This window comes from Tauraco erythrolophus, chromosome 1, assembly GCF_009769465.1.
Source record: "Tauraco erythrolophus isolate bTauEry1 chromosome 1, bTauEry1.pri, whole genome shotgun sequence".
NCBI lineage: Eukaryota > Metazoa > Chordata > Aves > Musophagiformes > Musophagidae > Tauraco > Tauraco erythrolophus.
In genome coordinates this window covers 30,891,648-31,035,826 of record NC_141465.1, presented here as the reverse complement: position 1 = coordinate 31,035,826, position 144,179 = coordinate 30,891,648, and the positions used below count along the sequence as shown (strand labels likewise).

The 144,179-nt window shown below is 44.5% G+C and overlaps 1 protein-coding gene and 1 non-coding gene across 3 annotated transcripts; one reads left to right on the top strand and one right to left on the bottom strand.

Moving 5' to 3' along the window:
* Positions 1 to 59,055: 59,055 nt before the first annotated feature.
* HUNK (hormonally up-regulated Neu-associated kinase) lies at positions 59,056 to 115,557 on the bottom strand. 2 transcript variants are annotated; one of them, XM_086631739.1, is made up of 11 exons: positions 115,285 to 115,557; positions 96,019 to 96,311; positions 86,453 to 86,508; positions 80,835 to 80,970; positions 78,860 to 78,987; positions 72,695 to 72,830; positions 68,121 to 68,289; positions 66,938 to 67,021; positions 65,659 to 65,674; positions 61,485 to 61,724; positions 59,056 to 59,702 (listed from the first exon to the last, which is right to left on the bottom strand). In XM_086631739.1, exons 1-11 carry the CDS (start codon positions 115,555 to 115,557, stop codon positions 59,056 to 59,058), a joined length of 2,178 nt encoding a protein of 725 aa, XP_086487865.1. The 2 variants fall into 2 exon arrangements, with proteins under 2 accessions (XP_086487865.1, XP_086487874.1); XM_086631748.1 differs by lacking the exon at positions 65,659 to 65,674 and having other exon boundaries at positions 61,485 to 61,665.
* On the top strand, positions 90,658 to 90,729 carry TRNAM-CAU (transfer RNA methionine (anticodon CAU)). The gene has a single exon. It is a non-coding gene; the product is annotated as a tRNA-Met (tRNA).
* Positions 115,558 to 144,179: the final 28,622 nt, after the last annotated feature.

Here is a 144,179-nt window from a genome sequence, read left to right as displayed (position 1 = left end):
GGTTCAGATTTCTCAGCTTTCAGTACCTGAGCAGCCAGTACTACGGAAAGTAAGTTAACATATTTTCCCTGATCCTTTTGTCAAGATGTCACTTTATGTAGTTTATTTCTGTTCCTGCAGAGACTGCCCACACCAGAAGCTACTCCTAGGGCTTTTTCTGGACTATAATACTGACCTAATGCGCAGGATCAGGCAAGTCACATTATCTCTCTGCGTTTCATGATCTCCTAGATATTCAAGGGCAGTGTGAATGGGAGAAAACTCCCAGAGATATAGGATAGAAACACAAAGGGGCTTTTAAGAGTCTCAGTGATCATGCAACTCCCTCCTGCCATGATACTGGAGTACCAAATGGCCCTGAGAAACATCTGCTTGCCATTGCTCTGCTTTGGCAGTGCTGAGGGTCTTAATCATACTTTACTGCAAGTCTTTCCACATGTGTGCTTATATGCTCAGTATAAGTGTGGTTATTCATATATTTTTGTAGCAGAAAAAGCAAAATCTAATGTTTTTCTTTTCTCCTTTAAACCCTTTTGCAGTCCAGTGTCCATTCGGAGCTCAGGGCCTGCTTTGACAGGAGGTAGCGCTTTTTAATCAAGTTTTTACTGCATTTATTTCACCATTGCTTCCATCACCTGGGAAAGCTGTGATGCTTCCCTGAAGCATGTGACCGCAGCAGTTGAAGGCAACGTGAGGGTGGAGAGGGAGTTTTATGAGCTGAGCGCGTGGGAGGCCGGCGCTGGTGGGACAAGGAGCTTTCCAAGCACAATACCCACGGGTGCCAATGGGAGAGGGGCGAGTGACCCCGCTCTTTCCCCTCCAAGACCCTGGCTACTCCAGGGTTGTGGGGCTGCACTGTGCGGCGGGATGGGTATGGCCAGCGGACAGGGCATGTTGCAGGACCACGCCAAGCAGAGCTGGCACTGTAACTGACACCCCCGGCATATCCCTCCTCTGGCAGACCCCCAGATGTGAAGCTTAGCCCAGCTGATGCTCATCTGCTTTTTAGCTCCTTTGTGGCCCCTTGCTGACACAGATGGGCTTCTCCAGTACCCAGAGGAGCCTGGCTGCAGGGACTTCTGGTGGACAAGATATAGCTGTACAGCAGGATAGGTGCAGCTCTTGTTTTGGAAGGGCTGTGACCTCCCAGCTGCTCTGTGGGGCAAGGACATGTGGTGAAACTTCTGTCTTGGAGGATGTGCTGTGGGAGTCAAGCACCGGGGTGTATCATGCAGCTTCTGCAAGGCTGGGGCTGCCATCCTGGCTAAAGAGCTGTGACTAGGTGAGCAGCCTGCTGTTCCAGCTCTGCCTGTCATTGCCCCATGGGATGTGGCTTTCACCCAGAGCTTCTGAGGTTATCCTGCCGGTGCCCTACTGGACAGAACAGAAAATTTAACCTGAGCTGCTGTGCCTCCCCTCTCCCTGGACAGGAAGATCCCTGGGAAGGATGTGACACTGCTTTGCAGGTAGTCGTGGTCTCTTCAAGCTTCAAAGCCCATCAGTGAGGCAGCAGCTCTCTGTGCAGGGGTACCACCAGTGCCTGAGTGCATATATTCAGTTGGGCTCTCCCACACATGTGTAGCTTTGCAGGATATCCAAATGGAGATAAACACATTTGTCAGAGCAGCAATTTCTTCCCCAGATGCTGGTGGGCCCAGAAGAGGCTGAGAAAACAGCCAGGGAGAAGAGGTGGGAGAAGGGGAGTGGGAGGTGGATGCCAGGACTGCAGAGCTGACTCTAGAGGTGACTGTCTTGGAGATCTTTTAGCAGTGCAGCAGTGTCTGGGCTTGGGAAATGAAGCCGAAAGGTCAGAAGAGAGGAGTGCTAGGTGTGACCACAGCAGTTGGAGTGAGAAAGCTGATTTCCTGAGCTTAGTGGGGAGCTTGCTCCCAAAGACAGGGGCAGAGCACCCATAGGAGAGCCCCCATTCCCTTAGAGAAACACTGAAGATGCTTTAGGAAAACGAAGCGACAATATGTTAAGTGCTCTGCGAAAATCCCTTGATAATGTTTTGCAAAAGTGAGAATGAGCATCTCAATTCAAGACTAAAAGAGAAAAGAATGAGTTGTGCTATCTCCTTGTTATACCATTGTCCATTCACTAGTTAATGCTCCTTACATTTTATTTGAATTGCATTCTTCTTTCACAACATCTTGGATTGTGATGTAGGTATTATGGCCATACTGTGAGACGCTTACTTTTATACTCACAAAAAGTGAGCTGTTGCTCATATAATATGCAAAATTTGCTGGTTTGGTGTAGATGTTTAACTTCAATGAACAGTTTCAGCTGAAAGGTTGAAAATATAATCTTGTCTCCAATCAGCTATAAAACTTACAAAATCTTGAAACTTACTAGTTCGGTTGACATTTGAAATTTTGGTTAAAAAGAAAGACAGCATTTTCATTACTATGTTCGGGAAAAAATGAATTTTCCAATTATTTCTTTTTTATAGGCCAGTGTGACTGGCAGATCTTTTCTTTCTTTCTCAGTAGCTAATAAAACTGAAAGAAGTAATTAACAACGTAAAAACTGTTATAAAAAGTTGCTTTCTGCTTCTATGTTTCTAATGACAATCAACAAATTCACTGAAAACTTTTCAGCTTGCATCCTTTGGATTCCTCGATCTTCATTATATTTTTATGATCCAGGCCTCAAAACAAAGTAATCAAGAGGAAGCTGGAGAATTCCTCTTGACTTACTTAAAAATTAGCCAGAAAGATCAGATCAGACCATATCTCAGAGATGGCAGCGTTGCACATACAGACACATCAATATGGTGTAAAGCACCATTCTTTTTGTTAATCCAGTCCTTCTGCTCAAAGAGAAAACTTGGATGTGAGCACTTTTGGGACCATTTTGCAGAAGCTGAGCTGATGGCATTAGAATTGTGTGACAAGCTGGAAAAGATAAGGGTAAGAATTTTGCTTCAGCTATTTAGCTAGCCTGCAGTCTAAAAAAATCCTGCCATAAACCAGGCACCTGCATTTTTTCAACAGACACATGGCTATAGATTATAATATACCTTACCAATGCATAGGACGTGCTATTCCCCACCCGTTGTAAAATCTATGCTTCAGCTTTCAGAAAGGGATTTGTGAAAAGCCCGTGTTAAAATAAAACCAACAACTCCTTAGGTAACGTTTTCTGTCCCCAAAAAGAAATAAGTACAGAACACATGTCTAAAATCAGAGTCAGAAAAAAACACCAAAGTATTTTTAGATTGTCTGGGTTCCCAGCCTAAATAAGGGAATGACTTTAATTAAATTTAGCCAAGCCCCAGCCATTCTTTCTGTGGTTGACTTCAGTTGTACATCTCACATCTTTGAACAGCTCTTCTCAATTGCACACAGGCAGCTTTGTTTACAGCATAGGGAAGGATCAAATGGTTTCCATTTGCAGGGGGAGGGAGAGCAAAGGCAGGCATTTTCTTCTGAGCGATCCTCGCCTACAGAGGAAGCTTTATAACTTCACAAGAGAGGGTACAATATGCTCAGCATATGTCAATCTTTCCTCCCAGTAAGACAGATGAATCACCTGTTTTCTCTAGTAGGGAGATGTTTAAATCCTCTCTGTTCATTAGGAATAGGGAGCAGCTTTCTTATTATAATGCATATTAGTAATAATCCCAGCAAGAATAGTAGCATATGCAGTTGATGCTTCAGATTGTTCACTGATGCCGGCAGAAGGGATCTTGAGGAAAGGCTTGTTTTTCATGAATAATGCAAAGTACAGTGTTGGCAGTTCCAGTAATTCAAGGCCCAGGGTAGGAAGCCTGGTTCATTCTGCATGGGGTCACACTTTCTCCCCAAGGGCATGAATGACAAGGCTGGGAGCCCACTGCAGACTCTGGAAGAGGAACCGTGTCACCTTGGAGAAACAATCTGGCTCAAAAGAACATGAAATTAAGGTCTGGAGAGGAGTAAGACAGGCCACACATCTTCTAGGGAAGCGGGCTTTAAAAAAATCCCTACAGCAATGTGTACGGACTTCAGTCCACCCTTGTTCAAAAAGGCATTTCAATGCAGTGTAATAGCAATGATTCATGGGCTTAAGTCCTTGCTAAAAGCCAAGTTTCTTTCAGAAACTCCCCAGAATAAGTGTTATTTGCAAATCAGGCTGCAAGGTTAAGGGAAACAGAGCTGCATAACCTCAAGAAGGGCTATGGAGGCTCCACTGTAAATCAGATGTTTGCAATTATTTCTGTGATGACAACACCCACCAGCCTTAGCTAGGACCTATTTGTGCTGGGGACCCTTCAAAGAGGGATAAGAAGATGCTCCTTGTTCCAGAGAATTTGTGAGATGGGTATAAGGCAAACTAGTGAAGGGCAAATGGAACCCAAGGAAACCATAATATTGTGTCAACCAGAAATTATTGGTCTGATGGATGGTTTGTTTCTGAAGGCAATTCGTTGATTCTAGCAAACTGCAAATATTTCAGAAGGCTATGAACATCATTCTGTGATAGTCAGGGATTCCTCTAAGCTCATTTTACTGTTTGCTTTGAAACAACTTCTTTTAAAATTGTCATATAAAGGGGAATATAATTCTTCTCCTGCCAGGCAAGAACAGAAAGCAGTACCACTTCGAAAAGGCCAGATGGTTTAAACTGTTTCTGCACTTAGTCTTTCTTGGTGGACGAATTGATCAGCCATGTGGGAGCAAATGTCCCGCTTGTGCAGACAGTCATGCTTGCACTGAGGCAAAGGAGAACATGTAATGCAGAGTGGGTCAGGCCCCTCAGAGCACAGGTTTGTAATTCAGTCTTGTGCAAATAAGAAATAAAAACTAGCCAGAAAGCACCCTGTGTACTCAATACCACAGTTTGCTCCTGATCATGGGGCAGGGCAAGATGCAAGGAGTTGAGTGCAGAAGAGAAATTGTTGCTCTAAACTCAGATTGAACTGAAATAGTTCAACAAACAAAAATTAGTGAAGTATCCTGGGAATTAAAGTATAGACGGATTTATCTGGGAAGCACGTAGTTTGAGCAAACTTTAAAGAAAGACCCTTGACTTCTTTAAATTTGTGATTTAAAGTGCCTCTTATTGTCTCTAACCCTCTGGTCCCTGGAAGGATAGATGGTTTGCTGGGGAAGGATCACATTTTACCAACCCTATTCTGTGTATGCCTTCCCTAAACACCTGTGAACAGCCACTCCTGGCAAGGTGAGCTAGCAGAGAGCCTGTACGTATGGATGTACAGCTGCCCGTCTGCCCCATCCCGGAAACAGGAGTGTGGTGAGTGTCAGGACAGTTCCGATCACACTACTCTCCTGTATTAATAGTCTATACACTTGCCTTGATAGCTTTTCTGTTTTCCTTTAATGATCAATTATTCAATGCCTAAGTGTTGATTAGACTGAAAACCTTCCTCAACTCTCAAAGTATTTCACTGTGCTAAGAAAGAAAGGAAGAGCTTATTGGTCAATGAGATCCTTCCGAATCAAGCTCCTACTGATGCTTTTATAACCATCTGTAGCACATACTGTTCATGTCAGCAGCTTCTCATAATGTCTACTAATCATTTTAATCCTTTGTAAAATATGCAAGGGAGTATCATGTACATAATGTACGACCTAGATTGTTGAAGGTTTAGGAACTGTATTTCAATAGCTCTAAGATCGGAGGAAATCCATTTCCTACAAGCAGAAGAAAATAAATCTTTCCCCTGACTAACTCCATCGTGTACCTCTGCTTGTCACTGAAACACTGCCTGCACAGCCTTGGCCTCAATATTGTAGGTGGTAAATTTCTTGCAGCACCTTGAATCCTGTTTAAAGTTCTTTGGCGGGTATAGAAATGTTCCTTATTGATTTATGCAAAGTAAACATCCTAGCTTGTGTCAGAATAATTTGGAGGATTATTATAGTTTTAAAAACTATTTCTTTTCGAAGTTGAAAAGTTTAATTGTAGCCCCAAACACAACACTTGTGGAAAAGCCTGAGGCTGAAACTGTACTGCCTTTGGATCTCAGATAGCGTTATTTTATATGCATGATGTTTTCCTTTTGCCAAGCCGGAGAGTTAAGGTTATGCAAGTCTACTTTGGAATTAAATAAAACATTTTTCTTTTACAGCCTGACAGTTTATGGGCATTCAGGTAAATGTATAGGCAGCACTTCAGATTAATACCTTTATTATCAGTCTGAGTATTTTTTACCTTTGAAAAATAATCCGGCAGAAAGAGCTGGAAGAGTCTCTTTTGGTGAGGTCTCTCTGATTGCCGACTAGACAGTATTTAAAGAAGCCATGGCACATTTTTGAATGAGAACAGGATAACCTCACCCCTCTGACCTGTATTTATTCCCTCTATAAAATAGACTCTAATGTTCAGGGCCCTGAACACCACTAAGCACATAATGTCTGCTCTGTTCGCCTACAAAGTCACCACCCTCGGCACTTCCAATTTGTGCCCTACGAAGCGCTGCAGCACAGCAGCTTGTAAAACCCAGTTTCAGTGAAATTTGGGGTGGGACGGGGTAAGCCTCAAGCGCCATCAGGCTGTTGCATTTGGGCCATGCCCTGGGACTCATTGCAGGGAAGGTGCTCCTCAGGCGCCGGGGCTGGTGGCACACATTGTCACATCCTGCATTGTGTCCCTGAAAGACCTAATAACAGCAACTAGCAGTACCTAGCTTCCTTGGGGCTGTTTGACATTAAAATTTTGGCTGGATTAATAATTTTTTGTTTGTTTGTTTGTTTAATGAAGCATTTGTGTCTCCCCTGCAAGGGCTCTCGAACCTGGTCCAGCACAACCCCCTGTGTCGGGCTCCCGCTCCCTGGAGAAGCCCCTTCCTGGCTGCCCTCAGGGACACAGCAGCAGGCAGGCTGCCACAGCATCGTGCCACGCACGGCTGGCCTCACTAGGAGGGCAGAAAAGGGCTGGGGGGTCAGGCAGAATGTGACAATTCTCGGAAATGCCTCCACTGAAGCTATCGCTGTTTTCCAGGCACTGAACTCATGGATGAAAGGCAGGGGAGCAGAACCCTGCCCTGTCCGTGTCACCGTCAAAGGCAGCCTGCGTCTGACCTGCTACGAGAGTAAATCCAGAGCAAATTTTACACTAACCTGCCAGTCACCTGGCTTTTCCATTTCACACAAAACCTTGAAATTTAAAAATGAGTTTTCATTGCAGATCAATAGCCAACTTCGAGTTTCATAACTGCCAGGGAATTTAGGTTGCTTAAATATATTTTTCAACATTAATTTTGAGTCTACCTATGAGCACAGAGTAGCACAGAGAATATGATTTCTACCTTTTATTGCCACGAGGTATTTCAGATGTGTTCAGTTAATGTTGGCCTGTTTGTTTGAAACATCACTTCTTCGATCACGTCTCCTCTTCATGCAAAATTTGTAGCATAACATTTTAGAACTCTGCATTGTATCCAGGTGTGTGATCTTCTGCAAATAAGAGCTCATGTGTTTCAGTGTATAGGTAGTATTTTTGTGTATGGAAAATCTCTTGAATTCCCCACAGAATGTTTCCAGATTTAACATCTATACTTACTGTCTGTGAAGATATTACGTGGGGAACAGAATATTCTGCAATGCATTACAGGGACGTGGTCTTAAGTCCTTGCTCAGACAGAACTGCTGCTGATCGCAGAGTCTGGCTGTAGGCAAGCAGAGAGTATAATATACAGAAACCACATTCTCAAAAATGTGCAAGCAGTTCTACGGGAATTATCAGGATTTACCACATGCTTTTGCTCAAGCTGATAAAGGGCTACATTTTCAAACCTGACTTTAAGTGCCAAAATCTTTTGTGTCTACTAATTCACTTTGTATGTACACACCAACATTTTATAGTGTTGTAGTTTTTCCTGCCTGCTATAAATCTCTTTAGAAGGGATCAAGTTAAACACACCAAGAATACACGAAGTGTATTGAAATCTTGGCCCTGCTAAAATGAGTGGGAGTCTTGCCTTTGGCTTCTGTAAGTCCATGATTTTAACCACAAAGTTTTAAGAACAGGAGGATTTCTCTAGGCTTGAAAGTGTTTTTCTTCTCCTTACTGGCATTTACAGTTATGCTGCACCTTTTGATTACGTTTTTTAAACATGGTATTGCATTGCTTCAATAGAAAGAAAATGCAATGCTCCAAAGTGAAAGCGAACAGAGTACCTAGTCTATTAATGAACTGTAATTATTTTTTTATTAAATCGAATTTGCACTTAGCCCTGAGCCTAATGGATTGCTGATTCTGAGAAGCAGGAGGTTCTGGGCAAATTTTGTACATTAGTACGTGAAGAGAGATACCTACATGTACGCATAGACACACCAAAAAAAGGCTTTCCAGTACCTATCAGCTCATTCATCTGACTTCTAGAGCACCAAAATAGAAGTTATGGTAATTTAGCTTTCCCACAAATTCATTTCATCCTGTGCATTATGCATTTTTGTCCATTTTTCCGTTTTCCATGCAGTTGACCAGACTTGGAAATTCTATATGCCTCACCTTGGGAAGACATTGAGATTAACTCCTCAGTCACTAGATTAGACGACTTTGTCATTTAAGTACGGCTATAAAACATCCGGAAAGATCACTCAACATAACTAATTTCTATGCTATGCTCATCCTGAATTCCTGTTACATGTCTAAATAATTGTATTTCCTCTAGGAATACATCTTCCACAGAAATTCAATTGAATTATTACGTAATTATGCTGTCTGTCTGTGTACCAAAGTCTCTGACTCAAGTTAGTCAGACTTGCAGATTGAATTAGCTGGCTTATCTTGGATGAGAGGCTAAAACAAGGTCAGATCTAAATTCTGTCGAGCTCAGGAATCCACTGGCTTCACTCTGGTAGTAAAGGCAAGCTCAGAAAGTGCTCTTTGGTTTCTGATTCCCTTTTATGGGCCCAGTTTCCCTGACGGGTCCGAGGGAAATGCAACTTCTTCAGTCACTGGAGAGCTAGTGTAGAGTCACCCAGCCCACCGCGGGACCTTGCAGCTGTGCTCCTGGGGTCTGGTAAGACCCAGCAGAGACTCGTGTGCTCGCACTGCATTGGGGATTCATAGCCGCACACCAGAAAAATGGCATGGCTTCATTTTGGGTAGTACTTAAAACAAATGGACTCTTGCTGCTTACAGCAGAGCTGAATCTGGCCTTTCCTGTTTCACATGTCCACATTCCACTAAATCCTTTGTTCTGCCACTGAAAATCATAGAAGCATAGAATCATAGAATCATAGAATGATTAGGGTTGGAAGGGACCTCAAAGATGTCTAGTTCTTGCTGCCAATCCAGATCAGTGCCCTGCAGTCACAGGCACACTCATTTTGTTGCTAGTCCATCTGTATCTGTTGCACTAAACTGAAAGGAGTATTTCTAAAATGATTAAGTGGCTTCAGGAGTAGTTTTTTCTGGAGACAGTGGTACTATTTGCTCCATTCAAAGAGAGCTCTATAGTCTTCATTCCTCATAAAAGTGCCTGAAAACATTACCAGGCAGGGATGATCTAGATGGATTTTGGAAAAGGTTTTTATCTACTTCAGACCTTTTGTAAAAGTGTTGGCAGAAAGGTCTTGCTGTGCCCGTGAAGATCAGTCCTTTTTCCTCTCTGTGGGAGAACACTTTCTGTAACAGATAACACACACATTACACATCAACAAAGCGGTGTGCTTCCTGTTTTACTCCGTTTGTCCTCGAATTAACTCTTACAGAGAGGCTGCAACTCCTTTAAAGGCTAGCCACTGCCGGACTGTGACTTCCCAAGGCTGCGTGCTCTGAAATTGAAGGAACTCTTCATTTGCTTGTGATCAGTCCAGCCTAAATGGGAACTTGATTGACTTCTTAAGATAACCCTCTTTATTTGCATTCCCATTGCCTGCAGAGATCATTTGGACCCATATGCAGCACTGATTAGGTTTTAAGTTTCCATTTTATTTTGAAGAATAAGAGGTCTCACATGGCTAAAACTGCCTCTTTCCTCTCGTTTCTTTCATTAAACAAAGTAACAATTGAAATGTATAACTTTGTAAATAGTTAAAAAAGTATCATAAAGTTCAGAGCAGGTTTAAGTGTGGAAAGACTCTCCTCAGAGAGCCAGCTGGACCAAAGCCATGTCAAAAACTTCCTGTAAGGAAGACATAACTGGAAAGGAGAGAGGAATTTTACAATGACCCTTTCTGCATTGAAAGCAGCTTTGGAGCGCTGCCGGCTCTGCCAGCTTGCTGAGCTGGACTCTGCAAGGTCACAGCCGTAACCGGCTTGAAATGACTCCATGGTGGCGTTTCTGTATAGGGCTGGATGCAGCTCTTGTGAGGATGGAGAGCAGAGGGCACTCGGGAGTTACATGGCTGCTACCAAATCACACAGCTGAGGGCATATGTGCGGTAGAAGACTTGGCTGATGAGATGGGACAGTGGGGCCCTCCTACTCAGTAAATCTTCCCCTGCTTGACTTCGTACACACCCTTTCTCCCTTGTGAGTGCCTGCAGCAACGATCTGCTGAACTGAGGACATGAGCCTGGATTTCATCCCTGCTCCAAACGTTGTCTGATATGCAGCTGCAGTCTATGATGAGGCGTTTATGCTGTGTGCAGGTTTGCTCCAGAGACCATCAGAGTCAATGGGAGACTTTCCAGCAATGTCTATGAGCTTTTAATCAGCCACAGGGTGAAAAGCAGGACTCGTGACCTGAGGGTGCTGCAGTGCCATCATCTCTGCCAGCGATGGCTGTATCAGCACAGAAAAACATACCTCCTTGCCTTGCCCTTACTTTGGTGGGCAGCTCACTGCAGAACAGTGAAAGAGAAGGCCACAGCTTTGTTCAGAACACCTAAACAGTGCATTTTGTGAGTTGGCTGGCTCTTAAAGCATAGCTATGTCCAAAGCTTAACTCTGTTTTCCAGCCAGCTAAACAAAGAACAAATCCTCCCTCTGAATGACCTCCTCAGACTGGTATTTGAATCACACTGGGAAAAAAATGCCAGTTAAAATTTGCAGGGGAAAATGAAAATAAAAGTGTGAATGTAATGTATGTGCTGACTGAACTTACTCCTTCTTGAATTTTCATCGCAGGAGTCAGCAGCTCAGTGTGACACACAGCCTAGCAGGGTCTGCAGAGTCTGTACGCGGCACGTGCTGCAGGAGCTAGCTTGGCAAAAGCAGTAGCACACAGAGACAATGATTTTCTTGGCTGCCCCTTCGCTGCATTCAGCTCAACACTTGATTATGGTTGTTCTACCTTTAGTGTGTTATCGTTTCATGATGCTCCCTGTCACAGCCTATTTTAGACCTTGATGTGTAGGCTGTCTATGTAGCATCTGTGCTCCTGCAGCAGAGAGTACATGCTTATTCTCCTCTGACTCACTTTCCACGTCTCCTTACTTGTGAGCAGCAAACGAGGTGGAATCCCAGATTTCTTGGCCGGTTTAAATGGGCGCTGTCCTGCTAGGCGGCAGAATCCTAGCAACTTTGGGCTGAAGCAACATGAAGCAGGATACACAGCGTGCTCTTAGCTGTGGCATGTGGGAACAGCTGATATCACCTTCCCCAGGATGGGATTTAGTCACCCACACTGGGTACAAAGCACTCGGAGAAATCCACTGTAAACAACCACCAAGGCTCAAAGATATTGAAAGCATGGATCTTTAGCACTAGAAGGGGAGTATGTCCTTGCTGTATGTGGTAAAAAAAGGGCAAAGCAGCAAGTCAGCTGGCCAGCTTCCCTCCATGGTACAGGACGGTGGCAACTAGGGAGACACAGAGGTGTTGAAGGCTCTTGTGGCAGCTACACAGCCCTTGTTGCCAGATGAAAAGGAGATAGAGTCCTGTGGTGACCAGGAACAGCATGGTTCTGAAAGCTCTGACTTCAGGAAGGCCAGGGTCACCACAGGACTTAAAGGTCCCAGATGCTTCAAATTGCGTCAGGCTGGAATTTAGCGAACAAATATGACAGAACAAAACATGTGCATTTGCAAAGTATTAAGTGGTATCCTCAGTGCAAGACTTGGCTTTGTTTTCACTTGCCATCACAGCTTTGTTTTATAGGGCTCTGAAGCATGGATGTGGGTTGCTTTAGAGGGTCCAGCTTCCTTGGTGTTTGAAATGTTAAAAATCTTCCAGTCTGCAAGCAGCAGTCCTGTTCCTCCAGTTCATCATGCATTCCTTTTTTCTTCTTCATCAGCATATAGCTATACATCTGGTTGAACAGAGGGTAAATTTCCACATCAGGACTACACAAAAGCCTGTCATTACGTGCCTGTGGAGATGACACCAGAACACCATTGCTGTCCCAACACAGTGTCAGTGCAAATGCACAGGAACAGTGCTGTGGACAGGGAGACTGCTTGAAGGACACTGGAAGATATTTCCAGGGGCATAGAAGGTTGAGATGTTTGAACTCTTGGAGATTCAAGCAATGTTGCATAAAAAAGAGTGTGGGAAGAGCAGAAGACTTAGGCAAAAAAATCCAGTTACTATTATTTCTGGTCATAGAGGAGTGAGAGGAGGTCGTCTCCCTTGCTTCTACAGAAACATGCTCAGATCAGGGCAAAGGAAGAGACTTCGAGGCCCCCAGGCGAGAGACAATGTGGCAGGTGCAGCAAAAGAGATTTTCCTTGAAGGACTTTGGCCAGGCCCTGCTGAAGCTAGTCCACGTTTGCCCTGGACTTTGGTGGGAGTTTCAGTTGCTGAACTGTAGAAACCACTAAAGTCTGGTTCAGCCTCAAGTATCAAAGAATCAATCACAGGATCATAGAATCATAGAATCATAGAATGATTTGGGTTGGAAGGGACCTTAAAGGTCATCTAGTTCCAACACCCCTGCCATGGGCAGGGACACCTTCCACTAGATCAGGTTGGTTAAAGCCTCATCCAACCTGGCCTTGAATTAGGTAGTTGGCTTTCAACAAAATAGCTGAAATTGGCTTTCAGTGAAGTAGCTGGCTTTCAACTCACTGATGTTTTGTGGTGATACGATTTCTTCTCCAGATCAGCTTCCAGAATTGCGTTGCTGTTGCTGCTGAAAATGTTATTTTCCGCTGAACTAACAGCAGGGGTCAGAATGGATTTCTTAACCCAAAACAAGATTCTTAGTTAACTCAAGAAAACCTATCCATTTAAAAATCGCAGCTAATTTTCAAACAAAACTAGATATGAGTTTGAACCTGTTTCTTCATATGAGCTGGAGACAACATTGAGATGAGCCATTGTCTTTGATAGGTAGTAATGAAGTCAAAACTACCCAAAAGCAGTTCTCTCTCCATCTGGGAGAATCCAAATGAGAAATCTATTTAGATATCTGGATGGTGAATCCCCAGTGATTTCTTTTTTCCAATGGGAGAACAGTTCCTATTCAGATTGGAAATTCCTGCTACGAAGAGGAAAGTACTTTTCAGGTTTTTTTTGAAACCTGCAGCTTCTCTGTAGTTCCCACTTCAGCTTGTAACCAATTTACAGCTGAAAGGGCTGAGAGCTAAACCCCAGGTAATTCAACAAGCAATTAAAAACAACTCAATTCCACGTGCTTAACGACTTGCAAAAGCGGGTTACTGTAGCTCCACTGAGTAGTGCATGTAGATTTTTATACCCAGGGGAACATCACTGAGGTAATTGCTTTTCCATTTAGAATAAATGTGTTTTATTCTTTGCTGCTTAACTTGGTGTTTTTAAAAGAACCGGCCCCATTAATGTGAGAAAAGAGACATTGCTCTTTAGGCAAAAAAGCCTGAAAGTACTTGTTAAACAGGAATAGAGCATCTGTCACTAACATTAACTGTTTTGCAGCTGACTTTTTGTTTTGTTTTGTTTTATTTTTTTCCCAGCCTAAGCAGAGTTGACTTACATAATTTCAAGATTCTCTGCACACTCCAGCATCTGCCAGTATTAGACTAAATACCTTATTTTTCATTCACCTAGCTCTGTTAAGCTCCTCTTTTTCCACCTAAATCATCATTCACAATCATGACTAACACAAAGTCATTTTTGTCGCCTGCATATGTTGCCATTTTACACTTTGTGGGGAGTTTTTAGTCATTCATAATATTGATTTGAATTAAATCTTTCTGAATGTGCATGTTTAAGTAACCTCCTACTCTTCCAATTGTTGAAAGAACAGATTGGAAGAAATACCTATATGTTACCAGGCATCCCCTCCCAAAATGAAAACATATACAAAGTGATGATGGGATGAAGGGAGGAAAAAAGGAAGGCGAAGACTTGGGTGTCTCTACAAGGGGAATAGCAGAAAGATGGAAAGAGTTCAAAGAGAAGGCAGTAAAAAACCCACCAGATGCAGCTTGTCTTAGCACTGGGGATACACTAGCTAGAAACTCCTCTGGAGATATTTTTGATCTGAGAGTTGGCTGAAAGGATCCTGAAAACTGTAAGCAAAGAAATTGGCTTCTGCTGGAGGGTTTCTACTGGGTTCAGTGCAATGGGGTTTTGGCCATCTTTTATAAACAAACTGGTTTCTGTCGCAGATCCCCAATTCCACCATCGGTTTCTCCTCCTAATAGAAACAGTCGAAGGGGCCCTGATGGAGGCTAATGGCTTGGATCAGAAGGGTTAACGATATACTGAGCAAATTCTCATCTGGCTGTGGGAACTTTCATGGGCTTACTGAGGACAGGGCTGGAAGAGACCTCAAGAGGTCAATCTCACAGGATCAGTTGTACTTAACTCCTCCTGACAGATGTTGCTTCAGCTTGTTCTCAAAAACTTTCCCTGCTGGAGCTTCCCCAGTTTCCCAAGGCTTTGTCCAGAGCTTTGTCCAAAGCTCATTAGAAAGCTTTCCTCACAACTAATCTAAATCTTCCCTTGTGGCTATTAATTCTTCCTCTGTGCCCTGAGCACATGAAAGAGGAGTTTATTCTTTCCTCTGTGCAGCTACCTTTTGTATATTTGAAGATGGCTGGCATCTTTCCCTTCATTTTTCTTTTCTTTAGCCTAAACATTTTCGTGTCTTTCATTTCATCACACGTCTTGTTTCTTAGACCTGGTTCTCATTGCTCTCCTCAGGAACATTCTCCAGCTCACACCCTTCTTGGACAACTGTCCCTAAAACTAGATAGAGCAGACCAACCAACATCTTCACAACCAGACCCGATAGAGTGAAAGGATTATTTTTGCTCATCTTATGTGTGGCATTCCTGTCTGTACCTCTCACCATTGGGTGCTTTCTTCTGAGAAGTTTGTCATTACTGATCCAAGTTCATCCTGTAATCACTAAACCACCCAACCTTTTTCTGCAAAACCGCTCCACAGCTGGCTGTTCTGTCCTGTATTTGTGTGGATGGTCCCTATAGACACACAGAACACTGTGTTTGTCCTGACTGGATCACAATTAATGTTTTTGCAGACTAGATCTCCAGCTGGACAAGATTAATCTGAATTCTGTGCAAGTCCATGAGATGGCTTACAGTCTCACACAGTTTTATAGTGTCTGTGTAATTGTTAGGCATCTTATCTATCTCATCAGCCATTAATGAAATCAGTGAGCAGCATTGGCTCCAGGAGAGATCCCTGGGGAACCCAGCTCAGTACAGTCTCCCAGGTTGATAATGAATGACTGAGAAATATTATCTCACTATCTTCCCTTTCCTTCCTCCTTTTTAGAGCCGTGGGCAGATGACAAGGCCACTGGCTGAGCCCTGGCCTGAAGTTAGGCTAACTGAATAGGACGTGGGAAACTGCTGGACAGGACGTGAGAAATTGCCGGACCTGAGAGATAACAACGTGAGAAGCTGACAGAAGTTACAGATAGCGCAGTAAGGGGTGGCTGGATTTTGCAGGTGGTTAAGAAGGTGTTAAGTGAGCAGCGGCCAGAATTCACAGATAATCTTTCGAGGAGTAGGACCTTGCAAAGCCAACAGCACATAGGTTACCATATCCAGTAACACCAAATAAGGACAGTAGGTACTGGTACCAGAAATACCAAATTTGGTACAGATGTAGCAAAACTGAGCAGAATGAAGAAAAAGTCATTAGGGGTGGGTTGTTTATTTGAAAGAAGTGTGAGGTGGAGAAAGGGAGGAACAAAGCACAGCAAAAGGGAGGATTAATAGATAGGAAAAGGGAGAGTAAGATACATAATCATGCCTTCAGGATTGCATGCCAAGCAGTCCTGAGCTTGATTACAGCTCATGCAGGTCAACGTACCAAACCCGTTGCCCTGATTATACCACACAAGCCAACGTGCCACCACGGTCAGGAGGATGAGGAGAAAGAGGGCTGTTTTCCCTGGCAAATCCAAGGAACATCCAAAGATGGATCGAGCATCCCGGTGTCACCGGGTCCACGTCCATGCCAAGTCTGACAGCATCACCATCTTCTCAACAACTTCCAAACATTCCTGCAGAGCTTTTATTTTTAAACTTGATCAGATATTTCAGCCTGTTTATAGTATGGCTCTGCAAATAGTTGTGTTAATGCAATAAGGGTGTAGTGTGCTGCTGCTCAGGAGTGGAAATAAGAGGCCAGGAAAGGCACCTATTTTAAGGCAGTATTGTCTCTAAAGCCTCCACTCTATCAAACCTTGGCCTGAGAATAAAAGAAAGTTATTTTACACTATAGCTTTCCCCTAGCCAAGATTCAGACCCTTCTGAGTGAAAAGTTATGTGTTCCTGCCTCTCATTTCCTCTCTCTCCTTTTATTCAGACATTTATTTATCATCCAAACCCAGAAACCTGAGGATTAACTTATTCCTTACAGTGTGTTTTTTAATTCCAGACCTTCCGTAAGACTAGGAGAGAATATTTGTTAGCTATTAATTTGTCCCAGTTCTATTTATATTTGCCTTTTTTCTTTCCGTGATAGCTACTTCACTTCACCCTCTGACATTTTATTAGTCCAAAATGGGAAACTCTGGCCCCACTGACGTCAACAGGAATTTAGCTATTGATTTCACTGAAAATGCAATTTCAAACAGAGACCCGGCAGACTGCAAAAAGCTATGCCCAGGCTCTCTGCATGCAGGGAGCTGTCACCCGCATCACACATCACTTTCATTTTCCTCTTATCCACTTCTAGGTCCAGCTCAGAAATACTCGTAAGAATCAGTAACAGACTGGAAAGATGTGAGTCTTGATATTAACTATCTGCTTATATAGTTTCTCTGATGTTGGCTTCAGTTACCCATAACTGGGGGTCATGCATTGCTGCCAAGTCACTGAGCGACTTCCTCTGTTTAAATAGAATATATAAGCCTTACCCTTTTCCAGAGTTCATGACTCTTTTGTAAAGTGTTTTATGATACAGTTGTTATAGAATCCACCATCACAGTAACAGCTACAGACAAGGCTTCACTGTGGGCCTGGCTTCAAGCCCATATAATTCAATGGAGGTTTTTCCATTGCCATCAGTGGATACATACATCAAACCACACCACACCCCCCACTGCAATATCAACACCGCAGTGTTCTGAGGGACATATCTGGTCACTGTTTTTCTAGGGAAAAGCAGAGATCATGAAACTAACCCCGTGCAGAGGATCCACAAAAGGCTTGTGCACCTCTGAGGCCTTTAAAATACATTTTGAATGTGTTTTCAGAGAGTCTTTGCACTGCTACTCAGCACAGGATCCACATTTAATCATTACGCGTGAAGTCACACAAAAAGCACAAACTTCTTTTCTTTCCCTTTCATCCATCATTTTCAGAGACTGTTTATGTGAGGTTTAATGTTGACTGTTCAGTAGTGAAAGGTGGAGCAACGCGTGGGGTGTGATGCATCCCCTTTTACCTTGGTGTTAGGTCAGGTCAGCTCATTAAGTCACGGCCCTGCAGTAGTGAGGTGAAGCTGGGTGATGGACTCCAAAGGGCTCAGGACTGCAGGCACTTCTGCGCTTAGGGGTAAGCAGGGGAACACATCTCCAGCATGTCTGTATCTTGAGTGTGACCATGCCACAGCTTTAGCAGTTGCCTTTCTGCACAGAAAACATTTCACTGTACTTCACAACAAAAGAAATATCATATTTTGCACGGCGTTGGTTTGCATATGTGCACCGTTTCCTTTGAGTTTATGTCGGGTGGCATTTAACTCAGCAAGTGAAGCACCTACTGTGTAAAAGAGCGTTTGGGAGATGGTGTCATCGGGGGCAATTAAGAAAAAGGCTAAATCAGCACACTGTCATATTTGGTGTTGTCACATTACAATCACAGTACCTTCTGCGGGGTGTTGGAATTCAGAGCAGCTTTCTGATGTCATATTTTTAAGTCTCACAGAATACATTTATTATTAGAGGAAAGCATAATCATGGTCTTAGGTACTTGAGATGACTTACCTGTGTGTGATCGAATGAATCAAAGTACATTTGTAGTGCTTTTGTGCATGCAGTTTAAGCTGAACATCTACAGGCACTGAGATGAAACTTTTACTGCACTGTAGAGATTGTGTTTTATAGAAAAAAATGTTAGTACGTCCTCATACTATCAGAGCTTCTTTTCCCATTCCTTTAGGTTCAGATTCATCCTTTGTAGCCTGACTCCAAGAAGTGACCAATGCCAGATGCTGCAGAACAAGGACTGGGCAATTTTAGAGCATGCTGAGTAAGAGAAAAGCTTTTTCCCAGTATTAGTTTGAAGCACCAATTGGCCTAACTTCTGAGGAGCATGGGGGAAGAAAAGGGGAGAGGCTGCACTTTCATAAATTGCCTTAATGTAGATCTGTAATGGTGATTTTTTTTTTACTGTATGAATGCAGAGTTATTTTCTCTCCTATTAAAAATGACCATGAAAAAATGATTGTGAACTGAAGGTTTTAGGTCATTAAAAGGACAGAAAAATCTCTCTTGTGACTGGGGAAACTGGACTGCAGGTAATACTGAGCCATCAGTGCCCAGTTACCCTGGTCATCTGCTCTGCTAAAGGATCTCTGAGTGCTCCTCAGATGGGAGTCTCTGGTTTTTCAACGGTGACTTCTTGCCTGGCCCTGAGGGAGTTTAACAAATTAATTCGATTGCTCTATTTTATTTGCTATGTTTCTGTTTTTAAAGCAAAACAGTCTGTATTTCAAAATCCCTTTGTAATGGACAAAAAAGTGAAGAGTGTCCCTCTAAGTCCGTATTAACATATCGGTTCAATTACAGTGTAATTAGTCAGAACTGTTAATTGTTGAAATCCTGTCAACAAAAATAACTCGCCCTTCCCCTTCAGATTCCTTCAACACTTCCATCTTCTTGACAAGAATTTTGGAACAGAGACCACCTTCCCCCCGCCCCTTTCAGACTGAAGGCAGGCAATGAAACACGGATGTATTAACCGTTATAAACCAAGGAATGGTGGAAAATGGTGGGAAAAAAAGAGGACGAAGCTGGCCTGACCAACCCACGGCTGCTCTTCCAGGGTGAGATGGGACCCTTGGGCAGGCTGGACCCTGCTTTCCCTGGTGTAACACTGCAGGCTGCAGCTGCCTTCCCTGATTTACACCAGCCGGGACAGAAGGAGGCCCACTCCTGGCAAGATTTATCTGCAATTCATTTAGAAAAGAGGCAGGTCCCACTCTTCTGACCTAATTGAAAACAGGCGGCCCCCTCCTAATTGTGTGTTTTAACCGGTTCGTGTGCATTAAGGGAGGAAATTGGAGAGGAACAGGGTTCTGAGTTGTCATTAATTTCCCGCACTCGAAAGTCCATGCATTGGGAATGCCAGCTGTTTATCTCTCTGTATATCACTCACATTGTTCTGCTCCTCCATGTAGAAACTTGAGGTAAAGCACAATCATCAGGAATTTTTTTCTGCTTGAATTCTAGGCAAGTATGTAGAAGAATACTGTTTTTCCAAAAGGCACCTCATAAGCTGTTGGATTTTTTTTTTTTTCTTAAAAACTCGCACTGCCAAAAGATGACTCCAGGATTAATTTTGCTACTAATTCCTCTCCTTTTCCTCAAAAGACCATTTCCATGTTTGGTTCTCTACACGTGCAAGGAACCCTGCAAGAAAAGTGGTCAGTTTTGGTTAAAATATCGCAAAGCTGAAGCAGAAAGCGGCTCCTTGGGGACACTGCTTCCCTCTGGGTAGGAGGGTGCCAAGGGCACCTGGAGCCCCAGCACTGCCAGTGTGGGAAGGCCCTGCGGACACGGCTGGTCTCTGCCACAGCGGGGTCTTGTGCTCTTGGCGGGCGGATCCGAGCGTCTCGCAGAGCCTGGAGAGCATCTGGCAAATTATGAAATCAGATGCCGGGAGCAGGAGGGGGCCTCACCCCACCAGCCCCCACTCCTTGTCTGGGGAAGGCGTCAGGCACTGGCGGCAGCCCCCAAACCTGGGGTGGGCGGGCGGCTCTCGGCATCTCGCCATGTCCCAGCAAGCAAATGTTTCAGTGGGGCTTCTGCCTTTGTATCTCCTGGTGGGCCCACTCGCCCATGTCTTCCGCCCTCCGCCAAGGGCCTCCACAGGCAGTGGCTGTGCTGGCTCCATGGTGGCTGGCTCAGAAGAAGATATCCTGATGTTTCTGTTGGTGGTCCACTTGGAAACACCTTTGAGGAGATGAAGGCTTTATTGTCCTTGAAATGCAAAAACACCGTCACAACTTCTCTGCTTCTTTTTTATTCTCTTTTTTAAAAATATTTTATTATACTGTTACTCCTTTCCTTCTTCATTCAAACTTGGAACATTCATTCCCATTTGAATAGATATGTAAAATACTCTTCTTCTTAAATTGTCCTATAGCTCCTTTAAAACCAGACCTCTCTCAATTTAAGCATGCAAGGAGCCTTAAACGTTGCTTTGTTTGAACTTGAACTTTACAGCATTGGATCACTGGCTCCATTCGACCCAAAGCCTTCAGAAATTTCAGGACTGAGGTGGTCCTGGTACAGCCAGTCTGAATACGCGTGGGAGAAGCTGAGCCCCAGTGGCTCCTGTGTGCAGCCCCGCGTCACAGTGTCTGGCATATGGGGTCCATACGGGGTCTGCATGTGTCCCTCTCCGCAGCCTGCAACCCCCTCTGCCACATTTCCCGGTTTTCCACCGTGGGAGGCACCAGAGCTGGGTGCAGCATATGGAGCTAAGCTGTGTTTGTTTATATACCTACGCAATAAAACTGTGATTTGGAACCCAGCTGTGTCTTTATGATTTCCTCACACTACTAATGAGAAAGGCTTCCTTAACAGTGTGCTATTAATTATTATCAAGGCTAAACGCAAAATAAAGTCACAGCTCGTAGATGGGCGTTACATGCACCTGATTTATAGAGATGACAACACGTCCTGTCCTTCAGACTTCAACTCACAGATGAAGATATGCGGCTTTACTAAATTCCTGCTGGTCACTGGAAAAGAAAGAAAGCTGAAGAAGGAGAGGTTGGACTGACAGGGTAAGTTTTCTGCAGTAACTGTACCCTGAGATTATATATGCTTATTTCAGGGACTATCCAGTAGAAAAGCTGATTTTTTTCCAAAGTTATTTTTAAATAACTTTGGTCCAGATCGCTTCTGTGTGTGACTTGAAACCTTCAACAAATAGCCAGCAGCATGAGGATGAGAAATCCCCTCTTCAGTCAGCAGCTTCAAGAGTTTTATGTCTTACGATGTCATATGTGCTCTGAATACTGGATTACATTAAAGTAATACAAAACCAGCAACAAAACACCTAGACAGTATTTCAAGGCTGTGTTTGTATTTTCAGTGTTTCTGTATCTACACAGTTCTCGGTCCTGGGAACTCTCACACAGTCAAATAACGTGAAGTTATTTGAAAGTCACTGTAGGATTTGTAATCTTGATTGTTTATATCTGATCATATATTGAATGTGCTTAAGCAGAAATAGAAATTACTTTCAATTGCAATCAGCCGACTGTACATACCAAAGTCACCACGATATGCTAAGGAGTATGCTAATGTCCCCTAGCATACATTCATGCAGTGACGCCAAGATGGAGACAAAGAGAGAGATATTTTTTGAGTGGGGTGTAAATCAGAAAAGATGAAACTCTGAAATTCACTGAAAGCAGCAAACATTAGAAATCCAGCACCTTGCCCAGTCTCACCCTGCCCCACCATGCAGCAGCCGGACTGCGAGAACCGTGGCCCCTCTGAAGCCTGCTCCTGGCTCTCTGCTGTAAGTGGTGTGGGGACAGCTCCCAGCTACGCGGAAGCTCTGCTGCAGTGACGGAAGATATCTCACAGCTCTTCTCATGGGCTTTGCCATTGCATCTCTTCTAGGATTTTATCCACCAAACAGAGCGGTTTTGCAATGAAAATACCGAGGTAGAGTCTCAGAAAATTGCTGCTTATCAGGTGGCATCTCTGGAAGCCAGTGAAGCTGGGGGCCTCCCTTCAAGGCTGGCATGGACCACTAAAACAGACAACACTTGAATTACTACCTGTGCTCTTTCCAGCTCCGCTAATGCATGTGAAAAAGTGAACCTGCCTTCACTGTTATGGTTAGCTGCAGAGTTATTGATGGGAATTTTAAAGCTATTTGTCAGGCGGAGGTTTGGAGAACCAAAAGGGGCAAAAGATTTAAAGCAAGTCTGCTGGGTGCTGGCCAATCATGTAGACCAAGAACTGAAAGTGGGTGGTCTTGGAAAAGAGACAGTCAAAATAAGGCCAGGAGATGGTGTCATCCTTGACTCCAACACATTCATATTTTGGCTTTCTAGCAAGGGTTATTTCTTCTCTTTATTTTGCAGTTCAGCACAAACATCTCATTTTCTAAAATCTGTGGGATGATGTGTTCCGCCTGCCTGGTGCAACACCATTGACCAGAAAAATCACAGCAAATTACTAGAAAGAATAGGCCAAGAGCAAGCCCAAGGGAAAGTGTCACACCTACTAAGTCATCCAACTAGCAAAACACTTGGGCATCAGGCTCTCAGAAAGGTGTGTAAAAGAATCTTGAAAATTACAGAATAAAGCAACTTGACGTCAGTATGACCTGTCCACACACTGAGCTTTGAAATCTACCTTAAAATGTTTGTGGGACTGGCATAAAGTGGGTATGAGGTTTCGGTATCATCCCCTCAGCTGCCACCAAATTTTTAAGCAGAGCAGCTTGGCATTTTCCTAGTGATAGGAGGGTTTTTTTAAATTTTAAATGTTTATTTACTCTTCCTGTTTTCAGTAGGGGTTGGGTAAGTGCATACAGGTTTTGCAGCGCTTTTGAACCGCTGCCAAAATCTGATTCCAGCTGAGTTGAGATGTGCCCTGCATTGCCTTGTTGGCACTGCAGGGCCCTTCCCAGGCCCTGGAAGCCCAGGTGTGCCTCCCATTACCAAATTTTGCCCTGGGTTGCAAACACATTTTAAAGATTTTAAATTATGGAGCCAAGCTAGGCAGCACCATAGTCCTCATAAGCTGATCACTTGCTCCACTTTGCCTGACTTCACTCAGAACTCAGTTTCCCATCTCTGGGACTACAGTTAACTAACCAAAGGGGCAAGTATTTGGCTCTAACCTCGCATTTATTCCATAAGTGGTTTCATTCTTAACACATCACCTTGAAAGCCTCAGTGTTTCATTTATGTTGGAGCATGATGGAAATTTTGATTTGATCCCATAATTGATGCCACTTCAGTTCTTTGTTATTTTACTACTGGCATGTGATAAGGATTTCAGGATATACATATAGGTTAATTGTAGTGGTCATTTGGATTCCATACTACCCTTTGCAGGAAAATATTGCACAATATGGTAAATGTTATCTTTATATTTTTCAGAGGGGCGCAGCTACGGCTATGCCAGCTACAAACAAGCAGAGCTGTTAAAGGCGGAGGATTTGCAATTAAAGTGTAAATACAACTGAAAGAGAAAAATGTTCTTTTTTTCTTTTTAGTTCTTCAAATTCATCATTAAATGACAAGACTAGCTACAGAGCATTTCAGAAGAGCTTATTGGATGCCGCTTTGGGCTAAGAAAATAAAAGTGATTTTTCAGCACATCAGCCAAACAAAACAAATCAGCTCAAAATCCCTCTGGAGCGAACTAAGTTACGAAAGATTTCCAATTCATTTCTTTTAGGAGGAAAACCAGATCAAAACCAAAAGAAGGAATTCTTTTCTGCACAAAATAACCCTTTCAACCTGAACAAAATGCCGATTTCTGGACTTGTGGAAGAAAAGCAAACAAAAATGAAAGCTAGAGTATTAAAAATTGCAAGAAGAAATGTCTCCCTTTTCTCACCATTTCAGGGCTGAAAGGACTCACTGGGATGTGGGTAAATTTAGTTCTTTTCCTTCCTCTACTTGAGGAGACTCCCATCTCCCAACCTCCAGGCAGTTCTATGAATCTCATCCCCAAATAAACTTCTTTCCAGCCCAGACAGTTCTAAAGCCACTGATGATTCCAGAAAGACCGAGGCCATGTTTTTCAATGAATGTACTATTTGCTTATGTATATACACATGGCTCTGCCCAGTCTAGCACAGAGTCTTACAAATATCACTCACCCAATGTGTTCAATATCTATTTTTAAGTTGTTTTCCTGTGCTTAAAACAGTGAAAGTAAGTAAGTCCAACCAAACTGGTGTCTGTGAAGTTGGGGTTAAAATTTCTTTCTTTAACCGCTGAAGGCTTTCAGTGGGATTGGAACAGCCAGGTGCAGGTAAAGACTAGGACACCTCAGGAGCTCATCTGAAAGGGACTAAAGGGGGATCAAATGTTCTGAGGCCACAAAACATGCAGGCTTCCTCACGGCGGTGTGCTGGGAAAGGGAAAAAATCTTTCCCATTTTCTTTCTTTGCATGAGGTTTTCATTATACTTGCATGGGATAGAGGGCAAGAGGGAAGGCGTTTGGAAGTCACTCTGCCTTCAACACCAAAACGTCTCCCTGTTGCACTGATTGTCAGATAAAACCATCTTGAAATCACTGCTGACAGAGTGGAGCAGTCACCGCCCAAGCTTGAGCCCAGACAGATGGTACATCCAGCCATGTGGGGATGGGGATGGGCAGTACCACAGGCACTGGGACAAAACCAAACCCACTCCACAACAACAGCAGAGGATAACCTGCCTAGAGAAAATCGTTCCTCTTAGCTGTGCTGGCTAGCAAGGAGGTGAAATCTAAATGTTTTACAATCTTTTAAATAAATCTTTTCCAGGATAACAGTGGCTTTTTTCCATGTCTGACTGTTTTCGTAGCGAAACTTTGACCTCAGTCATCCTTGTGCCACTGCGTGTGTTAATGGGAAAGTATTGCCCTTTGCTAGCTTTGAAGCTGTGAGATCCTTGTCCAACAGTCTCTTGTTCTTCTGTGACCGAGAGCAACACTGTCAGGTATGTGTGTCTTCCTCCGATGTGCTGTACCCTTGTTTTGTGTGCGGCACTGCACATCAGATGAAGTGATGAAGGACTGAAGCCAGGCTCTGCCCTCAGTGAGAAGAACACAGCCAAGCACACATGGAGGAATACGGGTTGGATGGGAAAAATCTTCAATCTCCACCTTCACCTGCCTTGGAGGATCATTGTCTGCCACCTTGGAAGAGCAAGATGGAGCCGTGGCTATGTCTGCAAAACAAGATATTCAGCCCATCAAACGCCAGCCAAAGAAAGGACCCAACATTTGTGGGCTCCTAGAGGCAATACACAGGTATAAACAGAATCTCCTTTAGCAGAAGAGAAAGCAAAGGCTGATCTGTGTGAAGAGACAGTTTTAGCTATCGGCAGCTAAATTGGTCTTTAAATGTTGCTGAGGTATTTATAGAGCTTCTGGAAAGGGATTTGAAAATATGCTATAATTAAGCATTTGAACTGGAATAATGTTATGATAAACGATCATATGGAGGTCCCAAACACCTTAAATAGTCACTCTGTGGTCCTAAAGCAGAATGTTATTGGCTCTGATCTTGATTTAATATCCTCGAAAGGGGCTTTAAAAACAAACCCAGGACAGAGAAGTCAAGCATCAAGTTTTTATTTCAGAATTCAAAAGCCTAATGAGGTAAGGAAGCTACCAAGAGAACTATAAAAAGAAAGGCAAAAGGTTGAACAGTCAACTAACTTAAACAGGAGGTAGTTGCAGATGTGCATGATATACAACACAGGGCAAGTGTTAAACTTTTTATTTAAATGTTGATCAAATCCTTTCAAAATACAACCAAGATAAAAAAGGGACAACACCTTTTCCTGTACTTCATCAGTTTGCAGTGGGAAAGCCCATCATCTGTAAAGAGGCTGATGGTTGCTGGGTGCTTGCCTTCTCTTCTGGTAATAAGGTTTTGATGAGGAGCATGCTTTTGCCAAAGTAGTTGTACTATTATGGTCCCTAATGCAGATGTAGCTGAACTGGTACAAAGGTATCCTTTACCACAAATACACCAGTCCTTAACGATGATTATTCAGTAGCTATAGAATACATTTCCATCAACATAACTTCAGTCATACTAAGGAGACCATGCCAGTGTCCAACCAGTTCAGGTCTTAGCTAAAACAAGAAGGTTTTACTACCACAGAGAGACCTTGCAAAAAGCAGCAAAGATCACTCTGTGTAAACACAGGATAAGCACGATTTTATGGAGGTTTCTCCCAACTGCATTTGGGTCAGATGGCAAATAGCTAAAATTTCTGGCACATGTCATGCCCTTGAAAATTTCAAAATGCAGAAAGCAAAGGCAGCCGCTTTCTTTGACATGACAGTGGTAACCTGGTGCATCTTAAAACTTTACATAGATTCTCACATGTATGGTAGAAGCGATTTCTGCATTACATGGCTGTAAAAAATGGCAATGTTAGTAAAAATTCACGAGTCAGAAGTATGCTAGAGCTGCCACTTGAGCCTTGGCGTTTTAGGAAATCCTTTCTGCCATAGGCGTGTGCTAAATTTCAGAATGACTGGGTGAATTTGGGAAGAGCAAAGAATCCAAAATGCAACTGGCAAGGGACAGTTAAATCTTTAACATTTTGGCACATCCTCACTCGGCGTGGCTGCTCATCAACGCTGAAGGAACTACAATAATTTACTTCTCCTAAGAGAGTTCATAGACATTCCTTCTTTATTGTACAACTATAAATAACACAAGATTTTGACTTAAACTCTTTCTAGAGGTAGGATAGCTGGCAGGCGTTTTGGAGTCAAACACAATAGTGACAATGAATGCCATGGTGAAAACGTCAGTGAATTTTCCATGGACATCCTTTTCTCTCATCTTGTCTGCTGGCTCTTCTGATGAATTCAGGATGCTATATTTTGAAGTGTCTGTCTAGTTACTATTTTCCTCTCTCCATAATGAAGGCAGCTTTCCCTGTTCTCCAAAGAGCCACTCAGAAAGAGCAAATAAATTGGGGATTCCAAACAATTCCAATAGCAAAGTATAAGCAGTCTCTCTTCCCTCAATATACATGCCAAGCGAATACCCTGACGTCATCCTCATTCACCACACAAAACCTATAGCAAATGCAAACGCCCTTTTCCTTCCTTTCAGTTCAGCTTTAACTATGCAGAAACTAGCTCTACCTCACCATAGGGGAGAAGATCTGTGTTTTTTGTATTTTCCTCTTCCTGTTCTTCTATAAATAAGCTGGGGTTTGCATCATTGTCTATTAAACCAACACTGTTTTCCTTACCCTCTTTGACAGACAAACGGGACGGGATGTAGCGTGTGATCATGGGGTGAGGCTGTGGTACTGTTATTTTCAGTAGGTCCCTAACTCTACAAGCAAAGTTTTGTGACTTTAGGGAGCTGAATCCTGGCATGAAGTCTTGGGCTGAGCAAAGTGAGGATATCAAAGTGTGGATCCTAAGGAGACCTATATTTTAAGAGTATTAACAATACCATAAGACTATTAAATCTGAATTCTCCTGACTTCTGTGTATAGAGTCAATCTTTGGTTTAGCATTACATTCACAGCATTTTCATGCTGTCATTCAGTTGCATAAACCAAACATGCCAACATGCACGTACAAATGTTAAGAGTATTTTAAGTTCCTCTAACATTTTGTAAGCATAGAGGATAAAGCTAAATGGAACAATTATTCTAGCATGGTATTGTATACAGTACCGTCCTGAATAATTCCAGATGTGTGGTGTCTCAAAGAAGTGAAATCAATCACTCAAAAGCAATCGGTCCAGTGAAATTAAGAACGTGTGTGTGGAAATAATAAGACATGAGAGCCTTTGACCACTTCTGTGATTTTTAAAAGCTGCTAGAGGTTCTTTGTTTGGGGTGGGTTGTTCAGTTAGCATCCTGGCTTTGCTTAAAGAGCCAGGAGGCTTTCATATGTGAATTAACATGTCTTTTTGAAGAAGCTGACATTGCATATTTTCCTTTCCCCTTAATATGTCTGTGAATATATACGTACATGTATGTGTGTGTATATACATATATCTGTATCAAATAAATATATATATGTCAAAATGAATTTCACTGTAAAATACCTTCTTGTATGGGGTCGTGACTAGATTTCAGAGCCTGGCAGAGCCTTAATCCAATCTTCAGCACAGCAATGACAGGATATGCCCTGAGCTGTGGCCAATAGCAGCTCTGCAGTTCTTCCCCCTGGCACAGAGGGACAAAATTAACCATCTGTTTCCTAATGGAATCAGTTAAAAGAGAGTTATGTCCAGCTGAGACCCCCACCTCACCTCAACTCTCTGACGGAGGGAAAAGTGGTGAGCTTGGGTATGGTTTTGATTTAGCTGCTGCTTGTCTTTTCTCTTTTCTCACCTCAAGGCAAAGCAGGGTGCATGACCATCAGACTCCACCTCTCTCCCCTTCACCCCTGAGAGCTGCTGCACAAGCAGTCATTGACCCCAGCCCACCTGACTGTGTATCATCGTCTCTGTGTACCTGACTGTGTATCATCTGTATCAGCACCAATGCTCAGGGCACATGAATGCCTCCCTCCCTCTCTCCCTCCCTCCCTCTCTCCCTCCTTCCCTCCTCTGCCTTCACATCCCTGCACATGGACGGGGCCCTCATCCCACTCCTTGATTTCTGCAAGGGACACCAGCCTCCTTGACGATGCAGCCAAACACCAGTGATTGCTCAGCATTGCGTCATCCCTTGCCCTTCTGCCTTGGTACTTCATCCAGGGCTTCCCCCCAGCAGAAAGCTTACAGCCTCCTGATACTTGCTTTTTGGAGTTCGAAGTCCCTTTTTTTGTGGAGCTGGGTTCAGCCTCTCAGCCTGGATAGGAGAATGTCTGTGGAGAGCTCCAGTCGAGATTCCAAATGTATGTCTAGCTCTTGTTTATGTAGCGCGAAGGTGAGAGCACGATTGCATCTGTGTGATACAAACATGTTCAGACTTCGGGGAAATTCAGGGTTCAGACTTGCTGCTGGCCCCTCTCTCCTACCGTGAGCTGAACGGAAAACCACACACCCCACGGAGCAGCTCTGGGTCTAGGCCTGGATCTTGCAGCTGGCTGTATTTATCGCACGCTTAGGAGTAACCAAATCCCATTCTGCAACTAAGATGATCGTGACGATAACAGGAACAGGCTCAACTTTTCCTGAGCAGTCAAGTTCATGGCTCTGTGTGTCGTGCAGCAGTTGCATGAGAGAAAATATGATTTATGGACTGTACGTTTGCTGTCTATGAGAGTAAGACTTCATAAATAATTTTAATAATTTAAATCAACAGAATCACGAGTTTTCCTTTCTAGGGTGAGTAGCAATAAACACTCTGCACAGTAGACTTTAGTAATTAGACAAAGGAGACCCTCAGAGAGTGTCATCAGTGTGGGGAAACTCCTCCAAGTTAAACTCCTCCATATTTAACCACCAAGTTCTCAGTTTTATGGATAAGTCTAATGTCAGTCATTAAAAATTAGCTGGTGAATGAAAGCTTTAACCAAGACTGGCTATGAGCGTAATAGGAAAACAATATTAATCAGGACGATGTTCGGCTTCCTGCTGCTCTTGGTGGCCTCCCATCCGGGCTGTTTAATGTTCTTCCCTGCAATGGGCACGGAGTAACTGACCCGGCCACTAGAGTCAGCAGGAGCTTTTGGTTTTCAGTAGAGCAAGGCACTTGGGAATTCACCTGGACTTCTCAACAAAAAAGTCAGAGAGCTACAATCAGGACCTTGGTATAAAATGTTGAAGTGTTTTCAGTAAACAACGGAGCCTAAAGCCACATGGAAAATTCACCAGGTTTGCTCTACATACTTCTAAGGGCTCTCTGAGGACAATGCCAACGTGATCTATTCAAAGCTGTGCAATACCCGTGGGCAAACATGGACCACCATCTTGCTGCAGGAGATACGTGGGAGCCCCCGCCAGCGCTCGCCCTTGCCTCCCCACCTGGCAGGCGAGAGCTGCCCGGTCGAGCTGGCCAGCACCACGCGGCGCGCTCCAGGCTCTGGGCCCCTGTGCGGGATTTCGACTGCGTCTTGTGCTGCAGAAAGGTGCTGGAGAGGGTCCAGCCGCCCTGCAAGCTCTCTTCCCTGCAAATTACCACAGTGCCAGGTGAGCGACGATGCAGCCAGGCGGACAGTGTGTTGCTTCTCGTTTTTGGAAGACGAGCAAAGGACTTGACTGACATCCAGCTAGCGCTGCAGCACATAAATTACGCCAGTGCGTGGAGTATTTGGCAGGAGGAATCCCCCGTAGCAGGAGTACAAACATGCTGGCCCAAAGCCCCGGTATTTATCAGAGCCAGAGGAGCCATTCAGCGCACACAGGAGCACCAGCAAGGCCATCCTGGCTGGAGGAACCTCGACCTCCAGCCCCAGTGGAGGGGCAGCCCTGAGAGGGGCTGAGTTGGGGAGAGGTTAATCCTGCCTGGTGGTTTCAAGAAAGACACGTGCAATTTCAACAGCCTTTAGTCACGGGGGGATTGCAGCGGAGGGGAACGGGATGGGAATGCTGCTTCAGCTGTTTAATAAGGAAGGAGATTTTGCTGTGCCTATAAAATTAATCAAAGTGTGTTCGTCTCTGGTTTCTGTAACGTTTGGGGGGGAGCTGGGCTCTGGGTGAGGGAACAGGGACTTTGTGGAATTGTGCTCGTATGGGAAGTGCTTGGGATGTTTTCTGAGCAAAAATCACGTCCTGCCAGAAGAGGGGAAGTTGATGGGGAAGCGGTCGGTGGCAACTTTGGTAGTTGCTGTACCATTCATCGGAGAGATAAGCGGATTTTAGATGCACTGAAAGCTTCCTTTGTATTATCCGTCCTGTGACATGGTGTCTGTGCCAGCAAGAGTGAGATGATAATAACAGTTTTGCGTATTCACTGGGCTAGATACCCTCACGTGGGGATAACTTTTCCCACCTCTTTAGTGACAAAGTTGGAAAAGTGGAAGTATGTTTGTAAGTGAATGAATAGAAAGGAAGGAAAACTGAAAACCTGAAACCCAGCTCTCCCAACAAGATTCAACAAGATCAAGTAAGCCATGTGAAGTTGGTCTCTTTTGGTTAGGCTCTTTGGGAGCCTACTGAGTGAGATAGGACCTGCAGGGCGGGAGTGGGCACAGGTGACCTGTAAGGCAGCATGAGATAGGCCTTGGGAGCTGCAAAGGGGCTCCTGTGGGCAGGGGTCTGCATGGGGGTCCCGAGTGAGCCTGCTCAGAGCCATCTGAAACTGTGCACCCAGAGCCTCAGTTACAGCTTTTGTAGCAGGGAGAGTCAAAGGTGAGGAGAGCAGGGAAGACATGTTGCAAACATGCCACCTGAGCCGCTGAAGGGAGGTCTGTGTCCCTGGGGAGGCTGAGGCACTGAGACTGGACCTGGGGATGAAGATGGGCAGCAGATCTCATAGCTCATGCAAGTTCTACAGGAGTTCAAAGGCAGAGATTTTTCTGTCCTGTGCTTAGTCGCTGGTGGCATTGGGCATGCCTCCATGAAAGCTTCAACAGCTGCCTCTTTGCCAGTAGCCTGGGAAGTGGCAGGGGCAGCTCGTGGGGCCAGTGGGGTGGCTGTGGTAGCCAGAGAAAGGTAGCCCACAGCCCACCTTTCGTTATGGCAAGGTCTGCTCCCACTGATGTGCAGGGACTGACCTCCATGTGGGCATGATCTGCAGCTGAGCATTTTAACATGACTATCACCATCACCCTGTCTTCATAACCAGATTAAGTTGGTTTTAAGGCATTTTCAAAGCAGTAACCATGGGATATTTTTAACTGACTTGTGCTCGCAAGAAAGATATAGTCACTTTTATTTATATACAACCTGAAATTACTCAGCCCACGTTCATAGGGCATGTCAAGTGGGATGTGTAATGCCAACATGTCCTACAATCATCATGACATAGCTATAAATGGTGGAGCATGCATTTTATATAAAAATCCCTGTGCTGAGCACAAAGTGAACGGCTTTTCCACACCTGATGCTTAGAGGGGGAACACCAAAAAATCAGCTGCCAAAGAGGCTTCTGTCTGTTTTGCTGCCATAATGTGCTGTCCAAAATGACACTCTCCTGCTACGTAAAGCAGTTTAATGTCTCCTTGTCATGAAGGTGACACCTCGCGCAACCCAGAGGCCCTTCCGCATGGAGGCTTTGGGAAAGAAACCTTTACCAGCATTAACTATTGATAAACAGAGTTGCCTCTGGCCGGGCCCTGGTCATCTGTGATGGGGCCATCTAAAAGTTGATCGCTCTTGGTCTGGCTGTTGCTGGAAGCTGTGGTCCCTGTTGCTGAGGTAGCAGAGGAGGTGGTGTGCTGGGTCTGACGGCAACTGGCATCATTGGTGGCTGAGGGGTGACACCCTGCCCAGCCCACTGACTCTGCTCTGAGAGGTTTGATGGGTGAATAGGGCTGCAAGTGGCGGGGACAGTAAATTAACTCAGCCTGGCTCACAGGAGCTCAGTCAGACACGTCTCAGACCAGATCCCTTCACAGCAGTTCGTTCCTTACGCTTGTACAGGGAAATCCACTCTCATGGGCCAAAGGGGAAGAGCAGAGCCTCTGCAAACTCAACAGACAAGCACCTTGCAGACTGAGGGTCATCCTAGGACCTGGCACATGGGCCATGTTCCTACTCAACGCCAACCAGCCTGACTCTGCTGAGGTGGTTTATATCAGTCTTGGGTCTTTACACAAGCCTCCCAGTGATTTTAACCAGATCATGGCACGTGGCACGTCATTGCAAATTTCTGAGTCTAGATTTCACGTTATCCACTGTTTCCAAATCAAGAAGGCTCCGTCCAGTTTAATCATCCCATTGGGACCGAACAGTTTTTCTCCACAGACAAAACTGTAAATTGACAGGAACTTGGCCCCTAAAAGTAGGACGGTGCAGTATTGGAACCCCCTGCCTTCATTTATGATTTTAAAAAAACTAATGAACTATAACAAGCAATTGGAATTGCCATCTTTCCTTCTCCGACGAAAAAGTTGCCATCATAAATAGCAAAAAAACAACCAACACAAAGCAATATCGCATGCTCCTGTCAAGTGCAGAATTAAAAGAAGCTATCATTATACCTGTGTTATACCTATCAAACTCAGGAAAACATGAGGATCTGAAACAGAAATAATAAACAGATAGGAGAAATCAGCCAGAGGCACATACAGACATGATGTACCACGGAGAGATTTTTTCAGACTGTGGTGACAGAAGACATTTGGATTCAGAAACATTTGCCAGGGGCCATCACTTGCTGGGAAAGCTGAGACTGTAATGCCTTTCAGTTCTGCTTCAAGGCAGGCTGGCGTACGTGTGGCGTGCAAGGCTAACGCAAGCTAATGAAACAAGTGGCAGCAGTCCATGCAATCACTGAAATGATTTTTCTAGGGTATACATTGTGGCTGTATTATCACTATATGGACTCTTATATTGGAGCAGAACTGGACCTACTGCATCATCATTTACGAAGATAGCACGTTCATCTGATCGCAGGAATTTTTACTGTATGAATGCCGGTTTAATAAATGAATGTCAGTTGATAAAGTAGAAAAAGGAGATGGGGAGGAAGAATGGCCCAGTCACTCATCTGCTGTAAAGGTTATTGTGGGACAGTGAAGGAGCCATGGGTGCCAAGCAGCGTGACGTGATGTGACAGCCTGCAGAGCCTCTGCCAAACGGCCTTTGACAAGAGCGATTGACAGAAGCAAGAGCCAGTGCCTGAATTTTAAGAACTCTCTGCTTTTTTTTCCCCCTCCTTGCTCTCAGGAAGGTTGTTGTCAGACAGCTGCTTGATGCAAAGCAGACTGATACATTACACAGTCCCTGTGGGCACCTGAGGGAGATGAAGGTACCATCCAACCCAATCCTCTGGCGGCCTGTCTTCGCCCTGCCTGATTTCCCCAGGGTACCTGAGGGGAAATTCCCTCTAACCATCTGTAAAACTAATTTAGACTTTTCCTCCAAGCCCCCACATAAATGCTCCTCTTTGCATGGCCTGTGAAAAATAGACACAGCTTCTGGATACGGGGAACACAGTTTATCGCACGAACCAAAATTAACTCCTTGTTACCCTGTCCTTCTCCATTTGTTTGCTGTAGGCTGTGGTATCCTTGGGAGAGGGACTGTCATAGTGAGTATTTGCACAGCACTTAGGATAAACTTCTTGCTGGTCCTTGAAGAAGTCTTCCAGGCATTCCAGCTACTCACGTAATATATTAAAGCCACAAGTAGCTCTCTCACAGGGCTTTAGCTGGGACAGGCATGCATTGTTCGTTCCTCTAAAATTCTGTTCTCTTTGTTTCCTTTCAAATATTTAAACAAACAGTATTTTCATTTCAGGCTCTAACTCTTTCCCACACCTTGTGGGATCTTCCCAAAGGAAAGTGCCAGGATTCTCAAATCCTGCTGATCCTGGTTAACAGATACGTGCATGTGGAGGACATGCACCCAGAGCTTCATCTGTGCCTCAAGAGCTCTGTAAAATCCTACCTCTGCCTCTGTTTTTCCAGCACATATTTATCCCTTGTCTCTGCCTTCACAGCAAACTCAAGCAACAAGCTTGGAAGGCAGTCAACACTTGCAGGCTAGCTACGCCAGCTTCAGGGTTGCTTTACACACGTGGAGCTGCATAGAGGAAAAACTAGTCCTGTCCTTTCATTTCAGTGGTTTCACCTTAAAATAGAATTTATAGCTTTGCCTTGAAAAATTAGCAGCATAAAGCTGTGTAGCCAGCTGGTGACTGATACACATTTCAGTCAAAATACTAGAAATGCAGGATGAGAAGGGATGCTCTGGGCCAAGGTGCCCAGACCCTGAGTGGTACGGACAACCGAACCCTACCCAAGAGTTCAGAAAGGCAGGCAGAGAGTTCAACCTTCCTGTGGGACTGTGCTCAGCATCTATGAGAAAAATTAACATCAGGAGTAAAAAATCCCAAAGCCATCACTGCAATGTGCCACAGGGAGAAAAGGAGTCAGGGAGAAAATCAAACCCTTATTAAGGCTGGAGAGATGAAGAAAGCCTGGAGATACGGTTGGTGAGGAAGGAAGGGAATTGTGGGCTTTCAAAGAGGGCTTGGGGTGTGGCATCTAGGCTGTGTTTGGAGTGGTTTGCACAGAGGCTCTCCATCAATTATCGTTAGAGTTAGGATAAGGTTTTGAGTATAGAGAGGCTGACAGAAAACGCCTGGAGGCACAATTAGAGCATGGATGGAAAGGGAAGTGTGGGTTGACACAAGAGGCTGACTGTGAGATATCTTTGAACTTGGGCAAAGCCCTTGTCTAGAGTTTGATCGTCAGTTAGGACTATGTTTGAGAAAGGAAGAAATCAAGGACTTGAATTTGGAATTAGGACAGAAAGGGGATGGCCATGTATATTATGGGTTGTTCAGAGAGCTTGGCTGTGAGATATTTCTCCTTAGGGCAATATCTAGATGACCTTCTCTGGAGATAAATCATGTTGCCATTAGATTGGCCATTAACATTTGGTTGAAAGAGGGAGAGGGCCTGGATGTTCAGCTTTCCTGTGGATGGAAAAGCGCTGCCCAGGGGAACTGATGGCTGCTGAGAGAGCTTGGTTGCAAGATTTTTTGTTTGGGCTATGACTGGGTGACCTGTCCAAAGGCCAGCCTTCGTGGACGGTTAAATTAGGGTTAAGGTTGAGGGATGGAGGTAGCATGGAAGTACAATCATTGTGTGCAGCAGGAAGGGTGTCTGCAAGAGAGCTTGGCTATGCAATGCTTACTGTGTGGGACATCTGGAGGGCCATGTCCAAAGGCTGTCTCTCCAGTAAGGTTAGCAGTAGGGCTAGGGTTGAGGAAAGAAGGCAGTTGCCCGGAGCCCTAAGGGATTGCCCATAGGAAACGTGATGCCAAGAAAACTGAAGTGTGAGTTATTTTTCAATATGGGTAATGTCTAGGGCACCTTGTCCAAACATTGATCATCAGTTAGTGTTAGGTTTGGGTTAAGAAAGGGAGATGGCTGAAGTTGCTATTGTCTTTGAGTGAAGAAGGCATCTGAGAAAGAGAAGTGTGTGCTGCCAAGAGAGCTTGGATGCAAGGTGGTTTTTATTTGGGAATGTCTGGGGTTCCTCACCCGTAAGTCAATTGTCAATTAGTGTTAGGGTTAGGGCTGAGACAGGGAAAAATCACGGAGCTACATTTGACATCAGGATGGAAAGGGAAGCACAGGTTGCTGAGAGAGCTTGGCAGGGAGATGTATTTTGTCTAGTCGCTCTCTGCAAAGCTCAGCCATCTATTAGTGTTTAGGTGAGGTTAGGATTAGTTTTAGGGTTCAGAGTAAGCACAAAGTTGCTGTTGGAACGGGACTTGAAGAGGGCTGCCAAAGGGAATGGTGAGCTGCGGAGAGACCTTGGCTGTGAAACAGATTTATCTGCGGGACATTGTGTAGCCTTCCACCAGGACTGTAGCTGAGAGAGAAAGCTGCTTTTGGAAAGGGGCCACCTGAGGGAAGCCTTGGCTGCAAGTCAAAGGCAAATAGCGCAGGTCCTCCCGTTCAGGTGCTCCTTACTCGTCTGCAACGTAGTCCAGACCGCACATTGAGCAACTGATGTAAACCTGAAGCAATTCTGAACCAGCTTGGGTCTACTGTTTTTTGTCTTTATGTGGAGAGTAACAGAAAATGGTAGTGTAAGCTGGAGGTTGTTTTTTCTGTTTAACCTCCTCCTAGTGTCCCAAATACAGATTAGTTCCCATGTGTTGCACAGAGCCCTTATCTGGATTGCTGGGCTGGTTTGAAAATACGCATCGTTTCTCTCGGTCATGATTCGGGAGTGAAAGTGTGGGAGTTTTATTATCACAGATTAGCCCAACTACCAAGTTTAAAACAATTCTGTTTCAGATCAGCTTGTTCCCCCTCCCTCTTGCTTCACCCCATCCCTGCATCCAGCCCCTCTGCAGGGCTATTTGGCTGCTTCTGTCCCCTCTGACAGCTCACAGGAGAGCTCAGGGGCTGGGCCTGGCCCGTGGGACATGGTCACAGGGTCCCAGCATGGCACTGCTGCTTGAGACAAGCCTTTCTGGAGAGAGTGTTCGGAGAATCTTGCAGGAAGGTGTCTTCCCATCGGCAGCTTGGGAGATGGCCTCTCACCCATCACGCTCCCCAGGCCATGTGGCATGTGGGGTGCAACACAACTGGAAGCTCAAGAGCCAGAAGAGCTGCTGGGAGAAGTGACTGCTGTATCTGTCAAATTCATTGATTAAATACTACCTACTTAGGCCTTGCTGCCGGCATCCTCGCCATGAGGATGAGTCCCTGAAGCTTAGGAGAGAAAGAAAGGACGTGGCTCACCAAAGACACCATATCTGTTTGCAGCTGCTCTCTGTTATCACCTGCAGAGGAGCGGCAGAGGGGACGTTTCAGAGTCTGCTGAGCAGAGCTAGCTTTACCCATCCGTCTGGCAACTCCATCTTTTGGAAGGAGTTACATGTGCAGAGCTTCCAGGCTCCCCTGCAAGCCAGGCTCAAGCATAACATGAAGTCTAAGAGCAGCCCTTACACTGCAAGAGCGCTGAGGCTGCCAAGAGGGTTTTCCTTAGCTGGCTTTACCCCACCCCGCTGCTCCTAATATCTCTGCTTGCCCAGGGTGTGCATTCACCTAAAAAAGTGCCAGTTCACGTTTTTGGGGGGTTGGTGTGGGGTTTTTTTTCCCCATGCAAAGGGAAAACAGTCCAAATCCAGTAAGGCCGATGCTAACCTTAAATTCATGTCTGTAACACACGTCTTGCTGGACTGGGGCAAATGTAGACTTTTTCTTAGCTAGTCTGTTGTAGCCTTACCTCAATTAGGAGGATGCAGCAATACAGTAGTAACCTTTTTACAGATTTACCCTGAGGTTTAAAATGGTCTTGGTCTTTTACATAATTTGAAGAAAACCCACAAAGCTGCTGCGTGTCTCCTGCACTTCAGTTGCTTTGGGGCTGTATCCTCCTGCACTGAAATACATGAGACTGAGGAAACTTGCCAAGACTCTGAGAGGTAGGAAAAACAGGGGAGAAGAGTCATTAAAATGCTTAGCACCTACCACAAATGCAATTTGCGTCTCTGCTGTATTGTTAAAAGACTAGCTAAATTTTCACGGTGACAGTCAGAGATAAATGAGATGCGTTCCCATTTTACACATAAAGAGAAGGAAATAAAGATTGTAAAAGCCCGGTTTTCATGCCTGTGAGGGGCCCAGTACTCCTCTTAGAGACAGCTGGAGCTTCCAGGTTTGTGCCTTTGGAAGCACCATAGGAAACACCTGGTGGATATACGTCCAGCCCAGACCCCCGAGGGAACAATGACTCAGAGTAAAACTGCTCATGTAGGCATCCCCGCTGTGTTCCCACCCTGCTGTCCTCGCTCGACTACATCAGCTCGTCCAAAAACTGCAGGCTGCTCCTCGTCATCATGGAACCTCTGTTCTTCAAAGGGAAATCAGAAATGCTATTTTTCCTGCAGGCACTAGAATTTAGGCTCACTTGTGTTTTCCTCACGATCTCTAATGGGAAACAATGACAGAAGAAATTACGCCTGACTCATGCCTGTACTGATTCATGCCCGAGGAGCCCCAGTATTGGGAAGATCCATGCAGATAGTCAGGGAGGGCTGTTAGTCGGTAGGTTGAAGAACATTAGCATTTCTCTTCACACAGCCTCTTGGCATTTCACGGGCTGTGATGTGGGTAAGCATCTAACACAAAGTCGTGGGGGCCAACCTAGAAGCCTTTCACCCTGAGGTCGCACAGCTGCTGTCAGTGAGGAGCCCTTTGGAGTTTTCCTGGTCAGAGTATCCGGGAGAAACAGGTGCTTAGCACAATTTGTTGTCATAAGTCAGCAAGCAAGGGCCAGGAAGCTAACATCATCTTACGTGAAGCTTTCAGGCCTCTCATAACATCTCTGCTCGCGAGCGTAAGAGGACAAGAAAGTGCCAAGTGTGTAGGACTCCTCACCCTATGTCGCAAGCAAAAACAACCTTGTTCTTGGGGCAGCTCAAGAGCTTGGCAAATACCAGACCTGCCACCAGCAGATACCAACTCATGTGTTGCAAGCCCTACCAGAGTAGGGGCTCAGGGAGCCTGTGTCCCAGATTGCTGCTGATGGAGCCACAGCCCAAGATCACAGTGCACCGTGGGTCTCATAATGCAGTCCCATCCTGTATCGCACACCTGCTATGGCCACCTGGGTCCCGTATTTTCTTCTTGTTCACACAGCCCCAAAACAGCACAGCTTAGCCTGTGCATTTGCTCTGCCTTTCAGAATCCCTGGTAAGATACCCTCTGGGGTCAGAAGATCTTGTAATCTAAACAGGATGAGAAATACAAACAAGACAGGAGGATGTCCCCTCAGGAGAGAGGGACATGGGGGTGATTGATGAGGAGGGTAGGGAGGCATTGATTGCAAAGGAAGGTTTCATGGCAATCATTGGCCTAATAGAACTAAAATAGGACAATTTCTTATTCTGAAATCCGTCAGTGCTGCTTTGGGTGACCTTTGGCAAATCAATTCATCTCTGTCTATGCTTCTGGTAAATGGGAATAATACAGCCTCCCTGTCTGGAGAACCCTGGTAATTCTCAGACGAAAGATGCATTATTGGTACCAGTATCATCCTTTATTGTCATTAGCATGATAACAGATCTATCACCTAGCAACACAGCAGCAACTGTCCCCACTCTGGCTGTCCATGTATTTTTCTTCAATTTTGGCTCTCCAGCAGTTTGTTTTTCATTTGGAAAGACTTTACAGACTGTGACTGTTCTTCCCTTAACGTTGCCTGCTACAGACAAGCACAGCTGCTATGTCCCAAGTCTCCCCCACCCTCTTTCACTCCCCCTTTACCTCTTCCCCAGCCCTGTCTGCATGGCAGTGATGAGAGATTATCACCATCAGCTGACACAACAAACAACATTTGGTTCTTTTAGCTAAGGCACCCCAGCAGAAGTCTTGAACTTTAAAACATAACTTTATGTAGCCTTTAAAATACAGTTATTTATCAAATTTTCACAAATTACAGAGGAAAAAATGTTAATCAGGAAACCTCCTAAAATTTTGCACAAGCAACCAGGCATCAGTTTTGAGGGGAAAGACCCAGGTACCTAAGTGACACCAACCACTGAAGCTCAGGAGTTCTGACAAGCCCTGTGCTGCCTTAAACGTGTGATAGGAGCAGACCTCCCACCCTCAAGTGGTACACAGACCAACCTAAACCACTAAGCCTGTTAGGATCAGCAACAGATTGGATAAAGGAACAAAGGGGAAGAGAAGGATAGAAAAGACATTGTCCTTCTTTTTCCAAGAAAAGCCATTCCTAATACTTATTATTTGTTTAAGCTAGTTTTCATATAAATACTTAAGGGAAACATTTTTTAAAAACAAAAACAAAAACCCACAACAACATAAAAACACAACTAAAATCTCCAGTGCCTGAGTCTGGGTCAGAACCTGAATCCAAGATCAGATCTGTCGGTTCATCTCTGTGGCGAGCAGTAAGTTGCTTACTTCCACTGGGTTCAGTGAATTATCACCAATTTCCTTCAGCTGGAGATGTGGGTCCAAACTGCTTTTATTTATTTTGCTACTTTCTCTCTCTCTCTCTTTTTTTTTTTTAATGCCCATCTCTCTGTTTTGAGGGAGGGCAATCCTGTAGCCTAAAAAGTGAAGACTTGTACTGCAAAATTCTTCAAGAAGGGGTATCCCACTGCCCTTTGTGGGTAAGAGATCTGGTAGATTTGGTTTGTCTCCTTGGGAATGACTGCTATAAAAAAAACACTGTCCCTGGATCATCAGTCTGACACTTCACAGGAGGACAATGTGCCAGCGGGATGTTTATTGCCCTGTAAAGCCCATGCTGTTCCCTTCAGTTGTTGCTGTAAGGCAGGTTCAATGCATATGCATTAACTTCCTAGAGGAAGGGACTGGAGGGCATCTGGGTTTCAGATGTTTCTGGGCGCCAGTGCTGTGGGAGAAACCCCCCTTTCTGCCTCAGAAGACGCCCATCAGGAGGAGCACAGATGTTCTGTCATGGAGCTGATGCATTCTTCATCATTAGGTTTCCTTTAGTGAAAACTCTGCCAGGACTATTGCTTTTCCATAGTGTTTGTGCTTTCGAGTGGGTTTTTTCTATGTGTTTCTGTCTTAAAGGTACTCTGGTCTCATGTGTAAAAAGAAATGATGGGTTTGGTGTCTCAACTGGCTTCCAGGATCTGTTCCCCAAACTTAACTTGCCCCAGTCTCTTCAGGTTACTACTCACAGCAGCCCTTCCAAGGTTGTCTTCTCTCCTTTCTCTGTCCCCAAAGAAGTCAGGAAAAAAAAAACACTGGGAGATAAGTAACATGGAATAAACAAAAACTTCTTCCCTCCACCCCTTCCCGTTGCCCTCTGCTCAAGCATGGCAGCTTTAGAAAGGCTCTTTGCTGGAAGACAGGCTATTTTTGTACTGCTTACACAGCAGCACATTGCAGAGTAAAGGAGGAATAAAGTCGCAGGAGACCAGGCCCGTTGAATGGGAGCCTGAGTGCACTTGACTCAACATTACTTAAGAAGCAGATTTTACTAGAAGATGCAACTTCTCCGAAGATACATATGGAGGTACTCATCTGCCTTCCCCCAGTCAGCAGAGACAGGTTGACTCCTTCCCAGGGCAGACACAGATCATTCAGTCATGCCTCTCCATCGGCTGACTCAGAGCAGCAGCCTGCCTCTCCCTGTGGGCTGGGAAGGAGCCTTCCCTGCCTAATTTCACGAGCTCCATGCAGCGCAGGAGTGCCTCACTGCAGGAGTTATGAATGTCTCCTGCAGCCTGTGCTGGTCAACATCAGCACATGCATCTGGGTTACGGGTCTGATGATCAACAGAGAAGGCATTAGTCAGATTCGATCTTATCACCCTTTCCATCGCTGTTGGAAGCAGGGCTCTCCCTCACCAGGAAAGCACTTCCCTAGGACACATTTTACAGCCTCACAGCTACCTGCTCCCCAAGGAACAGCTTATACAATAAAAGTAGACCAGGGAGAAACAGAGAGAAATTGTGCAAAGGAGTTTTAGAACTTGAATTAAGAAAAAAAAAAATAGAGAAAAGCCCTTGGTGCTTGCTGGGGATTTGAGAAGGACTGAGATGACAAACTTAATAGTCAGTTGGAATTAGCTGGTTGCGTTTTAAAGGGGGGGGGAGGGAGGGGGGCGTCACTGCATGGCAAAAAGAGGAGTCAGTAACATGAGCAGAGGGAGTCATTAAGCCGCGGCTCCCACGGATCAGTCTCATGGCTGGGGTCTGTGCAGCACGTGGAGGACATGGGCTTTGACTGAAGCTTTCCCGTGGCTGCGGCGGTCACAGCACCTCCGCCCTGAGCAGGTGCTCTGGCTCCTGTTGCAAGCTGAGCACAGCCTGCAGCCCGTCCTCTGTGGGAGTGCAAGCTCTTCCTTCTCCATTTCCCTGTGTATTTTTATGAAATGTCTAGGAAAAGTGTGATTTCTGCCACTGCTGCATCCCTGCAAACTGCAGCCAAGCTTGGCCAACAGCATGGAAATGACCAGGGAAGACAGACATACACACTGAGGGACAGAAAACAACTAATAATGTTGTGAGCCTACCTGCTCCCACTTACCTTGTGTGTGGATCAGGTAATAGACATTCACTTGTGAGTTATATATTCGTGTAAAACAATATATCTCTATAGTAAAAATGCAGGAATACACAACTGTGACCCTCAGCTTATATTACTAGTTATTAAAAAATATTGTATAGTCAGTAGCTCTTTAAAACTCTGAAGGCAGAGCAGCTGCTCCAATGCATCATTTACTTTCCTTTCAAAGATGAAAAAAAATGCACACAGCTGTATCATGTTTCCAGGTCAGTACCTGGGCCTAAGCAGCGCCGTCACCATGGACTTGAGACCCGGAATGACAAGGGTAATTGCCAGCAGTTTGCCTTTCTTGTCCCTAATCACCTGCGCACAAAATACAAACCACAATGGTTTTAAGAAACCGACTTTTAAGATTTCATTTAACATGCCTGAAAGGATTTGAGGTAAGGATGCTCAATGTAAAATGATTGTAAAAACTGTTTCCAAGGTGCCAGCATCACTTTAAATAGGCTGAGTCTGAACCTCTATAACAGCCATATAATCCTATTCTTCTAACATGGGATGCAAAGGTAACAAATCGGTTCTCTAGTCTGGCTGCGAGCTAGGGATTTGGTGTCTTCATTCAAAGAGGATTGCAGGTAACTGAATAAAGATGAGACAGGACTCCCTGAAGATGACACTGTCCATGCAAGGTGCTCTCTTGGCAACCACAATTTGAGAAGCAAGAGATATCCAGAGAAAAGGATAAGCTGGAAAGAGGAGCAGCTGCTGAGTACACAGATGCTAGGCTCTCTCAGAATGCATCTGCAAAACCAGAAAAAGTGGAGGGTGTTTGTTTTATTACATCCTTCCTTCCCCGTAATGTTTGACTGCCTTTAAATTATTCTCACAAGAAGTTTGCCCCAGGTGGTGAGTGGGCTCAGGTGGATGCCACATCCCCATTTCCTGGAAGGATCGTTCACTACATTCGTCAGGGAATGCCACGAGGATCTTCATCCTCCAGTGCTGTCAGCCTGTGCCTTCCCATCACTTACGCATTTGGATCAGGCGTGGTAGGCAGGGAAGTGTCCTCTTCAATGAAATCACTAGTTTGGGTTACAAAGGGAATTCTCCATCTCTGCCTCAGCCCTGTTGCCCTGGTTTTGGTTGGTACAGAGTTAGTTCTTCTTTTAGTGGCTAGAAAAGCTGTGTTTTGGATTTAGTCTGGGATTCATTATGAGAAGAATGTTGATAGCGCGCTGATGTCTATAGTTGGCACTGAGGCCTCAAAGATTTTTCAGCTTCTCATGTTTTTGCCAGTGTGCAGGAGCACAACAGGCTGGGGGGCAGCATGGCTGAGACAAAGGGTCCACAAATGCCCTTAGGATTGAAACTGAGACTTAGAGTTGACAGCCAAACTGGCCAAGGGAGTATTCCATATTGTGCAACGCCATGCCCAGTACATAGATGAGAGTTGACTGGAAAGAAGGGTTCTTGATCTTTCGGGGGTTCTCATCCTTGAACTCTTGGAGTGCTCTCTCTCTCTCTTTTCGAGCCTCTCACTCATCCAGGATTGCAGTGTAAGGACTTATCTATTTCGGGATCGTTAGCCGGGATGGGACAGGCCTTGGTCATTAGGTGGTGAGCAACTATACTGTGCATTACTTGCTTGTATATATTATTATCATTATACATACACATATATATTCGTATATTATTGTTATTATTAAATTGTTCTTGCCTCAACTCACAAGTCTCCTTGCCTTTTCCCCTTTAATTCTCTTCCCCATCCCCAGGGAATGGGGGAGGGTGAGCAAGCAGCTATGCGGAGTTTAGTTGCCGGTCAGGCTGAACCATGACACCCATGCTGCCACCTGAGCACCCTCTGCAGACCTAGAGAGGCTGAGGAGCAGCAGTAGGAGCACAGAGCAGGTCCGCTGAATCAAACGTGCCTCTCCTCAGTTTGTTACAAGCAAAGAGGCCTTCTGCATCCGATTTCCCCTGCCAAGTCACGATGCCCTGTCTGCGAAGGTACAATTAATCACTATGGAGACTGTTGCAAAGTCACCAATTTGGGCTTAGTGTTTTCAGCTGAGCACTAAGCAACAGGTGCTAGGCGGCTTTTCGGAAAGAGCTTTTTTTTCCTGCTGGTTTGCAGTGCCTGAAGGCAAAGAAAGGTTTTTCCCTCTCAGCGAACAGTAACTACTCAGGCCGGGTGCTTTAGGTGGGATTTCCCAAACCCAAAGAGTCCATATGGCATGGATCAGGCCCCTGTCACTGATGGAGGTGGTGGAAGTTGAGGCTTGTTCACCAGAGGAATGGTCGGATTCAGATTTGTTTGGAGGGTGTCCTGATTTTCACACTTCGGAGGGTTTTAACCCCATGGAATACTCTGCACTGTATGTAAAGCTTTGCAATGGCTCGTTCAGGGAGTCATCTCAAAAGGCAGGGAAATCGGTGGGAGCTGCAAGGTAGGTCTGTGGGGATGGGTACAGGCAGACCTCAACTTTCCATGTCAGGGTTCCCAGCCACGTCTGGACCAGAGGCCAGACAGCTGTAATAACCTAGGAACACAAAAACTCCTGAGTGAAAGAAACACTGCGTCTTTCAGCTGCTACGGCTTGTCTGTGTGTGCAGCCCCTGGGGAGCAGCACATCCTCCCTGGTCCCAGCACACATTTTCCAATGCAAGAACATGACTCAAGAAAAACCTGGGCTGAGGGCAGAGGAGGGAGCATTTGGCTGTCACATACAGACACGGTCAGTGTGTTACACGCTCTAATGACAGCCCCAGGCCATCTGCCAGCCCAGCTTCTTGCTCAGAGGCTGGGATGGATGCTCAAGCACCTCTCATCACTCTACCTATTGCTGCAGGTGTGAGTGGTGCGACGGTCAGGGGTCTCTGCCAAGCCCTGCATGAAAACGTCTTGGAGCTGAGACTAGCACATAGCTCAAACACGTGAGTCCTTTCCTGGTGCCTTGGCACAGGAAAACTAGGAGGCCGCACTCAGCTGTAGGTAGCTTGAAGAGTCCTTCTGGAGAGCAGACCTAAATATGTCAGCTTTTCCGTTTGGAAAAGAGAGCACAGCTCTGCAAAAAAAGAAAATTCGAAGCATCTGTGGGATTTGCCAGATTAGAGACAAACTGCTCTAAAGCACTGGCAGCTCCTTGCTGAATTTGCACAGGTGGCTCTGCCCCATCCCTGCCCCCTCAGCAAGTCAGTGTGACATCAGACCCGGAGGAGAGGAAGAAGACAACCGTGGCTTACAGCCACACGGATTTATGCATCGAATGCTCTGCCCATTTCGGCAGCCTTGGAGGAACTGAATCTACCACCTGACAGGAGCTCTGTGAAACAGCAGTGATGAATAACTGCATCCAGAGACACTCCAGGATAGCAAGGCAAGCACTTTTTAACCAGGTGCTGCTGATGCAAAGCCATCAGCATCGCTCCACGCGAAACCCCCGGTGCAGGCAAAGGTTCACATCCTTACCCAGCTGCTGGGAAAGGACAGAGGGGTCACATCCAGATGCATCCATGGATGAAATATTTAAATGTAATGCTGTGAAAGGGGCCCTTGGGGTGCGGTAATATATTGTCCCTGTAAGGCACAAGGCAACCAGTCCTGCTCTGGGGCTCTGCTTCACCCCAGTTCCATTACTACAGACATACAGTAAAGGCAGATGATGTAGACCCTGGATAATTGTCCCCCTTCCCTTTCCCAGTTGTTTTCTTGATCAGAGAGACACACTGAAATACCTGTCCACAGTGCCACAGTGCAGTTTTAGCTTTGAGGTACACCACATACCTCCCAAAGGAGATGCTGCAGAGCCCACCTTCTCCTGCTTGCACCCTTAGGGACACACATGTCTACATGTATATTAAAGCAGTTCTGCAGCTGCTTTGCCTGGGCTAGGCCTGAAACAGTCTCTAGGCAGGCCTTTCTGGCAGGGACACCCCCTGTTTCAGATCCCTGTCCACCCTTCAGATGTTGCACCAGCCCCCAAAACTGCAATGGAATGCTCCAGCTGAACTGAGCATTGTGGAGCAAATACTGAACGGTTTGCTGGTTCAGCAGAGAAACCCATAACAGCTGCTAGAAAGGATAAGACACGCTTTTAGAAGCATCAGTTCCAGCTATTTTTCAAGCTCGGGAAGGGGAAATGTTGGTCAGCAATCCCACCGTGGTTTCCCCTATTTCTGTGCAGTTTCTACTCATTTTAAAAATATTTCTTTTCTGAGCATGCACTGCTTCATTATGAGGAAAAAATAATTAAACTATAATTATTTAGCCCTATTTCTGCCCATGAAATTCTCTTAGCTACAGAGCATCACCCAGGACACGTTATTTTGGCAGCTTTATATTCTTAAACACCTTCACTACCAAAGCATCAATGCCTTTTTGCCTGGGGCTTTGCACCCAGTCGTCTAGCCTAGCTGCAGCATCGCCTCTGGCAGAGTCTTGAGTCTGCAAAAATTTTAATAGCAGATTAAAACCGTACAGATTCGCTTGTGAGAGACTCGGGCCAGAAGTGTTGGTGACCTGTCACAGTTATCACCACATGCTGACGGAGCACGGCCCTGTTCCTGGCAACTGCGATGATGCCTTTGCCCAAGCTTGCCGTGTCCTTGTTCTCCTTGCAGAAAAGACAGAGATTTTTTGTCGCGGACTGCCTGTGTCTTCTTCCAATGGGTCGCAACCAACCGACTGTTGCGACCACAAGGTATCTCACAATCAGAAGGCTCTTCTAAACTCACTGCTATCTTAGTCCAACAGAGAGCTCTAACTCACGCTCTCCAGGGGGCTCCTGCCACTCCAAACTCCAGGAGGGAAATGCCCCACTCCCTCTTGGGAGTACCCCACCTTTAAGCCTCCATGGGTCACGTGATCTCCAGCCAATCAACGTGACTCAGCACCTGTCTTGATGAGGCACAGGTGCTTCCCATGTAGCAGCCAGGAAACTTCCCCAACAATTCCCCCTTTTCTTTTTAAAAAAAAAAAAAATGCCTCACAGCCTTTAGGGGTTTCCAACATTTCAATTCCATTTTCTGTCGCCGTTTGTAAGTCATTCTCATTTTTTGTCGTAACGTGACGGCGGGTATATCCATTGATCCGGCGACGACGGATACATCCACCTTGGCTGCTGTGGCTGCTTTTTCTGTTGATCAACCTGTGGCTGCCATAACGCTCCCGCAAAAGTTTTGTCCAAACCATTATGCATCTGCATAGACTTTCTCATTCTTTTATTTCTCAGCCAGCCGTTAGTGTAAACCTCTGAATTGCATTGCCTAGCAATATGGCCTATTTTCCCGCACCTGTAACATCTCTGTTTTCCATATTTATGGCAATTAACCGAGCCATTAACTTTTCCGGTATTTATTGTCCGCCTTTGACCCTTTCGTCCTGGGCATTCCGATTTTATATGTCCCAGGTTTCCACATCTATAACACTTCTGCTTCCTAACACGCAGGGAACCCGGAAGGGCTAGTGCCACGGGGAACGCACTAGGCCCTCCCCTCATTTCTGTTATAGATGATTCTTTATTGTTAACTGGTACCCCCAGAGCTTTAGCCAGGTCCCAGTCCCTGGCCTCTATTGCTTTTGTTCTAACCTCGTCCCAGAAGCGAACTGGGTCATGAGGCTGAACTGTTACTGTAGTCGCTCCCAAGGGGTCTGATTCCAATAAACAGGCGGATTCTGGCGACTTTCTCCTTGGTCTAGGTGCAGTTGGTAACTTCCCAGCAGAACTATCACTTGCTTCAAAGGTTTCTCCTGCAGTCTCTCTTGCTGCAGGGTGGGTCATGGCCTGCTGAGAGGTTTCTCCTGCAGTCTCTCTTGCTGCAGGATGGGTCATGGCCTGCTGCAGCGTTTCCACTACAGCTGCTAACTGCTGGGATATACCTTGCAGTATTGTCATAACTTGCTGTAGTATTATTGGCTGCACCAAACGTACCTGGGCCGGATAACCAGATACCGCGGGATATGAAGTTGCCAAGGGTGGGGCCAATTGCTCAAATGGCGGAGCCGTAGGCATAATAACGGGGGAAGGGGGGGCTGTTGGGGCAAAGGGTGGGGGACGTTTTAACACCTCCTGCAGGGTGGGGCAAAGTCCCTGCACAGTCCCCACAACTTCCTTGATCTCCTTGAACAGTGAAGATAGACCCGATTCACTGTCCGTGCTGCCTGAGGCCAGTCCTCCCTCAGACAGTTCGTCGTCTTCTTCAAAACCTTTGCCCATTGATACATAATCTGTTGCTTGAATTATATTATCCAAGGTCCCCCATGTACGCAACAGGTCGGTTTTGGTCAAGTCCTCATTCTCAAAGACTACTTCACAAAGCAACTTATCCCCCATTTTTTTCCAAAGCTCTAGGTTAAAGGAGGCACTGAGACTCACTAGGTCTTCACGCTCCGCCGCCCAGTTGAGTAAATTATATAGATCCTTGCTTCTTATATTGGCCCCCGCAGCCATTATCGCAGATTCAAGAAATGCAAAAGTCTGGCCTTCCTTTACAAAGTTCTGTCTCATGTCCATTCCCAGCGGCTCACCTTGTTCCAGGTGTCTAGGTCAAAACTGGTCAATCCGCAGCTCCTGCTGCTCTCAAGCTTCGCTGGGTTTTATCTCCACCGCAGTTCACCCTGCGGTCCAGGCAGTTCACGTTTCGACAAATCACGTCGGGGTCACCAGATGTCGCGGACTGCCTGTGTCTTCTTCCAATGGGTCGCAACCAACCGACTGTTGCGACCACAAGGTATCTCACAATCAGAAGGCTCTTCTAAACTCACTGCTATCTTAGTCCAACAGAGAGCTCTAACTCACGCTCTCCAGGGGGCTCCTGCCACTCCAAACTCCAGGAGGGAAATGCCCCACTCCCTCTTGGGAGTACCCCACCTTTAAGCCTCCATGGGTCACGTGATCTCCAGCCAATCAACGTGACTCAGCACCTGTCTTGATGAGGCACAGGTGCTTCCCATGTAGCAGCCAGGAAACTTCCCCAACAATTTTTCTGCCTCTGGGGCCATGGATGAAAAAGTTGGGCAGGTTTTGCTGCAAACGCTGAGGCAGACCCATTGCTGAAGCAAGCACACGCAGATTGATGCACTTTCACGTCTGAAATTTGCCTTCATGTTTAAAGGAAGAAATAGACCTTTGATTTCTGTTATGAGCCATCAGGAAAGGTCCCAGCTGGGAGCAGAGCAGCTGAGGGCGCAGTTTTGCAGGACCTTAGACTGGTCGCAGGGGCTGGTCTGGTGACAAAGACCCCCACCCCATCTGTGTGCTCCCATCCCCTCTCCAACACAAGAAAGAATGTCAGCCTGGAGGAGCTGAAAACCAGCCCAGCAGATAAGTTAATTATTTTTCAGCTGGGTCACCTCCTGAGGTCACTCTTTGTCAAGGGTCAGAAAACCAGCCCCAGGGTGGGAGAGGGCAGAGACAGGTCAGCAGAGCCGGAGGAGGGTGGTGGGCATGAGGAGAAAGGGATGGATGGTCCAGCTGCAGCCTTGGTTTTGTGAGGTTCAAGCTGTGGGAGAGCTGCCCCTCATCTACTCCTTGTCTTCCCTCTGGTTTCGTTTATCTGAGTTAATAATTAGTGTGGTGACTCTTGAAGAAAGCAAAACACATCCCTTGTGGCTGAGACGGTTTCTGCCTTGCTGTTGCTGGATGTGAGCAGGAGCACAGGAACACCAGCACGTAGCAGAGTACAGGCTAAACTTAGATTTTTCCCTCCTAAGACACAAAATAAAGCCAAATGAAGGAGCTCTACCTGGCTCTGTGCTAATAAAGCAAGCATCCAGCAGATTTTATCCTAAGGTCATCTGTGCTCAGCTGTAAATGAAATTGTTCCTCGTTCCCCTTCAGGACACAGATCTCCAAGGAAGATGTCACATTAACTTTTCCTTCGGCATTTCCCAGGCTCCATTTGCCTCCGGTTCACCCCGAGGCAGCACCAATTGGCTCCACGTCCCGGCCAAGCCCAGCTGAGCTGCTTGCACACCCGGCACACACCCGGGCCCTCTGCCATGCACCACCTGCCGCTCTCCCCATCAGCTGGCACCAGCAGCACCTTTCCACAGAGGAGATGCCCTCCTTCTCACGTCCCAAGCCACACCGACTTCAGCGGCCTGAGCTGCTGCTGTTGTGTTTTATTCCCATTAAAAACTGCACATCGCATTTGCTGAAGTGTATCGTGCGTGTCTCCTCGCTTGTGGGCTCAGGCCAGGAGCTGGGGGAAGGAAACCTGCCACAGGCAAGGCATGAGGCACACAGAAGGAAGGGGAAGCCCTGTGCAGCTCTCATTAACTGCTCCACCAGGACGATGAGGTTTGGTGTCCTCTCCCAAGGCTGAGCTGCAAGCTCAGGGCTGGGGGGTGGAAATGGGAAATACCATCTCACAGAAGCTGCCAAAAAGCAGGAAACCTGCTTGCTCTGAGGACTATTTTAGCAGTGGCAAAGAGCCCGAGAGTCCCATGGAAGAGCTACCCTCCCTGGGCTCCTGCTATCAGCCCGCTCCCCCTGGCCGGGTCTCCTCCACCTTCCACCTAGAGAAGTTGTGGATGCCCCATCCCTGGAAGTGTTCAAGGCCAGGTTGGATGAGGCTTTGGGCAACCTGGTGTAGTGGAGGGTGTCCCTAGAGGGTTGGAACTAGATGATCCTTGAGGTCCCTTCCAACCCAAACCATTCTATGATTGATTCTATGATTCCCCCTTGCCCTCAGCCCAAAGGCCACCCTCTGCAGCGACCACCTGCTGAGCGGCAGGACCGAGGCCTGTTCTCTTTCCCTCTCTCCACTTCCAAGGCTGGCTGCGACCCTTGCTACGCAGTTGTTTTCACAAATAAAGGCTGGTTTTGCAACTTGCAATTTTGCCGCGCACTTAAGTAAGTAAATCAGAAGGTTTGTGTTGTGTGTGGCTGTTAAGAAGGTAAGACTCCAGCTCATCACTGAAAAGCCTGAAGTTTTTTATCAATAGCACTGAGGTTCAGAGTAAAATCTAATTAATCTATAAATCATCACAAATTGGTGGCCTCTGCAGGGACTGTAGAGTTAAGTACTGATTTAAGACATTTTCTGTTGGGATAGCTAATTCCTCCATTCAGAAGCCATGCTGTGGAAATGGACTTTTTCACCCTCCTAAAACTGTTTTGCACCCTCCTAAAACTGTTTTGCACTAACGTTTTACTTAATTGCTCTTTGGAAGGTGATAATAAATGTGAGAGAGGAGCTTTGCTGGGGGAGTTACAGCAAGTGCCCTGATTAAAATGTCAGGGCAGAAGATCCTCCCAGTTTTACAAACATCATCTCTGGGGGAGCTTCTCCTCCGTGTTACCTTCTAGGGTGGCTTCCCATTTCCCCGCTCCCGAACTGTGCTGGTGGCCTTTTGCAGGACGAGCTCCAAGGCCTGTGGGCGCTGCTTGGAGGACTTCCCACCAATGCTGCTGGGTGCTGATCACATGCAGCAAGGTCACATCAGAAACTCATCTGATCCTTCAAAACCTTCAGCAGCTCCATATCCCACACCCAACTTTGGCGTAGCTGTTGGGGGGGGGGGGGGGGGGTGGCTCTGCCGCCTGCCCACCAAAATACCTTGCTCCTGCAGTGCCAGGGTGTTCAGGGCAGGGTGTTTGGGGAATCAAGCTGCTAAAACAACTCAGCCTCTTCTCAAAATCTGCCCACTGCTGTTTCTCAAAGACTTATGGTCTGGTGCGATGTGGGTGGCACTCAGGGGGATGGACAGACCACTATTTGGCACAAAGGCCACCCGCAGGCACTTTGAAGGCTTTCTTGGGAAAGGTTTGTGCTCAGAGAGCTGCTCAAAGACAGGAGCTGCAAGAACTTGTGAACCTGGCGACTGCAAACCTGTATTCCTTCCCTCCCCAACGCCCTGTCCTCAGAAGTGACAGGAACATGTTAGCTGAATTAAAACAGTGTTTTAAAAGTGGAGCCCTGCAACAGGCACAAAAAACCCCCATGTAATTTCCAAAGGCTAATGCGTTGGCATGGTAGGCTGAGAGATCTCAGTGTCAGGCCTGCCCGATAGCCTGGCACATGGACATGAGCTTTGGTGCACCAGCACCCGAGTAATTTCTGGGGTAGATGCCCCAGGCATTGTATATCAGTACTTGTTGGATACCCCTCACGATAACAATCAGGTCGACATGGAGTGAAAAAGATATTTCTGTCGTGGATCCCAGATCAGTCTGCCCATCCATCCATCAATCTCCTGAACAACGTCTGAGTCTTCCTGGCTGCTTTCAACCAAAGGAAGTCTCTGAAATCTGAAGTTTTCACAGATTTTATGAGGATCGGTGACCAGGCAAAGGAAACTCAGATCAGCTCGGTGGGCTGCACATGAAACACAGGTCCAAGTCCACACATGGGCAAGTCAGAAACAAATTGTCTGGGGGCAGGTAGAGATGGCAGGAAAAAAAAATCATTTTATCTAACAGCCATCCCTATAAGCACAGGACAATACTTCTCTTTCCTTCTGTGAAACAGAAAGAAGGAAGCTATTTTGAAATAAAGCCTCTGGTGGCTTTTCTTTTCTTTGTTTTAGATTGAGTCAGTCTTTTCTGGTTGCAGGAGATACAATGAATTGGGGGATTTTTACATTTATATGTAGAAGAGTGCTATTCATATGAACATTAATAAATATATTTCTTTATGATCCATATCTCAAAAATGCAGTAGTCCTGTTTTTAGATATTAACCAAGATTTTAAAATGAGTTTAGCACCTCACTCTTAATCGATAAATCTCTTCTTACTTCTCTCTTGGGTTTTTCACTGCGCTGGCATCAGCAGGCAGACAGCAGAGATGCTCGAGTGAACTCCAAATCCTACTCTAGGCTCTATCCTGACACCCTTTTTTCCTAACAGCAGCTAATTGCCTGTAACTCAGTAACAGAAAGCATCACATTACAGGCTTCTTTTGATATTAAATATTGAAAGGACTTTGCCTCAAATGATTTTGCCTCTTCTTCCACTTTGTGAAAGACAGCTGCAGGCAATGCAAACATGTCTGGGAAACACATGACAATGTACATGGCTAAGGAATCAAGGCTCAAGCAGCTCCCTTGATGGAAAACCTGCTGCAAATAAGACACTCGCTCACTTCGGAGGGACCATGTTTCTCTCAATGAGGAGCGATGACATGAAGTTGAACCGTCTCCCGGTATTCCCCCATGCTATTCCTGCTTGAGACCGCCTCCAATGCAAACAAGTCGCACAAGCAGGAGGCAGGGAGCTTGCTGAAAGGCCGCAGGTGTCACACCTATTAATGGATTTGCCACATGGCTGTATTGCTGCACGTGAGTGATTTGTAGCTCTCAGTCCACAGAGCTGTGATAACATTTTAATAGGAAAAACAGGCCCCGGTGCTGTACCCGGCAGTTTTGTTATGCTCCAGGGAAGCTACATGGAGGGGGAAACAAAAGAGAAAACTGACCACCGAGCATTAAAAAAGCAGGGAAGAGGCAGGCAAACTCGAAACTACTGCACATGGCAATAGTGTCCCTAAAATTTCTCCTTACTTCTTGATAAGCAAGGCCCTTGTGAGCTTGGGATGCTTCGAACAGTACAGTTTAAAGCTTAATGACAAATAAGCAAATAAAAGGTCCCCTTCCTCTTGAGTTGGAGCTTTTCCTCACGCCAGTTGTGGAAGAGGTGTAACCGTACCACCCTAAAACTCCCTTGCCACAAGCAGCAGCCCTAGACCCAGCAACACGCTGGGAGTTCACCCACCAGCCTCATGCTCTGCCATGGACACAGTCTTCCTGGCAGAAGCACAGCAAAGCTATACTGATCGCTGAGACTTCCCTCCTCTCCTCACCCCTCTGCCATACGTTAACCACTGCCACAGTGCTGGCCTGGGCAGATTCGTGCTGGGCCGTCTCCAGGGAGTGGCTGACAAACCATCTTACTGGCATGCTGGAGACTTTGAAGTCTCCTGCAAACCCAACCCAACCTTTCTGCAGCTACAGACTAAGGGATTTTGTTGCAAAGATCAAGTGATGTCAAGTGCAAAAGTACCAAAGTAACTGATATTTACTTTTAGGATTTGTAAACCTGCATACTTATGAATTTTAATATTTATCAGCTCATTTACAGGACCTTTAGCAACAGATGCTGATACGTGTTCGTCTTGCTGAACAAATTTGACACATATTTGTCCAGGCAGAAGAGCCTGAACAAAATCACTTTATCAATATGGATCCTGAACTGCTGTCCAGTGATCAGTTAATTGCCAAAACACCTTTTAAGTGTTTCACAACTGCTCCATCAACTCCATTGGGTTCTGCACATAAGCAGCACCTCAGAAAGGCCCCATAAAGACACAGTGCTTCCATCTTGCATCCAAAGCTCAGCAGTGCTCTTTTCCCCAGCGCAAATCCTGAAGCATATTTTCAGATCTCTCAAACAGGGTCATTACAGGTTCAGTACCAAGCCTATTGCAAACACCAGAAAAAGATCTCAGTGGATTTGGGAGGTCTTTGGATCAATTGTTTTAGGAAACATTCGTACAAAGGTAGTAGGAGGAAGAAACTACTTAGGAGAATTGCGGGATCAACAACAGAAATGCCCCAACTGAAGCTGTGAGGCTGATGGCCAGTTTACATGGCTGTGCTAAGCTTAGCAAAGGTAGGACTTGTCCCTATGACTTGAAGACATTAACTTCAGAGGTGCAGAAAGCTCATCAGCAAATGCTTTTGTTTATGTCAGGGTGACTTCCTACGGCTGTCTGAAAGCTGGGTTTTCATCTGAACTGGAAGACCCTATTCCCTCCCTCGTATCTGGATACAGCTATGCATTGCTGAGGAGCAACTAACTCCCATCGTTTGGGACCTCTGTTTTAAGGTGGGAAGAACTGGAGATACCTATCAGCCTCCACTGGTGACAAACAGCTTGGATAACGACCAGAGACTAGATCCACAACTGGCAGAGGGTTAATAATAAGCAAGGGAAATCTCACCTTGTGCCTTTTAGCTCCCTTAGGGTTTACAGGCAAGCCTGCAGCCAGATTCAAAGGGATAGTCTTTAACGGGTGAAGGTAAAGGTGCTGGCAATCCTCTTGTCACCTCACCGTCTTTCTGGTTGTTCTTGTACTTAGATAATCCTTGCTACATAGTGGCCTGGCAAACAAAGTCAGCAGTCCATGGCAAACTTGTTCAAAAAGGACATATATTTAATAATGATAACAAATACAATTTTTTCCCCTGGAATTTCCACTACTGTATCTCAGTAAGTCCCTTCTATGGTCACTGCAGTTTGACTGTACATAGCTACTGTCTAAGCTGGATACATGGTTATGTTTTAGCAGTGTCATACTCATATATTCTCTATAAATATAATAAAAGATTTAACATTTCAGTTTTCATTCTGATTCTTACACATATTTACTGGGTTTTCACAAAAAATACATGTCTCTTTCCTGCCTCTCCCAACCTTTTATTGGGTTCCAAATAAACCTGAGTTTGTAATTCAAGTCAGTATCTGCCATCTGTTCAGGTATGCAAGTCCGACACACACTAAAGACGGGATTTCAGTGGTCCCCACTAGCTAGCTTTGCAACGCAAACATGTTCTTAGCATGAAGAAAAAGAAAATGTTTTGATGTTTTTAAACAAAAGGAAGAGCTAAAATGGACCACTGGGATGCACACGTGCTCTGTACAAACAAAACATGACATTTTTCAATCTGAAAACGAGTAAAATTATTTCAAGGTTGAATTTTTCATCATATTGGGATTTTTATGTATATTATTTTATAGTTAGCTCAACTACCCCAGAGGCAGCTGTCCTCACTACACTGAAGAGTACAAGATGCATATGGACTCCCCCATACCAAACTGCTCAACGTGAGCCAGTGATGTCTGCTTGCAGCCCAGAAAGCCAAACATATCCTGGGCTGCATCCAAAGAAGTGTGGCCAGCAGGTCGAGGGAGGTGATTCTGCCCTTCTACTCTGCTCTCATGAGACCCCACCTGGAGTACTGCATTCAGCTCTGGGGCCCCCAACATCAGAAGGACATGGAGCTCTTGGAACTGGTCCAGGAGGGCCATGAAGATGGTCTGAAGGCTGGAGCACCTCTCCTATGAAGACAGGCTGAGAGAGTTGGGATTGTTCAGCCTGGAGAAGAAAAGGCTCTGGGAAGACCTTATAGCAGCCTTCCATTACCTAAAGGAGGCCTAGAAGAAAGCTGGAGGGGGACTTTTGACAAGGGCTTGTAGTGATAGGACAAGGGGTAATAGATTTAAGCTGAAAGAGAGTAGATTTAAATAAGATCTAAAGAAGAAATTCTTCACTGTGAGGCCGGTGAGGCACTGGAACAGGTTGCCCAGAGAAGTTGCAGATGCCTCATCCCTGGAAGTGTTCAAGGCCAGGCTGGGTGGGGCTTTGAGCAACCTGATGTAGTGGCAGGTGTCCCTGCCCATGGCAGGGGAGTTAGAACTAGATGATCTTTAAAGTCCTTTCCAACCCTAACTGTTCTATGATTCTATGACAGGCAGCTTCAGTGCTAAGGTGAAGGTCCCATCTGTAGGGATGAGAAGGGTGCTCTGGGCATTCACGCTCTGATGGTTTTGCCAGCAAGCATTCAATATACTGATCAGTTTAGTTATCTGTTCTGTCAGTATTTGGATTAACGTCCAATTTTTTTCTTGCAGATTTTAGTGTAAGGCCTGTGCTACGCTGAGAATCAGGAACATGCGCCCTCAGCTATGGGCTCTGCCTTCTCCCCTGCCTCTGTTGGCCCTCCTCCCCAGTCCCTGGGAATCTCTCTCATGAAACTGGAAGGAAAGCTTCTCAGACGGGGTAACTCTCAGCATTTGCACAGACACCAAACCAATGGGGCCACAAAATTGTTTGCAAAAAGACTGATGAAATACAGCTTGGATTCCTACTGATGGCCTCAAGGCAAAATTGTCATCTTCCAACAACAACCCCAAGAAGACAACACCACCTCTGCTGCCTGGATTTTGAAATGACGTTAACTGGGTGGGCAGCAGTGGGGCACACATGGCCAGGGCTGCCCACTTGAGAACCAGGCTGGAACAAGCTTTGTTGAGATATTCCATACACAGAAACACATACGCAAGCACGGTACAGACAAAAGAAAAGAGTAGTCTTTGGCTAAACCTTCTAATTTATAGGAAATGGTTTGAAGACAAAACAGAACCAAAAAAATGTTGCAAACCTCTCAGATGTATCATTTACTTAGAAAAACAAGACTGGTATGTAGAACATGGTGCCTTTTAAGAAAGTTAATCTTCACCACTTGTTACAATACCAAATTTTGGTAACCACTGCATTACCAATCTTGCAGTATAAAACAGCATCGGTACAGGTTCATGTGTCCTTTATTAGTCTTTTTAATTCACTGTAGTCTCTCAGAAAAGCCTTCAGGTGTGTCCAGTGCTGCCATGCTGTAATGGGCTAACACAGTTGTGCATGTAGGTGTGTCATGGAACTGGTACAGCTGCAAAAATCGGAGATGACTGGATTGTTTAAAGACAGCGTGTTGCAATCTGGATTACTGTTTGAAGCATCTGCTTGTAGACCCATAATATCAAAGGAACAGGCCTCTAGTGCGGTGAATTTCCACATGATGGAACTTGTTTTTAAATAATCATGTTTCTTCTGAGTGACATCATTAAACCATCATTTTCTTTAGGAAAAAAAATGATTCCGTTATTAGCTACTTTATGTAATTAACCATAAAATCTGCTTCAACTTCAAATACTCCCACTTTTTCTGAATGTTTAGATCCCTTGTGTCTTTATTCAAGCTTCTACCAACATCATCTTCTTGGCAGTGCTTGTTAGCAAGATGACTTTGGACATAATATCTTGAGTTTTTCCATTTGTGTAGCCACATGAACAATACCTGTGGCAGTACCATGTACTGGGTGGCACAGGCAGATGGAGCACAGGCAGTCTTACCACAGATCCTGGTGGGACCGGTATTCATGGCACCACGCAGATTACCTTGATGAATCAAACCCTTAATGCCTGCTGCTCTTCCAATCAACCTCACTGCAATACTAGCTGAGAGCAGTGAAAATACATATTCACGTAGCTCTTTCAAGACATGTTATTGTGTACAGTCAGATGCCAAATGCTAACATTTCTTAACAGCACAGGCAGAGCCCTTTTCCTTCAACTTTAACATATAGGACAACGCCTTTCTTACAAGTAGACCTCCAATTTTTTACGTCGGACTACTGAAGCGTATTACGTAGTGACAGTAACATGCCTGCAGCTTTCCCTTCTTGCTAAAAGTAAAAAAGGTTAGGTCCCAGAGAACAGCAGTGCAAATCCCGGGATGCCAGACTAACACTGGCCGCTGACAGCATCTGCTGCATTGAAGGAAATCTGCGTGGGGCTCATCTGCTGCAGCTGGGGCATCCTCGCTTCCAGCGGCTTGTCGCTTGCCGACTGCATCGTCTGGTTCCTCTTCCGCAGCATCTGTCCAATCCCCATCATGGGGAATCTGCCCCTGCTTTTAACACAGTTAGGGCTGCCCAAGGGGTTGTTGGAAACCAGCTGAGTAGGGGACACTGCTTCTTCCTTTGCCGGATACGCTTTTTCTTCATATGTGAAAGAGACTTGGGTGGGGTGCACGGGGGACGTACTCCCTGGCTGAAAAAGTGGGGACAGTGTCCTTTCACTTGAGCTTTTGTAAGGGAAATTCATTGGCGAGCCTAAAATCCTGTACTGATGAGAGGGGGAAACTTGGTCTATTTGGTCCTCTCTGTCAACCGACTCAAAGGAGTGCACAATATTCAGGATAAGAGGAGAGTCCTTTGCCCGGCCTCCGATCCGGGCCGGCTCCTGCTGTGGAGACTCCTGTCTCTTGAGGAGCCGAGGGGTTCTGGGAGGTGGCTGCTGGACTTCGAGGTACTCCAGGGAGCTGGAAGTGACGCAGCCCGTCTTGGTTGCCAGGGGTTCATGGAAAGGGCTTACCGCTCCGCTGGAGTCTGCAAAGCAATCAGAAAAGGAACCAGAAGAGCAGATTGCATTTAATAGCACTGCCTTCTCTGCCTTACGGCAGACAGCATCCGACATCACCTTTAACAAATTTTAGAAGAGCGTGACAAATGCACGAGCTAAAACAAATGGTCTTAGGGATATACTCGGAACCTAATTCCCTGACTCTCATTTGATACTTACGTTGCTGTTTCACGGGTAATTTATCTGCCACTTTCCTCAAAGGCAGGAAGAGTGCTTAAACTGAGTAAGACAAGGACATGAAATAGAAAACCACAGATGCCTTCAGCTGTTTGTATTAATTATATCCTCTAAGGCCATGTCTGAGAAATCTCATGTTTCTGCTTTCTTAGTGCAACTTTGCATGGTTTTTACCGGGTCTGTGCACTGTATCCACTGACATACCTAGAGACACAGGGGACAACAGTGAGTTAATCCCTAATGTCTTTCCTTGCATTTTGGAACAAAATCTGTTCTTGGTTTCACACATGTAAATATGGAGTAGCTGCACTGGCCAGATTCAGGCTGTTACAGTTGGAAGAGATTTGCTGCATCGACTTCTGCGAGAACCTTTCCCCAGCAAGGACCAAATATAAATGGAACAATCTTTGCAGAATTTGGCCCAGTAAACCAAAACAGTTCGTGGAGAAGATCTGCTTGGTTTCTGCAGGATGCTGGCACTCGCTTATGCCAAGTTAGTTGCAAGAAACACGTTTTGCTGCCTTTATGGAAAGCTGTCCAAGGAGCCTGCTTTGCTAGGCTCCTCCTAATTGAAAGAATAGTGGACTGGCAGTTAATCACTGTCCACGAATTCCCTTGGTCTCAAACCATCTAAAAGGGATTTAAAATAATTCAGGTCTGCCAGCCCTCAGGTCACAGCCACAAATCTCACGTGTTTCTTTTGAAAGGGATGGTTTTGGCAGGGGTTGAGACCTGAATGGATGTACAGGATGAAATCATTCACATTGAGAGTTGTCTGGGAAAAGCAGACCAAGTTTAATCCGACTAGTTTCTTCCTAAAACTGGTCAAAATTATTTGACCACTTTGTTTAAGAACAACTCTCACCCATCCCTCCCTCCCAGGCTGCCTCCTATCCTCTGTGATTAATGCTCTGCTCTCCTCTGGCTGTCTCGTCTTTTTCTTTCCCTGTTAATGCTTTTCCCCCTCCTTTTGCTGCCTGAAAATTGCTGGGGTTGGCAGTGCCACTTGCATTTCCTCTTGGCTGCCTATTTCCCCTTCCTCCACCATCAGCTGCTGCCCACTTCTTCTCCCAGGGATGCCACTGTTACTGGCACTCTCCTCGGGGTCAGGGATTTCTTCCTGTGCTGCCTCTTAGTCCCCTCTTAGCAAAATGCATTCTCCGGTAGGAAGAAGCATCTCTACCGGCTTTGGTTTGTCAGTGATCTGGGGTGGATGTTGATGCTTTCAAAGCACCAGTGTGAAGTGCAGATGATTTTGTGTAAGTACGTATAAATAGGGAAAGAAGGCTTTTTTTAAAACACTGCAGGAATTCTGTCAAACAAAAAAGAGAAGTAAAAACAAGCACTCATGACTGCTGAACATCGTCATGGTTTTCTCAGGATGCTTCATTCAATGTTTGACTAGGTTATCCAGTCCTCTTTCACACACCACCTCCAGAGCAGACAGTGAATGCAAGCCCATGACTATTTACTAACAAACACACAACACATAAGACACTCGTGTTAATACCGTGCATGCCCACGCGTGCACACGTGCACAGGGACACACCACTGGTATTTCTCCCACTGACCTTTCTCCGGACCTCCAGCCTTGTTGACTTTCCGGTCCTTCAGCAGAGCCTTGGTGTTCTGTATCTGTGAGATAAGACAGGAAGAAGGCTGTCTATATGAAACTGGACTTTTCTCAGTTTTCTTTGGGAGCTGACGGTGAAGAATCTCCCCTTTCTTTTCTTGTTCTTTGAGTTTTTTGTCCTTTAAGTTGTAAAACAAACAAGAACAATTTGGTTTACTTAAGGGAAGTTTAAATGACCCTCAGACTTCTAAGCACACCACTTACCAAAACTGAATTAAAAACTATACATTTATAAGGAACTTATTCTGGCTACTCAAAATAACTAAATTTTCCATGTCTCGTTTTCCTCTGATCTGTTTGACATTGATTTCATGGCTCCCATCTGCTCTGACACTCATGCAGTGTGAAAGTTGGTTTTGGAAAATTAAAGGAAAAGGAAAGCTTTCTCTTCTAGGAGACTTTGTTGGAGCAAGTAGATAGAGGCTTGTGCTCCTCCGTACCTGAAATCTGCCTCCCTATTTAACCACCGAAAAAAGGTCTTTGATTTCTCTTTATTGCACTTCCTCTGACATTTGAAAAAGTGAGCTGCAAAGCTTTAAAGAGGTTTAAACTCTTTAAGTCATTTATCTTCTGCCCAAATAAGATTGAAAGGAATATGGCCCTTGCTTTTACAGCATCTCTGCAACTGCACAAAGACATGGAGGGGGAGAAAATTACCAACTCAGCCCTTCGCTGAGCCTAACTCCTTTTCATGATGGGGAAGGCAGCTGAAGGTGGGATTGCAAGCACATACATCCTAAAAGATAGGTTTGATCTCCAGTGATGACACAGGAAGAAAAGAACCTGGGAGTGGGATCTGAAGAGGAATCCAATTTTAAAGCACTGTTTTACAGTGAAAATTCATGGTATCTTTTTTCAACACAAATCCCTAGACTGTGCAAGCTGCGTAACGCTCTTTACCTGCCACTGATTTCAGGGGAGCCAAAAGTCTTATTTCACTTCTAAAAATCAGGCATCAGATTTGTGGCCCACATTTTGCTCTCCGCCAAAGACTCCAAGAATCTCTCACCTTCTTGGGACAAAGCTGTGTGATCTGGTTTTAGATGTTAATCTCAGAGAAGTGGGGCTTTTGTTTCAGTTGCTTTGGGGTTGTTCCTTTAGAGGGGCATGTAAGTGACATTCTTTGTGTGGTTGTAATTCTCATTTAAACAACATGTTTCGCTGTGTCTTATTGGAAAGCCACTGTAAGTACAAGTCTTTTTTTAAAAATGCAGGGAAGTTCCTTCACCCAATTATGTGCCAAGGCCTGTATTTTGTCTGATAACTATGCTGCCAAAGGGCTGGCTCTCCTGATGATGTTCTGTTGAAAGTTCATTGACATGAAGCCTATAAAAACCCTCAAATGCAAAGTAACGTGCATACATGTGAGAGAGGCAAACAGAAGCAGAAGACAACTCTGGTTCTCTTGGGCCACTACACAGCTCTGAAAATAATAATATTAAGACATGTAAAAGGAAAATAACCGGATTGCACTCATTATGATCATTCCCAGCTGAGAGAGAGTCCAGCCTCCCACACAGAGGGTGTCTGGGCACCACTGGGCTCATTAACCTTTGAATTTTCAGAAGTTACAGAGTCAGAAGGAAGAGCTTCAGTGAATCATGAACTAGGGTTTTTAGTTTTATGACACAAGTGGTTAGGTGACTTGGGAAAGCGAGAACCAGAGACCAATTCTGAGCTCCTCATCATCTCTATCTCTCCACCTTCGCACACACATTTTTTGTCCCCAGTCTTCTCTCCATCTGTCCCTTATCCCCTCCAATTTCTTCCCCTGTAGCTAACTAAAGCTGGCTAACCCTTCCACAGAAACAAGCCAATGCATTATGGAGCCGTCATCACTTTGCTTGGTTGATATCTCTTTGTCCACCTGATGTCTTTCCCCTTGCCTTTAGAGGCTGTAAATACCTCCGGCATCGAGCATTTATTCCTCCCTGCCTTTGCTGTGCTTGGAACAATGCAATGTCTGATTGGTCCCAGGCACTATCTTGGTGAGCACAGTCACTACTGACAATGATGAAGTAATAACAACAACAACAACAATAATAATAATGTGAATAACACCCTGCTACAACAGTTGGGGGGAGCTGTACAGTTAGTTTTGAGCCCGCCACACTATTCATCCTCTCAAGGATCTGAAACTCTGCTGCCAAGATCAGCAGAGACTGGGCTCTAGCGAGTATCTTTTTTTAAAAGTACTTGTGAGGATGAGACCAAGTGGTGACTATATTAAGCCTAAAGGAGCCGATCAAGATTGTTAGCGGCTTTCTGCTATTTTGGATAGGTGAGGAAAGAATTTGCATGTCGGTTGCTGCAGCATCTGTCAGAATGCAGGACATTTCACTCCTGCAGTATTTTTAGCCTAATGGTGCAAGAGTCAAGCTGCAGCTCCTCACCTGCCAACTGCTCCTGACTTTGCCTTCACGCTGCTGCTATGTTTTCTAAGCAGCAGTAACACAGTCATACCTTACAATTAAAGCACCCGTGAAAAAGAAAATTCACATATCTGGTGTTAGCAATTAATTAATTTACCCTGGATGAACATTGCAAATAGTTTTATAAGTATTTTTAAAACTTACTAACATTGTTTCTCTTAGATGATGATTGTGAGAAGGGAAATGACCAAAACCCTAAACTCTCAATGTGCCACATAATATTACATGTTAAAAGGAAAGGAAGATTTCCTTCAGGGAGTTGTAAAAGTTCGCTCTTCGCTGTACCGTGCAGAGCCATGTAATGGCATGCTGTCACACAATGCAGGAGTTGTACCGGTATGTTATAGTTGAATAGGTTTGGCATTACATCATCCTCTGCTATTTCCTGTCCTGACCTCGACCCGAAAACCAACTCTTAGTCCCAGCAGTGGATTTGAAAGGAAGATAAAGGTTATTTGCCTTGGCCATGTCTGAAACGGTGATAGGACAGTGACATAAGTCCTTAAAAAATGCAAATTCCTCAAGTTCAAGCCTACTAGCTACCCTGTGGAGGCAGGTATCCCCAGCGCTGGTCCCCTGGATTCACTGGAGGGACCACCACTCATTGCCTGAGGCTTCGACAACAAAAAGAGAGAGATGGAGAGAGAGAAACAGGCTGCTGCCTCCCTCCTCCCTGCACTACCTATCCACCCTGAGCACTAAAATGAAATCAGCCTGCTGAACAGCCTGGTTACTTAGCACCGACAGCAGCTCCCAGCACCCTCAGCCTTGGCACACTGATCCCACCAACCCAGGTTAGGAAACCTAATGGAGAAGAAGGGCTAGGCATGACCACTGCCCATGTGCCCTGCTGCCTGCCTCAGCATCAGGTGGTGCTGCTGGCACGCAGCCCCCTGCCCGAGCCAACGTCTTTATTTCACATCGCTGGAGTGAGGCAGAAGAAATTCAGTCGGCTGCTGAAGCTGAAGGTGACCAGCTCTCTCCCTGCTATTCCCATGGCAACGCACAGCTATGCTATCCGTGCAGTGTCTGCCTAGGGACCAGTGCCTCCCAGTCTCCCTCTGGAAATGGGAGGTGATAAGGGGACTCTATCTGCAGCTCATGAACCTGCTTGAGTTTACAAAATCCCTACCCACTGATCCCAGCGGCATGAGCCAGACACTAGCAGGCCTGTGCTCCCATCCACATGAAGGCATTTTAGGAGAGATGTCTATCATAGTTACAAATGGCAGTAGCATCCCAGGGTCTGTATTCACCCACCTGTGCTGCTTCAACTGTCCTGGTACGGTAAGGGTAACACAACCCCCTTGTGTAAATACAGCTAAAGCAATATAAAACACGCTTTATACTCAGCTTATGCCCAAGCAGAAAGAGAACATACTGTATTATTATCGCAGTGTCTGCACTGTGATTGCATTAAGATAACTATTTCAAGAAAGAAATGACACCCCCTCATCCTCTAAATAGCTACACTGGGACTAACTCCGAGTGCGGGAGAGACTTTGGAGGGAGCCTTTACCCCTAAACATGCCTACAAACCAAACTGGGGTCATACAGCGATGCTACCATTAGCTTTCAACTATTCTTAGGGAAGTCAAACATCAGTTCCCCTCTAGGGGCATGGAGATTTCAGGACCACCACCAAACCAAGCCATGCATTTCTCTCTCAGCTCCATGCACAGGTGCACAGGCAGGCCTTGCCGTAGACTCCCCTGCACGGGGTAGGTATGCAGAAGCTGTAAGCTAATGCCTGGATGGCGAGCAAAGCCATCCATGACTCTCCGCCACTGCACAGAGAAGTGACGCCAGCAGCTGGAGGAAGCCGGCCCAGATGCTGGCATCAGGATGCACCATGTGACATCTGGAGTGTTCACCTTCACGTACCTGCCTGTGTTTCCAGGGGACGGTTGCCTTACAACAGCTTGAAGTAAGCTGTCAAAGAGCATTTTGAAATATTATATTCATTGAGTCTACCCACTGATGATACATTTTAAGTAAGGTGGTTTTTGATTTATGTAAGAAAAGACCGATAAGTATTTTGCCCTCATATTTCCATCTGGCTTGCAGTTCAACTTGTCTCGCAAGCAGTCTTTAAAATAACAAAACCAGCCATGATACAAATCTGCCCCTGCAATTAGATCACTAATCTGGCACTGAAGAGCAGCTTTTGAAGCAGGTAGACTCTTCAAGAACACTGCTCTTTGTGTTGGTAGGCAAGACTTGCACAGCTCATATTCCTCTTGTAATTTTAGTGATTGGCAAAGAAACATCCAGGGAAGAAAAATCCAGCCATGAGAAGACTCCTATTATCTGATATATGTTCTTTTAATACAAACTACCTCCCCTGTTTGCAGGCAAAAAGACTGGAGACTGACAGAGCAAAAGGTAACCTGGTTAAATCTTTTCTTTGGCCAAGGGAAGTCCCTCACGATGCAGTGGGCTAGTTCTGCATTGCTTCTGCCAAGAAGTAGAAAACACTAACCTCGGCAGAGTTTTGTGCTAACACGGTTGCGTTTCTGGCAGTCAAGTCAGGGTTGGCCCAGGACACCAGGAACACCAGGTTACCATGGAGGGTCTCCCTGGCTGTCACTCAGCTCTCTGCCCTACACCACCAAGTCTTGAAACTCAAGGTAACACAGTTATAGTCGTCTTACAACACCAGCAACTTACACCCCAGAATGAAATTATGGAGTCTCCTAAAGAAGTTTGCATTATTTTGCTAAAAAGAGCATTTAAAACTTTTATTTTCTTCATGAAAGCTGAAAGTCACCTTTACACTTCCACTCTAGGGAGTTGCTATTTGTTCCTTCGAAAAGAAATTGAGGGAATTATTTGTCTTGCACAGGCAAGATTTTTTGTCTCCACAGGTCCAGAAAGCCATCTCCTTAATCACAGTCACCAAGGATGCTCAAATTCAATCTGCTTTCAAAGTACCTTCATGAGCTTTAATGAGCTTTACCTCATAGGAGTCTTTATTTGCCTTGTATTTTTCTATCTGGTATAGTTGGTTCTTGTGGCAAATGATGTCCTGGCCTTCAGACTTCTGTGGAGAGAAAAGCACAGAAAAGTAAAGTATGTAAGATAATTAGAGAAAACTAACATTAAATTACTGCTTAATGGGCTGTATTCACTCTTGGCATTCAATAGAGGTGCCTCAACTTACAGAGATGGTAAATTTGGTCCAGTATGTTTTAAATATCTTTAATGGCATCAAGCTTGCTAAAAGAACTGAGGAAAGAAAAAACCTAAGAAGCTGTTGTCAGATCGGAAGGCCGTTGGGGATAATTTCTCTAAGAAGCAAACACATTAAGAAGAGAACTCCATGCAACCCACCCTCCTGCCTGAGAAGTCATGTAGGAGCCTACAGATTCTCACCTAGTTAAGACTCCTTGCCAGACCACAGGTAGTTGTGTGGAGAGGCCAAGGGAAGAGAGCGTGCAGCTTGTCTTTGTGCACTGTGCCCATTCTAGCATTCCAGCAAGTACCACGCAAAACACAGCCTGAGAGCTCAGCTCCCCAGGATGAAGGATGACATGTGGCAGCAGGTTTCTGCCCCAGAGAAAGCTGCTGTGCAAACCCATCAGCAGTGTTTCGGACCTCCAAGACATATTCGGGGGCCAGGAAGGTTGTCAGGAGATTAGGAGACTTTATATTCATGTTATTTTTCATGTAGAACTTTCAGCTAAGTTTTCACTTTAAAACTAAATGAAATCTTAATAGCTCTTATGCCTCCTCTTGCTTTCCTGAATAAAATTACACTGTGTTATTGATATTTCAAGCGGCAGAATTATCTCAACATACGGACCCAGCACACCACAAGTCACAAGTAATGCTCTGCATGGCAACAGTTTGCTTTCTATAGGGTAACTGCCTAGCCAGAGGGAATCTCCTATGGAAAGAGGGATTCCTGAGACATAAAGCCTTTCAGCAATTACCTCTGCAACCTAGGGAATTCTTATCTGAAATAATATTATTAGTTCACAGGGAATACTGCCCCTTCATGGTTACTGTTACAAAATTAGGAAAAAAACACAACCTAGGTAAAGCCTTAAGATCAAATTCCAGCAAGCAGGGAAACTTTTAGCACTTTTTTTACTCTCCTCACCCACTCATCCAGAGAATCAGCATCAAGCAGTACTTACCCTAAGGCTTGCCAAGTAGCGCTCCAGCTTCTTATTAAGTAGAAAATAGATGGCCAGCGTGTGACTTGCCCTGTTTGAGAGCACAGTGTTGATGACGTCGCTGTTCTTGTAGCCGAGCTTCTCGGTCATATGGAGCAGCACACTTTGGCTGAGGTCCTCAAGGTGAATCCTGCACAGAGAGAGAGGCAGAGCACACCGTTCATACTGTCCTCCCAGCAACAGAGCCTTGCCAGCCACAGGACATGGGGCAGAGCATGAAGAAGAGGCCTGAAAGGCTCAGTAACGCAGGTGTGGTTCACTCTCTTCTCTCGTGAGCAGGTACGAGAAGGACAGGCTATTCGGGAATCGCAGGCACCACAGGAAGTCGTGATAGCTGAATGAACAGCACTTTTCCAGCCCAGTCAGAGGGACCTCATGTCCTACCCTGACCTGAAATGGCACCATGATGCTCAGGATGCTGTCATTTGTTACACTGATCAGTGAAGACTGTCAGGATCATCCAGCTGGTTTTGAAGGAAAAGAGGTAAAATCCAGCTCAGGTAGCTACATTTTGCTTTCTGAAATGACCCTTTTCTTATAATCAAACACCACAGCGTTCAGCTTCACCCCTTACCTGTTGCACGATGTTCACACACTAAGTAGCTAGAGAATTTCACCCCGGAGAAAGGGGATGCACAAGGAGGGTTATTACAGCAGCTCTCCAACCGGTAAAACTACTGCCATGCTCATGCCAGTTAAAAGCACAAGTACGACACACAGTTATATATGTGCTCTCTCGTAAAGTCTGTAACAGACTCGGCCAAGGCGAGAAATGGAGCACAGCAGCCTTGTGGGAATGGCAAAGCAGCTTCTCAGTCTAAGTTAAAAACAGATTTTCCAAAGAACTCTGCTTGTATTTAGACCTCTAAAAGCACTGGCCAGCTTCCCAGATGTGCCCGTCAACTCCCACCCATCTCCAAAGAACTGTCGTGTTTCATTTGGTTTCTAAAGGATATTCCTTGCTCCTAAAATCAAGCCTAATATCTGGGTGAGGTGACTTAGGGGAGCTTAGGTTGTGGGCTTTTTTTACAACCTGCCTTCCCCCTTCAAAAGGACCGTTCTCCACCTTTCCCACTCCTGTCCTGCTGTCCCCTTGTCTTGTGCACCTGTGATGTGAGGAAAGCCTGGACAGCAGTCTGAGTCTGACATAGAGGACTTAGACAAGATGTAAAACAGAGTCTGGAAAATTTCAGTTAGCTTTTTTTCTTTTATTTGGTGTGCTTATTAACATTCATTCTGCAGCTAAGGAATGCTTGGGGTTGGGATTTTTTCAAGTTTAAAAGCAAAGTTTCTCTTGGCCATTTCATGTTAAAGCATCTGGACAACAAAAGAAATTCAAGCAATTCTGGAAAATTTTTGCTTGCCTTCAGGGAATTTCTGTAATAAAAATAAGCTCATAAAAGCCTGGGAGAATATCCTCCTAAAAATGAAGTTTCTGCCATCCTTCCACCTTATCTCCATGCTCTCCCCTTTCCTACCATGCTCCTGTCTTGGGAACAATGGGTGTTATGGTGGAAGAGCACTGCAAGAACGTAACATAGCTTCCTATTTGTGTCATAAAAAGTCTGATGAAGAGAGGAAGTGAATCCTTGCAAATTCAGTAGTGGATTTTTCAGAACTATTTCGACACATCTTACTCACATCTGCATACTAACAAAAACTTGGAGAAACTCTGTTGAAGCTGACTGTAGTGGTCCCTTCTAAGGCAAGCTCAAAAGGAGTCTAGCCATGTCTTTAAATACTACAAACTTCATAGATTATGTTCCCTGTAAGGCTCCCATATGACAATTTCCAGGTAGGTCAAGCTTGGGGCATAAATTAATTAAACTAAAGGAATACTATCTAAAAATGAAGTGAAAGAATGGATCTGCATGGCTTTTATCCTTTACAGCTTCATATCAAACCTGGGTTTGGATAGAAGGAGTATCTGCTTTTCTCTTGTTTTCAGACCAAATGATGAGAAAAGCAGTGCAATGAGAAAGAAAGAAAAAAATATCTGATTTTTTTTTTTCAATAGCAAAGCATAGCATCCCACACGATGTTCCCTTTAAGGGTGCTTATAGTAGGAAAGGATTATTACCGTCACCATATACACATATACGCATGAGCAAACATAGGGACTTGCTATAGTTCGGCATTGCATTTACTTCTGTTCTTCCATTTGATTTGCTTGCCTTTAGGAAGGAATGGTTAACGAGTGCTCCATAAATAAAAAGCATTGCACAGCTATGCTAATCCAACAGAGGCCGGCCTCTTTTGTAAGCTACCTCCCTAACTGCAGCAATGAGCAGACTCTAGAATGGACACTTCCCACAACCTGACTAAAGCCTGACAACTGCAAGCTGAGAAGCCAAAAACAGAGGCATGAAAACGTACCTACAAATGCAAAAGAACTGTGAAACCACATTCAAGCCACGTTTTCTTTCTCTTCTTCCTCTTTTCTGCAGATAAGACGCGCACAGTAACAGGATCGAATTACCCATACAGCTCTCAGTTACACTTACATTCACTTAACAGATGCCACGTTTAGTAGATTGATTAGACTCATTATGACAGTGATTTCATTAGCTTAATGACTCATTCAGTTTACACTTGTTTCCCCTTTCTTTACCATACAACGTTCATATGTACCATACTTCAGTACAGTCCAGTGCACCATGGAAGCTCAGATTTCCTTTTGTTGGACAGCATACGACGCAAATTAAGTCAACAGCCCTTAAATTTGGGGCACTAATGTTGAGACAATGGTCTGCCTGTTCTCACTTTTATTCCTTGCAAAACAATTGTTCATAGGGGCCATCTTTATATTCTGTCCACGCAGGTCTGGCGATTGCAGGCAGCTGGCCTCACATTTGCCCTCCCGTTTCAGTGGATGGCTCTAGTGATGCCTCCAGGCATCCAAGCTGCTCAACGTCTATCCAACCATATTTTGAGAGCAGGAGAACTGTTATTCTCCTTAGGTCAAAGAAAGGCACAGTCACAGTGATTCTCCACGATGCAGTACTTTAAAAGTTAAGACACTAAATTCTTAAAGGCTGACCCAAGATTTAGGGCTCAGACTGATTTCTCGTGCCCAGGTCTCAGCATGATCAGGTGGTGGCAGCACTCATCACCTGCCTCAGCACAGGAGGGGTGCTGCAGGTGCCTTAACTCCACAGGGGTTGGACCCACGCTTCTGAAACATAACCTGTTCATCTGGTTAGCAGTGGAGCAGAGGGAAAAACAGGTGGGAGGCACTCTGACCAGCAAAGCTGTGACCTGGGCTCAATGCTGAAGGCTGGCTGTATGCACGGCTTGAGCATGCTATGGGACTGAGTCCTTCAGGGCACCGACACAACAAGATGGCCTGGTTGGTGAATATCAAATTGTTTTTGGGTGGAGGACAGTGGTTCAGACATTCAGACAAAAGCAAATTGTCATGCCTGTAGGCATATGCTACATCTGGTATCCGACATCTGAGTGAACTGCACGGGGGAAGTTAGGATCTTCACTTAGAGACTCTCCTCTTAGCAAGTCAGGACAGAAATTTTGGGGGACTATTAAATTTTAAGCACTAAAATTACACTTTAAGTTGCTGTCTTTGCCTCAGTGTTACTTAGGATCTTGGCCTGCAAACTAGTAACTCCTTCAGGGAATCCTCTGCAGGTCCTAAATTGTATATGAGACACAGCTGGAGGGCTTTGATACAGAAAGGAGGTTTTGTCTGATCAAATGTAGACATATATTTCTAAGTGAGCTGCCTGAGGCTCCATTTACAGTCACTGGAGAGGAACTCAGATCTCCTGGGCACAAAGTCATCCTATTGCAGTATCAAAAAGAAGTCAGTTGAATCATTCTGTAAAAAGTGCCCTTATTTCTCTCCATTGACTGTAACAAAAGCCCAGGCTGGCTGGCTCATGTGTCGACTCCAAACTGCGGATACTTAAAGTCCAGCAAGATTATTTCTAACCAAAGTGGACCACAAGTATCTATCTTTCTTTTTCGCTAGACAGATGTTTGACTGGCCATGAGATTTGTTCTCTGTTTGCATTTAGTCATGCATTCGGCATTGCACAGGTATTCAAGATCAACAACCAACAAAGCAAGATCATTTAACTCTGACCTTTCTCACCACAGTTTGTGTATTTACCTAATCCACAGAACCTCACGTATGTATCACAAACAGGCGTAGCCTCTACTGGAAAAGTAGCTTGGCTTTTACTGACAAACAAGGAGAAGATCAGAACTGATGAACTAGCTGTCACTCATATACATTCCAAAGTCTGGAGTCAATTAATCATACGATCTCCACTCCAGATCAGCCTGCAAATAATGCATTGTATGCCAGCTTCTAATGGAAGGTATCGTTTTTGACCATTTTAAGAAACACATATTCAATGGCCAATCCTAACAACCTTTAGGACGGAGTCACAAAAGCAATCCTAGAAAATGTGGCGGGATGCCATCACAGAGGGAATGAAATTCCAAAGCCAGAGTAATTTATGTCTTAATGTATATACACCCTGGCAGGTTTTCTCCACTCTTTCGCACAGTACCTGTTTGGATATGTGACATTCGGTGGTGCTCTCCCAGGGTAATTCTCATTAAGCCATCGGTTTGCAAGCGCCTGCTGGATGTTTGGTCTCTTTGCAGGATCTGGCTCTAGTAGAGATCGTAGAAAGTTTACGGCTGCTGTGAAGAAGTCAAGAAAAACAACAGCTATGTCATATGCTTTATGACTTAACACGGTAGCTGAGTTACTACAGGTGTGTAGTCTACCAAGAGTATACTAAAAAGGAGTGTTTTCCTTATGGTATGCTTTAATGTCCTTGAGAAAAAGGAAAACCTGATAAGGGATTAGTAAGTAAAATAAACAGTTATTTGTAGTCACAATGATTTATAGAGTCATCAAGGAGAGGAGAAAAAGCACCTTTTGTTTCAGAACTGGTTTGTAGTTTCCAAGCAGGTTAGCCAAAAATTAATTTTTGTATGAGGACAGGAGGCTGGAGCTAGGTCAGAGGCAAATTACTCAATCGTGTTTAAAGTAGAAGGAGATGGACTGGAGGTGAGTGGAGGAGAGGGATGTAGAGCTGGGAGGGAAGACATGGAGAATTGGGCTCCCTTTGACATTATAAGGACAAATTCTCTCCTGGCTTCCATCCAAGCTACAACCAGTTGCAGAAGGTTTTAGCCAAATTAAAAGAGTACAGTAAAATTAATTGGCTTTGTTCTGTTTCCAAATACTGAACTTTCAACTTTCAGTGACATTCAACCGTCCCTCAGGAGCTTCTTGCAAAAACCCTCAAAAGTACTTTTCTGATATTTTTAAGTCATATGCTCTTATATGGTTAAGAGCAACGAAATCAAGTGATCTGCATAAAGGCTCATAAGAAGTGCGTATCTGAGCTGAAAATAAACTCTGTTTAACAAACTAGGTTTGGTCTTTATTCCTCAAATTATCAAGGCTAAGATATAGTTTATTGTGTACAAGATAGTAAAGAGTTAACTATGTCCTCTACAACTCCCTGCACGAAAGATAAAGAAACCCAATTCTGGGAAAATCAAGATCAGAGGGATTTTGTAGAGGGGATACAGTCAAGTGAGACAATGCCAAATTAGTCCTAAACGAAGCCAATGGCAAGCAAGAGGCAGAAGTGATGGCTGTGGCATCATTCTCTCCAGGTCAGATGGACAGGACCTTGGGGCCTTTTTTCCACCTTCTCCCACAGCAGAGCTGTGGTTCCCCTCCTACGCGCTCCTGAGCGTGTTGTGTCTACTTGTCTCCTTACTAGCACAGGTGCCCTGAGCAGTGGCAGCACAGGACCACTGTGGCACCGGATGGTGTCCTCTGGGATGTGTCCTCTGGGTAAGCTGCAGTACAGCCTTGCCAACACAGTTACTTCAGCTCAGTGCAGGAAAACCAAACCCCTTAAAGGCTTGTGTTACAAATGTCCTGGTTTTAGCTGGGACAGTGTTAGCTCTTCTTTTTAGGAGCTAGAAGAGCTCCATGGTTTGGTTTTACTCAGAGGCTCGCTCTGAGAAGAATGCTGATAGCAAGTTGATGTTTGTGGTTCGACGTGAGACTCCAAGGACTTTTCAGTATGCCGGAGTGCAGAAGCACGGTGGGATAAGGGGGGAGCATAGCTGGGACAAGGGGGACACGATTCCCCTTGTGATTTGTGGTGGAACTTAAGACTGAGGGCCAAACTGGCCAATTAGCATTCCATATCATGCAGCGTCATGCCCAGTATAAAAGTGAGGGTCAGCCGGGAAGAAGGGCTTTTGCGCTTTGGCTCTTTCGCACTTGCTGCGCTGTTGCTCTATTGTTTTTCTTTCTTTTTCTCTCTCTCTCCCAGTACTCCCACTCTCGGAGTACTTTCTCTCTGTCTCTGCCCCTCTCTATTTCGGGGCCTCGCGTTCGTCCGGGATTGCAGCTTCGGGACGAGACGGGCTTCGCATACGAGGGGGTGGTGAGCATCTATACTGTTTATTACTTATCTGTATTAAATTGTTCTTATCTCAACCCACGGGTTTCCTGTTTTTCCTTTAATTCTCTCCCTCATTCCTGGGGGTGGGGGAGGGTGAGTGACCGGCTGTGTGTGGGGTTTGGTTGCTGGAGCGGCCTAATCCACGACAACAAAGCAGATCAAACTGGATGTGTTAATGCCTCAATGCTAGAAAACTGAGAAATTATGAGCCAGTCCTCCCATTACGCTTTACAGGTGTCCGGTCTCACTGCGGCAGCATGCTCACTCGGCACCAGGACATCAGCCATTCTGAAGCACAGCAGCCACGACATGTCCTCTCCACTAGCAATACAGTAAAACCCTCATGAATCACCATTCCCACACCCAGCTTAAAGAGAATAATACACGTGCCCGTAAGGCCACCATGTCCTCATCTGAAAAGGGCATAAATGTTTAGCTAGGCACAGTGCTGCTGCCCTTCACAGATTCTCCTCTACGAGACTGCTGCCCTCCTCCATATTTGCCTGGCCATCCTCTCGAGCATTTTTACCTCCGCGAGCCCACCTGCATCACCTCCCACCTGCAGTATGGCAGGGGATGGCTGGGCGGACGTGCCAGGGCAGGGCGGTGGACAAGGGAGGGAGGGTTTCTCCTCAAATAAATCAGGGTTAGACTCGATCGGTGCTGACTCCTAACACCTTGGGTAACCTCAGTGTTCAACACCCTGCAAAAATTCAGCTGGAGAAGGCCCTGAGGGGCTATCTGTTCCAAGGCAGGCCTGCTGTCAAGAAGTTTCTATGTGGAAGAGAGACAGTTGCGATTATGTATTTACCGGTTCAGCGAGGCATCAGCTGGGTTTTTTCTAAGCTCTGTCTTCACAAATTGCTGATTTATGTGAGATACTTTACTTTAAATCTTTCCCAATGTTTTGGTATTCTCCTACAACAGCAATATTGAGGCAACAGTGGGAAAAGCCTACAGCCAAGTTCATAAACCTGCTGGAAGCTGATGCTATGACTGCTCTATGCATGTCCCGAGTGCCCCCCTCCCGTCATGTCTCTCAGGTGCAGACCCCCCTGTTCTGGCAAACAAAAAACCTCTTATTCTTCCATTTGATCTCCTCTCTCCAGTACTTCCTCCATCTCAGAAACCACAGGCATCCCATGGGTTCAGAGCAAAATAAATAACCCTTTCCCAAACCAACACCCCTCTCCTCCATCACCACCCTCCCTGGTCTCCAAATCAGCTAACGTTTCCTTAAAAAAACCTTACTTTTTTTTTTTCCTCCTGGGCAAAAGGCAAGCTAATTAAATGAGGTTTGTGAAGCACGACAAAGATCAATGGATCCAGATCGGACTAATTCTGGAGAGAAGATCCACCGCCGGGAGGCTCCCTGGCCGGCCAGACCCGGGCAGCACAGAGGAGATGAGTAACAGCACCTTTGCCAATTTGAGCTGTCAGATGTTACAAGCAGGAGAAAAGCCTTTTCCAGTTAGCCCTGTGGCTGTGGGACAGCAAAATTAATCCCCCAAGAAGCAAACATGAAGCTGCCCGATCGATTTTTGGACTTTGCTCTTGACAAATGAGAAACCAGCATCATGAGAAACTACATTTCTCTCGCCACTTCCTTGAGCGTATCGAGCTCAGTGATGGCCAGAAAGAGTGCGCTTCAGGTGGGGATTACGAGATCTCTGCTGTCTTTGTGTTCCCTATCATGAATGAAACCAACTTGGTGTCTTGTTTACACTGTGAGGGTGTGCCTGGTTACAATTAGGTACACAGGTACCACTTGCAAAACTGGCCAGAGAAAACACAATGAGCGTTTCACAAGCCATGAGTGAGCTCCACCTAATGAAATCCTTCCTCCAAACTACAGGCACGAATAGACAATGGCTCTTCTTCTCATCTCTGCTCCAAAAGGAAGGCCACGAACACATAGGAGTGGTAAATTGAGGATAAAAAAGGAATATGTACGAGGTGAATACCAACTTCCTGAACAACTGAACTCTGCTCACCTAAAATCAGTAATCAGATAGCCGTGTTGTTTAAGAAGCTGAATGAAAAACAGTTTCCTAAACTCAGACACTAACTCTAAATTTTCCCTGTTGCTACACAGTTGTTTTGAGCACTCCTAGTCACCCAACATTTTAACTAATACAAATAAAATACACTCTCGTTTAGTGATAAGACTGGCTACTTCTACGATGGGACTATGTGTTCAGTAACTGTGAAATTAAATATTGAAAGACAATGTACTGAACAAGCAAAACAGACTCCTGCAAAAAATCTCTATATGTGAATTTACAGAAAAAGAAAACCAGATTAAAGAAGAAGATCCATAAACCTAAGAAGTTAATGAACACAACACCTGGCAAAGCAGAGAAGCAGACTTTCTACCTACTGACCCGAAGTCTAACCGTGGCAAGAACAAATGTCACCTTAAATCACAGTTTGCCATGTCAGTGAACACGCAAGGCCACTGACTTAGATCCAACGCATACCTTTGTTCTCAGTGAGTAAAGGTTATCACATTTAATTCTATTCCATTAATTTGCCATCATCTCTGAAGGTTCAAGCTGCTATGGTTCTCACAGGATAAACAAAATACCATTTTCACTGGAGACCATCACATCAGTGAGCTACAAATGGTAGAGAGATGCATTTGCAAGAAAATTCGATCTCCGTTATAAAATGGTAGGACGAATGAAACAGTAGAATGAAACCTGTCAAAAGTAATGTTATCTTTTCTGCTACCCAAGGTCTGGTCTTCTACAGGCCTTTCGTGAGTGGTTCAGCTTTTAACACATGAGTTGGCCCAGTGAAGGCAGTGAAATCTTCCCTTAAAGATGACCGAAAGAAAACAATGATTGGGGAAACAGTCCATTGGTTCAAAGATACTACACAGTCATCATATAACTGCTTTTTATTGGTAAAAGCCTCACTCTGGGAGGTAGGTTTGGTAAATTTTTTGTCAAACTTGGAAAATGTTTACCATGACATGCAAGTCCCTGAATTCAAGAGCAAATTTGCAATCAATGCAGTATTTGGCATCTAGAACAGTACAGCATGAAACAGTCAGTATAATCTTACTTTTAATTTACTCAGTGGGGCTTTAGAACGTGTGCTAGAACATTAAAATAGGCATTTTGTGCAACTGAATCCTAACAGGAAGTCTCCAGAATGGAAATACCAAACACCACAACTGCATCAAATAGATGGCAAGACTTGCAGCATCCCAGTTCACTTGTAAACCTACCACTTTACAACATGCCAGCAATACGAACTGCTGGCAGGAAAACTGTACTTCATACAGGTGCTGAGTGAACAAGGAACAACATACTCCACTTGATCCACAGGTAACCTGCGTGAGAAAACCGTTAACTACCTACTTCTTATGTAGGCAGGTAAACCTGTATTTGGAGAATTACTCTTGTGACACAACTTCCAAAGGCTTTCTCTTATCCCCCATGACCATGGTTGCCATCCTTAGCATACTGAGTGAGCAAGTATGCTCTGTTACCCTTTTTTCTATTTGTAATCTTTTAATTTTATTGAATATCCCTTGTAAACAGGCTGCCAGATAAGGAGAACAGAAGCTCTCCATGAACAATAAATTTAGCACACAAAAATAAAACCCAACTACAAACCAGAGTTTTTTCCAAATGCTGACAACAGTCTTGCTGTAAGCTGAAAAATTATTCTGTTGCCTAGTGACATGGCTTTGCAGCAGGAATTAATACTTCTAATACTAATACATCAACAATTTTGCATTTTGTGAACACACAAAGGTTATCACAGGCCACTGTCCCAAAATAACTTTCTGCGTGCATATCATTATTCCAGAATAAATGTGATGTCATTCAAGGTAGCTTATCACTCAACCTTAGTCATGACAATGCCCAGGAACTTGTTATTCCAAAATAATGTGTTCGTGCATCCATACCTTATGCTAAAATCTTCTGAATGTGCAAAACTGACCAACTACTCTACAAAAGCAATTTCACAGATTTTCACTGATTTGTTCCTCTCTCATATTCAGCACAACTTGGTGCTTCTCCTGCTTAAAGACAGAAGTCAAAAAAAAAGGAGTTACACTACAGCAACTCCCACAGATCTTCTGGAGGCTAAAATGAAAACAAAAGTAATTTTCCCAATTAGCGTGCCACGTCGGCAGCATTACTCACAATCCAGAATTCAACACAATGGTTCTGACCAACTGGATCTGAGCAGGTCCCAGCACACCCCCTTGATTACCTGGAGAGAGCTGGGTGGGAAAAGGGTTCATTTCTTTGTCCACCATTTTCTGGTATAAAGCTCTCAAGCTGAATGGCTCCACGGTAAAAGGTAAAGTTCCAGTCAACATTGCGTACATGTTCACTCCACTAAAAGAAAACATAAAGAAAAAGAAACCAAAATGATCAGGAACAAGGGAAACTTAAGCTTAAGTTTTAATGACTGTGCTTCATCTTTAATGTCTGGTAGCTGTGAAAAATGACCACAAAAAAGCCCTCTCTTCTATTGCACAGAATGATTTGGGCGAGAATTCCCAGCGCTTTGCTCATGGAGAGTCACACAATGTGTAGGACATAAGCTGGGAGCCACAGAACCGAGCCCAGCTCTTAGGCAACTTGCTAAATGCCACGCCACAATGAAGCCTCTCCTCTGGCTGTATAAACATGCTGGTTTTGAAGGCCTTGTCCTGGTGCTGTCTTGGGTGTAGAATGAGTGCCTGCACCAACAGGGACATCGCAGGTCCTGGTTCAGCACCCAAAGGTGACCTCCATGGCTTCTGGTGCAGCCCAAAGATCGGGTGTGAACAATTACATTCTTCAGAGCAGAAAATTTCCTGCTTGCTTATGCCCAGCAAAGTCAGCGATGAAAAGTGGGCTGGGCACTCTTGTTCTTTTTCCTCTTAAAAGGGCTTTAAATTCAATTTGAATGGAATTTCTCCCTTTTGGGAATTTGTTCCCCTAGTCTGCTGAATACACGTACGTGAACAGAAAGAAACTAAACCAGTGTGCTATCACTAACTGTGATCACAGGCACCATTTGTTCAGCTGTGAGGAAGGGCAGGAGTTAACTATATTTTCTTTTTTTTTTTTTTAATTAAAAAACAGAGCAGGACATTAGTACTGGAAAAATTTAAATGGTTTACAAGAATGACTGTGCTCTGTTTGCCTGCATTCCTCACGGCTGGTACTCTCATCCTTGATGTGGACAGATGGCCCACTGCTGGAGTGAGAAATTCAGTAGCCATACAATGATTTAGCTGTGGGTCTCCTCAGAGGACAGATTGCAAATTAGGCTTCAGCAGGGGAAGTTCTAAAGAGCATTGAAGTGCAACAGGGGACCTACTGGGTCAAACTGCGAGATGAATTTGACCCAAGTCCTAGTCTAATACTGAAACTCTGGCCAAGCTTTTTTAGCAGTAGCAGTGCTTACACAGTACTTCATTTTCCAAGCATTCCAAATACTTCAACTGGGAAATTACCATACTTTTGTTATTTCATTGAAATTTATACAAAAGTTATTATCCTACTTGGTGAGGGAAAATCTATCAATAGTAAAGCAAAAGCTACAACTCAACTGATTGCAGCTAATTCCTCTCTAGGACTGACAAGGATAACCAACACCATGCCCATGGCCAACAGGGGGGCAGTGAGAGTCGCACAGTCTACAACAGTAGTGGAGGCAAATTTATTGACTTCAAAACATCTTTGTAGCTTCTTCTGCCTCTGGCACAGGTGACTTCTGTCTGTTCCTTTGCCTGAACACTAGTAAGTTCACACAGGCTCAGAAGTTTTCTGGCCATTTTTATTTCCCCTTTAGCGGCCGTGCTTTCAAAGGGATGACTTGTCCTGATATCGTATTTCCTGTCAGACTTGACTATGGACAGGGCACAGAGCGCACACAAATGCTTGACGATCCTCTGGGGAAAACAAAAAAAGCTGTTGGCCCTCTTGTACCAAAGCCATGTCTTCTACTACATGTCTGAACATCACTGATCAACAGCTGTGCTTTACCACAATCTCTCTATGCTATACGTTCTAGCTATCTATATGGAGGTACGTAAAAAATCAGAACATATCTGTGCAATTTAGTTCAGAGAATCATGCTAATTAAACAGATTTTCTTGCTTAGAGTAGCCAAACACATGAACAGTGTTTCTCATTTGGGCAATGGGTAACGATGACAGTAATAACAATTATAAACTAGAGAAGTAACTCACATGGACCAAACGTCTATTTTGGGCCCGTATTTTTTCCTTGCCAGAAGTTCAGGGGCTGCATATGCTGGGCTCCCACACTGGGTGCTGAATGGATCAGAATAGCCCAAGATGCCTGCACAGTTGCTCAATCCAAAGTCTGTGAAAGGCACAGAGATAGAGTTATAAAAGAGACAAATACAGTAAAACTGAGCTAGAACACAAGGGAAAAAAAAGCACATTTTTTTCCAAAAGCTAAGCAATGAACTGCCTCAGAAAAAAATCACCCACATGCAAAAATTTTATATAATTTGTTTCTCTGAGCTGCTAAATAACCAAAGATTTCCACAAACAATAAAGTCTTAGGACACGGACAATTATCAGTTTCATACACAAAGCAACTACATTTCACTGGGAACTGGATGGCAACAACCAGAATTGAGCTTGTCCCAGGCACTATGTGATGTGCATGGGGCAGAAAGACACCTCTGGCTGCCGTTGATTCCATACTGCTGCAGTATGTTATGTAGAGGCCAAGTGGGACTTCTTCAACATTTTCCTTTAAATAGTGCAAATGAGCCATCAGATGTAAGGCGGTGTGTGTGTGTGTGTGTAGCTTTCTGGGACTACTGTGGTGATGCACAAATGGACAGGGTTGCAGAGTCAGCATTTCAGCTCTGAAATAACACAGGGAGATCTTGGAGCAAGAAAGGGAATGTGTTGATTTGGCTCCCCCTTCCCAACTTCTGCCTTGAATTACTGTATTTCTGGTCCCTGGGTGTATCTGACGCTCTTTTGCTGGCAATAATAACAAGGGACTGGCAAAGGCTGGCACCAGGAGCTGAATGGAGACAGGAGGCGGCCTCTGCACCAAAGGAGGCTGCAGTTTCCCAAGTGCTCTCAGCCAATTCAAGCCCAGGCTGGCACCGAGAAGGGTGTTCTCACAATCTCCCTCATCTGCACCAGTCCTGGTATGGCTGGGTTTAAGAAAGGATCTTAAAAATGAAACCACTAAGCAGGGAAAGAAAGGCAGGCAGAGTCGTACCAGCGGCAGAAGCAGCTGGAGGCAACGTGCATGCCCAGCCTGTCTAGTGGTAGCTCATGCTTGGCTTTGAAGAAAATCATGAAACCACAGCCTGAAAGATGACATGGGAAGGTAAGGAGGCTGCAGAGGGTCTTGAAAGTGAAGTCAAACAAGTTGACGTGATAAGGCAAAGAGGCAAGACAAGCTCGCAAGGAGGAGGATGACAAGGGTAAAGCCGACGGGCTGGCAGAACGGCCCTTGCTGCAGGGCAACATATCCAGCAGCAGTGCATCTAGTGAGATCACAATCAAAGATGCTTGCATTTATTAATAACTTGTTACTGATGACAGCTGCAACAAAAACACTGCTGTTAAGAACAGACATCTGCTTTGTTCCTTTCTTTTTCTGATCCAGTCTTCTTAAAAACTCCGAGAATGTACACATGTTTAAAGTGAAAACTGTCTTACACATAAACGAGGCAGTCAGGAGAAGCAGACCACTGAATCCTCTTCCTATAGACTTGTGGCTTGCATTGATGTGTCTCGTAAAACAGCAGTTTTCTGGGTTTGCTATCCACTTGCCTGTCTGGGCTAACAGCATCACATCTCACAGGCCAAATATAGTGGGCAACTGTTGAGCCCATGCAATACTCTCTCTCCACAAATTCATTAATTTGGGTCTCTCTCCCTTATCTGCCTATTTATTTGCATAAGATTGAAGTAATGGCCTGTCCTTTAGCTTTTACCCCATGTTAAACTTGGCTGAAATCAGCCAGAAGTTCCTCAACGTATTAGAAGAACCCTGACAGGGTGGTCACATAAGCCTTGTTCCCTTACAAAACGAGGCAAAAAAATAATAAGGTTTTAAAAAAATGCAATTATAAAGATGACTGTGAGCTGGAGTGCCCAAATGACTGCACAGAACTTTCCACTCGACTGGCTGCATCTCTGAGAGCGAGACAAGCACCACCAAGAGAGACAAGAATCACCATATTTAACATCCAAAGAGGCTCAAAGGGGTTTTGCTGGAGAACATTGTCAAAACTGAAGGGACGATCAAGGCAATTTCTTTGCCTCTGATGGAAAGCAGTTGTCTCTGGACACTGCTTAATCATCTCTGCTAGATACGTATTATCCCTGGGGCTTATACAAATACTTCCGAGGATCCATTTACTTAATTCACATATTTATTAGCTATGGCCCAAGACGAGTTATGTCAACTGTAAAATACTTTTTAAAACTACTAGAAATAACATCTCCACACATTCATGGTCTTTACCCCAGTGTGTCATACTACCTCAAAATTACTTGACTCTAATATAATGCTTTACAATCAAAGTATATAAGGGCTATATTCTGCAACGGTGTAAACCAGCATTCTTTTACCATTATCAATGGAGCTATGCTCTAGAGGAGGTTTTAATGATCTTATTTGCTCAAACTATAAAGATCTTATTCACTTTTTTCAGCTCATTCATTTAATCGAGGCTGGTGTACTCTTTTTTGTAGAGCCTGTTGAAATGCAGAACACGAGAAAAAAGGCATATTGGGGACAGATTTTATCGCAAAAGAAATGGAAATATTGTTATGAACACTGTGGCAGCACATTGCGATTGCAGTGTGATTTTTATTAAGGATGCACTGCTGATCTTGATAAGAATGGTATTACCACCAGCATTGAGAATTTCGCCGCCGTTCCTGCCTCTGACTTGGGCTTCCTTTCAATAAGCTGAGCTAATTACAGAATTCAGATCAAAGGCCACACTTGGTTTTCCAAAGTAAATATTATGACATGGCAACTCCACCACCCCCACTGTTCGTACTATCGAAGTATCGCATTACACTACTACTTTTTAACACCTCCAGGAAATCAACATTAAGCTATGGATATATGGCTATCTCTGAAGCTCTGACAGTTGGAATAGGGAAAGAGTTATTAAATAACAGAAGCCTAAGCACCAAGCAGGAGCTTGTAGACAAGTTTGACCAGCAGACCTCCACAGACCTCAGAAGAGCTGGTTATTGGTAGGGTCCTTTTGGTGCCATAGGCCCTTGAGCAGGACGCCAAGGACTCTGCATGGACTGTCAGTGGCTTTTCACGGCATCTTTATCAGACACCTACCGCCATGGGATGGTAGATGAAGAAAAGTGAATTATTTCCAGCGCTTCCAATCCTGATGTTCTTAGATTTGAGACTAAACAGGTAGCTAAGAATCAGTCCCCTTAGCACAGCAAAGAGAATTTTTCTAATAATACTATCCAAGAACACATTATAAACCACCTTAACATGTAGCCAAGAAGAGTAACAAAAGCAAGGTGCCATTAAGCAGCTGGTTGAAGAAAAGAACTCAAGGGATTCAGTTCCCACTGGAAAGTTTGAATAAGTAAAGAGTTCCAATGTCATTTCATCTTTCTTTCTTTTTTTCCTTTATGGTTTGGGTTTTTTTTCATTTCATGGTTATTACAAGAGCAACATTTTTTATTAGGTACTAGTGTGTTTGCTGCCACACAAGACATGGAGACCGAGCTCTCGTCCCAAAGCAGTCAATGTGAGCTGGTTTTATAGATCAAAGTTTCTTCCCCCAAGCATGAAAAGGAGCACATAATTCCTCAAAACATGCTTTTCACTCCCGAAGAACCTTCCCGTGATGACACAACTGATCCATCACGTTTCTAGAAAGAAAGCCTACATAAATATTATACTAAGTGCTGAATGAGCTGAGTGAGGGAACAGGCAGGGAGGAGGAAGGGGAGTAAATTATCTGGTCTTCAGCTGATCTGGTCTATCCACCAGTCACAGACAGGTGCTGGAAAATTTCCCTTGTCCTGGGAAGGCCTGGTGGCAATGGAAAGCTGCATAGTAGCTCAAACACTACTTCTGCTACCACCTGGAAAAGAGGTATTGCTGAGGAGAGGTTGCCCAGGGACTCGAGGCTGGTTTCTGCAGCCCCCGCTCCAGCTTTCGCTGCAAGCACAGCAGACAGAGCGTAAAGAACAGAGGCACTGCTTCTTCAGGGGGAACAATCAGAGATCACCAGCATTGGTAGTGAGATACGGTCTGAGCTGACTGTGATATTAAATATGGTTTTACTTACAGCAAAATTATTACTAATAAAACAACCTTTATTTTTCTATAACATATCCAGTTGGAAGGTGGGATTTAATTGCTTTGTTTTAAAATACATACTGTGTACAATCTGCTTTGCTTAAAACATCAGGCTGCAGACCTGAAAGCAAGGCTACGGAAGATCAAACTGCCTCTTTTCTCTATTCTTCCCACACCACCCACTGTGCGGAAACCTTGCTATGCAACCAAAGCAAATGAAACTGCAGGAAAAGTTCTGAAGTAATTTTTTGGCATGTGAGTTTTAATTGTACACGTATCATCTGATTAGGTCTGGGTTTGGATGTCAAGTTCACATACTGTTGTGTAATCAAACACCCAATAACGGGAAAGTTACAGAGATTTTTTAAATCTATCAGATGTTCATATAGGACTGTTGCAAACCATCTGGTCTCACTTATCTGCTAAATCAAGATAATGGGTGGTATCCATCATTACTGATGAATGATTCATGGTAACATATCGGTATCCTCTTGACCCGTAGCTGAGGTAATGCAGAGTTCTCTTGCTATTATTTTCCCAGAGTCAGTTGATTTGCTACAGAGTAATGACTAGAACTCATGCTAACATTTCCAAAGACTGAATTCCCTAAGTAAATTTTGAATATTTCAGATTCCATTAACCATCCTCCTCTTGTTTGTATGATGCACGTGCTTTATATGTTACAGTGAGTAGCCATTTGACCTGAAGGTTAAGTGTTTTTCATCATTTTTCAGATCATGAAACCTTTTGAAGAAAGAAAGTCAGTCGAGTTTTTAAGTCTGCAACCACAGACACTGCTGCTGGCAAAAGTGTAGGCATGGAGATAAACATAAAAAGATGTTTGGGGTTTATTTTATGAAGGGAATATTTTCTTTTCAATGCCCACATTAACGTTAACAGGAGTTACGCAAAGGCACTGAGAGACTATACCTACCGATGATTAATCTAAAACGTCTGCACGACTTGAATGAATCGAGCACTGCCTACAACCGATACCCAAATACAATTAAGACTTCATCCTTGATCTCTTTTATTTTTTAACAACCCTCTAAACCAATTTCATATTGGGTGCTGGAAGCGAATTTAACAAATATAAATATAGGACCAAATTTTGCCAGCTGCTAAAAATGTGTGCCAACTCCCACTGACTTTAGCGGAAGCATATGCATACGGGGGCAGAATCCAACCCTTAGTAAATATGAAATTATCAAGATAATAAAATAAATTACTTCTGTAGCATCAATTCTTTAATTCTTTACAAAGTTCCTGATTTGAATATGAAAGCTGTTGGTTAAAAGATGTAGGATTATTCCCATACCCTGTTAAAGCTGAATTATTTGGAACTTTTTTTTCACAAGATGCTGTCAGGAACAGCTTGATTGCTATCTATACTCTCTCAGCTCCTCTCTGCAGCAACATTAGCAGTTGTCACATGGAGGATTATGAAGTCTCAAAAACTCTCTTTATAAAACTATCAATTTTAATTACTGGAATTGCCAAACTGGTTTCATACCAATAAGCTTGATATTGTTGTCTTCATCTAGCAACAGATTTTCTATCTTCAAGTCTCTGAAAGAAATAAAATATTTTGAGTGAGCCTCCAAAATAATGAAGTAGCTTCCCATCACTCTCATCCGTGTATTTACAAGATTCATATATAATAACACTTATAATGAAAGCAGCACACACAGTTCCTCAAAGCAGAAAGCCTCATGCATTGTCTTCTCTCCAAAATTATGAGTGCTTTCACATGCAGTTTCACACCTATTCTTCAGGCACAAAATGACTTTATTAACGTTTGTCAGTAAATCCTGTAATTATAATCAGGTTCTTCAAATTTCTCACATACTTAAAAGTTTGCAGAAATCTTATACACTGGAAACATTTCAAATATATGTTTTTGGAATTGCAGGTCACTTTCTCATCACTCTTCACAACCAAAGGCTCTTCACTGGCCACAGCTGAAGAATAAACATTCTTCTGCAGACATCTGAGGAGCCAAACATCTGTCCTCTGCTAATGTCTACAAGGGAGACCCGAATCAACCTTCTGTGGGGATGAAGCATCCAAACTCCTTATAGAGGTGGTCAGCATACGCTGGAGGTGAAAACTGAGGCTGAGGGATTGAAATGACTTGCCCAACGCCATCCAGAAGGCCAGTAACAAAGCCAAGAGAAGAAGCCACACAGGTTTTCTGAGTGCCACGTTAGTGCTTTCTCACTGTGCCACCCTGCCCCACCCCACAGAGCCACTGCACAGATGAGGGCCTAGACCAATTTTGGGAGAGAGAGGATAAAATGAAAGTGATCTCCTTCCACAAGACAACCGACTCTTCTTCTGATATGTACGTTAGCACATTGTTCACTTCACATGTGCCCTTTCATCACTTAAGAATGTGGTTGCACTTTCCTAAGCCATGTTCTACCTAAGAAAAATATCCCAGAGATCACACACACACAAAACCAACCCAAAACCCCAAACTGTACAGACTAAGCATTAAGTATAACATGAAAAAATCATTTAGGTTGCTACACAACTTGTCCATGACTTCTAGCAGTTGGCTGTGTCTTTACCAAACGAATTTTTCCCCCATCCAGACATAAACTATTTCTAGCAATCAGCATGTCGGAATATCAATAGCTTAGACGGGCAGTGATGCTTCTCCCAACACGCTTTGGAAAAATCTGGATAATAAAGCCATCAGCTATAATTATGGGAAGTCAGTGACATCCATGGTATTTTGGCTTTGTAAGGGAAAGGGAGTAATGAAGGGTGCCTCTATTACAGATGAAGATATAAGGCTTAATAAAATAAGACAAGTAAACCAACCAAACCAAACAAAGTACTTCCACAAGAAAGGATCCGAGAAAGAAAAATAGCTGTGACCAACTCCAAGCCATTTTTAAAGCGTTCCTCTCCATTTCATTTTATGCCCATGCTGTATTTCAAATAAACCTGAGGCAGAAGAGTACTTGCAGGTAGGATGCCATTCACTTTATCAATACAACCACAAGGACATTCTCCACACAGATGCGTCTACACCCCAGAGAGCATTTCTTGCAGATTTTTCCTTGCTTCATATGTGAAAAGAAATAGAGGAAATACTATATAAGTCTACGGAAGAAGAATATTTTGCAAATTTCAGGTATTTAGGGGCAACATCGGGCTTTCCTAGAGTGTTCAGCTGAACACTTCCCGAGGAGAGGACTGCCTTCTGCACCAGTCCTCTTCTCCTAGAAGCAACATAACTCAGCCAATAAAGCACCAGCCTGAGAGATAGGAGGAGGGGGATTATGTTCCCTCCCCTGGCAATAACCCAGTGTGTTAACTTGAGGAAACCAGCCACGTTAAAAGTGACAGCTAATTTCAAATATCATGGCAGAGATGTAACCACATTTGGTGGTGTTTTGACCAAGACTCAGCCTGCAAAGAGCCCGCTCTCCAGTCCTGCTCCCGCTCTGAAGGCGAGCATAGGCTCCAGGCCGTGCATCCCAAGAGCCCAGTTGGCATCCACAGCGTCCCTCTTCTTATCCATGGGAGACTCCATGTGCCGCAACGGTGCTGCAGACCCACTGCCCTTCATCCTCCAAAAGGAGCTTCCCTCGTAGGGCAACCACTGCTGCTGAGAAATGGCTTGGAACAACGAGGACATGCCCTGCCAGATGGATCTGGATCTACCCGCTTCTGCTTCCCCTCACTGCCAAAGAAAGGCTTATTTCTTCACATCTCACATCTTTATTGCTTGCAGGTGGAGGTTTTCACAGACAGTGCGATTAGCTGCTGGAAAGGTATCAGGATGGGGAATTTAACAGGAGAGACTGCCAAAAAAACAGTATGGGAAAGAGGAAAGAAAAACAAAAAAAAAAGAACCAAAACCCAAAACTAAAATTAAATCAACAGAATCACATGAAGCTTCAAGTCATACACTCAGTACGATGTCTCAAAGCAAGGAGAAAGACCATTTGGAAGCTCTGAGTATATTAAACATTAACTAAGAACAGGTAAGACTTTAAAAATAAAGGCAAGGGAACAGTGAAAGCTGTAAGTTGAGGAGAAAAGACATGCAGGCAATTAGAATAACAAATGAGTGACAGGACGGCTAAAAATAAACACAGAAAAGATATTTAAAAGGATTCAAGGTTAAAAAAATAAACCTAAAGGTAAATATTATAGGACATTTTAAAGCTATCAGAGGAAAAACAAAACCCAAAAACTTAAATATAGCCTCAGTATAGACTGCAAACAGATCTGGTTAATTAAAGATGTTTACCCATATGTCTGTTCTCAGCAGATTTGCCGGTAAGTGGTAACTGATCTAATAGTCCATAGGCACCACATTTTTGTCAACCCACGTCAATATGAAAGCACTTTTCTCCAGTGTGACACCAGGAGCTAGGACAGCAGGTTTTTACCCCTTGATACAACCTAACGGGAAGATTCCACACCAACCAGCCTTAGAAACATGAAGCAAAAGCTGCACGAAACCAAACCAAAAATCCCCAGACTAAGCCATAGCCGGAGAACTGCTGCCACACAGATGTGGACCCCAGTGCAAATAGAGCTTGCACGTCTGGACAAGATCTGTGGCCATCGAGATAGAAGGGTTATTCAGTGAATATTTTAGGTGACTTAAACAATGCATCAAATTAGCCTCTTTTTAACAAAAAGTGCAGTGGTATAATCCAATTATGTATCTGCTCATCCTACAGAAAGACAGGGCTGATTTCCCCAAAGTTCCTAAACGCTTCATTATGTCCGTTCTCTACGATTCAAACATTAATTATTTTTCACAAAGAAAGGCTTATCTGAGTTGCTGCTTTGTTTCCATGTTTACATTAATTCACTGCAATGGAAAAAGTAGCACCGTTGCACCCAAAAGCATTAGGCAACCCTGAATTTCATGCGCTGTATTCTAAACGTTTTAACAAATAAAAGCAAACATACCACCTTACTTATTTTAGTCAGTGGAGGTTTTTTGCATGTTTTTAGTAGCTGAATACTGCAAGGGAGAACGCAGGGTACCAGCTACGACATACACAGCAATTGAAGTCCTTCCTGAAGTCAACAGGAAGACCCAGAGGGTCTGAACAACAGGTAGACATGCTGGTTTTGCACATGGGCTTGCATTTCTTGGTGGGTTCCTAGAGCTGGACACAGCTGCTTTGCAACCGAAAGAGCTGGGCAAGGACTCCCTTTTGCCCGCAGCACGTGCCACACTGCGTGGGGTTGAGGTGGAGAGAAGAAACGCAGTTGCTGGAGACCTTCTCGGAGTAAATCTGATCTTGTTCTTTAGTCTCAGCTCCTCAGAAAACAGGACTGAAAGGATTTTTTTTATTTTTCCCCTTAAGCAAAAACTCCAAAATGCCCTCAGTGATTAAATACTAAAAAGGAACAGAAAATTTTACCTTTTCCTGAGGGGCTAGTTCCATGAAGCTGAAAGTGTCTAACTATGGCAGAAGTTAGTCAAATCTATGAATAATGAAGATACTCAAGAAAGACCAAACTGCACTACCACAGTGTGGAGAATCAGCATATATTTTTGCCTCATCAGCTTATGAAGCTAGTAGCACACAGTTGGAGTTCGCCGTATTTGAAAATATGCCTTCTTCATGGGATGGTTTGTTTTGGAGTTTGTTCTGCTCTTGACAGGGCTGGTTTTTCTCTGGCTTTGCCCAGAGCTTCACAGACCACTTTGGAAACCCCAACTCCAACAGGAGCAGCAGAGTGGCGCAGCGGAAGCGTGCTGGGCCCATAACCCAGAGGTCGATGGATCGAAACCATCCTCTGCTAGCCAGGTCCTGTTTTAGCCCAGAAAGCCAACAATATCCTGGGCTGCATCCAAAGAAGCCTGGCCAGCAGGTCGAGGGAGGGGATTCTGCCCTTCTACTCTGCTCTGGTGAGACTCCAACTGGAGTCCCCAACATCAGAAGAACATGGAGCTGTTGGACTGGGTCCAGAAGAGGGCCATGAAAATGATCCAAGGGATGAAGCCAGGCTGAGAGAGTTGGGGCTGTTCAGCCTGGAGAATAGAAGGCTCCAGTGAGACCTCATTGTGGCCTTTCTATACTTAAAGGGGGCCTACAAGAAAGATGAGGACAGGCTTTTTAACAGGGCCTGTTGCGACAGGACAAGGGGTAATGGCTTTAAACTAAAAGAGGGTAGATTTAGACTAGATATAAGGAAGACATTTTTTACAACGGGGATGGTGAAACACTGGAACAGGTAGCCCAGAGAGGTAGTAGATGCCCCATCCATGGCGACATTCAAGGTCAGGCTGGATGGGGCTCTGAGCAACCTGATCTAGTTGAAGGCATCCCTGCTTATTGTAGGGGAGTTTGGACTAGATGACATTTAAAGGTCCCTTCCAACTCAGACTGTTCTATGTTTCTATGATTCTATGAACTCCAGCCAGCGACTCCACCGAGGAACACATGAGCCTGCTTCACTGAGCGAGCTACCCCAGGCTTCAGCTGTCAGCTCAGCGTACTTTACAAAGAAGCTTATGCAGTTCCATTGAAGGCACCAGACAGCAAAATTGAAGTTTCTGCATTTCACACTTTATTTCTTGTCTGGAGGAGGAGGCAGGATGAGAAGGAAGGTTTCACCAGCAAGCAGCTGCAAAGCAGCAGTGGTTGGCTGCTGTCTCCTGCATCTTATTTTTAATCAGAACAGCACCATGAAAAAAAAAATCTCTCCTTAACTACCACCCCACAAGTCCACTTTATAGCCCCATGCAAGAGCCGGAAGTGAGCTGAAAAGGTTGCAGAGATTTTGAGTCCATCATCACATCAATATACAATTCAAAGGCTTTATTATCAAAATATTATTTGTTGAGCCTGATTCTTCTATCAGTCACAACATCACTGAACTCAATGCAGTTGCCTCTGTAAAAGAGGAGTTCAGTCTATTGTCTTCACTAAAACAATGTCTAGTTTGTTTACAGTGGAGTACTCCAAGAGAGAACGCCCAAAGGTAATTTTGAAATCTGACATAAAATAGAAAGACAAACCAGCTTTGCACTTCAAAAGGAGACTTTGTTCTGTGGTGCAGGATCTGTCATAAATATTGCATCAGCAGTCAGACTACTGGCACTTAAAATTAACAGGATGGAAGTTATCAAAGCCAATATGTCAAAGTAGCGGGTACCAAGGCAGGAATCCCATAGCACCCTGAGCAACTGGATCATGTGGCACCACCTTACTCTGCTAGGGAAAGAGGGAAACATACATAAACTCTGCTCAAAACCTCAGGGTTTTTTTGTCTTTCAAACTCCTGATCTGCTTTTAATTACAAAATGGCAGTGGAAGGTACGAACATGCTGCCACGAAGACAGAAAAAGGGGGAATACAGAAAGCTATCTTTGCTACCAATACATTATTAAATTCTTTTCTTTGACATCCTGACAGTAATTGCACTGAATGGGATTGAATTTTGTTAAAATTACTTTAAAAGGGTTGTTGAGAATTTCCTGTGGGATGCAGTGGCAGGCACCAAGGTTTTCACTTCATTTTCTCTGTTGTCCTTACATTCCCAAAGGGCTTATTGTTCATCCTGCTTTTTGACAGCATGAAGGCCTATGTAAACATCCTCAGAAAAGAGAAAGCTTCACCAGATACTGCCATTTGGGTTTGTTTTCCTCTGTCAGAGGGAAAGATAAATATTCCTACCTGATTCACAGATGAGCTTGTTGCAAGTATATTTTTAGCGAACAACCAGCTCTTCTGATAGAAAGAATGAAACACAAATGATTACATGCAATTATATATAGAAGAGTGGCATTTCTTCTTTCAGCAAGCGGCCAAGGAGTTCTGAACCCTGGACACCCCTCACCGAAGATGCAGCTCCTGCACTCAGGATCTTGCACTCTTCATCCACCGTAGCAGAGGAAACGTTTATAATTTGAAATACATCTATACAGTCAAACGAGTGAGTTTTTTTAAAACTTCTCTAAATAAAATAAGGTTTCTTGAAGTTTTTTAATTTTAGGCTGTACACGTGTTGGTGTCTCTTAAAAGAGGCATTTCCATTGAGTTCCGAGTCCCAGCTCTTTTCCAGAGTACTCTTCTGCCACGCCAAGTCTTGACTGTAAGTCATGCAACTTACTGCATAATGTTCCTCAAATAATGTAAGCAAACTTCATGCAACTTATTTCATGTGGCTTTTTTTCATCCTGAGTTACAGAACAGGGCAAGTCATCTATATTATTCCCTGAATAACGCAGACAAAAACACTGGTGACTTTTGTAATAAAATAGTGAACGCTTTTCAATGTCCTGTCCCATTCAGTGTGAATGATGAAAGCATTTGGAGAGAGACAAACAGCAGACCTAGGATGCCGTGTTTTGTTTCACACGCAGGGAATGCAACACCCACAGATCACCACGTAGATGAAAGTGCTGTTATTTTTACCTGTTCTAAAAATAACAACAATAACAACAACAGAACATTGCCATTTTATCCAGGGTGAGAATGAATCAGACTTCTGCACTATTTTTTCCCCCTCTTCAGTTGCCTATCGAGTAATCTGTTTTTAGAGTTGCCACAGTCAAAAGCCTGAGACGCTGAAAGACAACTCCTGGGGTAACTATTATTCTTTTTCCCTCTCTTACTCGCAGAGAGTCAGGAGGATAAATCTGGATCATGCCATCAGTGTTTTCCCGCATCTCTATGCCGCTCCACGTACTTTGAGGAATAAGTCAAGACATTGAACGGTTAAGCTACAGAAAACACTTGCAGATATACTGCCTGTAACTCTGTCAAATTTTATCAGTTTAAGCAGAATTGGACCTGCTCATCATCTGGATGGAAGACTCCCAAGGATGAACTCTGTGCTGTGCTGTGGTTTGAGAAACAGAGTGGACAGAGTATGCTGCCCTTGGGATAAAGATTAATCCAACGCCACGGGGCTGGACGGACAGAGCTCAGCAGACAGATGCAGTAAAGCATGTCAGTATTTCCAGGGCTGCTTCCTCCCTCTGCTCACGAAGGTCCCTCACACTTCAGTCTCTGTGAGCTGCACTTAACGTTCACAGAGACAGCAGAGAGAAAGAAGGGGTGAGGGGCAAAACTGCTGTGAGTGTGCAGCATCCATACAGGAACTCACGTTCTCTCTGGACTCCAAAACCTTGCTTTCTTCCCACCACAGTAGTCTGTTGACTCTAGCTTGTACCTAGTGAAGAAGCTATTTTTGTACAAAATATGGGTTGAATCCTCTCTGAAAAAGAAGGGAGTCAAAGCAAAGCCTATCAACCCTCCATAAGCACTCCAGCAACTACACAGAGGGTAAATTTTTCAGGGATAGGAACTACTGCTGCTGCTGAACTCAATACTGCTGTTAAACACTAAACATGTTCATCTGCTCCTGCCAGGTCTTCCTCTGCCCATCTCAGCAACTTTGACCTTTTTCTCTCCTCTCTCTCTGCACATACCAGATATCAATTGATCTCTTAAAACGATAAGTAGACTTCTTCCTTTTCTATGCATCAAACTGTGGGGTTAATAATTTAAAGAGATCAGCAGTTTAGCTGTTGATAGAGAACCTGCAGAACAGACCTCATGGCTGCTCAAATATTTATACTATAGTGGTACCAGAAATTTAGCTCAAGATAAGACCTCAGTATGCCCCAGGTTGTATGTGCGCGTAGCACCAGTCCCTAATGGATCACAGGGAACACGCAGAGAGATTCAAGACCAAAAAAAAAAACAGTTTTCAGAGGGCATGGAGTTCCACTAAGCCAGATGCACCCTACAGCACTGCACAGTGGTAGGCAGCTCAGCACACAGCTGGGCACAGCTGGAGGAGCTGGCTGTGGGCTGCCTTCAGGCAGTTTGCCAGCTGCCTGCACAGCAGCCCAGTAGCTGGGTGTACACAACAGCTCTCCATCTTCTACAGAGTCAGTGCAGCCAAGGAAATTAAAGACCCAGATCCTCAAAAGTATTCAGGTGTCCAGTTCCTATGACGTGCCTACCTAACCTAAGAGGATGAGGCCTACACAACTTGCTCAGCATCATATGGGAAGTATGTGGGAGTCCACACTTAACACCAGTTGGCCCAAATTTAGAGAGCAGAGCTGCCTTCTTAGACAATACCCTATAAATACACCTAAGAACAGACGAGGAGACATATTGCCTCGGACCAAAGGTCCACCCAGCCCACCGTTCTCCTGTCTCCATAGCAGCGAAGAGCACGCAAGTGGAGAGAGGGACAGGGACAGGCAGTCACGTGTGATACCTCCACCCGCAAACTCTCCCAGCCTCTACCACTTGCTGCTCAGGGAATTCAAGCAAAGGTAGCTACTCCTTACTCAGCAACCCTTCACAAACTTCCCTCTGATGAACTTGTCCTGTTTCTCCTGGAGCCCAGGTAAACTTCTAACTCCACAACATACTCCTGGCAAGGAGATCCACATCCTGCTTATACACCAACAGAGCAAAGGTCCTAAAGAAAGAAAGTGACATATTGCAACAGCTCTGGATCTCTCCTGAGAGGACACTGCAATGAACTGAACGGTTGCATACTCCGCACTGTACTTCAGAGTCTTCAAACTTGTGAGGTCCTGTTGGGGCAATATAACCAACAGAAAGAGCAGAGAAGGAGAAGCAAGGGACTTCTGTGGTACCATTCAGGCTCTGTCCCAGCCGTGTCACTGTGAGGCTTTGGGCAAATCAGTTCATCTCCCCACGCTGCTTTTATTTCCACCAGCAAAACAACAGACACAACCACCTCCTCAAAGAAATAGTGAAACAATTCATTATTTAATGCTGGTACAGCACTTTGAAGAGGCAAAATAGTGCAACTTGCAGGAAAAGAACCCTACTTTTGCAAAGCATAGGCTTATCGGTAAGGACACAGAGTCAGCATAGCTCCTGTGTGCTCACCTGAAGTTACACACTTAAATCCTTTCTGCAGACACTTTCTAATGTCTACAATACCAGTATCTAAACAGTATCATGAAGACTAGCCAAAAAAGCTGTCAGGAACATCTTTTTATATGGAACATTCCATCTATACAATTAAATCCCAAAATACCACTTAGAGGCTCTGAGATAAATTTTAACTGAGGAAGGTTTTTAAGATTACCTGTGAACTACTCCTGCCCGGTGAAGATGTTCAACTGCCAGGATAAGCTGCCGGATATATTTGCGCGCTTCATGCTCCTCAAGTCTTTTTTTCTCATAGATCTTGTGCATCAAGTTTCCCCCAGGGCACAGCTCCATTACAAGGTAGTAGCTGTTTTCAGTTTCCAGTATATCCAGCAGCTGAGCAATATTCGGGTGGCGGATCATTTGCTGGATCTGCCCTTCTCGTCGCAGGTTCTTGGTGACATAGGTGTCCTTTTTGGCTCTTTTCTTGTCAATTACTTTCACTGCCACCTAATAAAAAACAAGAGGAGAGAGGGTTGTTAGCAGTCACACCAATGATTTAACCTTGTATAAACAACCTCAATTAAAAAAAAAAAAAAAAGTAAAATAAAATCAAAGGATGTCAGTCTCAACTGATACACCACGGTTGCAGGCACAACTATCCAGGTCAGAGAAACAGTTGCTTTTCCAACTCCATCCCCTCCACTGACAATTTCTTTCTTTATCCCTTTGTACGATGACAGATAAAAGTTATTGCAAGGAAACAGATAACAAAGGGGAAAAGACAATCTCATTAACCATACCTAAATACTTAGCACGCTTACTGGTGGACAGTTATTTCATCTATTTTCTCAGAAAGTCTTTGGGCTGGCATTTACAAGTTGTAAGTGTCATTTTTGGCTGTTCCTGGCTTTCGATATGATAAGTTTCTCAAACTATAATGAAATGTTAGCTTGGCATCACTAAAAAAAAAAAAAAATAAGAAAACCAAAATTATTTTGGTATAGCTCCCCTAGCACATTTCTTTTCCCTCTTTTAAAATGTACATGAAAGATGATCTCCTTGTTACTTCTGGAATTGAGGAACTCCTCAAATTGTCCAAGGCAATTATTTTTTTTTTCTATGCAAGTTCCCAGCTGTCCAAGTCAACTGGAGCCCATCATGAAAGCACACCATAAAACTAAGGAGACTCTGTACCGCAATCTACGACACAGCCCATGCTAGGGCCTATACAAGTACTTTGCTTCTCATTGCTGGTACAGAACGACACATGAGGACAAAAGGATGGGACCGGCACGGATATCGCTCTCTTCCATGCTTAAAGAATCTGGTTCCTTTTATTGTTTTAATGGAGTCACTAAATAGCCGCAATAAAAGTATCTGCCTTTTTTCTGCCTCAAATTTATGGACACTTATTTATTTATTGAGATTTCTTACTTAGATTGAATGCTGCAGACTTCCAGGTCATTTGCACTGGACAAAGATTTAACAGCTTGTGCCAGGCTGAGCAACAAAAGGCACCACAAAATCCTCCTCCAGAGCTCCTCATTTCCTCAGAGCTCTGCAACAAAGGACATCCTTCACCGCAGGCACCCGGACCCTGCAGCTCGCCCATCATTGCCCAAGTGACAGCTGCTTGTTTGTCAGGATGAGAGGGGGGTGAAACACGGTGCTTGGTATTCCTGCATGGCACTGAATTTTTCATGACACGGAAGAGTCTTGTTTGCATGGGTACAGCTCCGACAAAATGCATAGAAAATGCCACATCTGCCCCACTTCCAGATGGAGGCACAAATATGCTGCATGCGCATCTTCGATGTCTGCCTTGATTTGGTCTTGGAGGATCTCTCATGTTACCTTACTCCTACAACAAGAAAGAATAACAAACGTGGGAAAACCTCCGAGTTTTATTTACTCTTGCCTTAACACCCAGACAACAGCTCAAGCCCAAGAGGCTTCACTCCATCTCCAGCTCGTACAACAACCCTCCTCATGGCCAGCAAACTAACTACTCACAGCAAACTCACTTTTGACTATGGCCAACTACATCGTGTCAATCCACAGCGCTGCAGGCCGGTGGGCTTCACCAAAAGGGAGATAAACTTATTCGAAACATATCTGGCTGCCTTCCTAGCTTGAGAAAGTGCCAAGCCCACATCAAGCACATGACAGCTCCCAGTCTGGCTAGTCTTACCTTTATTTTTTCTGCAAGCAAAGGAAAGGTTAAATTAGCGAATGTTTTGGTTTTCCTTTAGAAAACAAAAGCCACAAAAACCCACGGTCTGGAAATATGACAACAAAACCAGATCCATACCCTTTGACACAAACACCCTGAATCAAAGTCAAGTTTTATCAGCAGAGGAATTGAAGAATAAAACTACAGGAGTTGGGGTTTCATAGACTGTCCTAAGAGCCAGAAGTCAGCATCGCTGAGCGCGTTATTAGCTGGATACATTTCTGCTGCTAAAAGATCGTTCTGATGAAACACCCTTGATAAAGAGACAAGGCTGAACACCCCACACAAGACAGCTGCCTGGGTGAAGCCCAGAGCAGCATCTGGACCACAAACGCCTGGAAGCTACATTCCTGACTAGTCACATTGAAGAAAAATCATTTAAGTCATAAGATAAAACAACAGGTAAATCAGAGCTTAACTTCCCCATTTTTGAAAGCCTCAGGTGATTCACCAAGGAAACAGTCTTAAATTAGTACGTTCTTCCATCTAATGAGATAGAACTGAGAACAGAGGCTTGCATGGATTATTTAGACAGCAAACCACAGAAGTTATTCTGGTGAGGACAAATTAATGGGTTACAGAAACATGAGATGCCAGATTGCTTGCTGGCAGCACAACACAATCTCTGCAAAAATGTTTTGAAAAAACCCCAAACTGATATTTTCCACAGCTGCAGGATACAAAACATGGAGTATTAACAGTATGGAGCAGTAATCTGTTATCTGTATTGGTAAGCCATCCCCAATTCATTGACAAAAAAAAAAAAAACAACAGCACATTACCACACGTGCGCACACCTGTTGCCCATGCCAAGCGCAGCTGCGGAGACAGGAGCAACCACCTGAACCCAGGAGACAGAGCCAACTATGTGACTACTTGATGACTTTTTCACTATCACAAAGAATTAGCTTTCTGTGCCTTAAGGACAAATTTTCTCCTTGATTTTGACAGATACTTGGTCAGGCACCCTACCTATCCCAGCAGGCAAGAAAAGCTGCTTTCAGATCCACCCTTGACCGTGCTGCCTTTCCCCCTTCAAGGCCACTCACATCGGTCTGAGAGATCCACCAGCGCAGCTGACAGAGCTGACAAAGGTGGAAATGACACGTTTGTTTCAGCAACGGCTTTGCGTAGGGGAAAGGGAAGAGTAAAACACCAGCTAAGGCTGTGGCATGCTTGCATCTCCCACACCAGGCAGGAAACTAGCTTCAGTGCGATATTGCTTGCTCCTGGGATAGACCTGTGTGGGACCTTGTGTCCTCTCCTAGGTCTGCACTGCAGCATGGGGCATCCTGGGAACATCTCAGAAAGATGCCCCTCATCTCTGCCTCAGGGACAATCCAAAAGCCAGGGTCTTTAAAGAAACCTCTATACATTTAAAGAAAAAAAAAATTATAGTTGACTCAAACACACAAGCAGCTTGTCAACTTTCATATGGATGTTCTCCACAGCAGCTTCTAGCTTTTGTTCCTCTCTGTTCATCCTGGGTCTTCTTCCTTACTACTCCTTCCACTTATTCTTCTGTCCTCCTAGTCAACACCCTTTCCCTTGCACTGGAGTTCTTGCTTTTGCTTTCTTGCAGGATCACTTTGCTTTCCTAAATGAAATGCATCCCATGGAACAAGGGTTGTGCAAAGGGGTCAGCACTCTCAGGCAGAGCTCCTGTGGAGTTTTTTAGCTTGTTTGGGTTTCTTGGATTTTCTTCTGATTCACAATTTACTCTGAAGCATATAGAAGAAATCTAGGGATCAAACTCTGCATTGAGTTACTCCAAGGTTGCCTTAGCTAAATATCCCTGATTTTGAGTTAATCCACAGTTAGACCAAGGTAAGTGAGGACCAAATGTGCCCCAACGCATTTAAAATACGCAGTCTCCTGTGTGGTGTAGATGTGTGTGCATGCACCTTCATTCACACAGAAGGAAAAAGCATTCAGTAGAGAAAATACTGTAGATGTTAGATAACCATAAAATAAACACATCTGAGCTTTCATAGCCTACTCAAGGCATGCCAATTATTCAGTTTTGCTCTCACAAGCTTCAAGTAGGGGCTCTTTGCCTCTGCATCATGCCTGTCTCCTGACTTGAATTCTTGACTAATATTGGCACAGAAATAATGAAATAAATGATAAAGCAAGTAATTACTCTGAATATGTAGCAACAGTGGCTCTTGACATTCAACACTTTGCTTTTGGCTAAACCTTTGCTGTGTAAATAAATAAATGGTTTAGGTTAGTCTGTGTTATGAGATACAAAGATGAGTAATAGGCCATATTTTTGGTTCCCGAGTCCTAGAATTACACTGTTGGAATGAATTACTTTCCTGAAGTTTATGGTGTGACACATCATATGAGCAATTGCTGCTTCTCTCGATCGTTGCACTAAAATAGTTCAGGTTGGGCTAAAGCATACTGAAGTGGAGGTGAGGGGGAAGTGCAAGCACCACTCTTCTCCACAGATCCTTGGAGGAGACGGTGACGCTGCTTACAGCACCAAGCAGCTAAAGCACCATCAGCAACTACAGGCACGTGTCATCACCCAAACAAAGGCACGTGTTCGACACACATGGGTGAAGGATTTTTGCCAGCTAGTGTTTTAGGAGAGTTTGTGAATCTGCAAGAGAGAGGCGGAGTGGGGGTGGAGCTGACTGGCACCAAACTGCACAAAAACAGTCACTGCAAGGCCCCGAGAAAAAGCAAGAAGAGAGTTTGAAGGACCAAACGTAGCCTGGAGAAATCCAAGAGCCAGGGCTTTGGTTGCTAGATCACTGCTGCTTCCAGAGAAAAGACATTTTGCATCCTCTTTGCCAACAGGCACGCCTCGCCATATGAAATTGCAACAAGGCATGGAAGGTGGCTCATGTGCATCCTAAGCATGCCGCAGCGTAGCATCCGTATGTCCGTGCAAGAGGCACATTTTGCGTCAGGCAGCTGCCCGGATCTGCGCCCCAACAGCTCGCTGAGCCCACGGAGCTGGTGATGGGTCTGCTGCGCCAGGCAGGAGGAACCTCCAGGTGCTCAGTGGGCAAAAGTCAAAGTTATCTTCTCCTCCCCTTCTGCCGGCTATTTATAACTCCACCAGTGACACTTGGAAAAATCACGGGTCAAAAAGCAGTGCTTTCGTTAGCGAGGGAAAGATGTCTGCTTACTTAGACGACATGCAAAGGTCTGTTTAGATCATTGCCTGACTACTCTGCAGCAGTGTCGTTTTGTCAGACTGCGGCTCAGTCTCACGGAGAAATTCTTTTTTCTTCGGACCAACTCTCCCTAAATACTCCTTGGTGCTAGAAGTCTGCTTTGAAAACTCGTATTTTTCAACTTCTGTTGTGCTTCAGTAAGAAATCAAGGCATGGTAAGCCTGCAGTGTTCTGCTGATGGGAAACCAAACGTTGGATACCATGATGAGGCTGAACACAAAAACACAATAATGTTGAGGGGGAGCGAAGGTCCAAGCCTGCTGTAGAAGCTATTTTTAACCACATACAAAACTGACGGTAGGCAATTCTGGTTCTGTTTTTTGGTTTGCTGTTCCCCTCCTCCCTAAGCTGCAAAGAGCTTTATTCAAGCCATAGTTTTAGAGTAAAAACATCTATCCCTCTACCTAGCTTTCCCTTGTGAATCTCAAGCTTGGACCAGTTAAGACACATCATGATTCCATCTGAATAAAAACCAAATAAGAACCGTATGACCAGGAGTGACTTCAGTCACATGGCACATTAGCATTTGGGGAACCCAGGTCCGAGTTCAGCCTTGGGTTTCTTGCTTGCCAGATCGGATGTTTTTGCACAGACTGTCTCTTGGCAGAAGGACGGACCTCAATGGCAGCAAGCCTTCCTGTTTGCCAGAAAACGGGTTTTCTCAATGGCCTGTTTGTCGAGTCAAAGTCAAGAGGTCTTGAACAACACTCACATCAGATGCTTGCAATAACAACTAGAAGAACGGTTTCATAGGAATGGCCCCAGCTTGGCAAATAATGTTATAACATGTTTAACTTTACAGTTAAAGTTTACAGAAGACGGCATGTGACCTTGCAAAATCAGGGTATGACATTTTGAGGACTTTTAAAAAGTCTTCCCCGCTTACCCAACCACTTGAATTGTTTCCTTCTGCAAATTCTCTCCTAACTTTAAATAAGAGGAAGGCAGTTCCTGCAGATCTCTGCCAAAGGGAACTTCAGCTGAATTGAGAGGAAACTGGTTTGAATAAGAATCCAGCAAGCACTATGGGATTTGGCCAGGAGACCAACATAGCACAAGAGAAGCAATTTCAACTATTAGAGCAACTATTCAACTATTGGAAGGACAACCTCCCTTTTTTTTTCCCCTCCTCCTCTTTTTTTTTGCCAGAGACTACTGCTGGCAGACCTGCTGGAGGTGATGACAAGCCAGGCACCAGTGCTGACTCTCAGCACCATCCTGGGTCGTGGGCCATTGGAGGCCTGGTGTACCCTGACAGTTCAGATGAAGTTCTGAGCTGCAGGCTACAGGGTGCAACTAGGGGGACAGTCAATGGGAAGGCCTGAGACTTGGACTTCTGCACCTAAACCCACAAACCTTTACTGTCTGGTTTAAGTTTAGCCAAGAGAACGATGCGAAGAGCCAGACCATGTAGATATTTTACAGCCATTGGGAGTGCAAGCCCATCTACAGCTTTTCTTTTGAAGTGCCCAGGAAGGCTCATGCAATGAATTCACTTTCTTTTCTTCCTTCCTTTCAGTGATAGCTGTCTGGCATCGCTTGTAGCTTGCTTTGTATTTACCACTGTTCTTACCACAAAAATGTGAGCTTAGTTTTCAAAACTGGCTGGTGACTTTGGGTGGCCAATTCAAATCATATTAAACAGACTTAACTTTGAAGCCTGCACAATTGTCAGCACAATCCTGAAAGCAATCCCTTCAAGGGTATCTCAGTTTGGGCAACCAACCAGTCGGGCATATAACAAGTTGGTTTTCACAACTGAATTCAAGGATTAGAAAATGTCAACTTCATTCACTGGGTAGCATTTATTCTTTGTTTTAGCTGTTACAGCTTAGAAAATTTTGCAGTGCAGCAAAGGAATAATTTTTTTTATATAGCAAGTTCCAATATCTTAAGAAATAAAGCATTAAAGAAAAGAATCATCCAACCAAATGCATACTTGAACTCGATAAACTGTACACCTTCAGAAAAGACCACACACATTCCAATCAGGACAGAGAGAAATCACAGCTCTTCTATCAGGACTGTCAGACATGGATGAGTCAAGATACCACCACAGAAACGCAAACTTAACTTTCGCCACGGGACTGAACACAATGAAACTGTAAGAAAGGTAACATGCTTGATGTTAGGCATTTGCCAAATTACCTTGTAGCTCATACGATCCAATGCAGAGAACCTGTCTGAAGAGGCTGCCAGGGTGGTGTTTTTGGTGAGACTCCCTTCGACTATCCTGCTTGGCTTCCCAGTTCCCTAACAAATGTTAGCATCCTATTCACCTTTCAAGAACTGCTTTCAAAGAAAACCACAGAACATTCCTGAAAGTATCACAAGAAGGCAACCACTTGCTAACCATTCAGCTTATAGCTTAGTCATTTCACTCCAAGGAAGTCAGTAATCGTCCAAGTCACAGCAATGTATAAAGGCAGGCTCTCCCACAAGAATAAGGCCTGTCCTATTTATCAAGGACAGAAAAGGACAACTATTCCGTGATGGCCATCTGATACCTTTCATATTTGTCTTGTATTCTTGCTACGAATGTAATACACAGGACAAGAGGTTGAGTTAAACGTGCATGCATGCGCACGTATATGTGCTGCGAAAAGCCTACTCAGTAGCTATTCAATTAGAGATGCACTGAGGTTTTATCTTAAACAACCAGTATCATCTCTTTACTTCACACTTGAGTGGTGATGCTCGGTCTCTGATCGTATTTGTATCTGCTCTTTGCAGGACAGCTGAATTTACAGTTTTTCTTTTGTATTTGCTCTGACATTAGTAAAATCAGCAATCAAAAAAGGTAGAGGAGTCACTTCTGTTAAAGTATCCTCTTTTCTTCTGAGTCTCTGACAGTGTAAGCCAAGAGTTTTGGGCTTAGCAATACATAAAACCAGCTGCTGTAGAGACGAGTATAGGATAAATGTCTCAGTAGGCAGAAGGCCACCCTCTGTTGGAAGACTAGGCATAGTCAGGAAAGCTTGAAATCAGCCCCTAAAGAAATATAAACTCTTCCAAATAAGAAAGTAGCTCCAAGTATGCTCACTCATATACTTCAGATTCAAAGTAGCTTGAATGGAAAGAATGAAATCGCCAGGGGATAAAAAGAACGTCTTACCATTACCTACAACCCAAAGACGACAGTATCCAGCAATGCAGAAAAGAATTCAGAAGTACTTTAGATAAGCAAATGAACATAAGCCCTCTTGATGCCACAGCCAATTTAAACATAATCCTTAAAAGCGTAAGCAGGATGTATTTGTCAAAGTAAGAAAAGGTATTAATTACACCTGTCCAAGGCACTGGAGACTATTACTAGATTACTCTATCTGGTTCCGGCGCCAGTAACTAAAAAATGGTGTTACAAATTTTGAAAGAGTTCTGAAAAGAGCTTCAGAAACAGTCTGAGGTCCAAGAACTGCTGGCTGAAGCTTGAATTATTTAATAAGGAGAATGTTAAGCCCTGACTTGATGATTTTCTGCAAGTACCTACATGAGGAAAAGATTTCTGATAACAGAAAGCTCTTTAATCTAATAAAATAAAAATTAACTTCCCAAAAGGTAAATTGGGCAAACTCAAGCTATAAACACGATCCCTGTTTTTTCAGGTGTGGTGAAGTAATGATAGAAATATCTTATCTTACAGAGATAAATGTAGATCTTGAATTTTTCCCCCCTCACTTTAGAAGTATGCAATAGCTCAACAAAACATTGATACAGATACTCCTGATGAGAATATTGGGGCTCATCTTCTATAGGAAGCCAGGCTGGATGATTGCTGTGATCGCTTGGGGCTTCAGTGCCCGTACATATGTGAAGAGTCTCTGGTCCCCGCAGAGAGCAGCGGAAGACAAGGCATGATGCAGGAGGACGGGAGTTGACCTAGGCAAGATGCTCTGGGAGCCATCGGCAGTCACGTCAAGGGATGTAAATTTTGCAAGCTCTCTCTGACATTCTTGCTGGCGCTCCCCAGCACAGAAGACATGAAGTGTCACGAGGAGTCATGCAAATATAGATGCTGCTGCAGACAACCCAACTCACCCACGGCTCTGCTGCCGACTGTATCGGCACAGTCAAATTAGCGTTTCCACAGGGAGACAGAGTTTTCACGTGTCAAGGCACTAACATTTGCAAGTACATACTACAGGGTTGCTTCTGCTAAGAGCAAGAGCAGACCACATGAAGGCTTTAAGGCTGCGTGCATGGAATCCTCAGGGCGTCCTCACACTCTACCTCAGTGCCCTTCTATACGGTACAGCATTCCCCATACTTCTGCAGCTCTTCCTCCCTTTTCCTCTTACTTCAGTCAGGAAGGAAGGAAATGGAGTGGTGGTAACTGCTGACTTAACACACAACTAATGCCTTGTCCAATGTGGTCCATTTCCATAGAGTGGCCCAGCTTCACTGAAGGAGGGCCATTCTCAGCTGTGTTTCTCTTCAACGTGCTTTTTACTTCGCATCATATTTATGGGTAACTTCATGCTATACTTCACAAGCAACTATTGTTATCTTTTCCCGGACATGCTTCTGCTCTGCTGTTTCCACAAAGCCAGCTACTCCCTTTCCTCTAATCTTCTGCTTCGCTCCCTTTTCAAACAGCTTGGAAGACAGACATCTGCTGCCATTTCTGCCACCTGAAATGGCCCAGGGCCTTTAGAGCCCAGCGACCAGCAGGAGATGGTTTTGAGGCAAGGGGGGTGCCACAATTCTGCCCCTACCCAGCCGCTCTCAACAGAAGCCCCCACAAATTACATTTTTCCTTGGCGTTATATGTCCAAAGCAACAGGATTTGTACAATACACGGGTGTCATGGGGTCAGAGCACAGCCTGGGAGCCTGGGAAGGAGGAATCTGTGTGGCTACAGCACAGCCCAATCCATGGGAAGGAATGCGTGACTTGTCTTGAGCAGGTCATGGAGGGGATCTGTCTCGCCTTTGGTTGAAAGAAACAATTCCAGAGACCTTTCAGCGCTCTCCTGGTCAACTAATTAATGAGGCAGACATAACTGCATCCCCCGAGGGAGAGGAGCACATTTTTACCTCCCTGGCCTCTGAAGATATCTACACAAGTCAGGAGAGATTACGCAGAGACTGATGGAAGTAGTGGTGGCAGAAAGCCAGACGCAGAGATACATTAAGGAGGTTCCAAAAGAAATCCTTACCATCTTGTCACAAACCAGCCTCTGGGCCGGAGACATCTCCGTCGAGGAGAAAGCGTGTCTCTGAATGCCTGGGACAGCTGGGTCTGCCTTCCCACCGAGACATAAAATATTTATCAAGGATCACTTTCCAAGCATTAGCTGTTTTTCATAGAAGGGCTTTTTTGAACCCCATTCGTAAGGAAAGACTGCCATGCTGAAACACTGCCTACTGTTTAACATGAGATCTCTGTGAGCTCACGACATGACCAGCTAATGGGAAAGGCGCTTCTCAGGGCATGTCCCACAAGCGCAGGGGCAGCCGGACGCATGGCTGCCGCGGCGGATGGACAACCCATTCAGACCAGCCAGGTCCTTAACTTCACATCGACGGAAGCTGATGGCTACTCACAGCCCGCCATGGAGGCGGCCCATGTGACAACTGCTGGGAAACAGAGGTCCTCTCCACCCAGAGGTGCCCCTGATAATCTGCCAGGACAAGAAGCAGCTGCCAGACCTGAGGCACGGCGAGGCCAGAGTTGGTGCTTCGGTCGTGGGCAAACCAAATCCTGTCCAGCTGTTTCTGATAAACCATAACTCGCCTTCTGAATGCCAAAAACGTCTTCTGTCACAGCGAGATGGATGGAGATCTCCGGTTACGTGTGGGGAAGCAAAAGCAAAGGGGTGATACCCAATGACCTTCCTTCAACGCCCATCCCTACAGGAGAAACCTGGTGGCTAATGGCACTTCCTATCTTCCTGACCACAGACTCATAATGTGTTTCATGTTACGCAGTCCCTGTTTCGCATTTTAGCAATCAAATGCGTAACTGGACTTACGGAAGACTAAGTATCCCTGATTTAAAGCACTTTAATACCAATATAACTTTAAGGAAGAAAGAAAACACAAAACATAACAAACAAAAAAACAAAAAAAAACCCACATGAGCCACTGCTTTTGAGGCCCAGCTAATACCCTCCTTTCTATTGATTTAAAACAAAGCAGATAAAACATTTACAATTGTTGGAAGCCAAGAAAAAGGTGTCTCCAATAAAGTTTTTATATATAAATCATATGTTCTCTCCCTTAGCTCTGTGGACATTATCCACAGAAAATAAATTTATTCTCCGAAAAAAAATGTTTCCATGACAATCTTCCACAACAGGCAGAGAGCAAAGGAACTTTATTATATATAACTTGGCTTTTTTTAGTTCTCTTTGTTGCAGTGATTTTTCTCCTAGTGCCAGTAGCACTGATCTTGCACTGCAAATGAGAAGAGCCCTGTTGGGCTTAGTGTAAAAGGTGTTGGACCTAGAGCTCAGCAGTGCAATAGCAGGGCAAAGCAGTGACAGAAAAGGAGACTTTGGTCAGGCCAGCACTAGCTTTCTGTTTATTTTTTCCAGGTGGTCTCCCTAGGGGACCACAGTAACTCCTCCCAGACTCTTTCCATGAAGATGAGGTTTGATCCAGCTCCCTGCTAGCACCAACATTAAATTCAGATCAACACACAGGTTTTGCAGTGATCCACTGTATCAGCTTAGAAAGGGGTACCTCTGTTCTAGCATGGGCCCCAGGGTCGTGCTTATGATGGTGGCTTCTCTCTTACTCTAGTAAAGCTTACTGGAAAAACCTACCTGCTTCTCTTCATCAGCACAGCCTCCACCAGTCCACCAAAAACACTGGCACCACTAAGTTCACACCCTCAAGGAGATCAGCCGCCAGACAACCCATCAGGGAAGCACAGCAGAAGTTTTATGGAGCCACAGAATCGAACGGTTTGGGTTTTGGTTTTTTGCTCTTCAACTTATCTGAAAATAACAGCTAAACCAATCTGAAGCTGAAGTAATGCAAAGTGTGGCTACACTGTGAGCAGAAGAGTAGTCAGGATGGTCTGAATCTAGCCAGTTTGCTTTGGTTCAGTTGTATCCCATGCTGCTAGGTGAGCACCTTGCTGCTAGGTACAATCCACCTAATGCTTCTTTTGGCTGGTATCTACCCAGTCATTGGTTTTGAACAGTTTTAGATGCTTCTCCATAATCTTGAAGAGTAGTGTAGTCAGCACGTAACCTCTCAGCTCAATTTTACACTGCTGTTCATACAGCACAACAGCTTGGGTTTTAGGCACACTATTACAATTCAGTCGCCAGAAGGTCTGTTGCACCATCTCATGACCGCTTTCCTTCTGGGGTTATATCCTTGCGAAGAGTAAGTGCTGCTCATTTTCACCTCCACTTTCCTGACTGCAGGCAAACAAATAACTCGTAAGGGCAGAGGGGCAAAGAGGCCCAATGTGTTACATCCACTGAAACGCATGAAGCTACGGTAACATTCTCCAGCTCACTGGTGTAAAAGGAGATACAGCAAATGGCAAGATGCACAAAGCAAGACGTTTATGGGTAACATACATCTGCAAAAACAGGCCTACAGCTTTACATATCTTTAAATACATTAAAAACACAAAACTTGCAAGAACAAATACAAGCATCCAGATGCAAGCGTCATATAAGAACTACACCTGGTGCCAATTCAACCTCAACACTCTGCTTCCCTCAATCCTGCATATGCCACTAAAATTATAAAAGTCTATATGAAAAGCAGCACATTGCTGACATGCGCTGTTAGTGACATCCTTAAAACTGCTGAATGTAAACTTGAAAGCAGATTATCTCAAGAGGATAAGCAACTGCCACATGTGCATCAATTCAGCTCATTGCAGAGCAAGTTGCAAGCTACAGCTGAAAAATATTAAAGCAATCTTCCTGGAAGACAGACTGTACTAATGAACAAACTCTCTTGCCTATTAAAGCCTATTCCCGCTTACACCAAGCATGCAACATAGAAGAGGGTTAGAGGGAAAAGCGTGGCTTTTTAACAAGTACCTGATGCAACTGGTTATTCTCCAGATGAACAAACTATTAGCAGGTGAAACAGACTAAGCAGGTAGGTGCACATCAGCAGTTTGGCCTTATGCTCAAAGTCTTGCGTGCTCCAAAACACATATTGGGGAACACTATGCTGACACAGCAACCTGTTTTCTGATCCTTTTTCCAGCCAAGTCCTCACTGGTACCACTGCAACCGTGACACTGTCCTTCAAATCATTTTCTGAAGTACTGTACATTAACAAAAGCATATGTTTAGTAGCTTCAACACAAATTATGCATTTGCACACACGCACACAAACCTCTGTGAAAAGAATAGCATCAAAGCTGTGAAAGCAAACACTTAGAAGCAAGGAAATGGCAAAACTCAGGCTGCAGAAACACCCTCATTTTATTCCCTCAGTGTGTATCATTAAGAGCAGCATATCATCCAGGTGCAACAGTTGGCAGCTTTTAATAAAAGCAAACAGCATCCCAGGAGAAAGCCACCGTGCATATTTGCAGTAAGCACTTTCAAAACAAGCTTGGGTTTTTTTGGTTTTGTTTTGTGTTTTTTTTTAACAGACATAAAATTTAAAAATATGTAGAGAAACAGGTAAGAAGAGAACTACTAATTAAATATTTAGAGAACAAACGCATCTAGGAAACTGACATACAAGTATCACTGGAGGAAGAACATAAAATAACAGGTCAAATTTCAAATTAAAATCCTGTGGATTTACCCTCTAATCTACTGAAAGCAATGAAGGCATTCCAAGTTTCACAGTTTTACCTGCAACCTCACAATATTTGAGGGAGAAAAAAGAAAGGGCTGAACTGAAAGACCAGAGACCACCTTAGAAACTCAGCTTTTGTTTACAATGAAGTAACTTCCCAGCCCATTTGGTTGACAAGATGATTTGAAAGTGAAAGTGACCACACTCACAGCCCCAAAACTCAGAAATCAGATGAAAATAAAGATCCTAGAACTACATATGTATATATACTGAATTTCCCAAGTTTTAAGTCCATGTCACTGCTTGAGCAACCCTGGATCTTGAGATACCGACAAAGTTGAAAATGGCAAGTCCTGGTGCAGAAGCCCTCACTGGGAAGCCCCCACTGGTGTTGGTTTCCTGTACGAAGAGCAGCAATGTCGCCAAGGGAGGCATGATTACAAAGGGCACTGATGGGGCAAGATCTCACCTGCCAACACATCCAAAGGCCTTTGGTCACCAAGTCTCCACTCCCTGAAGTCTATGGTGGAAGACACAGGAAAACAGTGAATTTACTCAAGGCAAAATTAACACCGTGACACGTGAAAGCGTATATGGCATCGTAACTTCTGCTGTTGTCTACTGGCACCACTTTTGTCCATACTTCTCTGTGTCCACTTGTCTATATTCTCTTAAACAGCTGCTAGAAGAGCTAAGGCACGAAGTCTGCACGAAGACATCCCGGTGTGTAATTCTGCATAACGCACGCAGCGCAACACACAGGCGCGCTTCGGAAACGCCTCCCTCCTTCGAGGAGGGCCTGACGGAGTGAAAGAGGCATTTCCAGCTCTCTGCAGGGAGGCTGCACTGCCCGCCTACCCACCCCTGCACCTCCAGGGTGCCCAAATACACCTTGGCTTTTTTTTTTTTTCATACCTCTTTAATACAGAAATGCGTTCTGAACACAAAACTCTTCTGTGAAAAGGCCACTTTTAATATTAATTGCTCTGCCTTCAAAGAAGAAACTAGTAAATTGTATTTTTAGCCACGGCTTCCAACAGGAGCAGAAAGCCACTTGACTAACTGTAACTAAAAGTGTACCTTTCTCGAGCTTAACAATAGTGCTGAAGAAAAGGATAAACAAATTTGTTGGAGGATGAGAAACCAAATGATTCAATTTGCCTGAATGACTTTTTTTTTGTAGTACTAAAGATTACACCTAAAAGTAGTTAAACGTAATCTCAGTTCAAGTTTGTTTACAAGAACTTTGGCTCAATATGTCATCAATACATTGTCACTCCGCAACACTATATGGAGTTATCTGGACTTTTCATCAAGGTCCACAGCAGATAACACAACCTATTCAGTCTACTAATAGAGCCTCACACCACCCCCATGGCAGCGATGGCAACATAATCTCAGCTGTCTAAAAACGCAAAGAATCGTTACCTTGCGATATCTGCCTTTGCCCGATTCCCATCGCCCAGCGATTGACCCTTCTGAGCCCCAAGCAGAAGGCCTGAAACAATCTGAGAGTATATTGTGCACTGGCTCCCAAAGTTAGCTGAATAACAATACAGCTAACTCAGCAGGGTTTCTGAGCCACAATTTAAAGCTAAATTGGCTTGCTCTTCATAGAGGAACTATGTTTCCTTAGGATTAGCAATAAAGACTGCCTGAGCTGATGTGACAAATCAGCCTTTTACCCAAAAATGTCAGATTATAGGCTGCGATACTTTTATTCAAAAGCAACGGAAAGAATAATCTGTTCAACGTTCTCCTGCACTCAGCTAAAATACACTTAATTGCATCAGGCACTACCAAACATTTTTCAAGCCCAGAATATAATAACATGCCTGACGTTATGGCAACATAAACCGCAAGAAGTACCGTAAAAGATTTGATTTAAGAGTCCGGCGCTAAAGAGGTTCATAGGGAAGGTTTAAAAATCTCACCTTAGCTCACCCACTTGTGCTTAGGTGCTCATAGGAGCTGCTGGTTCTCATCCCACACAGCTCACTCAAAACGTATCGTCCATCAAACTACCCTCCAAGCAGCTGGTAAAGTAACAAGCATTTGGCCCAAAGCATATAACATCTTATGCTCTCTTGAAGACCTCTTTAGCTTCTAGCAATTGCAGGGTGAGGTAATGGCAGATTTTTGGCATCCGCTCCGCATTGCCTTGATTCTGTACAATGCATTGTGTCAGTGCGATGGATCCGAGCCTAGCTGGGGACTCATTAATCCACAGATTTCGTTTCTAAACACACAATTTTCTGAAACAATAATGTGCATTAACTCCTCCGGAGTTGCTAAAGTCTGCTGCAAATCAAACCCTGTTTGGGCCTCCCTTACTGATGTCAGATATTTTGGTGACCATAATGGCCTGGACTCCGCCAAAACAGCAACCAGACATTAGTAGTAAGACCCCTACTTCACACTATTATGGCAATTTTATTGAAATTTGGGCAATGCCCTTGCTCAACAACGGCTTTACAAGACAAAAAATCAGATGTCAACTGTTTGGGGTTTTTTGCTTTCAAAATACATGCAGGCACTAATCCTGGAATAATAGGCTCATAAAACATCAGCTTAGAAAAATGCAGCAATTACACTGATCCAGCGAGCTGTCCACAGGAGACGGCTTTGTTTCCACATTTTGCTTCGCTGAACTCCACTTGTGAGCGCATTAAGTATCCGCTCCCACAGATTAACTTTTCCTCTGCAAGTGAACGGACTGGAAGACTATACACGGCCAATTTCTGGCTTGCTCCATGGAAGGAGGGACAGCATCAGGCCCTTACAGACTGATCTTCTCCTCCAGCCTCTGGAGGAGCATGGTGTCGCTCTTGGGGGATTTACCCCTGAGACAAGATGAGTTTAGGGACAAAGGTGGGTAGAGAGAGATGGCAAAAGGCAACTGTCACATACAGCTGCTCATGCCATGTCTCAGACAGCTCCGTTAACTCCAGCCTGACTATGGCCACCTGATTTCTGGAGGTGAAGGTCTCTGCTGAGCATCGGAGTCACCTGGGCTCAGATGCCAGCACCGTCATACCTAACCCTCCAGCAGCTGGCCTGCTGTTCACTGAGGTTTCTCAGAAGGTACAAATATAGCTTAATCAATAGATCTGGCCCTTCACATACCAGGATACACTTGAGGAAGGACTCTGCCATGGAGATAAACGATTTCTTATGTAGAACGTCCTCTTCCCACAGAACCTCCTCCCCATAACCTGCTCCCACTGGTCCCTGTTCTCATGCCACCTCGTGCTTCTGCTCCCGATCCCATTCCCACCCTTGCCAGCCTCAGCCTCTTCTGATGCGGCCTTGTGCTGCAAAAGAAAGGAGTCTGGGTAAGCAGATGTTTTCCTTCTCCTCGTATCACAGGCAGAGCTCAGTCGCCCGTGGTGAGCTCCATGTAGGCAGAGCTGCCGGCAGCTGTGAGGCAGCGCCAGTTTGGGCATGTTTCAGCTGCCTTTGGCTGGAGGCCACGTGAAAGCTTGGTAGAGGAATAAGCCCAGAAGAGCTGAGTGTCCATCAGCTCTCTACTTGGGGTGAAATTCTCACGTGGGGTCACGTGTGGGATGGAAAGCATTCACCCCTCCAGTTAGAGGGAGGAACCTTGCTGAGATAGTACCTCACCTGAAGCAAATCATTAATTACTCTTATCTCCTATCCATTAACTCAAAGTGCTTATCCATAAATACCTGGAATGAAATAGGTGGATTTTCTGGGAAGATGGACCTTTGATTAGTCAACTTGAAACTATGCAACTGATCTTTCACCCACTGAAGTAGACAGCAAGAGCTTCCTTTGATCCCATGGTATAAGATCAGGCCAGACGGAGCTCAGAGATCATCATCCCTGTCCACAAATACAAATACGGTGGCTCAGCAGGAAGGAAATGTGATTCTCCTAGAGTTTCTGCTTGTCACTTTGTCACGGTGTGTGTTATTCAAGACATTGAGGGAAGGGAAAAAAAAAAAAACAGGCCTAGGAGCTGAGACAGAGGGGCGTGTGGTGAGTCTTTTTATTTTTTTCCCCTCTAAACAGACTGAGATAAATGTGGCAATCCAAAAACGTGGAGGTGGGAAGAACGTGTGTGTGCATGTGCCTTTTATCAACTGCAGGATCATTGGATGTATCTGTTACCAAGGAGAAGCACACGCTTGGTAACAGAAGAGAGCAATTTTTATTTTTTTTGCATTCCTATATGATAATAATCACTAACCTTATCATTTTTCTTATGATGAAATTCAGAGCCCTGTATTAAATTTCACTCCGTGACAAATTTACTGGAATAAGAAAAAAAAATAAAGAAATAATCCAAGAGTGCAGGAATGCAAGCTACCAAGACGCAATCTTAACAGCAGCACACTTACAGTGCTGCTGGAGCCGGAGGAAATTACACTGTCCTTAGCCTCACTGGTCCGAGGAGCCTTCGGCAACAATGAGGCGCCCCTGCTTTGGGTAGCCCTCTGCTAAGGATCTGCTAGAACAGAGGCAGAAGTCAGACAGCCCAAACAAGAACAGCCCAACCCCTCATCGGGGGGCCCTAGCAGGCTTCTCCTTGCTCTGTTTACCACCCAGCCAAGCCACTACTACTCTTTATAACGCTGTGACATGTCCTGATTGATGGGTAAAAGCCTCCACTGAAGGGTTCTGGATAATAAACAAAACGCAGAGACCCTCCGCGGACTTTTCTTACTAGTACCCTGGGGGGGGGGGGAACAAACAAACAAAACAAAACCCACAAATCCACCCAGGGTGCATCTCGTATCTTTTGCCACGCAGTGATACCAACAACTTCCAATCGCCGAACTGTACCCCCTCCTGCAGACACACGCAGCATCTCCCATCGCTTTGATCAGCAAGAAGTGTCTGTATATATCCACACGCGGAATGTCGCGACTAGACTGCACACAGTCACTGGTCCTCAGCAGTGCAAGTCGCGCCATTAAAAACGCATTTCTGACCAAAAAATTAAGCAAACAAACAGAGGGAGAAAACAAAAATAATAAAAAGACAGGTCAAGGCAACTGAAGTATTTCAGGAGGAAAGCAAAATTACAGCCACGGAAATCTCAGTATGCGAAGTGGAAGCGCCGTTTTCACGCCCGCAGCGTGCGGCGGCGGCGCCGCGGGTAAGTTGGGAGACGGGGGCCGAGGGGAGCCCCGCGCCGCCCCCGGCTCGGTGCCTGCCGGGGAGCTCTCCCTCCGGGGGGCTCATCCTCCCGGCCGGCAGAGACCCAGCACGCCCATCTCACAACACACACACACTCCCCGGTGTCCCGGCAGCCACCCCAGAGGTGCCTGGCGGCTCCGGTCCGGACACGGTACCTTCTCTCCCGTGAGCACGTGCAGCCCTTCCCGGACCTTGGCGAAGGATCCCTCTCCCAGCTTCCTGCCGATCAGATAGTTGCCGACCCGCTTGGTGTGCTGGAAGTCACGGAGCCGCTCCCGCGGCGCCGCCGCCGCCGCGCTCAGCCAGGCGGCCAGGAAACTGCCCTCCGCGCCCGCCGCCGCCGCCTTCCGCGCCTCCCCGCCGCCGCCGCCGCTGCCCGCCACCGCCGGCGGCTCGCTCAGGAGCCCGTCGCCCGCCGCCGCCGGCATGCTCGGCCCTGCCGCTGCCGCTGCCCCTCGCCCTGCCGCGCTGCCTGCCCCCGGCCCGCGGGGCGGTCACCGGGCGGACAGGAAAGTTGCTCGGAGCAGACCGCCGCCGGCCAGGCTGGAGTGGAGGGACCGGGGGGCGGAGCGGGGCTGGCGGGGGGCCGGGGCTGGGGCTGGGGCGAGCCGGCGGCGCGGTGCCCGGGGCTGCCGCCCCTCATTGGATCCGGCGCCTCCCCTCCTCCCGCCCGCCGCTGCTGCTCTGCCCCGCGCCGGCAGCGGCTTCAGGCGTGAAGCTGCCGCGCCGAGCGGGGAGGAGGGGGACCGGGGGAGGGAGGGACCGGCGGAGGGAGGGGGAAAGGGCTCATTCAGTTTGAATTTGCGGTAATTTAATCCGCTCGCACGCGGCTGGAGCAGATGCGGTCCAAACCCGGCAGCCTGGGTGTTTTCAAATCCGGCTGGCCCCTCCTTCCCGCCCCCCTCCCCGGCACTCCGAACCGGGGGCGGCAGCGCATCCCTCTCTGGAATTGAACCAGGGGTCCCGGCTCCAGGGCAGCGCCGTGACTCTGCGTGTGGCTCTGTTTTATCGCTGCCCGGGAATATCTTTTGTGCCGCTTTTCCCCACCTTCCTTCCCGAGCCCTCCTCACCCCCGTGTCTGGGAAACGTGCTACCGCGATGCGATCGTGACTGCCCCGCCCGCCCGCTGCTCCGGCGGCGACGGCGGGCTCCGCTCTTGCTCCCCGCTTCGTTCACCACCCGCTTCTCCATCTTAGCGCTCCCGGCGCTCGGCTCTCCTCTGCCGGCAGCGTCCTCTTCCTCCTGTTTAGAAGAGCGGGGTTCCTGGCGGAGCCCCTTTCCCCCCCCCCCCCGCAGTCGTCCTCCCCTAAATGTTCTCCGGGGCTCGGTGGAGAGGAGGTGAATTGGACCCCCATCCGCCGCAGGCTGCGTCCAGGCGACACTTATTTCCCGACCGACATTCTCCACCTCGTGGACAGGGAGAAGAAACGAGTGCACCGCTGTTTTCACTGCCCAGCCCCCTTCCACCGGGCTGGAGGCTGCATCGGCAAACGGGGGGCGCACCGAGAGGGAGGGCAGGCATGGGGGGTGACCCTGGACGTATTTAAAAGACGTACAGACGTGGTGCTTAGGGACATGGTTTAGCGGTGGACTTGGCAGTGTTAGGTTAACGGTTGGACTCGATGACCTCAAAGGTCTTTTCCAACCTAAACGATTCCATGATTCTATGAGACAGAGCCGGCAGAGTTGCCGCGCTTTGAGCTCCCGATGGTCAGTGCTGCTCTACTCCGCTTTGATTTTCCGAGGGTCAGTGGTGCTAAGCAACCTTCAGCTCGCGCTGTGGACGCTCTAATAAAACAATTAATTCATTGAAATGTCGCAGGGCTCGTGAAGATTTTAACCTAAAACCTGCCTGTAGCACGGTGTCAGCAAGAAAGTAAGCGAGGAACCCTATTTAGCTTTCAGCTTGATCTACGTTTTCAAGTTTTGCCCGCGTAGCTGTGTTAGTTGATACTTTGGAAAAAAAAAAAAAAAAATCACGCGCACCCCAGCAGATGCGAGCTATGTCAGCAAAACCTCCCGTGAAGATGCAATTGTACCTGATAAAAACCGGCTTAGGGCTTTGCTGCAATCACACTCCCGCCCCATGTGAAGCTGGTTTTCCCACTAGAGGGCTGGCCAGCACCACTCTCCCCGCACACGCTCTGCCTCCTCTTTTTAAGCTTTTCTTTACTCCTTAAAAATGTCAAGCCAATTTTACACCGCGCTGCTGTCTATTAGCCTTTGCTTCTGTCTCGACTCCACTTCTATCGCTTCACTGGGAGAGCTATACCCCTCTGGTCCCTTCCGCTGGAGTAGTCTTGCTGCATCACTAATCGGATTTTGACTGGCACGGGTGTTGATGAGCCACGTGCTCCTTCCATGCCACCTTTCCTTGACATCACTGCTTTGGTAAAACTTCCTGATTTAAGCTGGAGCTGAGCAACATTATGATTTTACCGTGCCAGTCATAATGGGTATAACGATTTGTAGCCTCCCCCGTGTCAGTCCAGGCTTCCCAAGCCATAGTTAATCAGATTAAAGCATACTCAGGTCTGGCTTTAGGCAAAAAAGGTGGGCAGGTGCCCAGGGAGGTTGGTGGTAGGAGCTACAGGCTGGCTGTGTGGGACAAGGCATTACCACCATAAGCGCTGAGCCCTGCCACCTCCTGACAACCCCATGGCTGGGGCTGGTCAGGGTGTAGCTGGGGTATGAGCCCTCTCTATCCACCTTACCAGCCCTCTTGGCCCAACATGACATCAGGAGTCATGCTGGTCTACTCCCACATTTAGGACCAGCCCTTATCCAGACCCCTTCTTTTACCTTGCAGGGATAAGAAAGTGTCTAGTCTGCTGGGAAGAGAAGAAGAGATGGAGGGAGCGGGAGCTTATGCTGTGTGGAGGTGGCAGCTGATAACTGTGTGGGATGAAGGCCCTTACTGCAAGGCAGAAGAAGAAGAAGGAAGGAGAACCGGGGAAGCAGATTCGCACTACAGATTTCTAGAGCTCAGCTGGCCACTTTCCACCAGCTGACTTCAGGTTCCCTGAAACTTTGACTGACCCCTCTAAAACGTATTCCCTGTGGCTACATACAGAGCAGTTCCATTGCAGAGACCTCTGGGACAGACTCCGCACCACCGCACTCAGTGTTATATATGTTCTGAGATGATATTTCAAACAAAACAGAAACCCAGCACTGTCCCGGTAGGCAGAAACTGGAGAAGGGGAAGTTCCAAAGCCAATAAATAGTATTTTGGTTTTAAAGTATACACTCATGTCATCCTCTGGATACATTTACAAACATTGCGGTACATAGTCACCTAAAACAAAAGTCTGTTGTGTTCTCTGATCTACCATAGATTTCATAGATTTTTCTAGGTTGGAAAAGACCTTAGAGATCACCCAGTCCAACCGTCCCTAATCTCCCATTAAACCATATCCCTAAGCAGTTCATCCACCCTTTTCTTAAACACATCCAGGGATGGGGACTCAACCACCTCCCTGGGCAGCCTATTCCAGTGGCTGACAACCCTTACCACTACCCTGGGAGCAGTTTGGTCCCCTTTGTGAAGGCGTAGGGACACAGGACCATGACACGCTGCCTGAACTGATGGCTGCTGTGCTGAAGTTGTGCTCCTCATAGCTGAGGTGCTCTTTGACACATGTCCCTAACAGCAAAACTGGTTCTGCCTCTGCTCTCCCCCACAGTGCAATGCTATGCCAGTCTGTTTGTGCTGCTGCACTATAAACAGCATTGGTGAGGTGATCCAGTCTTTTTAAAAGTGCCAGGAAATTTAAGACAACTCCTCTACTGACCTGGCCACCAGAGAAATACAAGTGGAACTGCACAGTGAAACAGCACAGATACCCCTGCATCACACTGTGCCTTGCAAATGTAATCCTTAAATTACGTTCCTGGCCCTCTTAAATCAACTGGGATTGATAAATCTGGCTTCCACCAAATCTGAATGGTTCAGGAGAGGACTTTAGTGGTGTTTCCTAAATCAAAGCTGGAAGCGGGAAGGTGCCAGCAGCATCCCTGTGTGTTTGCAGGGAAGGTGACTCAATCCTTGCACAGATCAGGACAGTGGCAATGCTGGATTGTTCAGGGTCTATGGTCTATGTCAAAGACTTCTACAGTCAGTATGATTTCATGTGAGATTTTTAGCAATATCGTTGTATGGGGGCAGGGAGAGGGAGAGGAAGAAAAAGCTGCACTGCAGACAGTTACATTGAAAGAATAAAAAGTATATATTGTTTTCCAATTGTGAAGAGGCTACCTTCCATACTATTTAAAGATATGACTATGCCAAGAGATTTTGCAACTACATTTGCTGTATAGCTGTTCTTGTAAAGGATCAAATACATGTTTCAGACAGACAATACAAGAATTCCCAAGTGTCTCTTATGCAGGGAACTGGAACAAGGAAATAGGAAACATGGCTGCCCAGGAAAATGCTGGAAGACACGCCTGGATGCAGCTTCTGGCTAATCCTTACAGGCAGCGATGGAGCACAGAGGAAAGGTGTGGCCCCGTTTCAACAGCAACAGCGTGCCCTTGGGCAGGAAGAGCTGTAAGGTAAAGAACGTGTTAGTTGGCAGCAGGAGACCAGCTCATAGATTAAATGGCAATACGTGCAGGAAGAGATGCTTCGCATGCACAGACCTGCATCCTCCATTCCCTGGCTGTAGAGCTCATCTCAGCCTCCCCACGCCGACCTCAGTGTCTTTAAAATGGATGCACAAAAAGGGATGCGCGTCGGCATCAAGAAGTCCTTGCTGGGCATAGGGGAGGTGAGCTGAGACCATGTGCCTCCATTGTCTGCTTCCCTTCTGGTGCCACCTGGGGAAGGGGGGAACCTCACCCAGTGCAAAACAAACCGGATCCTTCCCTTGCGCAAAGGAATATGCTTTCAGACAGACAGACAGACAGACAGACAGACAGACAGAGGTATGTGCCTTTGTTTAGGCTCACAGCTCCCACTCAGCTAACAGAAACACGTTTTTGGCCACTGTGATGATTAAACAGATGTTAATGGCATGTTTTTCTGTCAAACACCTGAAAATCAACCACGTTAAAAATAAAACTGGCAAGAAATGGCCATTGCAGCAAACATTAGGAGAGCTCTGAAAGAACCCAGTGAGTATTTTTTTTTTTTTTGATTGACTCAACTGGTGGACTTAATGAGTTGACAGTATCCTTTTAAACAGGCGAAACTGCTGCCTTCTCATGATTTCTCTCCTGTCCAGCTGTGCCCATCAGGGTGCAGTCTGGGTGGAAGGGGGATCAAAGGCTGCATTAATTTCTGTCCATGCATTAATTTAAATTTAGCTCCAGTGTGCTTTATTTTGAGCTGCAGTCTTTCTAGGTAATGACATTTTCTGATTAACTGTTGAAATTACTAATGAATTAAAGGCAGTAGTCTGTCTTCAGGTTGCAAAAGCTGTAATAACAAGCTACTAAAAATAATCTAGAGCTTGATTTAAACCCATGAAAGTGAAGAAATTCAGAGTTACCCTGACAGTATTGTCCTTTGCCATCTTCAGCATTTTGAAATATTGTAGTAAAATGTATTATCAACTTGCAGACTGGGAGTATTACAGCCATGAGGACGACTGAGGCCTCTGAGCCCAGTCCTCAATGTCAAGGTTTACCTGGGCTGAATCCTTCAAGGGGCTGAACACTACAGCCAAGTTCCCAGGCTACTGTACCATGGCCAAGGAGGATGTGGCTGAGGATGGAACTGGAAAACGCTGGTCCAGCAGCAGAACATGGCACTGCAAAGGAAATATTTGTGAGCTTGGGGGATCATCAGCAAAATGCTTCACCTTGCCATGCTGTTGCCTCTTCTGATGCAGCTGGTGGTGGCAGCTTTCCAAGCACTTCTTGGGGAAGCACAGGGCTGTTGCCTGGGATGCTCGAATTCTCCTTACGCCTCACCTGCAAATGCGATTCACATTAATTGCTCTCACTTGTCCTTCTGAAGAGATCCAAGGCCCTTAAGTGAAGGAACAATGAAATCTCAGCTCTTTTCAAAGGTACAATGGTAAATGAAGAAGTGGGTAAACTCGTTAAGTATGGTGCACAAGAGCAATGAGTAAATTCTGTTCTGGTCAAATTAAAAGCGGGTAATTTACCATTTACCTGTCACATCACCAGGCCTTTTGAAGTCAGTGGTTAGCTGCTGACTTCAGCCAGGTTGTAGGAGAAACCTTGACTTAGGACTCATATGTTAGGTTAAAAAAAAGAAAAGTCATCCTATTATTGCTTATGCTGTCTTTGATATTTTGTTCTGCTTTAAAATAACTGTTTTTTTTGCAGTTTGTTTGTTTGTGGGTTTTTTTTGGACAGCTGTCTAGTTTTGTAATATTTAGGTTTCAGCTATTACAGGGATATTAATTTAAACTAGTTGAGTTTATTGCATTTTTTGAAGTGAGAATGCATTTGTATTTGATCTTAAAGAATTTATAAGACATGCTTTTTTTACAGTTTTTAAATCCCTGTCTGAATTCAGACTGACAAGAACCTAAGTTTACTGGCACTTCCACAATAACAGATGATGTATTCAGCCCCTTTCTCCCCTATACTGCAACACAGATAGCAGTGAAGAAGACAACGCTTTCAGTAGGACAGTAACGTCCAGCATCAACTGATAACTTTGTGATTTATGTGCCTACATACGGGTACTGCAGATACCATTCAGCTGACAGTGACAGTGGTATTTCTAAATCCATGTAGTTATGTGCTCATAGAGAATGAATGTACTTCACCTTTCCATTGTTGCAGGAAGATGACTTCTACAGTTAAGCTTTCATAAGCTTAAAACTTGTATTTGAAAAATATTGAACAAATTTTGCCCTCAAAAATGATCAGTGTGTGTGTATATATATACATACGCACAAAAGTACCTAAGTAAGCATTGAAACTATTTCATGACTTTCACAGAAATATGTAGGCAATGGGGTTATCTGTCACTGTCTCTACAAGCATCAAAAGCTCTACTTTTCCTGTGCTCCACTAAAATCTCCAGTTTTCTCTCTGCCCTGTGGCTTCTGTAATTTAGTTCCATGCAGCTAATATAAAAATTGAGAGCGTGTGATGACTTGGATGTATCATAAACCAAATTGAATTTAGTATCAAAGTAAATAGCAGGAGGTTTCTGTATTGATGTTGTTATTCTTTTTCACATTTCCTTAATTAAGAAGTTCAATTTCTGTATTTCAATTAAACTGTTGTGAAACTTTCCTTGCAATGCATGGTGTCATAAAATTTAGGACCTTGAATTTAATTTTCATTTACATGTGAGAGAACACATGAGTATTGTGTAATTATGCCTATGTGATTTCCAAAAGCCTTTAAATATCAGTGATGCATGACATGTAAAGAAAAAGGAAATCAGACTTTTGTGAATCTCTGGAATTAGCATATCATGCAGAAAAAAGTGTGAGGTATTACGAATGCTGACAAAGCCCCTTCAATGGACTCCTGCGTCACTCCACGGTGTCGTGTCAGTACACTGTTAATGGGGTCTAAGAGTGATTTAAATGCATAATGAGAATGAAGATGAGCATGTATTTGAAGTAAAGCTTTATGTTAGAGCAGGGACTGACGTTAGTCCAAATCATCCTGCCAATGTCATGCCAGACAACATTCGAGTAACCTGCCACAATGGGAATTCAGAATCAAGATGCCTTTAAGCCCAAGATTGTACCTCCTTACTCTTCTCTTTTTCTTGGCAATAAGTCAGAAAATATCCCAGTCTGCCATAGGACTGGTGGTTTTCCCATTGTTGCTGCAGACTGAGCACCATCAGCCCGTGTCTGCGTGTGCTTGCATCTATGGTAATCACTGTTTTTTCAGTCAAAGATAGTCTGCTATTTAAATGCTTCCTTGCAAGAAATATTCCAAACACCTTGTTTATGTCTGTGCTAAAATGTGAACAAACCAGTGATTCACTCCTGAACTAACATTTCTATGTTTTATTTAAGCCTAAAAAAATTTTTGTTGACTGAATGAATTGTTGGAAAGCAGAGTTTTACCGCAGTAAAACTACTCATCACACTATCACAAAACTATCGCAGATACATACTCTATATGTAAGGGCTATGAGAAGGTGACTACTTAGGGACAGGATCTGAAGTGCTCAGGTCATACTGCTCTCTGCCTTCACTAGCCCCTGCTGCAGGCTTTTCCTCCGCAGACGAGAGCAGCAAAGTGTCTATCCTCATCAGCCAGATGCACACAAGGACTTTGTCGCGCTCCTTCCAGCTCCTGCCTGGCAACGCGTGCTCCTTCCTTTAAGCCATGGTAAAGATTGCTGCGCAGAGGTGTACAGCAGGAGCGGACACGCGGGGCACAGTCGGCGGCACTGTGTCGAACACCTGCTTACGGTTCAGCTCAGGCTGGCTTTAGCTGGAGTTACCTGGATGTTACGTAGAGCGGCTCTGCCTATCTCAGCTGTGCCCCAGGCTTCCTCTGTTCTTAATAGATGCAGGGAGGGAACTGCTGTTCTCCATACTGTCAATGAACAGGTTCCCACAGGCCCATAATATACTAGATATATAACCTGTTTACTGGGCAAACTTTACCTTTAAAAAATATAAGAAGAGTGATACATCTTCCTGATTGCATAGTGTGGCAAGGCAAAACAATAAAAAAGTTCAGCCAGCCATCATTCTGACTGTTGCACACAAATCCCATCATAAAACTGCTATAAATATAGATCTTGTTAGTATAGTTGGTGTTAATTAGAATTTGGGAAACCTTTTACATTTAGTCAGATTAAAAACCTTGAAACGAACGCAGTCATGTACTAAGCTGCGGAAATTCATCTCGGTGCTCTGCAACTGAAAGCATTCATTTTACAAGTGTCTTCCTTTGTAGATGGATAGATTTGCTGCATGCTTATTGCAAATCTCATTTGCAAATCATGGTTAACTTGCTGCGATCATCTCTCTCTGTATGCGACTTCCCAAATGATTGAAACCACATCAAAGATTCAAAGCTGGGAGACTCAATTATGAAGTGCACCATTTTTTACAGGTGAATACTTTGGCATACGTTCAGGACCTGGCATAGCCCTGAAACATTTCCAAAGTGATATTTGCTTAATAATAAATGAATCAAATTTCAAATTATGAATCCTGTTTGTGTGATTTTACCTAAATGAGACTCAGGATCTGAAATCTCTAACAATTCACAATTAGCACAGAAATCTATGGGACTATTCTTAACTTGCAAAAAGAAAGGGGTGCGCTGTGTTCTGCAAATATGAAAATAAGTATGGGACCAACTCCCAGTTTCTTTATTTATGAGATTCATGCTTTAAGGGGACAGCTTATGCAAGTAAAAAGGCAAAGATCTGGCTTTTGATCCTTGCTTCCAGAGCTTTGCAAACATTGAAAGGCTGAAGCAGGTGTAGCAGATGAGCAGCGGAAGCAGAAACAACATAAAGAAAGATGTGATGCTGCTGCATAGGAAGCAGGTGGCCATGCAGAGCATAGGTGAACGGAGGGATGACTTGGAGTAAAGCATCCGATTTCAAGTGGAAACAGATGATTATGCAGAGTCAGAGCTTTTTGGTTGGAGCATAGTGTGATCCCTTTGTAATCTAGGGAACTTTGACATCTTCTGATCCCCACCAGGCATAAAGCCCGGCTTTATGGCAAATCCATGGCAAAAGCTTCCGTGAATTAATTAGTACTTGTTTACTCTACCACCCTCCATTTAGTCCATAGCAGGTATCTCAGCTTGATGCCAGGCTTGTAGTTTTTTCCTTTGCATGCTTAAAAGAAGGACTAACGGGACTGAACACAAAATTAAAATTAAATAAAACAAAACAAAATAAAATAAAATAAAATAAATAAAATAAAAATTTCTTTGTTATCTTGTAATTCTTTTAGTGTTAAAAGGGTTTTCTGTCACATGGGCTTCTTCTATTCAATGATTCCGTGTTGCTTTAATCCTGAGTATATAATATGTGCCAGTCTGTTGTCACGGAGGTAGTTGTGATACGCTTTCTTTGCAGGGTCAAGAATGGACGGCCGGGGAATGATCACTTTCTTACACAGCATGAAGAACCCTCATAGCACAGCTACCAAAATCTGAGGGGCTTATTTATTTCAATGCATTTATTTATTGTAAACTTCCTAGAAGGTAAAATGATTTGGTTTCATTTCCCAGTAAAAGTCTGAACGTATATACATTGTTTAAAAAAACGGATACATACGAGGCTCGCCAAGGTTCATCTTGCACAGACTCCCACAGGTCGAGTTAACCATGAGCCTCCCTGCTAGAACCTCAGGCAAAAATTTGAGAAAACAGATGGGCCCTACATTGTGCCCTGCAGGTCAATGGACGTGGGCTCTGCTAGGCCACTGGGAGAAGTAAATTCCTGAGCTGAGGATGTTTCACAAAGAAAGCAGAGCTTACACTCTCCAGATGTTCAAATTCAGGGTGTGTCAGCAAAAGCTCTCTGGCTGGTCTCAGCTGTCAAGATAGCGCTTAGAGGAGGAGAAAAGGAAATTCCTCGGGCAGCCGCAGCCCAAGCTATGCCATCTCACTGGTCCATACTGGTGGTCTCGGATTCACAGCATTAAAATAAATGCAGGAATCAATGCCTGGAAACAAACGTGGTATGCAGGGACTGCGTATTTCATAAGGAACCTCTCTTGATAATGTAGCTCAGACACAATATTCTTGGGTAATTATTTCATAAATTATCTGAAAGTTTCCTGCAGTACGAATTATTATTTTTATTTTTTAATCAACGACACTGATTTTGTTTCCCTTCCAAAAGCTTGGGGAAGCACTGTGCAAAGCCTTCCTTCCAAAGCTTGCTTGCGTCTCACCCGCGTTTTAGTCCACAACCGAATCTCTCCATGTGGCACGATTCCCTTTCAGCACAGCTACACATCGCGCTCAAATCCCAGCTTCTGGCTTGGGCGTCCGAGACTGCCACGCCGTGGCAGCAAGCAGCAGCTCTTCCGGAAGCCGTCCCCAAATCTTTCATGGGATACTAGCCAAAACCAGCCTATCTGGACGATGCTCACTGCGTACTCGAAGGGATGTTTGCTCTCATTTATCTTTTGGTTCTTTCCAGATTGTTTTTTCTTTCTTCTTCTTCTTTTTCATTCTCAGAAGTATCAGCAGCAAGCCCAAATCCGCTATCACGTTGGTTCAGACAAAGAACACAAAACAGGAGGAGCTCAGGGACAACTGATAGTTTAGACCACTTGCCCACATCTCCAACTTCCCCCTGAAAAGGGGGAAAAAAAAGATATGTCGGTGAAATAATTTTTTTCACAAGATTTTGTTGCCCTTTCTCTCCCTGGTGTCCTCAGTACAGAGATGGGTTTCTTGCCCTCAGCCCTCACTTAGGCTCTGGTCCCGCTGATGCCAGGGGAAGGAACACTTAGGGAGAGAGAGGGTAAGATTTGGCCAGCGTTAGCAGAAGGAAAGTTGCCCAGACTGTTAAAGTGGCTGGCAGGCTACCAAGCTTGGCAGAAAACAGCAGTTTCTCCAACAGTGGCCTGCCTGGCAGCTGTAATCGCAGCCAGTTCAGCAGGACACAGTGCTCAGCAGCTGGCACTGCGTGATGCTCCCCTGCTACAACTACAGGATCTGGACAAAGGGTCTGAAACACCCTAGATCTGGCACCGCCACCAGATGCGTCTTTTCAAACCGCTCAACAACAGGCAGCTGGTTCCACCACCAGCTAGGGGGTGTCCAAACCATCCCCATAATCCTGGGCACCCCTGTCCTGATGCAGTTCTGAACTCCTGAACCTCAAGTGTACTGAGATAATGGTTTCGGAGAGGGTTTGTTTGGCCATAGTCTCGTCTCCACATGAAGATCATGAAGCTGCAGACTAAAATCAGCCTCCCAGCACCGCTGGGAGAGCTGGCACTTGCAGTCCCATCCAGTTCCTCAGCCAGCTCACCTGCAGAGCCAGCGCTAAGGAGGCCCTTATTCAGTAATACTAATCTCAGCATCTAAAAATCGTTACTCATATCTCCAAAAATCATGAAGCTGGCTTGAAAATAAATCTTCGCTCTTTTTGTCTTTCCCTTCTGGTTTCCGACTTTTTTAGGTGAGTGTTGTACAGGTCATTTAGTCTAGCCCTAAGCATATGCGACCTCTGAAACATTTGTTTACATAGGCAATCTATGCTTAAATGAATACTCCTGTTTAACAAAATCAGACTAGTCCTAGTAGGAAGTTTTACAGATTAGGCCCTAAATATATATGGAATGACCAAATGCATTTTGAATGTACAAAGCGCTACTTAGGATTTTTCTGCAGAGAGGTTCCAGCCAACACATCCTTCTAAGTCCTTCAATGGAAAACTGGAAGCCAGTTCCTGCTGGGTCCAAATAAAGCTGCTTTTTTTTTTTTTTTTTTTCTGGTATACTCTCTAGAGAAACTGAGAAAAAAAAAAAAACCCACAAAAAACCTAGATCTGGGTTTGCATGTTTACATGATTACAGCATCACTCAAAGATGTGTTCGAGTATGTCAGGATATCAGGTTGATTATTTCAAAACCCAGTAGGTTATTCATTTCTGCAGCTGTTCCTGTAGCAAACATATACTTTCTCCCGTGAATCAGCACTGACCTACTCACCTGGTTGATGAAGGCTAAGTATCATTAAATATTTTACAGGGAAGAGGAATTACTCATGAAAACTTTGGCATCACTCTCAGATTTTACTGCTCCCTTTAAATGGCCGAAAGAGAGAACATAACTCAGGCACTGGGTGGATATTTTTGCCTATCAAAAATAACATCTTAGTCCATTTAAAACATGGCCCATCAATACATACACAAAGGGAAAATGAGAAGGAGTAAAGAGGAAAGTTGCTAAATGATCAGAGTACCCTGCACTCCTGTAACACCATCTGGAAAACTGCATCTGGTTCAGCTCTCCACAATTCAATGAGTGAGCTGGTAAACTGAAGAAAACTCAGAAGAGAGCTATGGGAGTGAAGAAAGACCTAAACAATACACTTTACAGTAGAAGAACTTGGTCCTTTTAAGTCTAGAAGAGGGAGGGGCTGATTGCTCACAGTCTGTACGTCTAAGTATGAACACAGGCTCACAGACAAAACTATAATGAGATCCAGTGGTTGGGAGATGAATCTAGACAAATTCAAGCTATAAAGTAAGACACATATTTTTTAACAGTGAAGGTAATTAACTGCCACAGCAACCCAGCGAGGCATTATGGCAAAGTCTCCTTCTTTGGAATTCTTTAAATCAAAATCAGATGCTTTTCTAGAAGACATTGTATTTCAAACAGGAAGAAGCCTTATGCTGTGTGTCAAACTGGAAAGCAGGCTAGAGCATCACAGTAGCCCATCTGGCATTATGAACTATAAACTAGAATTATTCTTTTCTAATGAACCAGATTCTCCAGGGAGAATTGGGAGAAAGTTTTGCCATCGGAATTGGAAGTTACATTGTTGGAACAGGGAGAGCAGAAAAGTGAAGCCAAGCACGGTTTATGGGGAGAGACACTATCTTTTATTCAGTCAACTGATACAGTTTAATCAGCCTTCACTGGCTTGTCTGGAGCTTTTGCCAGCTATACCATTCATCTAATAAAATATTTTATCTCCTTACAAACCCAGCTTCACATATCATGGAAGATGATTGAAGGATTGATTGTCATTGGGAAATGCAAAGGAAGAGAGGAGCAGAATTACAATGAAGATGAGAAGAAGCTGGAAGACATGGAAAGGTGAAGGACAAATGGGACAAAGTTGTGTTTATGTGATGAATCTAGTGATATATTTAAATACTAGTGATTAGGTATACAGTCAAAATACAGAAAATCTTGGTTTACACATTACAAAGGCGCTGAGCTCCTGAGTGTGTGTGGAATTTGACACCAAAATTTAGGAAAGTGATAATGGTTCAATGGCTTCACCTTACTTTCAATTAGGGATATCTATCTCATTTATGGAAAAAAAGTGATTTAATCTCTGATGACCTTGTACTCTTCTTCTCTTTACTTACATATATTTTGTATGGCATTGGGAGAAGCCTGGCGAATCAGCTGGAATATCTGCTCACCCTCTTGGTCAAGTAATTGAAATTTCACAAATCCTTAGATGCAGTGACTTCTGTAATACAAACTATCAGAGCATGGAAAAGTGTTAGCTGAGCAGGCAGCAAAGTGATACATGATTTACAAAGACAAAACTACGGATGGTTCCGTACAACATCAGGCACATCCTATTTTTCTGAGGCAGACCTTTCCTGTACCCGCATTATGTTGTGTGAAATTCCTAACCCTTCAGAACAGAGACTACCACAGCTTAAAATTGTTACGGGAGAAGCCATCGGTGAGAAGCTTGATTTGCAGGAATGTCCAATTGCAGGACCCAGGGCACTTCCAGCTGCTTGCTGGCCCCAAGGGACCAGAGGTGGAGCAGGAAAACCAAGTGTGATGAGTGCAGTCACGCTTCTCACCGTCAGCTTGCTTCTGATGCTAATAATCCTGCAAGCCCCTCACATAAATAGCGAAGTGTTTTACTGTGCCAGACAGTCAAAGCGGGTATGAAAAACCAATCAACTGACTGACAGACAGCGAAGATTATGTAGCAAGAAGATTATAATGAAATACCTAGTTATTAAGTGCACTGCAGCATTCTGAATCACTTACAGTTATAAGTACTCCTTTAGTCCGTACTCTAAAATGCGATAATATCGTACAAGAAATAAGACATGAGAAAATAGATCTTCATCTTGAAACAAACAGAATAAACAGTTTTAAGTGGATCAAAGCCACACATAAATATATTTACAGCACTTGCATGGAAGTTTATTTTTAGAAGTAACCCTATTGATATAACAGGATGATTTTTATACATAAGGATTACTACTCAAGAGGGTCAAAGGCTTTGACTCTCAACAGCCAAGGCTTTACCCAATCGGTTGGGCAATAACAACAAATATAAATATGTCATCCTGTGGCAGATTAAAGCCACGTTTCTCAAAACCCCCCAAATATGTATGAAAAGCATAATTACATGAGCTTCATTTTCTTAGTAGTCTAAATAAAATGCTAGCAAACTTCATGGTCATTCAAAGCATAACGTACACATCTTCACCGTACATGCCAAATGTATCTCATTTCCAGCTGGCTGATTTCCAAATAGTGTAATACCAAATATACAGAACGGTTCTAAGAATCTTCCCAAAATGTCAGAAATAATTACTCCTGAAGTCTGCCTCAATCGCTACATTTGAGCAAAAGATCTAAATAAAAAATCTTATTTACAACTACGTGTATTCAACATTAATGTATGTTTCCAACTATACCTGTGTGCTTATGACAAGATATTTTTTCTAGAATCCACTATAAACTTACTTATATTTTTACAAGATATCTCATATTTGTGGATATAGATTAATTACAGGAAAACAGAATAAAATAATGAATATATCGAAAAATATCTTTGCTATATGTGTTTCTCGTCACACACAAATCCCCAGGCATGTAAACATTAGTAAAGTCAAATACATGCATACATGTGTGCAGGACAAGGATCATGCTAACAAAGGCACTGTGGCTGCAGCTAACTTATCAGTAGAGACCTTGCAAATATATTAAATGACAGAATTATTAATTTATTCTGGTTTAACTTCAAGATAACATGTTTTACATATTATGCTTCTATTTATGCACCCACTTACATGGTACATCTACAGAAAACAATGCACTGATCTCAAACAAATAACTGACTTCAGCTAATACACTAAGAATCCTCCTTATGAAAACCCCTCAGTGGAACTCCAGAGTACAAATGGCACCTCTAGAAGTACAAAGAATATTGAGAATGATCTGAAGAAAGATGCCACAAGCCAGGGACCACCTGGAAATGTCAATCAAAATGCTTTGCTCAAGATGTGTGGCAGTGCTGGGGAGTAGCTGGCACATAGGGCACTCAGTGGTGCTTGTCACTGCAATGCCAACCAGTGCTTTCCAGCAACACTGTTCTGGTTTGAAGAAAAAAAAAAAAAAAAGCCAACAGAAAAATGAATAAAAAAATCCATCTGCTATGAAAGAGGCTTTTCAAAGACAGGTACAGCCATCAGGTACTAAATTGCCATTGACGGTCAATAGGAATCAAGGGCCTAAGTGCTGCTTCCATCTCTGAAAATCCACCCTGAGGATTGTGCTACCGGAAAAAGGATGGCCAGAGAGTTTAACCTTTCCCTGGAAGAGTTTTCTTACATGCCACAAAAATACACTTAGATTTCACAAGTGTTTGAATTGCCAATCTAGTGTCCCAAAGGTGGTTTTTTTTTGATGTAGCTTCTAACTTTTGATTGTATATAATGGCTCGTCACAAAAATCCTTGGCCATTTTCTGTCATTGAGTGGTTTTCAGGAAGTGAGGACAACCTCATGGCACTGACGTCCTGTTTTTGTCAATATTCAGTTCTTGCACGCTTCCCAATACCAAATAACATACAGTAACTCACTTGGAGCATTACCAGAGGCAAGAGGTAGGCAAGGAGGAGAAGGCTGGTTGAAAATGGTCACATCATCAGCTACAGCTGGCACTAATTCCTGCATATTAATATCATCTGAAGAAAGGGTCATGCGAATTGCTGTTGGTGGTTGGTCGCATAGCAACAGCAGAGCAAGTGCAGAAACCCAAATATTGCCAGGCTAGAGAGCCACGGCAAGCTCTCAGAAGGGAAGATAGTACAAACACATAATGAGTCTGCAGAGTAACAGGACAACATAGAGGAACATGGCTCTTTTTAACAGGAAATTAAAGATGAAAATCTGGAAAAAAATAAATTACTTCTCTGCTTTCATGAGATGCAGGAAGGTTTAGGGCTAAACACCACGTGCACTCACAACTGTGGAAGAGCTGCGCTGAACCTGGCTAGGATGGTGATGGAGGGATGGAGGTACACTGCAGCTGCTCTCCCACTTCCATGCTGCGCGTGGAGATGCAGGTGGTATTACCAGGTGAGTGGCACTGGGACATCTGACAAGGATCCCACCCCCAGATGCATACATGGACCTGAGCACAGTCACAGGACACCACGTGGCCATCTAGTTCCCATGGACTTCTGGGGAATGCAGTCTTCCGAGTGCTTTCATGGCTTTGGGAAGTGCTTTTGCATTTGTAAGTCTATGCGGCTTTTTGGAGAGCTCTGTGACTGCCCTCAGAAGTAAAATTTGCCATCCCTCTGAACAGCAAGTGTGGCCGAAGGGCGTCCTCCAGAATTTCCAGCACCCTGCAGGCATTATCATGCTTGAGAGCTTCATGTGCTACCACTCAGGCTTGGGATGGCTGTCTGTAGTACCTACACAAAGTAAACAAGAAATCATTCACTCTTCAACTATTTTAGGACCTTTAGCAACCAAAAGACCATCCCACCTTCCTAACTAGAACTGTTTTCTGTTTGTCCCAGCAAAGTACCTAGGCTGAATTCCCACCATAGCCACAGTAACAGGACACCTAGGTGGGCTGTTGTCACGGCTTAGGCCCAGCCAGCAACTAAGCACCTCATGGCTGCTCCCTCATTCCCTGCCCTGCCGGTGGGGTGAGCAGAAGAAAGTATAATGAAAGGCTTGAGGGTCGAGACAAGGACAGGGCGGGGATCACTCACCAGTTATGGTCACAAGCAGACCAGACTCGACTGGGGGGAAGGCGGGGGGTGGGGGGGGAATCAATTTAATTTGTTACTATAATGAGAAATAAAATTGAATTTTAAAACAGCTTGCTCCCACTCCTTCCTTCTTCCCAGGCTTAACTTTACTCCTGATTTCTCTACCTCCTCCCCTCCAGCAGCACAGGAGGATGGGGAATGGGGGCTGCCATCAGTTCATCACATGCCATTTCTGCTACTCCTTCTTCCTCAGGGGGAGGACTCCTCACACACTTCCCCTGTTCCAGTATGAGGTCCCTCTCATGGGACACTGTCCTCCATGAACTTCTCCAATGCGAGTCCTTCCCACAGGCCGCAGTTGTTCACAAACTGCTCCCATGGAGTGCAGTCCTTCAGGAACAGACTGCTCCAGAGATGGCTTCCCACGGAGTCACGGCTTTCTTTGGGTGCATCCACTCGCTCTGGTGTGGGGTCCTGCACGGGCTGTAGGTGGGTCTCTGCTCCACCACTAACATCCATGGGCGGCAGGGAATCTTAGCTCCAGCACACCTCCTCCTCCTCCTTCTTCCCTGACCTTGGTGTCTGCAGAGCTGTTTCTCTCACATCCTACTCCTCTCTCTTGATTTAGGGGGACAGAGGCCCTTGGCCAACACCACTGGGCTGCAGGGAACTGCTCCCTGGCCTGAGGCACCCTAGCCATGCTGCCACCACCCCTGTCCTGCCACCAGGAGAGGGGCAGCCCCCCAGCACACACAGCTGCCTGCGCCTCCCCCTTCTCTCTGCCACAGGTTCTCCAGCAGGGTTTGTTGGTTTTGGTTTTTTGTTGTTTTTTTTTTTTTTTTTTTTTTTTTTGTTTTTTCCTTTCTTAAACGTGTTATCACATCGCTGCTGGGCTCAGCGTTGGCCAGAGGCAGGTATGACTTGGAGCCAGGGAAGCTTCTAGCAGCCACCCCTGTAGCCCCTCACCCACTACCCGAACCCTGCCACACAAACCCAATACAGCCAAGTGACACACAGGAAGGAATTTACACTGACACCAAACAGTCTACTGCTTTTCTGTAGAAAAATACAGGGCTTCCATCTGCAGACCTGTTTGATGAGCACCCTGCATGAGCAAGCACTAACTTCACATGCACACCACAGGATTTTTGTGTGTGTGTGTTTAAGTTAAAACAACCTACATATGTTTTGTAGGAGGCTATGCAATTAGCTGAAAATTTCACCTCAACAGTATATTGCTATTTTGGTAGACTTAATTTCAGTGAATGAGTTCAGAAGCTGTTTTTCTCTACCCAAAGTAATGTAAACGTATCTCATGATATATAAAGCAAAGTCAAATACAAACTGATATGTATTGATGTTTCATGTCCTCTTGTTTTGCAGTGGACTGCTTAAAGTCCTTTACTTGCTTCATAAATGCTGGTCCACCTGGGACTTCAAAGTGAGCAGTAACTTCTCCTGCAAGGCACCATCATGCCCATCTTACAGAAATGGTGCCACAGTCAAGCAGCTGAGCAGCAACACAAGGATGCTGTAGGACTGCTACAAAAAGAAGGCACGTCTCAACTTCCACAGTACCTTACGTCCAGGTCTCAGTTATATGCAACTCAGGCTCTTAGAACATCCCTCTCTTCATAGTACCTGAGGTTTTTTTAGAGTAGAACATGAAGCAGTGTACCCATCATATAACTTGTTTTCTCTCTTTAAGTAGGGGAAGATTCACACATGCGGAATAATGTTGACTTTGGCAGAGTCTGCTTTGTTAATAGTTTATATTTGAAATGACTGTATTTCTACTTTGCCAAAAAAACCCCAGTGAGTTTTGCAAATGACGCGTGTAACAGTTCAGCTAACGGTTCATGGTCAAAGAAGGCGTAGTACTACCCATGCATTTAGTAGCAAGTACAGTCACACTGCCAAGAGCTACTCAAAGCCTACGACCCGTGCAGTTGGACAGTGCAGAACAGCAGCAGAAGGCTTACATCTCAGTGCCAAGCACCTGCACCTATTCAGTCATACTGAGATCTGGTTTCCACACACACACACAAAAAAAGCAAGCACGCAGTCTGGATAACAAGCGTGCCTCATTCCAGCTAAGACACTGTTCTGGACAATCGGCAAGCCAGGGCTCCAGCACTCACACTGCAGCCTCCCCAAGGCCAGTTTGGACACAGCCAATCAGCCCACCCCTAGTGCTCCTTACAGTCCTTCTTCCTCTCACAGCTCAGTGTCTTTTATCTCCTGCCAGTAGACAACTACTTGAAATTGGCATACAATCGACACCAGAGGTATTTTCCAACTGCTTTCCCTTCCCAGATCCTTGATTGCAGTCTTAAGACTTCATAAAGCCCAGGAGCCCTTTTGATTGCTCAGGGGCTTAGCACTTGGATTTGGATCTTCAAAAATTGGACTGGGCTTTGATATGGCTTAATGTGGTCTTGAACAACAAAAACTACCACCAGAGCAAAGGGATGAACCATCCTCTGCAAAGATTCTCCTGCATGCAATGTAGAAAATAATCTGCTTGTTAGTAGTCATGGTACAGTATACGTGTGTGGGTACATAGATGAATTATGATTTTCTTACCAAGAGATATCTGATGAAAACACAAACAAAACAGGTTTTCAAGTTGTTCTCACAGTTAGTTTTCTGACAGAAACAGGACTCACAGGATAGGAAAGTTTAGATGCAAGTTGGCACTCTCCACTACAATATTTATGGCTTTTAGAGAGAGCAAAGCAAAATGTCTGGAAGTGAATCCTGAAAATAAATCAGTGATAAAAAAAAAGGCAGTGGGAAGAAGGCTGTGGGTAATAGCAAGTCAAAAGGACAGAAGGTCACGAAGGGTCAGAGACTGTGGCAGTTGGTGTGATGAACTGGCAACATCATCAAACCCCTGGCAGACCCAGATAAGAGGTTTATTTGAAGAGCAGGGTTATAGAGAGGCTGGATCCCGACTCCAAGAGAACTCCACAGGCACGAGTCCAGGGGTTTTAGGCAGAACTTCCCCAAGCACAGCAGACCAGACAAACTACTCTAGTTTCTGCTCTGGTTTAGATGGGCCCCATGATCTGCACAAAAATATGTTGAGAGCCTTGAGAAACTGCCTGAATCAATTGCAGCCACTTTCTATCCTCCCCTGCCATCTCTTATGTGCAAGTTAAGTGCTCCATCCCTTCACACTTGGCTACGCAGAAGAGCTGTATTGTTTTAACAAGACTAGTTTAGAGCAACATCCCTGATGTTTGACAAAGTTATACTGGGATAAGCCACCTCAGCATGAACCTTTTTATCACAAACAGGTATGGGAAGTTAGTTGTACTGGAGAACAGTACAACCCAGTCTCCATGAAGGATATAAATATCGTAATTTGGTGAGGAAGGGCAAGTACAAAAAACCCTAGGTGATAGGGTTCCAGGGGATTCCAGGGGAAAGTCATTCTTTAGACCAGGGCTTAATTTGCAGCACAAAATCTCAGCTGGAATAGAAAAAAAAAGTAATAGAAACTGGTTTTAGATTATTCTCCTTTAAAAGAACAACCACAAGATTTTTGTTTGATGGTTGCCTTCTGAATTCAGGGCATATCAGCTCTCCTGATTACTGAATAAGGAAACAAAGAGTTTCTCTGTGGTGTAACAAGTTCCTGGACTTTGTTCTTGTATCTGTGCCCCTCATGCGCTACGAGATCAAAGTGATCTTTTATCCTGTGAGTTATCATTTGCCCGAGATATTTACTGTCATTCCACAAACACAATTTCAGCAAAGATAAGTTATAGTAGCCTCATTTTCCCTTTCTTAGTGCGTACATAAGTGCCATCTTCTGGCCACAACAGGGAGTGTGAGAGAAGTGGCAAAATTAAAAAAAAAACCACACCAACCACCGCTTTTAAACCTAAGGAGTAGATCCTGTGAAGAATTACTTGCTCTAGAGATAGCACTGGAGAAATAATACGTGCATACTGATCTAATTTGAAGAAATAATACTTTGAAGTAATGCCAGCAACCTCTAGCCCCTCTATAACATGTCCTTGAAACCCTCTCAGCATTGTCTGGATCGTAAGTAAGGAGCACAACTGACTCCAGAGACATCCCAACACAAGAAGGACATGGAGCTGCTGGAGCAGGTCCAGAGGAGGGCCACGAAGATGATCCGAGGGCTGGAGCACCTCTGCTATGAAGACAGGCTGAGAGAGTTGGGGCTGCTCAGCCTGGAGAAGAGAAGGCTTCGGGGTGATCTTATTGCAGCCTTCCAGTACTTAAAGGGGGCCTACAGGAAAGCTGGACGGGGACTTTTTACAAGGGCATGTAGTGACAGGACAAGGGACAATGGCTTTAAACTGGAAGAGGTGAGATTTAGATTAGATCTAAGGAAGAAATTTTTCCCTCTGAGAGTGGTGAGGCACTGGAACAGGTTGCCCAGAGAAGTTGTGGATGCCCCATCCCTGGAAGTGTTCAAGGCCAGGTTGGATGAGGCTTTGAGCAATCTGGTGCAGTGAAGGGTGTCCCTGCCCATGGCAGGGGGTTTGGAACTAGATGATCTTTGAGGTCCCTTCCAACCCAAACCAGTCTATGATTCTATAAATTTCATCTGGAAGGTGAAAGCTTCTTCCTAAAGTTCAGGACTGTCACATTTGCAAACATCCTTCTAATGTTGGTAGAGTGGGGAAGGACAGGCACAAACCTCTGCTTTTAGGTTCATTTTAACCCAATGAAGCCGTTCACCTCAGTTGGAAGCAGGTGCAACCAGTGGCCCAGAAAGTTCTTCTCGTGTTCCCAAGATCAACATGCTGAAACCTGAAAAGCTAAACAGATGCCCCAAGCAAGGATTGTGCCACTGGTACTTCTCAACAGTACCAAGGAAAAGTGGTCAAATCTCTCTTAGGGCACTTCAGTAGAATTTCAGAGAACCTGACGTTTGTCACCCCTGTACTGTGTTGTTGGGCTGCAGCAGTGAGACAGAACCCTACTGGAAGTATGCACCTGAACCCAGTGGATCTCGGCAATCTGTCCATGCATCTGCCGTGATGTCTGAGACGCCTACCTATTGCCACATTTTATACACTTAGGCAAGAATTGTTGTCTCTTGCATACGATGTCTTTCTCCTCCCTCAAGTATGATCTGAACAGAATTTTTCACCAGTATATTGCAAAACTGAAAAATGCTTAAAAGTTAGTTATGTATTCCTTCTTAGTCTTAAATACTCCATGGTTACATCCCATAGTAAATCAAGTATCACTGCTAGCACCCAGAAATTTATTGCACCCCATGACACTTAGCTGCCTTAAAAATCCCATCTTCTCAAGCAGCAACTACATGAACATCTTGATGTTAAACAAAAAATAAATCAAACACCCTTGAGGAAGAATCACCAAAAAACAACTTCCAAAAGATAGAAAGCAAATAATTATAGAACACACCTACTGTTCTTGGTGATTTTTAAGTCTCACTCTTTACAGGGGAGGAAAAAAAAGGAGTGAACATGTTTTTTTCAATGCCTGGCATAGACAATATAAAATAAGGCACTTTAACACAGGTTCAGCAGAATGGGGTACTGTAAATACAGACGATACAGTGTACTGCAAACAGATACCACTTTAAAATCCAGAACCCCTTTTGCCCTAGACGATATGGGGAGGGAAGGAGAGAGGCTAAAGGAAAAACAGGGAACTATTTGTTTCTGTGCAAGACGTTTGGCACAAACTCTTCTGAGACCTAAAGTCAGCTTGATGGGTCTTGCGATAATCAGGAATGATAAAGCACCCCAGCTTCAGACCTACTGATGCCAGTAGCAGGTTAGAACAGAGTACAGGAACTGAGGCCTCCAACAGCGTATCACCAAAACCCACTGAAACCTGTGGAAGATTTATCTCAGTGAAATTCAGAAGTACAGAACTGAAATAAGGACATCAGGGTTTGATCCTGTTTGGAACTGATTTTGCAAAATAGCTATCAGTGCTAAAAGAGGTGAATGTTCCCAGGTTTTGCTCACAAGCAGCACAGTAGGCTGAAAGCTGGTTTCATAAAGACAGCATTTTCCGCTGCTGTTCAATTTATAATATTTTTCTTCTCCTAAACAAACAAGTACAGAAAAAAAGAAACATAATTCCTATCCAGTTGGACACAAAGTTTTTTGCTTCTTCTCATCTCACTTATGAGGAGCGGGGATGGAAAAACCCCTTTGAAGTCAAATTTAATTGAATCCAAAATTAAATACTTTGTTTTAAAACACCTAACAAGAAAAGGCATGAAGAATTAGGACCACAAAGTTACCAGAAAGACACAGGGCTTGTACAAGTGGTGAACAGCTTCACATTTCTAAAATTTTTATTCCTATTGGCTTACACACGTGGCCTGGAAATCAGCTCACACTCAGAATGGTTGCTGCCTTAGAACTGCAGGCTTTTTTTCAAATAAATGATTCACTAAAAAATGTCATTTGTGATTCCTAATTAGAAAACCAACTTGCTTCCTATTGTGCAGGTTTTCTAAAGGACTGGATAATTAATTTTAATGTGATGATACGAACACATTTGTTACGGTTGTTCTTATAAACCCCGTATTGTGCTAGACCATTAACCATCACATATTTCTGTATCTGTTCCCCTGCCCTGTGTCCGAAATGCCATATGTCCACATCATCTCTTAAGCCACAGTTAAAAATTGAATTTTTCAACAGAAATAGTCTTTGTTTAACGGCTGCTAGTTCTCAGCAGCAGGAACAGCAGTACCACAGTATTACCAGAGAAGGAAGTAATTCCTGACACACTTTGATCTTCAGTTTTGCACCTACAATAAAACCTTGTCTAGTCTCATGATCTTATCAGCCTCCCCATCAGACCAGAAAGAGGCTGGTAAGGTAGCTATGGAGGAGCAAAGTGGGAAGTTGTTCTCATGTGTTTACCGGCAAAAGCAAGTCTAGATTGCACAGAAAACCTCAACAGCAGTTTGTTTTCTACCAAGTTAATATTCCATCCCATAAACTCTCAAGTGCAAAACCTCCGTTCACTTGATAAGGAGTTGCACAGAAATGTTGCAAAGTGAGCTCATTATTATCTTGCTGTATGATTTGGAATCTCTGTAAACACGGGGGTAATATTCCAGGTCCACTGCAGGCAGGGGGTTAGTGGGCAGTCTCATTTCCATACAGTTATCCAGGATATTTTGTTAAAGGCAGAGGCTCCATCCTGCCTGCAAAATATTAAAATAAGTGGTTACACTAAGCATCAGATATAGACAAGTCACACCCTCAGTGGTTAGATATCCATCAACAGCAGTTTTAGATATTGTCTCATCAGCAGAAGAAAAAAAACCCCACAAGTATATTTTTAACACTAACGCCAAGTCTACAAGAGTAAGATTATGGCAGAGCACAAAAATCTGAATGCTCATGACAGACGAAATCCATAAATTCCCACTGCTCCATCTGGCCTCAGTAAGTAGTTCAAAAGTAACCCTCTGGCCAGAAAGAAGTATTTTACACCTGGCTCAAACCTTGGTATTCATTAAGAATGCAGGAGAAAACCCCACATCTAGAATATCTTAAGTGTAACCATCAGATCCAGTTGTCTCCATCAGAGGGCTGCCTGCAGATGTCCGTATTTTATTTTGGTCCCTTGTATTACTCCAACAGCGCAAAGGAAGAGAGCCAACCCCTAGGGTGACCAGCTGTTAAACTTTACAAGGTTTTCTAGGTTAGCACCTAGGACCTTAAACTATACCTGCATACTTATAGAGGAACTTAAAATCGAATTGAAAGCTAGCTCTGTCCAAAGCTTCTGCACATTGATTGATTTATTCCACTAAGCGGGCAGGCAAAACGCTCCCTGACCTATGGAGCGTCCGAAAGGCTTTCAAAGCACAGTTCCACTACGGTCTGCCTGGCAGTGATACCCGAGTTCACAAACAGTAAAAGAAGTAAAAGAAGAGATCAGCATCAAGAAGCTATTTAACTCGCAAGCACAGAATCACCGTGCCAGGCTGACAAGTTTAATCCTGCCAGAGTACAAACAATGAGGGGAAGACAAACTCTTCCCTCAAACACCTATTGATTCCAGGGATTTGATTTCAGTGTGGCCTGTATTTGATGCCAACATTCAGAGAAGAGTAAATAAATCCCTTCCTGTGATGTGAGGTAGATCTACCTAGAGTGCCAATCACATTGCAAATACTTATAAATCATGGTAAACATATACAGCATTATTTTAATACAGAACATAAAGCCATGGCAATATATTGAACACTGCAGGAAAAACAATTTTGCTTTCCATAGAACAAATGATTCTAGGAAATTATAGTAAAAAAAGTTGCCCTGTAAGTTAAATTACACCAGTAAATTAGAGAGTGATAATGTGCAAGTGATAACTGATCCTTATCAAATGAGTCACAGAAGCACTCATAGGCAGATACAGATAATCAAAGAACACAGAATACAACATTTTTATGGATGATAATTGTCAATCATTTTCTTTGTCAATAACGATGCACAATGCTAATAATTCAGGAGACAGCAAAATTTAAGATTCTTAATATCTTCCAAGATCAAGACTTACTGTTAGTGGAAGAAAAAAATGACAGACATATCATTATGTAAAACTCTTTAAATGCTTAAGCTAAATGAAATTCAGTTAAACTTGTAGTTCATTATGTATAAAATGACAAGGACTATACTGAATTCAAAAAACATTTTAGATTTCAACAAGCTTGAATAATACTTGCACATGTATTTCATCGGTGGGTACAAAGACAAAAAGAATCATTACCAAGTAACTCTAATTTGTTCTCAACAGCAATCTCCATACATTGGTGTCCCCATTTATTGCCCATCTGTCAGAAACAAAAGTAAGGAAGCTGAACAAGCCAAACACGTGCACCAACACAAGTCAAAAACCGTCAGACATAAGACATACGAACATATTGAACAATTTTTAAAATATATATTATATGAACAATAAGAATGATACTAAATGCTCTATGAGCCACGCTGGATTGCGTGGTCTTTGAGGCAAGGACCATCCTTTATACTGTACAAATACATAACAAAATACTGGGCACTGTACACCATACATTATAGAATGCCTGAAGTTATTGTAAAAGCAACTTTAAATAATAAACCTGCTGCGAACTTAAGTATCTGCAAATGTAAAATTGACAAAAGCATAATGAAAAGAACATGCTTTTCATTAAGAAATTATATGTTTGTCCCCTCTCTCTATAGGTAGTCATAATAGAATACAAGCAACGGCAAATTTTACTTAAAAATTACTGAGTATATTATCTTGATGAATCAGATCTGCTTTGAACAGCAAAGCCATAGCTTAGTAAAACCTAGATTTAAGTCTAAAGCTGTAGTGATCAACCTACCTCACCCCTTCCCACCCCTAAATCCTAACATTCAGCCCCTGAGGAATCAGAATTTAATTCTCAACGAACAAGAGTTGTCAAGGATAACTGTATGGACCCTAAGGAATTGTCTATATTGCAGGCAGAACCTGGACCATATTATAGCACAGACACAACCACATCAGACTTTAGCTAGGTAAGGGAATGGGTACGGAGCTTAGCACAGCAAGGTAAGCTCTAACACAGCTAGCCCATCGAGCACCAAGGCACTGTAGCTACCAGCACTTGTAACAGACAATTTTAAAACACACTGGGGTACACCTACGTTATTCTTCCCCCTGCAGGATGCATAAAATCCAATTATGCACAAACACGCCACAAAAGGGAATTTTTTAAAAGTAAGATTCATAATAAACCAATACCTAATACATAAATAGCAATGAGGAAAACTAAGTATTTAATTTAGAGGAGTCACCTCAAGAATCTGTAGTGACACCCTGTGAAAAGCAAATATGTAATATAAAAAAACTTAAGAAGTTTCAAAATGCGAAAGAACTCCCAAATTTAATGTGAATTTCCAGAATCACTGGCAGCTTTTCCTGTCCTGGGAAGGTTTTGTTTTTCCTGCACTCTGTATAAGCTACTAACAGTGTGCTGAGAGCTGCATTTATATTATCAAGCATATACGGAAAGGAACATAACATCAGATTCTCAACATTATGCAAACAGCTGTCACCATTTAACACCTAGGTTTCAAACCTGAAAATTAAGCACCAATGCAGGAAGTCCATTCTTAATCACTTTCTCTCCCTAAGCCAAGAGCCCTCAAAGAAATAATTCTTACTTCTCAGAAAGCTTTTTAGCTGATGCAAGAACTGGAGAGAGATAATTTGCATTTTTCAACCTCTCACTGCATACTCTACCTTTGCTGCTCGCATTTTTCAAGTAGCAGAACAAGCTACCTCTTGTGAAGTTTTGGACAGTGACATGAACAAGAACAGTAGTAAAAGCTATATATGGAGTAATTTATCATGTTGAAACTAGCAAAAAATAAAAAAAAAGCAGACACTAACACTAGATGGGCAATAGTTTTTTTTTTTTTCCTAGTTTGGCAGCTTCGTTTAAAAACAACTATGAAAAGTTGATTTTTTTTTTTTTCTGATAAAAGAGCAATCTATTGAAATTTATGACATCTGGAAGAACTCTCCATTTGTCACTACTACCTATCTTAAAAATTCCTCTGAATACCAGCCATATAACTGCACACAAACACCTCCTTATGCCTTTTATAATCGGAGTAGAACAAGAGTTCTTGTTATTCCGTCAACTTCCTCTGAATTTCAAAATATTTGCTTTTAAAGAGGGCTAATTGCGGGACAGCCATACATTGATGACAGAGAGAAGAGACTCCTGAACGTAATCCGCATTTGATTAACAACTCAAACATCAGGCAGAGGTTAATAGTAGAACACAAAATAAAGCCAAATACACTCTCGGTGAGATTTCTCTAACATTCTGTGTCTCCTCTTTCCAATTTCACCTCTCGCTGATGTACTGTAGTTAAATAATGAAATTTTAAGTTAAACAGTAACATTTTGAACATACCATATCACACAGCAGTATGCAAACCTCAAATCGTTGGGATTTGACACCGATATCAACACATTACTATCGCACTTGGCAAAAGCACTCTTTAACAGATGTCAATAGCCAGCTAATGTCCTTTAGGCACTGTAGACCAAACTACACTTTGCAGCAGATAGGCAGTTTTTTCATGATCGTTATCTCCCATTGTCAGCGCGAATGCAGTCGTTAACTTTTCTTTACCGCTGCAAAACACTTGACTTTGAGAACAGCCTTGCAGTTTCGCTCTGGTTTACGTTTAAGCCAACAGCACGATTCCTTCCACCGTTGACCCTAGGGGCCACGCTAGGTATCTAACGCCCTCCAGCGCCGGTCCTTCGCTCTAGTCACAGCGGGGTTTAGCGTGTGTTCTGTGCCACCTGCGAGACACCATTACAGCAAATTAAAAAAAAAAAAAAAAAAAACAAACACACAGAAATTTCGAACCATGAGCACAAAAGGAAGAACTGC

Coding starts and splice junctions, on each gene's coding strand:
- HUNK (XM_086631739.1), bottom strand. CDS start 115,557: ATGCCGGCGGCGGCGGGCGACGGGCTCCTGAGCGAGCCGCCGGCGGTG. Junction 72,831..78,859: donor TCCCACCCAGCTCTCTCCAG/GTAATCAAGGGG, acceptor ACTTCTTCACAG/CAGCCGTAAACTTTCTACGA. Junction 67,022..68,120: donor GCTACTTGGCAAGCCTTAGG/GTAAGTACTGCT, acceptor TTCTCTCCACAG/AAGTCTGAAGGCCAGGACAT.